Source organism: Ascaphus truei, chromosome 13 (assembly GCF_040206685.1).
Source record: "Ascaphus truei isolate aAscTru1 chromosome 13, aAscTru1.hap1, whole genome shotgun sequence".
NCBI classification, from domain to species: domain Eukaryota; kingdom Metazoa; phylum Chordata; class Amphibia; order Anura; family Ascaphidae; genus Ascaphus; species Ascaphus truei.
The window spans coordinates 6,415,591-6,536,292 of NC_134495.1; the positions used below are offsets into that span (position 1 = coordinate 6,415,591).

The window sequence follows — 120,702 nt, forward strand, 5'->3', positions numbered from 1 at the left end:
ATCCAGTCCCCCCCCCCTCCCTCCCTTACAGCTCTGTTTGTCCCCCTTTACAGCTTCATGCAGTGTGTGTGCGTCAGTCATTGTGTGCGTGCGTGTGTGTGGCAGTCAGTGTTTGTGTACGCGTCAGTCAGTGTGTGCGTGCGGCAGTCAGTCAGTGTGTGTGTGTGTGCGTGCGGCAGTCAGTCAGTGTGTGTGTGTGTGTGCGAGTCAGTCAGTGTGTGTGCGTGCGAGTCAGTCAGTGTGTGTGCGTGTGCGCGTCAGTCAGTGTGTGTGCGTGTGCGCGTCAGTCAGTGTGTGTGCGTGTGCGCGTCAGTCACTGTGTGTGCGTGTGCGCGTCAGTCACTGTGTGTGCGTGTGCGCGTCAGTCACTGTGTGTGCGTGTGCGCGTCAGTCACTGTGTGTGCGTGTGCGCGTCAGTCACTGTGTGTGCGTGTGCGCGTCAGTCACTGTGTGTGCGTGTGCGCGTCAGTCACTGTGTGTGCGTGTGCGCGTCAGTCACTGTGTGTGCGTGTGCGCGTCAGTCACTGTGTGTGCGTGTGCGCGTCAGTCAGTGTGTGTGCGTGTGCGCGTCAGTCAGTGTGTGCGTCAGTCAGTGTGTGCGTCAGTCAGTGTGTGCGTCAGTCAGTGTGTGCGTCAGTCAGTGTGTGCGTCAGTCAGTGTGTGCGTCAGTCAGTGTGTGCGTCAGTCAGTGTGTGCGTCAGTCAGTGTGTGTGTCAGTCAGTGTGTGTGCGCGTCAGTTAGTCTGTGTGTGTGTGTGTGTGCGTCAGTCAGTGTGTGTGCGTCAGTGTGTGTGTGTGTGTCAGTCAGTCAGTGTGTGTGTGTCAGTCAGTGTGTACGTGTGTGTGTCAGTCAGTCAGTGTGTGTGTGTGCGTGCGTCAGGGTGTGTGTGCGTGTGGCTGTCAGGGGTTGTGTGCGTGCGTCAGTCAGGGTGTGTCTGCGTGCGCCTGTCAGGGTTTGTGTGCGTGCGTCAGTCAAAGGGCAGGCGCGGGGGGGGTGAAGGGCAGGCGTGGGGGGGGTGAAGGGCAGGCGTGGGGGGGGGGGTGAAGGGCAGGCGTGGGGGGGGGGGGTGAAGGGCAGGCGGGGGGGTTAAGGGCAGGGGTAGGGGGGGTGAAGGGCAGGGGTAGGGGGGGTGAAGGGCAGGGGTAGGGGGGGTGAAGGGCAGGGGTAGAGGGGGTGAAGGGCAGGGGTAGAGGGGGTGAAGGGCAGGGGTAGGGAGGGGTGAAGGGCAGGGGTAGGGAGGGGTGAAGGGCAGGGGTAGGGAGGGGTGAAGGGCAGGGGTAGGGGGGGGTGAAGGGCAGGGGTATGTGAAGGGCAAGGGGTAGGAGGGGTGAAGGGCAGGGGTAGGGGGGGGTGAAGGGCTGGGGTAGGGTGAAGGGCAGGGGTAGGGTGAAGGGCAGGGGTAGGGGGGGTGAAGGGCAGGGGTAGGGGGGGTGAAGGGCAGGGGTAGGGGGGGTGAAGGGCAGGGGTAGGGGGGGTGAAGGGCAGGGGTAGGGGGGGTGAAGGGCAGGGGTAGGGGGGGGTGAAGGGCAGGGGTAGGGGGGGGTGAAGGGCAGGGGTAGGGGGGGGTGAAGGGCAGGGGTAGGGGGGGTGAAGGGCAGGGGTAGGGGGGGTGAAGGGCAGGGATAGGGGGGGTGCAGGGCAGGGGTAGGGGTGAAAGTGAGGCACAAATTGTTGGCAGGAGTAAAATGTCCCTACACACACACACACACACACACGACGGGGCGGGGAGGTAAGGGAGCGCCGGGGAGTTAGCGGCGGGGAGGTAAGTTAGCGGCGGGGAGGGAGCGCCGGGGAGGTAAGGGAGCGTTGGCGGCTCGGGAAGGAGGGCCTCGCTTCCCCTCTGTCTTTCCGGGAGCCGGTTGAGAGCGAGGGGGGAGGAGCCTGAAGTTGGCGGCAGGGGCAGGAGGGCCGCGCTTCCCCTCCGTCCGGGAGCCGGTGCAGGGCGGTGCACGTGATGGGGGGGCGGGGGGGGGGGGGACAGAGGGTGAGTGAGGGGGTGAGTGTGTGTGTGTCTCTCCTTTGGCCCGTCACTCCGCCTCAGGCCAATGAGAGGTGTGCGGGGGCGGGCGGGCCAAGGGAGCAATCTCATTGGCCTGGCCCAAGGTCCAATGTGATTGCCTCTAGGGACACAGGGAGACACATACAGACACATAGGACGCTTTCAGAAATATATAGATAGATATAATCTGTGTATACAGTAACATGTGATTGTGCCTCCTTTTGAAGGGTCACTTCTCTATCCCACACCAAGATACCAAACAATTTGTCCCTATTTTACGTGCCAAATGATGGAGGGTCTGCTTCGGTTGAAAGGGTCACCGAAAAGTCAGCACTTTTGTACTTGTAACCATGTATTATTTGTCAGCATAACTCTGTGCCCAGGACATACATGAAAACGAGAGATAGCTCTCAATGTATTACTTCCTGGTAATTTTTTTTTAGAAATAAATAAACTTTCCCCTCACTAAAAACTCAATTCCATGGTCAGATCCCCAACAACAGCAGAGGTATTTCCAACTAATCTCTATGGAAGTCCAATAACCTATGCAGCTTAGCACATATAAAAAACGGTCTGTGTAATATGTACAGCTAGTCCCCACAGAACCCCAAATCATGTAGTGCATTGAGGAGCGCAGAAACTTCTGATTAGGGGTGCTGTACATATGCAGCAGTAACACGCATGTAACTCTTCTGCTCATCCCTACATAATAATAATAATAATAATAGCATGTTTTTGTATAGCCCAAATGTTTCATTAAACATCATCCCGACTCTTGCGTACTGCTCAAGGATGTCTTCTTTCTACCACCTTTGTATCTAAAGCCCTCTCCCACCTTTAAATCTTTCCCCACTGACTGCCCCACATCTCTGGAATGCCCTTCCCCTCAATATCTGGCCAGGACCCTCTCTATCCACTTTTGAGACACACCTGCTGAACGCAGTATATGAGTAGCTGCGTGGCTGATACTTTACACCTCATACATCAAACTTGCCCCTTGCAGACGCACTTACCAGAATGCCCTCTTACTGTCTCTGTACGTTCTTCCTATTTACCAATTAGATTGTAAGCTTTTCGGGGCAGGGACTCCTCCTAAATGTCCCTTTTATGTCTGAAAGCACTTCTTCCCATGATGTATTATTTGTTATTTATATGATTATCATGTGTATTACTGCTGTGAAACGCTATGCACATTAACGGTGCTATATAAAAAAAGATATACATGTAAAATATGTATACGCCCCTACTTCCAGCCCCAATGCTAAATACATACAGCGAACTTGACACCTTACAGACATGCTTACCAGAACACCTTCCTACTCTCTCTGCACCTTCGTCCTACCACACAATCCCAGCAAGCTCTATCCCCAGAACCCACCACATCATATACAGTATATATTTGTGTCAAAACTGAGTGTGGCCAACTGTATACAACAAAAGACAAAAATATCTAATGTGACAAAATACACAGTTAAATACTTCAATGTTAGTATTCTCATGAGTAATGGTCATTTAGTTAAACCCTTTGGCCAAAGCGTTATAAGACTGCAGCCATGTCACGGCATGACCAGTATGCAGGTCCTAACACTACCTGTGAGGATTCTCATTGACCTCTGCTGGAGGGCGAATGCCTCAGTGGGCCTGTCCTGCACAGGTATACCCTTCCTACCAATTAGATTGAGAGCTTTTACCCCTCCCCCCCACGTGGGAGCCCCTTCCCTCCCCCCCCACGTGGGAGCCCCTTCCCTCCCCCCCCACGTGGGAGCCCCTTCCCTCCCCCCCACGTGGGAGCCCCTTCCCTCCAACCCCACGTGGGAGCCCCTTCCCTCCCCCCCACGTGGGAGCCCCTTCCCTCCCCCCCACGTGGGAGCCCCGCTTACTTCCGGGAATCCTTCTTGCGTAGGCGTGACGTCGGCCGGTCACATGACCCGCCGCCGCAGTTCCCGCCCCCCTCCTCAACCGAAGTGTGTCAGTGCGGCCCAAGATGGCGGCGCGAGAGGTCGGGTCAGCGGGAGACAGCCGGCACTGACTGTGTGTGAGGGAAGGGAGGAGCGCACCGGGACAGGGAGAGAGGCGGGAGGAGGGAGCGCACCGGGACAGGGAGAGAGGCGGGAGGAGGGAGCGCACCGGGACAGGGAGAGAGGCGGGAGGAAACGGAGAAGCGGCGGGAGGAGGAGGAGGGGAGCCCGGTGCGGGGGGGGCGCCCGGTTGGAGGAGGCGGGCCGCCGCCCGGGGCCATGTTCTCGGTGCTGTCCTACGGCAGGCTGGTGGCCAGAGCGGTCCTGGGCGGCCTGTCCCAGACCGATTCCCGGGACTACAGCCTGGTGACCGCCAGCTGCGGCTTCGGCAAGGACGCCCGGAAGGGGATCCTGAAGAAAGGCATGTGCTACGGGGACGACGCGTGCTTCATCGCCCGGCACCGGACGGCGGATGTGTTGGGTGAGTGTGGGGGGTGGGGATGTGTGTTTGGGAGGGAGAGGGGTGTGAGGACCTGGGTGGGGGTGGGGGGCTTTCCCCTTCCCATATGTGATCTAGGAGAAAGAAGCCCCCCATGATCTGTGGTGTAGAAGAGAATGCACCCCTTTCTGTGTGGCCATGGGGAGGTTGGCACCCCTTATCTGTGTGACCATTGGGTGGTTGGCACCCCCTCTCTGTGTGACCATGGGGTGGTTGGCACCCCCTCTCTGTGTGACCATGGGGAGGCTGGCACCCCCTCTCTGTGTGACCATGGGGAGGCTGGCACCCCCTCTCTGTGTGACCATGGGGAGGCTGGCACCCCCTCTCTGTGTGACCATGGGGAGGCTGGCACCCCCTCTCTGTGTGACCATGGGGAGGCTGGCACCCCCTCTCTGTGTGACCATGGGGAGGTTCGTACCCCCTCTCTGTGTGACCATGGGGAGGTTGGCACCCCCTCTCTGTGTGACCATGGGGAGGTTGGCACCCCCTCTCTGTGTGACCATGGGGAGGTTGGCACCCCCTCTCTGTGTGACCATGGGGAGGTTGGCACCCCCTCTCTGTGTGACCATGGGGAGGTTGGCACCCCCTCTCTGTGTGACCATGGGGAGGTTGGCACCCCCTCTCTGTGTGACCATGGGGAGGTTGGCACCCCCTCTCTGTGTGACCATGGGGAGGTTGGCACCCCCTCTCTGTGTGACCATGGGGAGGTTGGCACCCCCTCTCTGTGTGACCATGGGGTGGTTGGCACCCCCTCTCTGTGTGGCCATGGGGTGGTTGGCACCCCCTCTCTGTGTGACCATGGGGTGGTTGGCACCCCCTCTCTGTGTGACCATGGGGTGGTTGGCACCCCCTCTCTGTGTGACCATGGGGAGGTTGGCACCCCCTCTCTGTGTGGCCATTGGGTGGTTGGCACCCCCTCTGTGTGACCATGGGGAGGTTGGCACCCCCTCTCTGTGTGACCATGGGGAGGTTGGCACCCTCTCTCTGTGTGACCATGGGGAGGTTGGCACCCCTTCTGTGATTTTAGGTGTGAATAGGACCCCCATAATTTATGCTGTGAGTGGGTGAGCCCACCTGGATTTTGGGTGCACTTGTGTGGTATAGTATGTGGTAATAAGTGAGCTATAACATCACTGGGGGTGTTTTGCCCTTTAACATTAAGTCCATCACATTCTTAACCGAAAACTGGACCTGCACCGCTGATGTCCGTGCGGCCTGTGGTCCATGTTAACCCTTTCACTGCACTTGGGAACGGCCTGCTCTGGCAAAGTAAGGGTTAAGCATCTTAATCATATCTGTTCATCAATCTTAACACTAATGTATCCTATTTAGGGTCTTGTTATACAGCAGGGGCGCAGATATCAGATCTCGTTCGGTTTTGCAGCTTGTAGGTGTCAGTGTGACCTTCGGTATTTGCAGCTACCTGCTCCTTGCTGTCACTGCAATACACTCTCACCCCGTTGCTTTTCAGGTCCTGTTTTTAACACTTGTATCGGCCTAGTGATCTTTACGTCTGTGTCCTTTTTTTTTATTTGCTCATTTTACCATCATCGCATTACGTGCGTTCCCTCACCCCAAATCTCTCTGCGGTTACCTGATGCCATTGAATAGCGGAGAGGGGAATAGAAGCCGAAAGGGGAGCGCTAATGGGTCCCAACCTGGGCAAAGTCAGATCGACACATTCTATTTTGCTTTTAAAATAAATCCATCGGCTCCCATGTTGAGCGTCATAGACTGATCCACACCCTGCAGGTGTTTAATCCAGGGGGTGCTCAACTCCAGTTCTCAAGCCTCCCCAACAGGTCAGGTTTTCAGGATATCCCAGCTTCAGCACAGATGGCTCAGTCTTTGACTGAGCCTCTAATTGAGCCATCTGTGCTGAAGCTGGGATATCCTGAAACCTGCCCTGTTGGGGGGGATGGGCTTTAGAACTGGAGTTGAGCACCCCTGGCCTAATCTAACTTGGTCTGGAAAGACATGGGTTTAGATTTCACTATTGAGCTGCGAGGTGATAGAGGCTGTACTTCCGGATGCTGTACCAGCTGCTACCTGTGAGAGCCGGGCCTAGTGACTTTCACACATGCAGAGGACACAGTGCGAGTTTGTACATGGTGTCCTGACCCCTGCTTGGCAGAGTGTATGCTCTATCCCAGATTTACCTCTGGTATGAGCCAATCTGAGCAGGATTCACTTCTTTCAAAGTCACCGCACATATTCTGTTTTGTTTTAAGCGCTGTTGTGTTTTAAGCGCTGTTGATGTTGAATTTGCATTTAGTTGTGAAATTCTTTATCTTGGATCCTGGGTAAATGTTGCTGATTTCTAAGGTCCTTTCAAGTTCCGTTCATCCTGCCAGGTACCTCATTGGGTTGCTATCCTCTGGCAGTGAAAGTGTGTAAGTAAAACGCATCATGCCCTGCAAAAAAAAAAAACATTTGTGCCTGAGATGTAATATATCTCCCCCTCATCCCCCCCTCCCCCCCTTTTTGCATAGTGCTGACCATATATGCAGAACATAGGCCTAGATGCGTGAACGGGTGCTAAGCTGTCAATGGTAGTTAAGGCGTGATAAAACTTGGCACCCTTTTGTGGGCCTGGGCAATAGCATTGTGCATGTTCATTGTAACCTTTCCGCCAAAGAGCTTGCAATTTAATTTAAGTAACTGATGCACAGGGAGATGGAGGGGCATCCCTCCCAAAGTCACAAGGAGAGGACACTGGCTTACCGTTAGCTACTACTTCAGCACGGTATGTACAGCATATTGCTATTAAGATTATACAACAAACGAACATTAGTGGCTTCATCCCCAGATCATTTGCCAGTGTTCGTAACTTCTACGTAGCACAGCGGACACACCGCCACTGTGTGCCGGCTTTCCCAAGGTCACGCCAGGATTTAGCACCATACACCATAGATCGGAGATGCAGTAAATGTTTAGCCGTGTATTTACCTTGCGTTACCTTTCTCTTTAATTGTCTCGTAATGTTAGGTATGCCCTAAAGCCAAATGGCACACAGCACAGTAAGGAGCAACAGAAATGTACAGTATAAACTGCTTTTGTTATGGGATACTTCGGGGCGTGTGCTCAGGGAGAAGGCTGCAGCAGTAATTCCACAGTTGAAGTGATCCGTGCAGAACACTTTGCAGTTATATTTTAGGGATGAAAAAGAGGTAGTTTGTGCAGAGCTGTTGCAGTTCCACGTATGGGGGTAAGAAAATAAAGCCAGTTCAGGGTAATTGGCATCTTTATACCGATTGAATCACTTTTACTGGAACAATTTAACTTGCTTGTATCCTTGGGAAAAGGAACGTTTTCTTCGGTTCTGCGGAACTCTCGAATGTCCGATAACTGGTGGCACCATAATTACTGAACAAACAAAACACAAACCAATTGGCATTCTGATCACCAAGAAAACATTGGCGTGTCTTACAATCTTTAAAGTATTTGTTTGCCATGGAAATGTTAGGCTTAACCTTTACAGTGCCGTGGCTCTGGCACATCCGCGTCACGCAATCACATGATGCGACTGGTGCACGGATCAGCCGGAAACAAGTGGAGGCAGCTCAGTTGGGGTGCCCTCAGAAATTGAGCAGGTACACATGCTGTACCTTCCGGACCACAGCCCATGCTGTATCGGGTACCTCCTAAGGGTCCTGGGAAGGACTTATTTTAACTACAAGACTGCTGCTTCTGTTTGTTTGTTTTCCCCCTATACAGTGCTGACAGTGAACACATCACTGTACATAGAATTTAATGAGTCACAGGGAGCTGACGCCAGGGTTTGAACCCCATATGCAAATTTGGTGTCATTTGCATTCCGTGCCTTTACTCACTGAGCCACTCCTTCAGTCCCCCTCTCTCTCCTCCTCTCCCCCCTTTCTCCCCCTCCCTTCTCCCTCTCGTTCTTAATGGCATTTGTCTACTAGAATTGCACTTGACCTTGCTAGAATGATATGTATATTGCACAAGCTGCAGTGCCATTCAGCACCAAATAAATAGCCATGAGCAACGGTTTTGCTCTTGAAAGAAAACCTGGCTGCTATTTTTTAATCTTCTACTATTCAACAAAATGGAAATGCCTTTATGTACCTGAACTCGCGCTGGGTGCTCGACCCTGACAGGAAGTGCAGCTGCCGACATCAATGTACTTCCTGAAAGGGGAATGCATGCCAAACTCTGATACAGAAATAACGAATCTCTATTCTAAAATACCAACGTTTCGGTCTAGCAATTACACCTTCATCAGGGCAAAGTCCTAATTACTGCACTGAAACGTTGATATTTTAGAATAAAGATTTGTTATTTTTGTATCTGGCGTGCATTCCCCTTTAAAAAAAATGCTATATATTTTTTTGAGCATCTGCTTGTGTATATGGGGATTCAATTGAAACATACTATGCAAATAATCATGCAGGCGTTCTTTTCATGCATGCATTCATGCACACTAGGCTTGACAGCAGTTTATAGCCACTCGCAGTGTGTTCTAGAAGACAGGAACAATAAATAAAAATACCACTTGTGGTGAATTTGCATGTCTGACAGGTCTGCGACCCATTATCGCTTAGCAGAAAATACAGCCAGGGATTCTGGGTAAGGACATGCAGATGAGCACTTACAGTGAGTCTCTCTTTACTTGTCCATTTGTAACAAATATTACCCAGTTAGCAGTGGCTAAAATGCTCAACTCCTCTGCATTCCCTTCCAGAAGCTCAGGGGTTGTCATGCTGGCAATCATTTAACAGTCAGGATTGTACATTCAATCCCCAAGCCTGAAACACTAATCATCTTTCAGTACAATGCTGGAAATTCTGCATTCAATGTCTGAGGCGGGTGCAACATGTTCTATGAGCATGTTGGGAAACATCTAATGAAACTAAGATTGATGCTAGCTTTCAGTTAATACTGCATACTTTGCCCCTAAAGGAATGTGTACTTTACAACAACATTTAAACTGCTTTATAAAAGTTGTTTTCTAGGAGGGGTGCTTGGTTTTGACCATGAAATTCCGCTTGAACTCCTTGGCTTATTTAGGGAAAAGAACGCACTAGGGAAGGTTTTGTCATAACTATGTGATCTTGCACAGATGCTTCTGCTTGCTCCTGCAAAGCAGCGAAACAGATATGTGGCAGTCACCTAATGAAATGGAAAACCTTAAAGTATGGTGCCTCGTCTGCGGCTGTGAAGATGGGATCTCATTAAGTAGTGTCCATGCTTTCATCAAGATGAGGACATGGGTGTTAGGCTGTCACTGTAATCAGATCAGCTGCAAAGCTGATCTAACATCTACTCACTTTCCAAGGTCTCTATACAGTGTGATTATTATCTTTTATTTATATGGCACTGACCTATTCCGCAGCACAGTACAATGAGGGAGGTGAATAACATACAAAAGTACATGCAGATGTTGCAGCGGGGATACGCCGCGCCAGCAGCCGCCATTCTAAGTGCTGCCTGTGAAAAAGGGGCTGGGCTTTTGCACCTTCTGGCGCCATAACGCCTGCTGCAGCTGTGTTCCGACAGAGGTCCCAGTCCCAAGACGTTTACAATCTAAAACTGGGGTGGCCAACTCCAGTCCTCAAAGGCCACCAACAGGTCAGGTGTTCAAGATATCTCTGCTTCAGCACAGGTGGCTCAGTCAAAGGCTGCGCCACCTGTGCTGAAGCTGGGATATCCTGAAAACCTGATCAGTCCTCAAGGGCCACCAACAGGAATTGAGCACCCCTGCCCTAAAATAAGTGATGCCTGGTTTGGGTAGCATTGAGCAGTCTATAACTAGGATGGTTTTATGAATTGTAAATAAAAATCTCCTGCTTCATTAATATCCTCTGACCCCACCGTGCCTGTAACATAGTGCTTTGCACAGGGACTAAATGTACCACTGTGTGTTCTTAGGCAGGGCTGTTGGTTTTTTTTTGTATGGAACAATAGCATACGGGGCAAAGATGAGTCACTTCACTTAGTGGAGGAAAGTATTTTGGGCAATGGATTCTTCATTTTCCACAATTAAGGCAAAAAAGTTCAGTGACTCATGTACAAGATTTGGATTCTTTGACTCAGTCCGACCATAAAAGGGATTTTGCGTGTTTGCAGGCTGATTTTGTTTCAGTTTAGCAGGAACATTTGATTTTCTCCTAATATAGATGCTTTATTAAATTGGTACTCCTATGTTAATACTCACATCTGTTACATTCTATCAATCCCATATGGTCCTACACATTCCAGATCCTTCTATTTAGCCTTTTCTTCTCCCCTTTAATAGTTTTAGGGCATAATTACCCCTACAAAACAATGGCCAACCTCTGGGTTTTCTGTTTGTGCGTGCGTTCAATTCCGCGGGACTTTTTTTTTTGTTGCTGTTGCATTTAAGTTTGCGTGCCTTTTATAGTCACACTAATCAATGATTTCCCGTGACATGAATGTGCTGTGCGCCGCCATTACTTGGCTAAACGTTTCATGTTTCCAGGACTCCCCTAATTGTTCTGCTGCGTCACTGCACATGCCAGTGATTTTCAACCTTTTTTTGTTTATGGAACCCTAAGTAACGTTTTGAGAACCCTCAACCCTCTCTAATAGCGCGTCTGAGATCAGATGCATCGTAAGGAACCCCGACCCTCTCTAATAGCGCGTCTGAGATCAGATGCATCGTAAGGAACCCCAACCCTCTCTAATAGCGCGTCTGTGATCTGATGCATTGTAAGGAACCCCAACCCTCTCTAATAGTGCGTCTGAGATCAGATGCATCGTAAGGAACCCCAACCCTCTCTAATAGCGCGTCTGTGATCTGATGCATTGTAAAGTCTTCTGTATTTGATACATTTTCAAATGACCAGAAAATTACAGCGAACCCTTTAAGGATGCCCAGGGAACCCTGGTTGAAAAACACTGACACATGCATTTGATACATCCAACTGTGTGAGACATTTTATTTTCTTGGGCTCTGTTTAAAAAAATAAAAAAAATCTGTTATGCCTGGGGGGGTGGGGCTGTATTATAATATGAATGCCCTGGGGAGTAAGGCTGTATTATAATATGAATGCCCTGGGGGAGTAAGGCTGTATTATAATATGAATGCCCTGGGGGGGTGGGGCTGTATTATAATATGAATGCCCTGGGGAGTAAGGCTGTATTATAATATGAATGCCCTGGGGGAGTAAGGCTGTATTATAATATGAATGCCCTGGGGGGGTGGGGCTGTATTATAATATGAATGCCCTGGGGGGGGGGGGTAGGGCTGTATTATGATATGAATGCCCTGGGGGGTGGGGAGGGGGGGGTAGGGCTGTGTTATAATATGAATGCCCTGGGGGGGGTGGGGCTGTATTATAATATGAATGCCCCTGGGGGGTGGGGCTGTATTCTAATATGAATGTCCTGGGGGGGGGGGGGGGTGTTTTGGGCTGTATTCTAATATGAAGCCCTGCGTGTACTTTAGAGCGGATTGCTGCTTTGAAGAACCAGGGTAGAGTAAATAATCTCCTTATTGCGTTGCAATCTGTGCCCCCTATTGCTGCTGAACATGGGGGTCGGTGGTGGGGAAGCACAACATATAATGAAGGTCGTACCAACTCCCCGACATGCGCCTCCTGCTTCTCCCACATAGGTTTTTTTGGGGGGAGAAAATCATCCCGTTCTATTTTCATGTATAGAGCTGTAGACCCCGGCACTCGTGGGGAATTTTGTTTGGTTTGCCGCAATGGTATACATATACCACACGTGCCATACCGGTGCTGGTCTCCTGCTATATACAAGTATCTGGCGCCCATCAGATTTTCATGCACCCAGGTCTTGTTTGAACGATCTTTTTTGTTCTATTCCAGTGGTGGCCAACTCCAGTCCTCAAAGGCGCCACCAACAGGTCAGTATATCCCTGCTTCAGCACAGGTGGTTGACTGAGCCACCTGTGCTGAAGCAGGGATAGTGTTGAAACCTGACATGTTGATGGCCCGTGAGGATTAGAGATGGCCGCTCCTGTTCTATCCCATTGTGTTGACAGCGGCACCGTGTACGTTCCGAGCCGTGCCAGCTTTAGCACTATTGGAGCACCGGTGCAAGGCAAGTAGCATAAATAGAGCCGAGATTACATAGGAAATAATGCACACGTGAATACTAGTATTGATATTTTATCTCCTGGATTCCGTTATCCTGTTACAACCACGAGACCTCCCCATAGTAACAGTGTCATTCAGACCGTGTTCCCGTAATCGATGAATTAGGCCACAGCGTGTTGAGCTTTCATACAGTTGTGGACTCCAAGCACTTGAGGTGGTGAAAGAACACACCCATGTGACTGGTTTTCTGTCCCGAACTGAAGCAGTGTTGTATGAGGCTGTCAGATCTGGTTTGTGCTGAAGGTCATAGCTGTGGCGTGCTATGCATGCTGAAAAAGCAAAGGGCTTTTCTCCTCATATCTACTTGTAACGTTATTTTCTGTCTTCATGCTGAAAATAAGATTAAAATCTGCCCCATGCTTTTTTTGAATGCATCTATTTCAGGGGCTGGCAACTCCAGTCCTCATGGGCCACCAACAGGTCAGGGTTTCAGGATATTCCTGCTTGAGCACAGGTGGCTCAGTTAACGACTGCACCACTGAGCACCCTGTGCTGAAGCAGAGTTATCCTGAAAACCTGACCTGTTGGTGGCCCTTGAGGACTGGAGTTGTCCCACTGCCTGATCTACTTGTTGGTCGTTACAGCAAAATGTGTCTTAATCCTTTAAACCAGGTATGCCGAGGCTCGGGATTCCCTCCTCATCGTTGTCTTCATTCTGTGTGGCTTTGTTTTAAGGTTTCTCTTTTCTTGTACCTTATACACGACTGCAAGAACTGATCATTCAGATACTGAAAGTGTAGCTCACTGTCCATATAACTGCCTTCTTAACCGGTGAGCAGAGTCTGAATGCCACTTCTACTTCTCCTTGTGACCTTGGGCAAAGTCACTATCTCCCCTGTGCCTCGCGCCAAAATTAGATTGTATGCTCTTGGGGCAGTGACTCAGTGTGCCTGCAAAACTCTCCGTTCAGTGCTGCATAAATTGTTGGCACTATATAAGAAAACATATTATTGTACTCCCGAGTCTGTCAAGGCCGCTGAGTTTGGTAACTGGTTTGAGATGGAGGTTTTATATCAGACCAGAGAATCTGTTTCCACAGTTTCCGTGTTTTGGATCAAAACAATTCTGAATTAGAATGTCCGCTGCCCAGTGGGACTTTGTGCCGGTTAGTAAGATGGTTTTCTAAACATCAGATAAGCACATAGAGGAAGTATGAAAACTAGGAGACACGAGTGGGCAGGATTTGAAGATTTTGTTCAACGCATCAAGTGACTAAAGATCCTACTGCCAGAAATGAAAGTTTTAACGCCAACCTTGTTTTTTGGAATTTGTCTCGCTTTTTTCCAGTACGCAAACTCTGGCCTTTTCGACATGCTTTCAGTGATCTTGTGTTATGACGCGTACAAAAACTTCTCTATAATAGGACTACACAATTATGGTTGTTTCTGTGGCGTTGGCATGGCAGGCGTTCCTAAGGACGCCATTGATCAGTGCTGTTATTTGCATGCCTGCTGCTATAACTATACAAGAGAGCACTTACATTGTGGTGACGGCATCGAATGGAATTTGTATTCCCACCAATGCCATAAGCGCCACATTTTGTGCACGGGGAAAAGCGTCTGCAGTCGCATGTCTTGTGAATGTGATAAAACATTTGCGGAATGCCTCACTAGCAACACGCCACAGCCGCAATACAACACGTACGATAGAAAGAAGAACTGTCTGGAAGAAGTGAACACCTGCCCCAAACTGTTCGCCAGCAGAGCGATAATCGAAGGATGGATAAGTGTATGGAAAGGCTTAAATGATTCATTAGAAGTATTGTGCAGTTTGTTGTATAATGGGATTTTCTCGTTTCGTGCTGTGGGAGGGGGTGGGGGTGACGAACATTTTGTTCATTGAAATGGGTACCACTGAAGTTCATCATTTCAGGATATCCCAGCTTCAGCATCTTAAGACATACAAACACACTTTAATAGATGCAGCTTGTCATACAGGACCTGCTAAATAAGTACAGTTGGACAAGTGATTTTTTTTCTTTTTAACACATTTTAATAAATCGTGCCTCTTACATCCCCCCCCCCAGTAAAGAGTTTTGTTGTAATGTTTGACTCCTCACAGAGATTAATTTTATTGAACTCCTTTAAGGTTTTATGCAGATTCTCAACTTTAAATTTGTGAGAACATTAAAAAAAAAAAATAAGAAAAATTGCTGCTTACAAAATATACTGGCAAAACGTCTTTTAATCTGAGCTTATCATGCGTGCAAACATCCATTTGCCATAAATATTCCCTCCGGAAAGTCAAATGCATGAAGTTGTTTTTGATATATTTAAAACGAGAAATGTTGTTTCACGATTGTTTTTATACTAGCAGAAAATGATCTGTAACCACGTGTATGTTCTGCTGGCAACCATTCCCTGTTCTGTATGTATAAATCACTGTAGTGCTTGTACTAAACCTGCTTACAAGGGTGCTGTTTTGTGTTTGCAGGGAAATTCAGCTGGCGGTATTACCTTGTATAATTTGGATCACCCAGCATCACAATAATTTATTTGAAAACCTCCCAGAAAACGACAGGATTTCTATATGAGGAGGACAATCTGACAACTCCCTCACCAATCTACCTCGTCGGTCTCTATGATCCAGTATTTACAGTAACCCTGGAGTTGTCTTAAAAAAAAAAGAAAGTGGCCTTTCCCTATAGTCACCTGCCAATTTATCTTCACAGAGAGAGACTAGCGTTTTCCTTGCATACAAATATCAGAAAATGCGGCTTTTTTTCATCCAGTGTAAACTGTATAGCAATCTTTTAGTAACCCAAGAACAAACCATTTTTAATTGTTGCTTTCGCCTCTGCTGTCGCTTATAATATAATAAAAATCTATATGGAATATCTGACCTATCTACAGGTGCGCCAATAAGTTCAGTTTGAATGGGGCTGCCAGGGACCCCTGCTGCTGATCTGATGGGCCATTAGTCTGTCTGCAGAATGTAACTGAAATGTTGCAGCATGTACCCACCATGTACCTGGGTCTTGGTGGGGATTGCCCCAGGTTTGTTTTAGAATACTCGTCGGCTCTGCAGTATATCTCCGCTCATATCGATTCACTGCTGGATGAAGGCCTCCCCAATACTCCCCAACGCCCATGATCTCCCCTACCCTCACCACTTCCTAAACATTGTTAAAGTTCTGATCTCGCCCACCTCCCTGTTCCAATCCCGTACACTATCCCCACTGTCAGGCCCATCGCTATGCCACCGACAAGACTAAATCCACAGACCTGGCCCCTGACCACCAACTAGGCAAGCTCTCAATGCACCTAACCCATAGCCTGACCATAATGTTCCCACCCCTGCCCACCAACCTAGCTCTCAATGCACCTAACCCATAGCCTGACCATAATGTTCCCACCCCTGCCCACCAACCAAGCTCTCAATGCACCTAACCCATAGCCTGACCATAATGTTCCCACCCCTGCCCACCAACCAAGCTCTCAATGCACCTAACCCATAGCCTGACCATAATGTTCCCACCCCTGCCCACCAACCAAGCTTTCAATGCACCTAACCCATAGCCTGACCATAATGTTCCCACCCCTGCCCACCAACCAAGCTCTCAATGCACCTAACCCATAGCCTGACCATAATGTTCCCACCCCTGCCCACCAACCAAGCTCTCAATGCACCTAACACATAGCCTGACCATAATGTTCCCACCCCTGCCCACCAACCAAGCTCTCAATGCACCTAACCCATAGCCTGACCATAATGTTCCCACCCCTGCCCACCAACCAAGCTCTCAATGCACCTAACCCATAGCCTGACCATAATGTTCCCACCCCTGCCCACCAACCAAGCTCTCAATGCACCTAACCCATAGCCTGACCATAATGTTCCCACCCCTGCCCACCAACCAAGCTCTCAATGCACCTAAGGCCCGGGCCATGGCGCCTTCGTCTGCACGTAGGCGAGCGTAGGCTGTAGGAAACCAGGTGCTTTCCCTGGCCATGGTCAACGGGCCGTGGGGGGCGTGCTCTGGGGGCGTCAAGGAGCTAGTTTGCCCTCATTGGGTGAACCGCTCACATTACCGGCCTGTTGCGCCAAGAAATCAATTTGAACTGATTTCTTGCCCGCACGCCGCATGGGCGTGAACACACGCCTCTGCACGGTCTGCGGTACCATGGCCCCAGCCTTAGCCATAACCTGACCATAATGTTTCCACCCCTGTCCACCAACTAGGCAATGTACTTCACCCCATAGCCCGACAATAATGTTCCCACCACAGACATCTTAATGACGACGCTATGCCCATCACATGAAATGTTCCATATATAACCCTACCATTGCTTTACTAACTAACGTACAGCGCCATGGATAAGGACGCTATATAAATGTTATAAATAAATAAAATGCCATAAGGCGCCTGGTGTTGGAAGACCCTTATCGCCCATTCACTTGAATGGGTTCAAATGTTTTTCTGGCGCCAAAAGGTCTTATTGCATAGTAAATATAGGCCTACAGCTATCCCCTTTGCTGCTGTCCTGTGCAGCTTGACGCTAAAGGAATAAACGGGCATTCAATCATTTATCTGCTCTAGTTCCATAATCTTGCAGTCATATTAACAACTGGGAGTTCCACATGGCACAGAATGCTGCAGAACATATTGGGGTTTATGCCTTCTCTCGCCTCCGCCCAGTCCCCCCCCTCATACTCCCCTCCTCTCCCTCCCCCCCCCCCCACCACCAACAACTTTGTTCAGGTAAAAACCTTGTTTTCACAAACGGGTCCATTATACGGTCTCATTTGGATTGGGGAGGGGGGAGTAAAGATTTCATCCTATCGAGGTCTGCAATGTCTTGCAGCGTATAAGATGGTCCCAGTAAGGCCTCGGCCATGGTCAGCGCTGAGGCGCGCTTGCACTTACCTGTGAGCCCCTACAGCCGCAATGAGAGCGGCTTTAGTAGGGGCTCGCCTACGCTTCCGCAAGCGCGCGGAAGCGCAGGTCTTAGGTAATTTTTAAATTCAAGTGCTTTCCGGAGCGCAGGGCCAGTCACGTGAGCGGTTCGCCCAATGAGGGCGAACCAGCTCCGTGACGTCACTGGCCCGCCCCTGATGGCGCGCTGTCTAAGGCCAGGGAAAGCACCCGCTTTCCTTGAGCCTCGGCACGCCAGCGAGTAGCTTGGCCGAGGCCTAAGAGTTGAGAGGAGTTTGCCTGACTAGCTCCACAGTTACTGTGAATCTGTTGGTAATCAGCAGACCAATGTCTTGCTCCGAGCAGTTCTTTATAACTCCCATAGGCTGCATGGTGCAAAGTTGAGTAGTACGTTCCATTCTCGGCACAATCTCTGTTCCAGTCGCCAGCTAGTTTGTCACTGACAGCCTTTCAAGGAATACTGGCACCTTATTCTCTTCACCGGAGAGACGTGCAGACGGCTTTTTGTATTTAAAGTACGCAAAGTGGCCTTTTCAGAACCATTTAACACCGCAGTAGAAATGTTGGCTTTATTGATTTTAGGAGTAGTTGTTTGAAACCCCCACTGCTTATCTGCCAGTGACGGGCAGAGCGTGCGAGCAGGCTTGTGCTTGCAGTTTTGTGGATTGGAACCGTTAGTTCCCATAAATAGTGTCACTATTGTAGCATGTAATTGCTCTTTATTAGCTCGGTATTTTCTTCTTCACGCTAGTAATTGTGTTTCCCAGAAGCACACCGCAGAAACGAAAAGCTGCTCAAGTTCAAGCAATTATCAGCAGGCATAGATGTCGCTGCTCAATGTTATCTATTAAGTGCTGCTGTACAACCCCCTCCAGAAGCCTATATGATCTTACCGCCCATAATGTTAATTTAAAAATTAAATAATCTCTAGCTTCTGAGGTTACCGTAGCGCTGGGCTCTGCAGAGAGCTCCATTTTAATCTCCCGGACATGTACAATTGTAACCGCTTGCAACATCAGATTATTAAAAAGAAACTGCATTGGGAAGGGCAAGAAGAGACCTTTTTATTTTATTTTTTTAAAGGAAGTTACACGGAAATGTATGAAAACGCGACCTGTTTTAAACCATGTATACACTACAAAGGGAGCGCTAAGGTGCATGGCTTTTGGAATTGCATAATATATATAGAGAGTAAGATGTTAGGGAATTGAGGGACAATAAGAAGAAAGTAACATCTGAACACGGAAGTGAATCCATTACATTCGTGTAAAAACTAATCTATAGACCAGTGCTGGCCAGCGCCAGTCCTCAAGGGTCACCAACAGGCAAGGTTTTCTGGATATCCCTGCTTCAGCACAGGTGGCTCAGTGACTGCACCGCTTGTAGTGAAGCAGGGAAGTCGAGAAAACCTGGCATGTTGGTGGCCCTTGAGGACTGGAGTTGGGCACCCCTGATATAGAGAGATGTAATCTGCTAGGGATCTACCTTGAGGACGGAATCGCACACCCCTGCACCCTACCCGCGACTTGCAGATTTACACATTTAAGACGGGTAAATACAGGGATATAGTTGCAGGCGCAGCAGGGGCTTCTGTCCTAATCTCCAAGTCTCTGCCGATTGCACTTGGGCATGTCTCCGAGTCCTTGTCCTCACTCGCATTAGCAAGCCTCCACTTTCTGTACGTTTGTGCTGTTACTATGGTGGGATATAAGGCACCCTCGGAAGAAGCCCCCTTTTCTGTGTAAGCAGTGCTCCCAGTTCTGTAGTCTGACCAAGTCTGGGTGAGTTCGCACCTTTCTTTGTTTCTTCCTGGAACTGGAGGCAAAAACCCTGCATTGTGCAATATTTCTAGTAATCTGTGCTGGTCTCGTCAGGTTCTGGGAACATTACATGGGTTTACCCCAAACAGAGATGCCACTCCGTTTCCCTTGCTTTGTACAGGACGTTGCACGCATCTCATCCTCGCCATGCTCGCGTGCTCCTCATTACTTGTAATACCCCCCTCCTTTACTAAAGCCCAAATCCCACATAACAATGTTTTATTTGCAATCACATCACTGAAGCTTGCAACGCTCTTTATTTGATGCTTGCCTAATGGTTTGCTATGTTTAGGTCTGACACCGTAGGTATAAAAGATCCCCCAAACTTCAATGCAAATGACCATACATACTGCTTTTCCTGCTGTGGGTGGAGCTGCTAGATTTAGTTGGAGAGCCAGATAAGGGAAATAAGTTGTTGAAACCAAAATATTTGAATGTAAGTGATCTGTTACCGGATAAATGTACATTTGTCACAATGTGCTGTATATAATTGGTAGACTAATTTGGAAGCAGGGAGTTGAGCATTGCACCCTAAAGCAGGGGTTCTCCCATCTCCCTCCCCTCCCACCCCCTCAAACAGGTCAGGTTAAGGATATCACTACTTCAGCACAGGTGGTTCAATCAGTGCTGAAGCAAGGGCTGATTGAGCCACCTGTGCGAACCTGACCGATTGGAAGGGATCTTGAGGGCTGGGGTTGAGAACCTGTTCCGTGTGTCACACCGTGCAGGCTCTGATAAAGCAACTGCATAATTGGAGCAGGACCATGTGTAGTTTTTCACCGCTTCAGTACAAATATGTGTTTGGATTTGATTCTCCTGTCCTACAGATGCCTCTACCTGCTGGCAGCCTGTAATGTGAACTAATCTTTAACTTAACTCTTGGCACCAAGATGTATTTCACCTTGTGAAGGTTGTTTGATGTTCATGTAGCTTCGTCTCCTACCTATCGTGGTTCTAACGTTGCACAGATCATAAGAAAAACTAAATATTAACGTTCGTTATAAATTAATGTTGGCAGCCTGGTTTAATTGTTAACCCCATCACCGCTGGAGGCAGATGCTATACTTTGCTGGTAAGTGAAGCAGTTGCCACAAATTTGAGAGATTACAACTTTTTGCGGAGAAATGACTGCTACAGATTTTTATTTTATTTATAAAAGGTGTTACCAGGCAGTAATACATTGAGTTACCTCTCGTTTTCAAGTATGTCCTGGCACAGAGTTATGATGACAAATAATACATGGTTACAAATACATAGTTACATAACTGAGCCGGGAATACATTATATACAAGACATAGCATGCACAGTTAGAGATAATACAGGCAGTCCTCGGTTATCCGACACAATGCGTTACTCAAAAGGGCGTTGGATAGCGAAACGTTGTAAAGCGAAACACCTTTTCCCATAGGAACACTGTTTAAATGAAAGATTCCGTTCCTGAAGGCATTTTTAACACTAAAATACACCATATATTTTACGCAGGCAATAAGATATGCAGCACACACATACATTATATAGTGTATATACTGTATTATATATAGTATAACAAAATATATAATATATTATATAATATATATTATATACACATAAACAACTTTGCAAAGCGTCGTAAGAGCGTTGGATAAGCCGTTTTGGCGTTGTAAAAATGAACAAAGGTATGCATTGCATAGCGTTGGATAAGCCATTCGTTGTAAAACGAAGCGTTGTAAAACGAGGACTGTCTGTATATATTATAGGCGTATGTAACCGTTACAGACCACATTAAAATGAGAGCTTTAGTTTTGAAAGAATTTAAACTGGCGGTTTAAAGCATGCTTCCCTATTCCAGAGCTCTGGAGTTTAATTAAGCAGAATAACATGATCAATAGTATCAAAAGCCTTTGCAAAATCTAGGAGTATTGCACCAGTGAGTTTGGACACAAACCCTTGGGTCACAGACTGAGTCAAATAAACTTACTTGTGACTGTTTTTCACAGGCTTTGTTTTCGCACACTATATGTATCTGAAAGTCTCCAATGAGTCAGATGTTTTCATATTGTAATTTTGTTCCCTGTTTGGCCTCGGGTGAGGGCGTTAACTGTTCTGCTTTGTACTCCGTAATTTCGGTGTCCCTATAGCACGGCATATATTTGTACTGTCCTGATTTTGCCGTCCTGCTGAGGTGACACGTGACCAGCCAGGGGGCTGTTCGAAGAGTATGGCTGCGCTTATAGCGCCGGCGACAGCGCCACAACGGTGACATCACGCTGCGGTCGCTGGAAAAATCATATTGACTTGTCTTCCAGCGATCGCGACCAAGCCGTCGCTCTGTTGCGTTGTCGCGTCGCTTCTACTATAAGCGCACGCGACGGCGGAAATACATTTGTTTTGCCGCGACGTCGCCGGCACGATAAGCGCGGCCTTAGCCTTATAGTGGATTACAGACACTGCTGTTTAGAAATCTAACCCGCTTTAGAGATGTTGTCAGGGGCGGGAAACTCCAGTCCTTAAGGGCCACCAACAGGTCAGGTTTTCAGGATATCCTGCTGTCAATTATACTTCTATCCCTGCTTCAGCACAGGTGGTGCAGTCATTGATGGAGCCACCTGTGCTAAAGCAGGGATATCCTTAAAACCTGACTTGTTGAGGGGGTCTTGAAGACGGGAGTTAAGTAATTAAAAAAAAAAATTTGATCCGTTTATGTGAAATGACAAAAAAAAAAAATTCTTCCTTAAGGCTGCGGCCACGCTGCTGCTGACCGTGCGGTGCTTGGCGAGGTTACTTCCTGCAATTTAAATTTTGACGTCCCCGCTCACACGGTGTCCGCGCTCGTGCGTGGGCACACATGCTCACCCACGCTTGCCGCTTACATAAACAAAAAAGTGACTTTGAACCGCGCTCAGCTTGCCTGCAACGCCCCCTCGCGCGCGTGAAATGGCTAGGACAACCAGCACTCGTGCTTGGAGAGTTGGTAACGTCACCGCTCTGAAGCATGAGCGCGGTCAGCACCAGCGGGGACGCAGCCTAATGCTGCAGACAAAGCAATATCCTACATGTGGTTTTGTATTGTTTTTTTTAAATAAATCAGTTCTGTACTATGAGAAAATACTTTTAGCAGTAAAAAAAAAATTTGAAAGCACATTTTTAATATATTATAATGTTACAAGCATTTTTTGTTTCTATAGCAACCATTTACAAAGTCACACCCCCTTCCTCTTCTGAAACAGACTCTGGCACACCCCTTTTTGAGCCCTGCCCTGTCTCTAGCAGTGCACCAATTGTATCTAGTGGCTGCCTGGTCACATGATCTTCCCCACAGAACTTTGCATCTTTGCTCCTCTTCTGCTGCACTGACAGCCATTTAGTGAACCCCAGAGCCGAATCTTCATCGATCAGCAACTTGGCTAATTACTTATCATTATGTGGATTGTGTTGATGCACATATTAAAGGGGAGGGGTGGACGTCAGCTTTGACGGTTGATTTAAAGCCGCACGTGACTATAAATCTGTTTATTTTGCGATCGTGTTTATTTTCCTTTTAGAATAATAAGATTTACTTTTGTGTTGAAGTAAAGCTTAAGACCCAGCTCCTTATTGTCTGCGCTGCTTTAATAGCAGGTGGTGAAAAGGTTGGCCTCTATTTTTGGGTAGAATCTGATTAATCTCACGGGCTGTTGTCTGGCAGCAGGCCGCTATCAGATTACAAGGTTCAGAACCGGGTCACGGCTAAATCATCTATTCTCAATGTGAAAAGGCTTGCTCTTGGAGGACATTCCGGGCGAGTCGAATTGCATAACATCATATTTGGATAAGCCATGCATATTCATGTAAATGTATATAGTTGCATATTAAATACATTACATCCCGTAGTTGCTATTATGACAATTTACAATATATGAGCCATGCTTATAAAGGTGTGACATTAATATAGTGCATCGGAGAAAGCTTGTAAGGAAGTTAGAACACAGAGATGGTTGGGGTTCCTTACAATGCATCTGATCTCAGACGCGCTATTAGAGAGGATTGGGGTTCCTTACATTGCATCTGATCTCAGACGCGCTATTAAAGAGGATTGGGGTTCCTTACATTGCATCTGATCTCAGACGCGCTATTAGAGAGGGTTGGGGTTCCATACAATGCATCTGATCTCAGACGCGCTATTAGAGAGGATTGGGGTTCCTTACAATGCATCTGATCTCAGACGCGCTATTAGAGGGTTTGGGTTCCGCAGAATGTCACAATATAATTATAGGGGTCTTTAACCAAAAAAAGGTTTGAAACCCCTGAAGTAACTTTAATATTTTTTTTTTTTTAATGTTTTTCCACTAAACCCACCCGATAAATATACTCTTGGAACAGTTTTATGTAAGAGGGATATTTCACCTCAATGGCCAATTGTCTGAAACGCAGGAATAACAGCTGGGGCTCCAGGTTGCAGAGACTGCTGATGGACAATGATTTTGTGTCGCAGTTGTTGTTCTATCCGAAGCAGTGTTGAGCGATGGTTGCAGCCTTGAAAATAGCATGATGGCCAGGAACTATACAGCATTTAAACATACATTATAATATAAGGGAATAGCTGTTCCCTTTTGTCATGCAGCCGGACCTGTCCATTCTCACCTATTTTGGTGATGGCAGTCTCATAAACAGAGGAGTCTCCACGATAGCATTTAATGGAAAATGATTGAATTGTTTATTTTGGACCAGAACCTCCAAATCTCACGGTCTTCTGAGCAAGCCGCACCTCCTTAATGTAGTTATGTTTGTTTTGAAGGTCTCCCTCCCAGAGGTGCCTGGCAGTGTGCTTAGTATTAACCATGCATATTTATGTACATTATGCATCTAAAGGAGTATTCAATGCATTACATCCCCATGTCACTTTTAGGACAGTTGTGCAAGAGATGAGCCATTTGTTATTAAACCTTTAAAATTGGATTCCCAGGTCGTACATTATAACAGCCTCCGCAATGGATCCTTTTGCAAACAGAGGGGGCTTCTGTTGGTGGGGGATCTGTTTATCGCGGCTAAGAAAGCTGTGTGATACTAACTGGCAACAGCGGCCTTTGTGTTGAGCCTTTTTTTTTTAAGACCTGGCTGCCACCTTCTTCCTGCAGGTGTGGCAGATGGCGTCGGAGGATGGCGGGACTATGGGGTCGACCCTTCTCAGTTCTCCGGGACCCTGATGCGCACTTGTGAACGTTTGGTCAAAGAAGGACGGTTTGTGCCGAGCAATCCTGTTGGGATCCTTACCTCCGGTTACTGTGAGCTGCTCCAGAACAAGGTCCCTTTATTGGGTAAGTGCAGTGATCCTCTTAACAGAAATTACGGCCTAAAAGGGTTAATATTTCGGGCATCGTTAAAATCCCGGCTCTCTGGTTGGTCAAACTTTTTGGGAGAGGTGGCGAGCTGGTTAAGATGAGGCAGTGGGCCTGACGTTTGAGTGAGCAGGGGGGGGGGGGTGGTCTCAGGGGAATTTTTACTTAACGGTTTCATTGCCGGAGAGTCGTGCCACCTGGCCGCGGACCCTCCAAGATGGGAACGCGGACCCTCCAGGATGTCCGGTCTTCAGATGAATCGTTCTAATTTCACGATGTCAGCCGCATGTCCCTCCCTTTCGGTGTGGTACGGTGTGCGTCTATCAGGGCCCCTCCGGCAGTACTTGACGTTCACCCTATGTCAGGAGCGGCCAACTCCAGCCCTCAAGGGCCACCGGCAGGTCAGGTTTTAAGGATATCCCTGCTTCAGCGCAGGTGGCGCAATCAAAATGACTGAGCCACTGATTGAGCCACCTGTGCTGAAGCAGGGATATCCCCAATACCTGGCCTGTTGGTGGCCCTTGAGGACTGGAGTTGGCCGCCCTGGACATACGTTACTAGGGCACTGAAGAGGTTCGTGTGAAACAGAAATGGCTAACATTAAAACGCATGTTAACATTAAAGCGGCAAACGCACCTAACGCCTGCCGCCTCCCGCCCCCTTTATATACAGTATGGGGACCCAGGGAGTGGGGGGGGGGGGCGGGGAGAGAAGCGTCTCTGGAACTAAACCAATAGCCGGGCTATATGAAGCCGCAACCTTATCCCAACCGATGACGTTGCAGATGTTGACCAGCGTTGCCTGTGAGATGGTAGTTGGTAACACATTTGGATACATCTTTACCTCATCAGATAAAACTAGAGGACAGGAGTGAAACTTTCACATGTATCCAGGTACGGGAGGGGGGGGAGATGGAGAGCACTTATTTCAGAGGAAGAGAGTTGCCAGAACAGAACGGTGTCGGGCTCGTGGGAAATGTGAAGACGCCCTTCCTGGGAAGGGTGGAGGATCTGCGCGTAACCACCCAGGGAGGCCAACACGTCAGGGAATTCAGAACCGCTTAGGATAGGCGGGAGGGCTGGCCTAAATATGAAGGAACCCGAAAAATCTAATTACGTCTGAAGTTTTCCAACAGATTTATTTATTTATAAAATATTTTCCCAGGAAGTAATACATTGAGAGTTACCGCTCGTTTTCACGTATGTCCTGGGCACAGAGTTAAGACAAATAATACATGGTTACAAATACAGTTACATAAATGAACAGGGTATACATTATATACAAGATGGGACATGGGCTGTCTGGGTGAGACCAGTGGTTCCTATACGCCGTTAAATTCTTGTGTTACTCTTAAAGGTAGTGCTTTGGTTCTTTTATAAATCTATACAAAGAAGGTGCGGTGGTCAGCGCAGTCATAATACCGGGGTTCTAGTCTCCGAACCCAAGTCCGTATTATCCAGGCAATCTGACCCATGGCTGTGTCCCCCCTCTTCTGATATCTAAGCAGGCTCCTCTCTCGGAGTTTGAGCAAAACGGAAAAGCTCTGTAAAATATAGTGTACATTGTAGACCAAAGGTGAATTGTAACGGTCTCTCTGGTTGGGACACACTATGGATTATCCATTTCTCTTCATTGAATATGCTGTGCTGTCACATTGGCTATTTGAGCAAGTACCGTGAGCTGAAATCCATCTGTGAAGCCCAGATCTTGTGATCGGGCATATGCTGTTCTGAATATGAATGTAAAGGTCAGACTGAGCCAGGAATTTCCATCCTATCTTGGGACAATTTGATTACTTTCCAAATATAGGAGACAGTATTAATAGTGTAGGAGATGAGATTACTTTTTATTTAATGCAGGCGGCAATGTCAATTATTTTATCAGCAAATGGGGTAAATGTGACTTAAACGTAAACCTCATCATTAAGCCATCCTTTACAGCTTGGGATATCGGTGAAAAGAAAGATTACTGGCGGGAAATTTCCAGTTACTCTTAAAATGATCCTGCTGCCATATATAGTAGTAGCGGTGCCACATCACGCCTCTCCATCACTGTGTGCTTCTTGGAGGAAAATACTTGGAGCGAGCATATTGGGGTATATTTTTGTGTTCACCCTGTTAATCGCCCAGTAAAACATTAGAAGTTACCGTGCGTTGTTGGCAGTGCTTAAAATCCGATGTGGATACTTTGCACAGCCAAAACAATTCCACATACTCCCATATAAAAATAAGCCCGGTATTCCCTGGCTAATGGCAATGCCAAGCACGGACCAGCTGGGGCGGGCGGGAAACTCACCTATTGGAGAACTCGCGTGGAATAAGGGGGTCATCTCTGGCCAGTGGGAGCATATAAAGGACGCCGCTGTGCTTTACGTTCTAAAAGCCCAGTCGTTAAAGTTGCAGACCAAGCAATATCTTGCGTGTTTTTTTTGTTTGTTTTTTTTTTAATAAATCCGTTCTGTATTGTGAAAAAATACTTGAGGCATTAACAAAACTGACATTTTTAATGTATTCTAATGTAACAAGCATTTTTGTTTCTATAGAAACCATTTACAAAGTCACATCCCCTTCCCCTTCTGACGGGCTCTGGCTCTTGAGCCCTACCCTCTCTCTAGCAGTGCACCAATTGTATCTAGTACCTGCCTGGTCACATGATCTTCCACAGAGAACTTTTGCAGCAGTGAATTAAATAACCCCTGATTCGCTGATAGATTATAGGAGAACGGATCGATCGGCAGCTTGGCTAATCACTTGTCAGTGTGCAGATTGTATTGATGCACATATTGCATGGGGGAAAAAAATTCAAAATGTTTTTAAAATGGCAGCTTGCACTGCAGCCTTTAAGGGACCCCGAATGGGATTGCACATTACAGAATGTACCACGTTAGATTGTCAGCAGTTGGGTTGAGGTCAGAAGTTTAGTAAAGCGCCTACCCGGAAACTTGTAACATGAAATGCTTCTTAAGCACAAAGCTGCGGCCCCAGCGCTGGCACAACCGCTTCAGCTCGGCTAAATATGACTCATTTTATTATGCCTTTGGTACTCTTTAAGGATATGAGGACTGCACTTGAGGTTTCTTTTAGGCCTCGCGCTGCTTAAACTTGTATTAAACGCACACTGGGGCTGTTTATTAATGTTATATTGGAGGTTTGCAGGCTGCTTGGCAACAAATGAAACATTCTTTCCGGTTCCATTTTGAGTCACAATGCCCTAACCCCATTCCGACCACATAGGAGAGATGAGATGCAGAGCCGTTAATAACAATATAGGGGGCTTTTATAGGGGTTAGGAAGTACGTGTACCTTTGCTGGGCGCTTGGGGACACTACCCCTTGGTGCAGAGTAACACCGATGTCTCTGCTTTTCAGGGAGCAGCACAGCTTGTCTAGTTGTCCTAGACAGAACAAGTCATCGTTTACACACGGCTAACTTAGGAGACTCTGGCTTTCTGGTGGTACGAGGAGGAGAAGTTGTACATCGATCAGATGAACAGCAGCATTACTTCAACACTCCGTTCCAGCTGTCTATAGCACCCCCAGAGGCGGAGGGCGTGGTGCTCAACGACAGGTGTGTCTCGTGTGTGTTATATACGCGATATAGTTAGAACTGTGTGTGTGTGTGTGTGTATTACACAAACCCCTGTGCCCCCCACTATACATCAAACTATGCAATCTTGATTTCTTTGGCATGCAAGTATTTAAGCATTGTGCTGTGACGTATTCAGGGCTTGGTTATGACCCGTTCCCTTGGAGGTGTACTTTCCGGAGAGCAGAGCTGCAGGACGCATGATCCCAGCGCGCGCGCTCCTTGCTCTCACTGGGAACATTCTCCCGCAGCACTCCGTGTTCCAGCAAAGGAAAGCCTCCTGCATTTGGCACGAGCTCCTTGATGGGGGCGTGTTGGTAAACGAGCCCACTCATAGGACATGCTGCTTTGAAAAGCAGACGAGGAGACCCTGACAGCGCACGTGCGTTCAGCAGCCGTCTAAACCAATGAATTGAACCTTGATATCAAGTTGCAAACGCTCCAACACGCCAGATTACATTAGAGTAATTCATCCTTTGTTCTTTATAATTGAGCATTTGGAAATGAATGCAAGGAGTCTGTAAAACAGATGATGATTTAAGGCTCTTCACAAGGTGCCAGTTGGATCTGGGACAGTACAATTGTTCTGAATAAATATGCAGTGAGGACATTTGTATTTAACCTGTTTTTCCCGCGCCTGATTATAAGATGTCATGCAAATCCCACTGATTTTGTTCTTCTTCGTGTTCTCTCTCTCTAGTCCCAATGCTGCAGACAGCAGTTCCTTTGATGTTCAGTTAGGAGACATTATTTTGACGGCTACAGACGGACTTTTTGATAACATGCCTGACTATATGATTCTTCAGGAGTTAAAAAAATTAAAGGTAAAGTAGTACGTTTTCCCACTGCTGTTGTGTTAATTAGGGATCTGTTTACAATAATACCACCATAGAAGATGATATTTTATCCAGTGTTTCTCAGCTAGGGGTGCCTCTAATTAACCTTAAGGGTTCCCGGTGAGAGAATTAATTCCAATGTTATTTTATGTCTATTAACACGAACGCTGCAATGTTTTGCTGCCCGCAAGGGGATTTATTGCTGTCCCAAATATTTAGCATTACACTTAAAAGCGTAGAAAACCTGAATATTACAATGACATTGACAAATGTATAGTATTATAATTATGGTTTGTAAATGTAAGTGGAAAAAAAAACCGATATTGTAATTAAATGCATATTGTTGCTATCCAGCTTTATTGGAACCTAAATAAATGTGACCGGTTGATAAAATGATGGGGACCCCAGAAATCAGATCATCTCAACATGGGGGGCCCGGTAGCAGACAAGGTTGAGAAACACAAATCTAAACCGTTGGTTTGTCCCAACGAGTACAGATTAAGGGATTAGGTGCGAGCCAATGACCGTGGCACGCAGGACATCTGTTTGGCGCACCCGTTTGAGTTGTTCAGGTGAACGGATATCTTCATAGACAAACTGAATTCATGTTCTCTGCACATTGCCGACACTGAGCTGTACGCAGAATATGGTACATCGCGCCACACCCATTAACATCCTTTACAAGAATTCCAAATAGGCGAAATGTGAAATACTTCATTCTTCAGTTCATTTTCCTTAGTGCAGAGGTTCCTAATCCCCCGTCCCCCAGGAACGCTGACAGTGCAGGTTCTAAGGCGAGCCTCTCGTTAGCACAGGTGACCCAATCTTTTTCACTGAACCACCTGTGCTCAAGCCGGGGGAACGTAACACCTGCACCGATGGTGCTCGAGGACTGGAGTTCTGCCTGATGTATCCTGTCCTGGCCTCATGTCCCCTGCTTCACCGTCACGCTACACTGAGTAATATGGGAGGGATTTTGGATGTCCTGACCCGAACCTCGAAGTAATCCAGGTGGACTGTTCCCCAAAGTTAATCATTGCTCGTGTCCCATTTAATTTTTGACACATCCAACCACTGTTTTTTTTGTGGCTATTTTAAAACTACGCAGTATCGAAGTAGGAAAAAGTATGGAGTAAAACAATTTAATGGATGAAAAAACTTCAACGTGTAACAAACACCGCATGCGTACAAAGCTAGAAGAAGTGGGCACTTCCCCAGGAAAATGACGTAGAGCCGTACACCAATGTGTTTGTCATAAGCGAAAGTGCCTGTGTGGGACTAAAACTGTTGAAATATAGACACCCCCTCCCACACCACCCTCCCATCCTTCTCCCCTACCCCTCCACCCCCACCACAACCCCCCCCCCACGCACACCACCCCCACCACAACCCCCTCCCCCCCACACACCCCTCACCACCACACAGTCATTTGACAGTATACCAAGCACTGTCTAATAATTGTAACTGCAGATCTATTCATACGACTTGTTCCAGCGTATGCGCATAGAAGTAACACCATTTCCTGATTGTGCCGTCTCTTTAGAATGCTAATTATGAAAGTATTCAGCAGACGGCACGCAGCATTGCTGAGCAAGCGCATGACCTGGCCTATGATCCGAATTACATGTCGCCTTTTGCACAATTTGCATGTGACTACGGATTGAATGTGAGAGGTAAGTGCGCATCAAGGTGTTTCCAGATCTGCTTTGAATCCAGGAGCGGGCAGTACAGTATGTCAGCGCAGGAGAGGAGCGGGCAGTACAGTATGTCAGCGCAGGAGAGGAGCGGGCAGTACTGTATGTCAGCGCAGGAGAGGAGCGGGCAGTACAGTATGTCAGCGCAGGAGAGGAGCGGGCAGTACAGTATGTCAGCGCAGGAGAGGAGCGGGCAGTACAGTATGTCAGCGCAGGAGAGGAGCGGGCAGTACAGTATGTCAGCGCAGGAGAGGAGCGGGCAGTACTGTATCAGCGCAGGAGAGGAGCAGGCAGTACAGTATGTCAGCGCAGGAGAGGAGCGGGCAGTACTGTATCAGCGCAGGAGAGGAGCAGGCAGTACAGTATGTCAGCGCAGGAGAGGAGCGGGCAGTACTGTATTTGTCAGCACAGGAGTGGAGCGGGCAGTACTGTATATCAGCACAGGAGAGGAGCGGGCAGTACTGTATGTCAGCGCAGGAGAGGAGCGGGCAGTACTGTATTTGTCAGCACAGGAGTGGAGCGGGCAGTACTGTATATCAGCACAGGAGAGGAGCGGGCACTACAGTATGTCAGCGCAGGAGAGGAGCGGGCAGTACAGTATGTCAGCGCCGGAGAGGAGCGGGCAGTACTGTATGTATCAGCGCAGGAGAGGAGCGGCCAGTACTGTATTTGTCAGCACAGGAGAGGAGCGGGCAGTACAGTATGTCAGCGCAGGAGAGGAGCGGGCAGTACAGTATGTCAGCGCAGGAGAGGAGCGGGCAGTACTGTATTTGTCAGCACAGGAGAGGAGCGGGCAGTACTGTATTTATCAGCACAAGAGAGGAGCGGGCAGTACTGTATTTATCAGCACAGAAGAGGAGCGGGCATTACAGTATGTCAGCGCAGGAGAGGAGCGGGCAGTACTGTATGTATCAGCGCAGGGGAGGAGCGGGCAGTACTGTATTTGTCAGGAGAGGAGCGGGCAGTACTGTATTTATCAGCACAGGAGAGGAGCGGGCAGTACTGTATGTATCAGCACAGGAGAGGAGCGGGCAGTACTGTATCAGTGCAGGAGAGGAGCGGGCAGTACAGTATCAGTGCGGGAGAGGAGCGGGCAGTACTGTATCAGCACAGGAGAGGAGCGGGCAGTACTGTATATATCAGCGCAGGAGAGGAGCGGGCAGTACTGTATATATCAGCACAGGAGAGGAGCGGGCAGTACTGTATATATCAGCACAGGAGAGGAGCGGGCAGTACAGTATCTAGCAGCGCAGGAGAGGAGCGGGCAGTACTGTATCAGTGCAGGAGAGGAGCGGGCAGTACAGTATCAGTGCAGGAGAGGAGCGGGCAGTACTGTATATATCAGCGCAGGAGAGGAGCGGGCAGTACTGTATATATCAGCACAGGAGAGGAGCGGGCAGTGCTGTATGTATCAGCGCAGGACGGGAGCGGGCAGTACTGTATCAGTGCATTAGAGGAGCGGGCAGTACTGTATATCAGCGCAGGAGAGGAGCGGGCAGTACTGTATTTATCAGCACAGGAGAGGAGCGGGCAGTACTGTATTTATCAGCACAGGAGAGGAGTGGGCAGTACTTTATGTATCAGCACAGGAGAGGAGCGGGCAGTACTGTATCAGTGCATTAGAGGAGCGGGCAGTACTGTATCAGTGCTGGAGAGGAGCGGGCAGTACTGTATCAGCGCAGGAGAGGAGCGGGCAGTACTGTATGTATCAGCGCAGGAGAGGAGCGGGCAGTACTGTATGTATCAGTGCAGGAGAGGAGCGGGCAGTACTGTATCAGCGCAGGAGAGGAGCGGGCAGTACTGTATCAGCGCAGGAGAGGAGCGGGCAGTACTGTATGTATCAGCGCAGGAGAGGAGCGGGCAGTACTGTATGTATCAGCGCAGGAGAGGAGCGGGCACTACTGTATGTATCAGCGCAGGAGAGGAGCGGGCAGTACTGTATGTATCAGCACAGGAGAGGAGCGGGCAGTACTGTATGCATCAGCGCAGGAGAGGAGCGGGCAGTACTGTATGTATCAGCGCAGGAGAGGAGCGGGCAGTACTGTATCAGCGCAGGACAGGAGCGGGCAGTGTTATTAAGCAGCTGTGGGATAAGTTACGATCCACGCCCGCTACATCTCTGCACTGAGAGCCACAGGTGAAGCCCCCCCCCAGTCCACATATTGCCCACCAACAAGTTAGGGGCTCGCTCATAATGAAAGGAAGGATGCTAATTACAGTATCCTTACATTACAAAGCAGTTTTCAGGAAACTTATTACATTTGTAAAGGAAAGTGATACACATGAATGGGACCTTTTTTTAAGCCTTGTTATCACAGTATGTATTTTTGTTTTGCAGGAGGGAAGCCCGATGACATCACGGTCCTTCTTTCTATAGTAGCTGAATATACAGACTAATTTGCCTGAAATGTCCGCTACAGATCTAGTTTCCCTGTAACGCCCTAGAACTTCTTACTGTATGTTGCACTGTTTCCTGCTGGCAGGATCACCACTTCTTTTCAATTGATTTTGTTGGCCAGTTATGTCAGAAGCGTTCTGCGGCCTGCGCACATTACAGCTGAGGTCATCGTAGGGACTACTACTGTTATCTAATCATTGAAGTATCTACTAGGGAAACTGAAAGACTTCCCATCCGAGAAGGAACAAGCCTTAGATTCATCCGTCTATGAAGTCGAAACAAATATTGCGCACAAATAGATTAAAGGTTGTTCCATTGTAAAACTGTACAGTTCATTCGGCATTCTGCTCTACATTGGAAAGAGGTGTATTCAACTGATGAAGAATGATGCATTTATTTTCCCTTTTAGCAAAAATACACACGTATTCATTAAACTGCGATGGTTCCGATCTGGGCACTATCCGAGAAACGCCTATTGACGGGGACTTCTCTGCCTCCTATACGCATTCTAGCAGCTTAATGAATAACCCCCTTTAGAGTAGCTATAACTATATATAAAAAAAGTTTAAACCTGTGGTATTTTACCCATTTTTAAAAAAGATATAATTTGGGGACAATTTCATTGTTTACAGTAATTTAGCTGCCATTAATAATTTCCTTTTTTCACATTTGGAAAAAGCCTTTTTATCCAAGTTTTCCAGACATTTGCCAGAAACTCTAAGGCCTTGTGTCAAAAACTGCTGTAAAGCTACAATTTAGGGTCATTTGGTTCCCTCCATAGTTACTTATAAATGACATTTCTGACGATACTGAACTTAAAGCCATGTTTTTATATATATATATTATTTTTTTGGTTAACAGTTAGTGACTAGATGTACAGTGAAATAATGTCAGTCTGATATATTTTGGGATAACATTTCTTGACAAATTCATATATTCTCGGTATGGTGAAACTAAAAGCTGGCTTCTGAGAAGGTTATTTGACTGATTTCATTGTATTAGATCTGTGTGGTGTGTGTAATGTTACCTCAACGTGTACATGAGACACACGTTCATGTTGTGATGTTGTACTGTATATTTGCATATCTGTATGTCAAGCTTTTATTTAATAACTTTGAAACATGTACCATGTACATGTCATAACTATGATTCATCATGCTTGTAACAGGCATTTAATTTTTGATGGTACTTTGTTTTTCATTTGTAAGCAGTTAAGAAATGTATGTTCTATTCCTAAATCAGTATGTGATACTGTATACTGAGATCACCTTAAATGACTTCTTAAATTGCCTTAACTGCCCAAAACTTGACAATGTAGCAAAACCAGCATATGAATTCACAGTCCGTGCTGTGCGAAAATATAGAACGGTAATGAAAAGCAAGCAAGTGGCAATTGTATCATTTTGGATTCATTTGTCAACTAGCTAGTCTTCTCACATTTTCACTTGCGTGTGAAAACATTGATTTTTAGGATAACCGAATTCCCTTAAACCGTACATCTTTTATTTCACTGGGGCCTTGCCCTTCATGTGAATTTTTTTTTTTAGCAGAATATATACATATTCTTTTCTACCAAGTCTTAATTTTTGGTGCCACTTTGCTGGTAAGAATAAAAAATGTAATGCATATAAAAAGGAAACTAGCGCAGAGATTACACGGTTTCATAGAATGTATCCCTGTTTCAATTATGTTTTTTAACCCTCCCCCTCAAACCTCGCCGCCCTCCCCCCCCCCCCCCTGGTTAATAAAATGATGAGAGGACTTTGTAAAAGTTATGAGTCATCTGTTTTGCGTGGTCGGGAAGCAGGGGGGCCCTGGAGAGGAGACACGTTACTTCCCACGCCGGTGACGCCCTAGTTTCCGAGATATTTACTTGTAAAGTGATCGCGGTTATCGTACCCTCCCAGGGAGAACAAAAAAGTTGGTTTGAACCAGGGGTGGCCAACTCCAGTTTCAGGATATCCCTGCTTCAGCACAGGTGGTGCAGTTGCTGACTGAGCCAGCTATGCTGAAGCAGGGATATCCTGAAGACCTGTTGGTGGCCCTTTGTGGACTGGAGTTGACCACCCTTGATTTTAAACCTCCCGTGTGTCCGTGACTCCATAAGAAGCCGCAACGTCATCTGTCACAGCTTCCTACTGACTCCCGTGACGGGGGTGGAAGTATGGGGGGGTACTGGTGCTAGCTTTGCAGATATTTATCTCGGGGACTAGGAGGCTGCCGGAGCTGAACTTACCCATGCTCCGAGGGGGGGGGGGGGGTCTCCTGCTTCCCTCCCATGTAAAATAACGAAGACCTGGATATTGAGAATACTAATGTCACTAGCGTTTTGCTCAACTAACCTAGAGAGTTTAACCCCTTCAGCACCAGGAATGCAAAGCCATGTCTTTGGGGCACTCTTGGCAGGGAGTAGAGGTTGAAAGATGCTGGACAGACGTACAGACACAATGACGTTAGGCCAGTACAAACTCCTTGGCTGCCAGGCAGGCTCGCAAAAACATTGCATTAATAAAATGTAAAAAAAAATGAAGGGGGAAAAAAAGTTGCTTTTTAAAATCTAAAGTGACTTTGACCTCACATTTGCCTGTACATTCGGGTTCTATTAGCTGGAATGTTACTAAATCATGATCTGTCCTAATGCTTGGTTGAACCCATCTTGCCATTATTTGCTGCCTCACGACTGAATGATATAGTGTTGACACTGTTGTCGTACTGTGTTGCTGCCATTGAGACTGCTTGGTGTGTTCCGACCATTGTACTATTCTGCGTACATACTGTTGGACCATCATTCACAGCAAACCAGTTGGCGACCCCATGCAGAAGTTTGGAAATCATGTAAATAGTCCACTTTGGTTAAGTAACTTAATACATGTGCCATCTGTCATGCTTTATATCTGCGTTGTGTGATTATGCAATTAGATTAAAACGTCCGTATGTAACAGTAAGCTTTTTACCTTGCATCACAAACGATCAAAATATGAATTTACAGGCTACTCGCTCATTCTATTGTCTCGCCAGAAACACCAAAGACCAGTAAAATGAATAGCTTTCCATCTGTATTTATAAAGCAATACTGTATTATAAAGAATGACTATTTTTTATCACATGCTTGTGAAACTTCATTTTTTTTTTCTCCTCTAAGTCCTGCTCTCTTTAACATCTCTTCCCCCAAAAGCTGTCTGCGCACAAGAGCTCTTCAATAACAGAGCAAACCCTTGCACACTCTAGATTGCAGGTGAAAATGGTTGTGATAAGTTGAGTGTCCGTCAGTTATAGACATAACAGGAATGATGCAAGTAATTTATCCTTTGCAGAGGGATGGCCCATGGCTCGGAGTTACTTTGATTAGGTCGAATGTTGAGAGATTGCATTCTGCAGCCACTAGTAAGAAATATTCAGAGTACAATGCTGCTTTATCCATAAGTCGCTACCTTTTTAAAAAATATGGTGTTTCCAAGTGCACGTTCTTGCGGTAAGACTTGGCAGTATGAGATTAGTAATGTAAAAGGTGTGAATGTGTTACATTGGTGGTGTTTTCTGAAGCGGCACCAATTTTCCCTTTATAAGGTGCACTATTTTTTTTCTGTTAAAGAAACCTGTAGAACTCATGATTCGTGTGTAATTTACCCACATGGGTGGGAATAATGCAAGAGAAATTTTAGCAGTCATTCTGTAAATGTTTTATTTTGTGAATCTGTCTGACCCCTAACTTCCTGTCTGAGAAATCATTTTATAGATTAAGATGACATGAAATAGATGTTGGCTGTGAGAAGCAAGTATTTGTATACTTGAGTTGTTTTTTTTTTTTAATCTTGCTAATTTTTAAGGCAAATGTCTGCATTTGATGTATGAAGTGTCACTTATACAGGAATAGCTCTGTAAATACATTTAAGTAAACTGTAAGAGATTATTTAATAAATATAGTATTTATACTAATGACTGTCCTTGTATTGATATTGTGCTAGTGCAAGTTTGTGCTCAATGTTTTGCATAGCACTATCATGTTCTAATGCAGAACATACAAAGTTGTAGAGGTTATTGTAACATGCAAGGGGTACTTGTGTTTAAAAACAATATTTTTTTAAAGGTAAACCATATCGACTGAATTAGGAGCTAATGCTTCTCTTCTGACACGTCTTTTTTTTTTGGTCTTTCTCTTTGTAATAACTACTTGTTCACTGAGTTGGGGTAATCTATTCTCTACGCCTAGATGACATATTTGAGGCCAACATGGTTCTCTGGTTTTAAATGATTTAATTGCAGTCTACATTGGAGGAACATAATATCTTAAATATCAGTAACAAGATCTTGAATAATGTAGAGTAACAAAAATATCTCGACCTTCCAAAGAGGTATGTTATTAAACACAGACCATGCTCACTAGGAAAGCTGGGGATGATGGATGAGATGGTGTGGATTACCAGGGAAGATCTGCGCTGGTCATTTGAATTCAGTTCAGAGGGTGAAGGAAGCAGCGTCACACCACTGAATAGGGATCTTAGTGCGCAGTCACCACGACCCATAACTGTAGGGTCGCATCACAATTTTGTCTAGTTTAAGTATTACATAGTCACTTTCAAGCATTTTTATATTCTACCTCAATAAATAATTTAACAACGCATATTGTATTCCTTTTGATTCCTGCTGGTGGAGGGGCGGGTACCCCTGAGGATGGAAAGGCACTGGGCCATGCCCAAATCAATCATTTATTGCACTCCAGAACATTGTATGTGCCTGTATTTAGCTAAATAGTGCCGGGTAGTTTGTAGCAGGCTTCAGTCACCGCTCTTCAGCTGCAAATTCACTGTTTTTGAATAGAAATCGACCCATTCACACAAGTAAACCTGATGCCCGGAGCTGGCGGCGCTCCTCAGCGGTGACGGCTTTTTGTTTGGTTGCTCTGGGTTACCATCGTTCAGTTGCTAAGAGACAAGTTAGTTTCTCTGGGCGATCGATCACAGCTTGAAAAGATTCCACGTGACCAGACTCCCCCCCCCCCCCCCCTTGTCACACATCACACACCTTTGATTACTATGCTTTACCACACCTTTTATTTCTTACACTTAACATTACAAACACTTTTTTCAATGAATACTGGGAAATATATACAAGAGTAAGTAACACGGCAACCGTGTGTACAGATCCGGACATGAAGATGCAAACCGAGGAGCTCACGTTCTCATTTACCCCGCGCTGGTGGTGCGCGCCTTACTTTAATAATCGGAGTGTGGGTGGTGCGAGAGTCACAACCGCCGGAAGCTGAATCACTATTTCGGGGGTCGCCCAACTCCAGTCAAGGGCCACCAACAGGTCAGGTTTTCAGGATATCCCTGCTTCAGCATAGGTGGTGCGGTCTTTGAGCCACTGAGCTCCTTGTGCTGAAGCACGAATATCCCTAATACCTCACCCATTGTATTTTTCAACGCAAGTATAATATTCGTCTTGGGAAGAGACGGGATGGTGTCAGCCTCTCTCCAGCAAGCCAATATAAAGAAGGCATTCTGGGAACAATAGAAAGTAAACTAATAGGTGGAGATCCTCACACCATTCATTTCTCATGACCTCTAGGTGCTTTGTAATATAATTGGCATGAAAGTGGTGTATAATTGTGTGACATCTGATGTGATTACTTGGGTACAGCATTATGTTCCAGTTGTTATCGCATTGGCTCCACTTTGGGAGCTATCAGAAAGATAAACATTTAAAAACACACTAGTAGAGTTTACATTTGATTGCTGCTCAAACGCACCAACTGGCTAATGACCGTGCATCAGATCTATTAAAACGTAGGAGAAAATTCCGTGGCGAAATCTTCCTCGTTGTCACTGGCAGTCGCCAAGCTGTAGAACGGCTGATTGAAGTCCTCTTGTTGCTTGGATGAAATGGCTCCGAAAAACAGTGAGCAAAACTAGGAAGTAAAAACCATAACCGTTATTGTGACGTAGACTACCTTCTTACTAGTCATTATTTACAGCCTATTTAAATAGGTTTTGTGGTCATAAGGGACAATATTGAGTAGAAATACCTCCAAAAATAGTCTGAGAAATGCAGACAATAAAGCAGCTAGATAATATGCGTCATGTCAAAACCAGAACAGAATGATCATTTAATCAGACTGTCATTGCAATTATTACTTCTCTACCAGGAAATGGCAGCATCTTTTCTTTAAATACTTAAATCTGCAATCCCACAGGCGGCCAGGTGTTTCCATAGGGACCTCTGAATGGGGAAAGTGTTTGCCAAGCAAGGGTTTCCTTTCCCCTTATCCCTCTCTGTCCTTATCAGAGAGACAATAAAGATAAGGGGCTGTAGGTGGTGGACACACACTGGCTGTGCAAGAGCTTGCTCATCTCACACACAGAAGCAGCCAGAGGAATCCACACCCCTCCCAAGTCTCAATTAAAAAATAAATATATATATATATATATATACATATACATTAAAATACTTACAGGTGTTGGATATGGGTAAAAAAAAAAGGCATCAATCACCCAGCTGAGATCCCTTTATTGTCACTGGAATGAGTTCACTTTGGTCCTTTAATGCTTAAATATATAGGTACACACCTGTGAAGGGTTGGCGCACAAACGAGTAAGGTAAATGCATTCTGGCGATATCAGTTGCTGACAATGTACTTCCCGGGAAGTCCAGATGGCTGCCGCCGTTCACACAAACAATAAGGCAACAGCAGTTTCCTGCGTTGATTAAAAATTGATGCCGGCAACCCTATTCTCCCCAGATTGATTCATATAGACCAGGTGGGCTTTGTGTCAGGAAGACAGGCCTCTGACAACACCCGCAAAATTATTAATATTATAGACCACGTGCACCTCAAACAATCCCAGGCCCTGATCCTCGGCCTCGACGCCGAGAAGTCCTTCGACCGAATCAAATGGTCCTTTCTTGACCAAACTATGCTCCAATTTGGTTTCTCGGGCCCATTCCTCAAAGGGGTGCGAGCCCTCTATACCAACCCCACTGCCCTTCTAAAACTACCAGGTCGGCTCTCCAACCCAATAAAGATCAAAAACGGTACCAGGCAAGGTTGCCCCCTATCCCCCCTCCTATTCGTCCTGTCTATAGCGCCACTAGCTGCGCGGATCAGAGCTGAACTCAGCATAAAGGGCATTCTAATCGCAGACAGGGAATACAAAATCTCCCTGTTTGTGGATGATGTTATTCTAAACTTGTCTGAACCGCACACCTCCCTCCCCAACCTAGAGAAACTGTTAGACCATTTTGGTCGCTTATCTGATTACAAAATAAACACAGACAAATCTGAGGCCCTCAACATCTCCCTCCCAGACCCATATGGAAACTCCTACAAAATAACTTTAAATACAAGTGGTATAACTCCCACATCAAATATCTGGGGATAAAAATAGCGAGCTCGTACAGCTCATTGTACCAAGCCAACTATCCCCCTCTCTTCCGCCAGATCACGAGAGACCTTGAGGCCTGGCATGCCCACCAGATCTTGTGGTTTGGAAGAATAGTGTCCACCAAAATGAATATCCTCCCCCGACTGCTCTATTACTTTCAGATCCTCCCTGTCCCTGCCCCACTAGCAGAATTGAGGAATCTTCAAGCCCATATTCTGCGCTTTATTTGGCGGCAACGAAGACCTAGGGTCCCAAGATCGGTGCTTCTGGCGTCGAGGACGCGGGGGGGGCCTGGGGGCACCAGATGTGGTCAGGTATTACCAGGCGGCCCAGCTGAGGCAGGCGGTGGTATGGAACAACCCCCCGACCTCTAATTGCTGGTTACAAATAGAGACGCATCACGCGTCCCCCACCCCCCTCTCGGTCCTACTGTGGTCCCAGACCCATAAAAGTAGAAAGCCCTTGAGATTCGACCTCGGGGCGATGAGGTGCACGTGGTCGACATGGATAAAAACTAAAGGGAAACATGGCCTAGCTTCAACCCCCTCACAACTCACCCCCATCTTCGGGAACCCGGACTTCCCACCCGGTTGTTCCCGAACCCAATTCGGCCAATTTCAAGGCCTAAATATCAGAGTGATTGCGGATCTGCTGGAAAGCGATGAGGTCATGCCCCTCCGAGAACTTAGAGATAGATTATCGTCCCCTGACCTCCCCATATTCCAATACCTGCAGATTAGACACTTTCTGAGAGCCCAATCCCCTAGTCTAAAATTCCCAACGCGCTCCAGATTCGAGACCCTATGTCTCAAAGGCGAGTACCAGAGGGGCTTAATCTCTGAGATATACAAAACACTGGAGGCAGCCCAACCGCCCCCCCCCCCCCCCCAACCACTCATATATGCAAAAGTGGAGCGAAGACCTGAACACCACCATAGACCTGGAGGACTGGGAGGATGTCTGGGAGGCTGCTACCAAAACATCAATTTGCTCAGTCACAAAAGAAAATATCTACAAAATTTTATTCCAGTGGTACCTGACCCCGAGCAGACTGAGCCAGATCTATCCAGGCACCTCCGACGAGTGCTGGAGGGGATGTGGTCAAAGGGGTGACATGTCCCACATTTGGTAGACGTGCCCGGAGATCCAGAGATTCTGGACCCGGATCCAGAGCCTCCTGATTGAGACTTTGGACTTGGAGGTTCCCTTGGACCCCCTGACCTACGTGCTGGGGAAACCAATTGATGACCTCCCTGCCCCCATAGCTAGACTTACATCTGCGATCCTTACGGCCGCCAGATGTTACATCGCTGCGGCCTGGAAGCAAGTTAAGGCCCCCTCCAGGAGAACAGTAATTTCAAGGATAGACGGGGTCATGAACATGGAGAGGCTGACAGACATGTTGAGGCAAAAAATGCCACAATTCTATAGAACCTGGGAGCCTTGGCCGGGGTCGGGAACCCCGACACTGGTACAAGCCCTTCTGCAACACTAGATCCCTTACTTCCGAGATCCAAGGCGCCCCCCCCGCCACAACCTCCCCTCCCCCCTCCCCCCCGCTCTCTCCCCATGTCGTTCCCAACTATCTACCCGCCCTTCGTCATCCCCTCTCTTTTCACCACTGTAAATGGGAAAAAGGTTTATTGTGTGTCACCAACTGCCTCCCTGTTATATGCTTGTAATGTGTCTCTGTGACATACTGTTCTGCTATGTTATGACTGTTATATTTGTCAATGCATCAAAAGACACCAATAAAGGAAAAATATTTATAAAAAAAAAAAAAATTGATGCCAGCAAGAAAAATGGGAAAACGCAGTAAAAAAAAAGTGTGGGGGTGGGACAGGACATTGTGTGCTGCTGCCCCAAAATGAGGCCGAAAAAAAGGGTCATGTAAGTGAGACACTGACCAGACTGCCCAAAGGGAATCAAACGTGTAGCATGTCAAGCAGATTATTTAATATTTAGCTGTTATCTTGCCCCTTGTAGACATGCCAATCCAGAATCGGCATTTGCTTGGCCACCACATGTGGTATTGAGTAGAACACCCTGCCTAGTGTCTGCTGGGGGGCAGGCTCCCCAATCACACCGGAGACTGAGGTGTGGCCAAGTTAGCCCAAATACATAAGGGCAAGAGGCCAAAATAACACCTGGCTCTTAATGGAAATCTCACAAGCCCAATGCTGTTGCTGTAGAGAAGTGACCGTGTAGAGCTGGGGTTCCCAACTTCATTTCTCAAGAACCCCCCAAACGGGGCAGGTTATAAGGATATCCCTGCTTCAGCACAGGTGGCTCAGTCATTTTGAGGATTGGAGTTGGGAAGCACATAGGATTTTAAAACGACATAAAATAGTTCATCACTATAATGCCTCGTCCAGGGTTGCTGCTTGCTGGCGGAGGCGCGCTTCCGCTCGGCACTGAGCCCCTACAGTCGCAATTAGAGCGGCTTTAGTAGGGGCTCGCCTATGCTTCCGCAAGCGCACGGAAGGCGTAGGTTTTAGAAGATTTTTACATTTCAGCGCTCGCCAGAGCGCTGGGCCGGTCACGTGAGCGGTTCGCTCAATGAGGGCGAACCGGCTCCGTGACGTCACTGGCCCGCCCCCTGACGTCGCGCTGTCTAAGGCCAGGGAAAGCACCCGCTTTCCCTGAGCCTCAGCGCGCCTCAGCACGCCAGCGGGGAGCTTGGCCGAGGCCTAAGCATCACATGCCTGTCTGGCATAATCCCATAGTTCATTTCTTTAACAGAACAAACTGCAAATGTAAATATTCAGATGTAAACCCAGATTAAATAATGAAATTGCAAGACAGATTCTTTAGTTTTCTTTAGCCCGGAAATTTAAAAAAAAAAAAAAAAAAAGATATTAATATCTTTAATACTCTTCGGAACACAAAGGGTTAGTCACCGTTATTGATATGTAACAGACATATCAATGGCAAGTTGATTATAGAGACACTGGGGGCGATGCATCAGTCACCCGGCTGTGAAACTGAAGCAAACAACTGCGCCATATTTATCAAAGAACAAAAAATCCATTTGTAGTCTGAGAACTTGTTTTTTTTAATACATCTGGTATTTAATGCAACTTTTTGAAACCCCGCAATACTGTTCTATATATTTTGTATATTTATATTACCTTATTGTAAGTTGAAGGCTGAGGTGCTGTTGCCTCCGTTCCCGGATTCACTTTTGTGTTTTCAAGATCCATTTTGTGTGCAGTTAATAATTTGGGGCTGGCCCTTATCACGGAGCACTGGGTGTCTATTTGTTTTTGTGCAATGCTATCCTCCATGTTTTCATTCTCTGCCAAGCTGTCTGTGTTTTTATTACCTGCGTCCGTGTGAGGGGTGCACGGACTAGCCCTAAATAAATGTATATGGAACATATTAGTACGTCTTGTGTGGATGAACAAAATACAAAGACCAATTTCCAATGTTCTTCCTTTCTCATCTACCGATTTATTCCTGACAAAATTGAAATGCCATACGCATGAACTACCGATATCAGTGTTCCCATCTTGGAATCTGATTACACACAGCTGTATTACCTTCCCAGCACAACAGAAAGATCTGCACAGGGGACATATCTGCAGATAGTGTAGGATTCATATGGTTGGTCTATTAAAAGGTATAAATAGAAGGGCCAAATGTCACACAAAAAAAGTTTGGAATGCAAAAATATATTGAAAAGTACAATGCCACCCACACGTGGTGTAAAAACAAATACAAAACGTGAACATAAATGTAGAAAAGTACATGTATTATGCAAAAGATAAAAGGTCAAAACAACTATCCGTGAGTAGGGTTACTGGCTCGGCACTTTAACCCAGGCTGTGCTGAAAAGCGGTGTAATGCGGCAGGCATAAGTTTATAGGGGTCCATGTTAAAAAGGATTTGAAGCAAAAGGTGACATTTGCTCATTTGCATGTCCTTTCCCAGAATCCTTTGCTGCAGTGGAAGCACTGTATGCTAAGAGATAATGGGGAAAGACAGGATTGCAGACCTGTCAGGCGTGAATGTGCTCACACGTGATATTTTTATTTGCTGTATCCAAAAGATATACAGGCATACCCCGCATTAACGAACGCAATGGGACCGGAGCATGTATGTAAAGTGAAAATGTACTTAAAGTGAAGCACTACCTTTTTCCCACTTATCGATGCACGTACTGTACTGCAATCGTCATATACGTGCATAACTGATATAAATAACGCATTTGTAACAGGCTCTATAGTCTCCCCGCTTGCGCACAGCTTCGGTACAGGTAGGGAGCCGGTATTGCTGTTTAGGACGTGCTGACAGGCGCATGCGCGAGCTGCCGTTTGCCTATTGGGCGATATGTACTTACTCGCGAGTGTACTTAAAGTGAGTGTCCTTAAACCGAGGTATGCCTGTACCAAATACAATAGACAATCTTTGTTTTTAGACCACATCAGTGGCCTTGTGTGTTTTTCAGTATATTTTTGCATCCAAAAATTAACGTGCGATGATTCATTGTATTGTACGGGGCAGGGACACAGGCTTTTAGCATTACGCTTATCCCTGCAGTATGCCTTACAACTGGGCTCTTCAAGCAGGTCTCCGAAGATCAGAAAACATTCGCGTAACAAAGCCACACGGATATTGTCATTTACAATACGTATAAAGAGTTGACATTTTTTTTGATATTTCAACATTTTGCAAGCATTTAGATTCACATCTGCACCATGTATATGTACATAACCTTAACTTATACGCGCGTTTCTGTGTGTGAAACTGCGTTTCGGTCCTGCTAATGTCACACTAGTTGCTTAAGCAGTGGAGTCGAAGCGCCACATCGAAGCCCTTGTCCCTATGAGCTGCCAGGGGAAGAGCCCTGCTCTACAGGGTCAGATGCTATTAACTCTTGGTGAATTAAAGCTGCAGACCAAGCCATATCCTACATGTGTTTTTTTTTTGTTGTTTAATAAATCAGTTCTGTACAATGAGAAATACTTGTAGCATGTGTTTTAAATGACTGACATTTTTAATGTATTATAATGTAACAAGCATTTTTTGTTTCTATAGCAACCATTTACAAAGTCACACTGACTGCAGAAGACTCCTCTGCAGTCATTTAGTGAACCCTTGAGCTGAATCTTCACCAATCAATCACAGGAGAACGGATTGATTGGCAACTTGGCTAATTACCTATGATTGTGTGGATTGTATTGATACACATATTAAGGGGGGGTGGGGGGGGGGGGGGAAATGGCAGCTTGGACGGCTGTTTTAAAAGATATCCCAACCTACAAAGGGCCTCATGCAGAGAGCAGCGCTATTTAAAATCTCGCCATTTTCCGGAGAAAATCGCGCAAAAAACAGCTGAAAATGGCGAGGTAGGAAAAACGCGCCATTTTTTTTTCTATTTGAAAATCTCGCCGCGCGGCTGCCGAGAAACTACATCTACGAATTCAGAAAGGCGCGCTCGCCATCTAGCGGCTGTTTTTGGCGCGATTTTCTTCAATTTTCTCCGCCAACTAAAGTTGGCAAGAAGCAGGAGCTCGCCGGCTATAGGGAAAAAAAAAAATGCGCGATTTTTTTTTTTCCCTTTCAGCTGCGCGCATCTCCTCATTTACAATTCTCCACATGCAGTAATGCTAAAAATAGCGGATTTCGCCCATTTCTGCATATGGAGAATAAAACTCTCCATTAAACCTACTTTTTATTCCCCTCTCCAATTTTAAATAGCGCTGCTCTCTGCATGAGGCCCAAACTATCTTCATTTTTTTTGGTGAGATCAAATCTTTCTATCTCTGCAACTTCTCCAAGTAGTGCAAAGGGGCATTTCTTCTAGTGCCCAATCGCCTGTAACATCCTGCAGGAGTGTTATTCTGCGTACCTAACACTTTTCTGGTGGATATTACAATCAATGTAACTCGCTCACTACAGGGGGGTGGGAAGTCATTTAAACATGTTCAGATGTTTTGTTACTAAGTAAAAATCTGATTTTTGACCAACACCAGCAATGACATGTAAATGGTGCAGCACTGAGGACTTACCTAAGAACTATGTGCTGGGATCTTTGGGACGATGTCCTGCTGTCTGCATTGGTTAACGTTGCCAAAACAAAGTTTGCTTCTAGGACCATGTCTTCCAGGCTAAATGCAACTGGTCTAAAAATGGGATAACACTCGGTGTATGTTATTTAGTAACGCTGTTACCACTCAATTCAACACGTGGTTTCAGGAGCAGAAAATATTGATGCAATTTTTTATATTTGTTACTTTTTTGTTTGTGTGTTTTTTTTACTCATATGTAAAATAATATAACTTCATGTTGACAAAAGTATCTTATAACACACACACACACACACACACACACACACACAACCTACTTTCCAGGTTTGCTAAAATGAACTGAGATGTGAGCACTGGTTGTGTCTGCAAATGCCAGGAATCCCTACAAACAAACAAGGTTACATACATGTAACGTGTTCATCATTATAATTCATCAATACATATGCTTAGTAGAGCATAGCTTATTCAGTTATTATATACAAAACTGGCCTTAACAAAAATTAGCCAAGCTAATTAACCAAATGATGCACCCCACCATACTCCCACCCCCAAAAATAACTGCTCTAGAAGCTATATCTAAATGTATATGGATCTCAAGCAATGTATTTGCACACTTACTAAGCATTACACAGGCTATTTATCAAATGTTTTACACTGGGGAAGAAACAAAAGAATGATCAAACATAATTCCTAAATACAAGTTAAGGTATATTATTTGGTAGGTCGTCTGCAAGACTAAAAAACTGACGCCCCTCCCCCCTGACCCCCCCCCCCCCCGGTCAGTTGGCGCTCCCATAAGTCAAAACAAGTAGTTGGTGCATGTCCCATAAGAATAATATAAATATACGATACCGCATAAATCCGGAAATCAAGTGACAGCACGCAACGTGTTAAAGTATCAAAGTGTATTAGGCTACGCTTATAGTGCCGGCGACGCGATGTCAGGTGACGGTCGCTGGAAAATCAAATAGAAATGACTTCCAGTGATCGCGACCAATCCTTGGACCGTCGCGTCGCGCTTACTATAAGTGCACGCGACTGCGGCAATGCATTTGTTTTGCCGTGACGTCGTGTCGCTGGCACTATAAGCGCAGCCTTAGTGTAAATCTTACATCAAAAAGACCAACGTTTCGGTCCCAAATGTTGGTCTTTTTGATGTACGATTTTCACTAATACACCTTTTATACTTCAACATGTTGCGTGCTGTCTCTTCATTTCCGGATTTATGCGCTGTATATATAGTGTGTGTATATATATATATAGTGCAGGCCTATTCCTAAACATACTGCAAGGCAGTTACCCTAAGTTCCTTGAGACAAAATGTTACTTCGGTGTCAACTCCAACTTGAATGTAGTCAAACTCGTCTGGGCTAAGGTGTATTTCCGTGTGCATTGCCTTTGAGAAACCTGCATTAAAAAATACATTTAGAGGTGATGTTCTATAATGCTTGTTACTGAATAAATGCAAGCCTGTCATTTACAATCACTGTAAGGTGGTCTGTTTCTCTATATCAGGGGTGGGCAACTCCAGTCCTCAATGGCCACCTTGAGGCCAGGTGTTCAGGATGTCCCTGCTTCAGCACAGGTTGTACAGTCTTTGACTAAGCCACCTGTGCTGAAGCAAGGAAATACTGAAAACCTGACCTGTCGGTGGCCCTTGACGACTGGAGTTGCTCAACCCTGGTCTATATAGTTCAGATATTTTATTTATTATGATTTTGGCTATTAAGTTGCAACCAATATGGTTTCGCTTCAATCCTTTTTGCAATTTTTTATTGCGTGCCTAGAAACACTTGTGTGAGGCTCTTGAGATCCGAAAGGCATCTTAATGAGCTACTTCTTTTAACAACAACAAAACAACTATTCGGTAAACCTCTGCTACAGGAGAAAAGGGTATCTGCTCAATTTACTCTAAATGTATGGGACAACCGACAGGGGTGAATGCAATGTAATCTTATCTGCCACCTTGACACACACCCCAAGAGCATAATAACCAGAAAAAGACTGGCAAGAGCTTCATTGTTAGAGATTTTTCAATCCCCTACTCTCACCGCTGGCTTCCCTTAATATTGCTACAGATTTAATCAGCCTCATTGTTCCTTTTGATAACACAACATATCCTGTTGTAACTCGGAATACCACAGTTCCATCGCATTCGATGGCAGTGTTGATGCAAAATATCAAATCTATCCAACCATAACACCCCGTAGGGAACAAAGAAGCTGGCTGTGTTGTACGTCTTCAAGATGTTCACGGTTGGGGCTCGAGATGTTCTGGCTCTGTATTTAGTAATCACTGCATATCTGGCTTCCAAATAATTGGAGCTGCGATTTGCTTGTGGAGGGTGGATGCTGGTTTAAATGTGTTACCTAACCGTGTCGGTGGCTCAATCTCTCCACACTGAACTACTAAAAAAAAAAAGTGTGTGTGTGCGCTGAGCACGTGCATTTTAAGTGAAACTTCTTTGTCTTTTGTCACTGTTTTGTCACAGAAATTGCATTTGTGATGGTGATTTTTTTAAATTAAAAATCAAAACACAATTTCAGTGACAAAACGCAAAGAAGTTTGACTTAGAACACGTGTGCTCGGCACACATCCCGTTTTAGCTATTTGCACTTCTATATTTATACTAACTGGGAATTCCTCGTGTGTGTGAATGTGCGTCTGTGTGTCTGTGTGTCTGTCTCTGTGTGTGTCTGTCTGCGTGTGTGTCAGTTCTCCAAAGTGGGGGGGAGAGGGGCAGTGATATACCGGCATGCCGAGCCGCCGGCTACTGCACATGCATGCTGATGGCTACTGCGCATGCGTGCTGATGGCTACTGCGCATGCGTGCTGATGGCTACTGCGCATGCGTGCTGATGGCTACTGCGCATGCGCGCTGACGGCTACTGCGCATGGCGGCTGCTGCCATGCGCGCCACTCATACAACAGCTTATTTTGCCCACTCTGACGCGCACCATCGGCATCTTTTGCCCACAATGACGTTACTTCCGTTACCTTACTTCCGTCTCCAATGAAGGAAATTCACCCCTGCCAGCAAAGAAGTTTCACTTCAAAAACACAATTGTGAAGGAAACTGGCTATTTTGTAATCCAGATTGTTGACGTGAAAACATTTCCCAGAGATAAAGGTACTTACTCATTTGCCCGGAGCCTACACCCATCCATATGCAGTTGACGCCACCACACCTTATGCCCCTTGTGTGAAGAGGAAAAACCAGATTGCTGTAAACCTGGCGATGTTGCCACTCCTAGACTAACCGTTGGTAACAAGAACCGCACTTTTACCACTGCGGCCTTGACTCCAATTCAACGCGCGCCTATACTCACAGCCTATACTCCCAAGCGCGAATCTTTCAAATTACACACCAACCGTAACCTTTGTCACATCATGTTAAACAAAACTCATATTACCGCATTATACAATTTAATTCCGGTAACATGAATCAGGGTGTTCACTCCGATTGGCGACCAATATTATGTTAATTTATTGACATATTTCCAAACTGAATTAATCAAAACGTCGACATACCACACGTGGTAATATACGTTTCCAATCCAAGATGTTTCAGGCCTAGTGTTACATATACCACTTTGTTTTTTGTAAAGTAAGCCAAAGGGAAAACATCACACTAATTATCCACCAAACCATACAAAAACATTTTTTAATGGCGGCTCCCGGGGGGTGTAGCGGGTTCCTGAGCCTGTGTGGGGACTGTGCACTTATTACAGCCCCAAACTGCACTTTAGCATAGGGGGGTATAGCGGTCAATTCCCACAATGCTTTGCATCCACAGCAGCAAGGCATTGTGGGGTGTGACTGTGCAAGCTCCCGCAGCAACCCCCCCCCCCCCCCCCGTGCTGCCTGCACACACTGAGGTGCAGTTTAGGGCCTTATTAAGAGTGTAGTCTGCAGGACATTATACTGCCTGGGATCAGTCAAACAGCTTTGTTAGCGATAGTCTGATGAGAAGGCAATACGACTGAGTAATTAGGGGCTCGCAGAACAAGTGTAGCAGGGATATGTGGCAAACCCATCTGCACAACACCAAGAGCCTTTTTCTTTTTTAATAATAAGTATTGTGTACGAATACGTTGTCTCTGCTTAACCCTTTTCGCTGCCACGGGCGCCTAAAACGTAACGCGCTGCAAGGAGTCGCAGACACGTCTGCGAGCTGCTACATTGTAATGTGGGGTGTGCATCCTACCAAATGCTTCCTCCGTGTAGCTCTTGAAGGAAACTTTCAGCGGTGTAATGGTTAAAGTCACTTCCTCCTGGCACGTTGGAAAATGAATCATTATATCTGCCAATACTCTGTAAAGGAAGAAGCTGTTTAACTTGTATTTATTTATTTTAACTGTAAGCTTGATAATATTGTACAACATAAAATTCCCTTTACCTTACACCCACAATTAATTTTATTTATGCTATTAAATATTAGATTTTCTGATTACATGCAGCTTTATCTCTTATGTACAACAGAGTTATTTATGCTATTAAATATTAGATTTTATGATTACATGCAGCTTTATCTCTTACGTACAACAGAGTTATTTATGCTATTAAATATTAGATTTTATGATTACATGCAGCTTTATCTCTTACGTACAACAGAGGTAGCTGACCTCTATCTATATTATATCATTAGGACCTATCATCTGTAAAAAGCAGCCTTGTCCCCCCACCAGATGCCCCTGTTTGTATCCTGAGGGGAAGCAGCTGAAATTAACACCCTGCTTCCCAGCCAAATTTAAAAAAAAAAAGGGGGGCGGGGGGGAGACTTATAATAAATGCAAACATTAAAAAGATCCTGTTTGTGCAGACTCCCCCGTCCTGAATCACAGGAAGTTATACTGCGGTGGAACAGTCTCATGTGGGTTTTTTTTTTGTTTTTTTTAAACAAAACAAATAAATAAAATTGACTACGAAAACAAGAATATGAGACAAACATGATATTTAACCTTTACTTTTAATAAGAAAAATTCACTCATAAATATTACCAAAGTAGCAACTGAACAGAACTACCACCCAAAAGACGCGCGCGTGTTACCTCTTGCTATATATAGGGCGGCCAGGCAGCTTCTCCAAAAATACTGGACACTATGGTGAAAGGTGCGAAGTGCTGAAAGCGCAATCAGGATGGAGGAAGCTGCCCAGCCCCCTAGCAACAGCCCTGCTCTCTCCCTGCTCGGGGAAATCCCGCGGCCCCCTAAGCCGCTCAAGTACCATGTCCAGAGAGGTATTACCGGTATACACATACATGTCCAGTCAGGGGCGTAGCTGTAGCCCGGGTGAAGCCTGGAGGCCCGCACTCTTGGGGGGCCTGCTCTCCCCCTGGTATGCTGCGGCTGACGGGGGGGACAGACTGGGACCTGGTGGTTTGCTCGCGGCCGTTAAAAGCAGTTGCCGCCGGACCCAGCTATCCCTTGCTGCAGGTTTCTCTAGCTCAGCGGTGCGCAAACTGTGGGGCGCGACCCCCAGGGGGGGCGCGACACTGCCGACGGGGGGCGCGGGGTTTACAGAGGCCCCGCGCGCTTCCCGAAGGCACTTAAATTAAGTGCCGGGGGAGCTGCAGGGCCTCTGTAAACATAACTTACCGTGGCTCCGGCGGCTTCCTCCCTGTGTCGCCATGGCAACGCAGCGTCAAAATGACGCTGCGAGGTCATGTGACGTCACGTTGCTATGGCAACGTGACGTCACGTTGCTATGGCAACGTGACGTCATTACGCCGGAGCGCGGGTAAGTTGGGGTTGGGAGGGGGGCGCGGGAGTGAGGGGACAGCCGACAGGGGGGCGCAGGGAAAAAAGTTTGCGCCCCCCTGCTCTAGCTCACACTCTGTGCCACGCTGGCGCGCTCAGGAACACGCCGGCGTTTGCGCGCCGGAACGCAATGACTTTGGAAGCTCCGCGTAGGACAGAGTGTGAGGGAGAGAAGCCTGCAGCAGGGGAGAGCTGGGCCCGCCAGCAACCCCCAGGTCCCGGCCTGAGACCAAGCTAAGTCGGGGTATTTATTATGTATTGGGGAGGGGGGGGTATTTATTATGTATTGGGGAGGGGGGGGTATTTATTGTGTATTGGGGAGGGGGGGTATTTATTGTGTATTGGGGAGGGGGGGGGTATTTATTATGTATTGGGGAGGGGGGGGGTATTTATTGTGTATTGGGGAGGGGGGGTATTTATTATGTATTGGGGAGGGGGGGGGGTATTTATTATGTATTGGGGAGGGGGGGGGTATTTATTGTGTATTGGGGAGGGGGGGTATTTATTATGTATTGGGGAGGGGGGGGTATTTATTATGTATTGGGGAGGGGGGGGTATTTATTGTGTATTGGGGAGGGGGGGTATTTATTATGTATTGGGGAGGGGGGGTATTTATTATGTATTGGGGAGGGGGGGTATTTATTATGTATTGGGGAGGGGGGGGGTATTTATTATGTATTGGGGAGGGGGGGGGTATTTATTGTGTATTGGGGAGTGGGGGTATTTATTATGTATTGGGGAGGGGGGGTATTTATTATGTATTGGGGAGGGGGGGGTATTTATTATGTATTGGGGAGGGGGGGGTATTTATTATGTATTGGGGAGGGGGGGGGTATTTATTATGTATTGGGGAGGGGGGGTATTTATTGTGTATTGGGGAGGGGGGGTATTTATTATGTATTGGGGAGGGGGGGGTATTTATTATGTATTGGGGAGGGGGGGGGTATTTATTGTGTATTGGGGAGGGGGGGTATTTATTATGTATTGGGGAGGGGGGGGGTATTTATTATGTATTGGGGAGGGGGGGGGTATTTATTGTGTATTGGGGAGGGGGGGTATTTATTATGTATTGGGGAGGGGGGGTATTTATTATGTATTGGGGAGGGGGGGGGTATTTATTATGTATTGGGGAGGGGGGGGGTATTTATTATGTATTGGGGAGGGGGGGGGTATTTATTGTGTATTGGGGAGGGGGGGTATTTATTATGTATTGGGGAGGGGGGTATTTATTATGTATTGGGGAGGGGGAGAATATTTATTATGTATTGGGGAGTTGGGTATTTATTGTGTATTGGGGAGGGGGGTATTTATTATGTATTGGGGGGGGGTATTTATTGTGTATTGGGGAGGGGGGGTATTTATTATGTATTGGGGAGGGGGGTATTTATTATGTATTGGGGGGGGTATTTATTGTGTATTGGGGAGGGGGGGTATTTATTATGTATTGGGGAGGGGGAGAATATTTATTATGTATTGGGGAGGGGGTGTATTTTTTATGTATTGGGGGGTGTATTTTTATTATATATTGGGGAGGGGTGTGTGTTTTTTATGTATTGGGGGGTGTATTTTTATTATATATTGGGGAGGGGTGTGTGTTTTTTTTATGTATTGGGGAGAGGGGTGTATTTTGTTATTATTTATTGGGGAGGGGTGTATTTTTTATGTATTGGGGAGGGGCATGTATGTATTATTATGTATTGGGAGGGGGGTGTATTTTTTATGTATTGGGAGGGGGCATGTATGTATTATTATGTATTGGGAGGGGGGGTGTATTTTTTATTATGCATTGATAGGAGGGGGAGAGATGATGAGAAGGGGGAGAGGTGATGAGGGATGATGATGATGAGGAGAGATGAGAGAGAGGATCAGGGAGAGGATGGAGGGGGGGAGAAAAAATTTGCAGTCTGTATTAATATTAATAGGGCCCTGAAATTATTTTTGCCCGGGGGCCTGCGTATTTCTAGCTACGCCACTGTGTCCAGTATAACCCCAATTTTGTTACTGGACAGAATGTTCAAATACAGGACAGTCCGGTTCAATACTGGACACCTGGCCACCCTAGCTATATACTATAATAAATGTATACAATTTGAATTTTTTATTCATTTATAAATACCTTGGAGGCATATTAAAATGTTACACATGCTAAATAAAATGTAATACACAGTAGTACATCAGACTTTATATAAAATGTTATAAAGTTCATAAACTTACGACTTTATATAAAATATAATACATTGTAAAAACATGGAGTGTACGCGGTTGGGTATTAAGACACAATTGGCCAAAATCAACATTTGATTATTACTTTTCCATGGAAGATATAATAATAGCGACATATTGTGAAGCATACCTTGATTGAATCTTTAATATATTAGGGCATATATTTTTTGCAAAAACAGCTTGTAACGGTTCACAGTCTTCATAAGTTAAATGATGGGTTTTTGTAACACCTGCAGCAAAATGAATAGATATAATACACAGGCAATGAAGACTAGCATACAATGTTAATTCTTAGATTGTAAGCTCTTCGGGGCAGGGATTTTCTTTCCTATTGTCTGATTTTTGCTGCACTTACTGTATTATTATAATTCCCTGTACTGTATTCTTTGTGAAGCGCTGAGTACACTTTTGGCGCTATATAAATAAAGACTTGCAATACAATACCTGTATCACCTGCTGGTTATACATAACAAACATTACTCACAGAGCATTTGCTGTCTATTGATTAGAAGACAGCAACAGCAACACCGCCCCCTGGTGGACTGTTTGAAACATTTGTATTATAGAAACAAAAAAGGGGCAACCCTCCACGTACAGTGTGCCGCAAATACAACCCCCCCTGTGCGCACGGTCACACGTCTCAAACAGGTCTGCAACCCTGCCCTTCCCCATTATCTCCTAACATACAGCGCTTCCACTACAGCCAGGGATTCTGGGAAATTACATGCAAATGGGCAGGTAGCGTGTCACCTTTTTTGCTTCATATTCATTTTAACACGAATCCGTATAAGCGTATTATAGAAACAACGATAGGGTATGTGCGTCAGTGGTCCAGGTGCTCAAGTACCAGGTCCAACATATGAAGGTAATCATTGTATGATGATCAGGAGGGATCACTGTATGATGATCAGGAGGGATCATTGTATGATGATCAGGAGGGATCATTGTATGATGATCAGGAGGGATCACTGTATGATGATCAGGAGGGATCACTGTATGATGATCAGGAGGGATCATTGTATGATGATCAGGAGGGATCACTGTATGATGATCAGGAGGGATCATTGTATGATGATCAGGAGGGATCACTGTATGATGATCAGGAGGGATCACTGTATGATGATAAGGAGGGATCACTGTATGATAATCAGGAGGGATCACTGTATGATGATCAGGAGGGATCACTGTATGATGATCAGGAGGGATCATTGTATGATGATCAGGATTGATCATTGTATGATGATTAGTAGGGATCATTGTATGATGATCAGGAGGGATCATTGTATGATGATTAGAAGGGATCATTGTATGATGATCAGGAGGGATCATTGTATGATGATTAGTAGGGATCATTGTATGATGATCAGTAGGGATCATTGTATGATGATTAGTAGGGATCATTGTAATGTTGGTGCGCTAAAAGGTATCACAACATGCAACACATCTGCACTTCTCCACGACCAATGCGGCTCCTAGACCTTTGAACTGCAAAGCAAGTAACTCATTTTATGTGAACTGAAGCCTCATTAGACCATGTTCAGAAAACAGTAGTCAAACTCTTACTGTGTTTCGCGCTCTTTGCTGTTGGAAATCACGGTCCCATTGAACAAGTCAGCGTTGGTTTTTATTTGGCGCTTACCGTGTTTGCAGAACAGCTGAAAGATGACGCGGCAGTCGGTAAAGTTGGTGTAAATGTTGCACTTCTCCACGTTCCTGTCTAATGCGCCGAGAGATCTGAACACGGGCAGAACCGACTGCGGGAACAAGAGAGCCATATGCTTTCATTCTGTGACGCCCCCAGGGAGAGTCGCAAGTACGCGGACACGACCCATCCGGACAGAGATTTAACACTTTCTGCTGCTAGAGGCCTGCCTTATAGATTGCTTTTCAAGGTACAGCAGCCCCCTCTGGCAACCAAGGGGTTAAAATATCACTACTAAGTCTGGGGTACCCAAACCTCCCCTACAGGTCAGGTTTTCAGGAGATCCCTGCTTCAGCACAGGTGGCTCAATCAGATGTTCAGTCCGAGGACTGAGCCTCTGATTGAGCCACCTGTGCTGAAGCAGGGATATCCTGAAAACCTGACCTGGTGGGGGGGGGGGAGGGGTGATTGAGGACAGGAGTTGAGCACCCCGGACTTAGAGTGTAAGCTCTTCGGGGCAGGGCCTCCCATTGCTTTATGTTGTCACGTATCTGTCGCGCTTCCCCCCACTGTTTGTCATTGACTTACCTTGTAATGTGGATTTTGTAAAGCGCTGCGCAAACTGTGCCGCTGTATAAATAAAACGATACCTACATAAATATATACAGACCACCAGAAATACATGGGGGCGGGGGGGGTTCCCCCCCATCAGTTAACTTGCTTGCTCCTGTGTAAACGTTTAGTCTCGGCAGGATTAGGATGGAGGGTAATGGCGGTTTTGTGGCTCCTTGTGGAGATCAAAGGAGTATAAACGTCGGGAAGTGCTTTTGTGCTTTTAAACAAACAGGCGCTGTGGCCTTTGCTGCTATATCTGTGACCTTATTTAAACCTTCTGCCGGGGCCGTCTCCTCCTGCAACGCCGCCCTCCTCCAGCGTCGAGGCGTCAAATGACGCTGTGACGTCACGTTACCATGGCAACGCCACGCCATCTGACGTCACGCTGAAGGAGGGTGGTGCTGCCGGAGAAGATAAGAGATATTTACAGAGGCCTGACGCTCTCCCCTGGCTATCAGTGGGGAAGAGAGCAGGGCCTCTGTATATGGGGGGGGGGGAAGGAAATTTGCCGCCGTAGGAGCAGGCCTATCGGGAAATGCGCCACTGACAGTGAGTGATAACCTATTGCTATCACATGCTATGATGTCACAGCCTGACACATTACTGAGGGAACAAGTAAGAAAGATGTGTTACATGTTAGTACTTTACGAGGCCGAGATTCATTTTTCAGCTTTCAGTTACCAAGCGTTCCCGTTGCTCCTTTTTCTACGTATCCTCTGCTGTAATATGGGATATCTTTTACCTTCATTGGAAATTTGCACTTGAAATGCAGTAGGACATCGCCATGACCTTGTTCGTGAATGGTAGCCTCGTGGTAGCGCTGGAAAAACAACGATGAAAAGAAGACGCAGGCGTACGCCGATCTGGAGGAATTCACTGCTCTCAGCGCCAGCTTAATGTAAGGAAAAGAATCGTTCAAATGTTTGTTATGCGTTTCCACAACTGATGTCACGGGTGTATAATCTAACACAGTTGTGATTTGAGTTAGACAATATCCCAATATGATAGTAGTATCGCGGTATCGCTGTGCAGGTAGCAGCTCTGACGGGGCTTGGTGGGGCTATCAAAATGGCGGCGTTTAGATGTCCTGTGTCACATGGGCCAACAGGAAGCCGTAACATCATCCTTTGAGACTGCCTATTGGCCTGCATGACATTTAAACCTGCATAGAGATACCGGCACCCGCTACGGAGGTCAGTATCTCTGGAAGCAGGAAATACCCGAAGCTGAAAGTAACACAGTTCAGATCCCTACGTCAATCTTATAACGGTACAAAAAGCAGGCCGCTTCCCCGTTGCCAAATGGGATTGTCCCCTTTTGCATCCAGCCGTTCCCTTCTGTCCATATCTAATCCTTCTGACCTGCTTGCTGCTTGATCATCCACCTGCTTGACTGCGTTGTTGACCTCTGCTTGCCTTGACCCCGGCCTACCTGACTACTCTGTTGCTTCCCAGCCTGCCCTGACCCCGACCTGTCCAAACCTTTATCCTGCCTGCCCTGACCTCAGCCTGCCTGCCCTTCACTTCCGCCTCGTCCACTGCCCTGCGTTTGCGTGTCGATCCTGCACCACACCTGCCCGTCATCCACTTTGCGACGCCTAGACCGTCCCTACGGCCATGCTCCAGGCTCCGTCCAGTTTCGCTCGCTGCATCCACCGGGATCCATTCCCTGTCGTTGAGCCCCCCCCATCAGCGTCGCCTTACAATGAGTTATTGAGGCTCGATCCAGTGGTGACCGTCATTCTAATCAATGGCAGGATCCTTACAGGAGTTTAGTGGATCACAAGCATAATGTGTGGGGTTCCTGGTTCTTTTTGTAGTACAATAATTAAGGCAATAGATGTTTCTGCAAGAACTTTAACCTCTGCAACCATAAACATCCATTGTACGTCATTTTAATCCATTCATTTATATAAATATATAAATATGGTTTTCTGGGTATGCACCTTACCCTGGCTATGCTCAAAGCTGTGACCATGCAGCAAGCTTAAGCCTATAGAGAACCATGTCAAAAATGGTTTTTGAAGCAAAAGGTGGCATTGTGTCCTCATTTGCATGTCATTTCCCAGAATCCCTTGCTGCAGTGGAAGTGCTGTGTGCTGGGTGATAATGGGGAAAGGCGGGGTTGCAGACCTGCCTAAGACATGCAGATGAGCATACAGTTGTATTTACATTTGCATATATATATATATATATATATATATATATCACAATTATCACTATTAAAACTGTAGAAAAGTGTTGTATTAACTTCAACAACATAGCACTTTGTAGAGAAGGCACAGGGTACGATTTGTAATGATTGAATTGCCAGGCTCTGTCATTACAATGATTTTCAATATATATATATATTTCATATATAGTGAAATGATACTTACGCCTTTTTCTACCGGGTCAAACCACAGCTCGTCGCTAATTTTCGAAAGGGAATGGATCGCTTTTCCAAATACTGCAGACAACGGAACAAAGGAATAGATTTAATATTGTATTATAACAATAAATAAAATACAGCAGACGTAAACATTGTAACTAAATCAGGGTACGCCTGTGCATAGCAGTAAATGTTTAGTAAGGCTGAGGATATTATTAATAAACACACAATCCCAGCAATCTCTAACCCCAGAACTATATATATATATATATATATATATATATATATATATATATATATATATATATATATGATCTTACAAGCGAGTGAGCACCTCCAATGAAGTCACCATAACACATGCAATTTATTAGATGGACGAATCCTTAATAAAACAGTTATTTTAATTTTTATGTGTACTGATCATTTATCAAGTCATTATCCTGACCGATTCTTCCAGGCGACGGTTCTGAGCGTCAACCAATGGGGCACCCTTCAGTTCTGACACAGGTCCAGCACATGGAAAATAGGTATTGTACAGTACCTACTAACTAGATACAGATGGAGGGCATCAAATGACCATCAGCTAGTTCATTGAGATCACATAGATATGTTGAATTAACATTATCATTACTGGTTGCCTGGGAGGCTGTAGGAAGCTTTCCAGCCGCCATCTTACAAAATGTATAAGCCCACCAGGGTTCTACACCTGGAGACCCCCACCATTGCATCTGGACCCCAAAACTGGGAGGTGTTGGAACTGAAGGGGGCTGTTACTTTAATACATACTATATATTTGTGTTGGTTTGTATATCATTGCCGGTGTATACATAGAACTTTGCAGGCGCGACAAGGCTCAGCCCCATTGGGCTAGCTTTGGTGCCCGAGGCCCAGGCAGGTAGGGCGACTTGCCCAACGTCACAAGGAGACACCTGGGATTTGAACCCAGTTCACCTACTTCAAAGGCAGTAACATTACCACAGCGCGCGACACCTTCAGGTAATAAGCACAACACGTCTTTTTTTTCCCCAATGAACTGCGACATAGGCCATATACCTTTTACATGGCTGCCAGGAATAACACACTCCATGTCACTGACACTACCAGGGGGCACACTGCCTGGGAAGAACTGGGCAGAGGTCTCAATAATTGGGAGTCAAAAGCACTATTTTTTTTAATTATAATTTTTTTTTTAAATTAAATGTCTCACAGAATACAATAGAATATGACTGCTAAAAAATCAGTACTTCTCCTGTTTAAAAAAACAAAACAAAAAACGTGTTGTTTTTTTGTTGTTGCGGACTGTATTTCAGTCCCACTGACAGAGTCCCTCAGAGAGTGACATCTAAAGGTGTCTGTGAGGGGATCATTTCTACCTCAGAACACCACGCAAAGCGCGGGAAACCCAAGGGGGCGGAGACTTGTGCGGGACACTCTCCACGCGCGCCCTGACTGTCCTCGTGACAGACCTCGCGCGCGCACATCAAGCAGAGCCACACCCCCCTCCCCCTCGTTGTCACGTGATACAACCACGCTCATCTCCGACCGCACCTTCTTCTCTTCCCCCCTCCAATTAACATTAACAGCGTGTGACGTCATCTTTCCACTCGCTTCGCTTCACTCTCCCCCAGCGCTTTAACAACCGCCCAAACATTACGTGTAGAAGTGACGCAGTGGATGTTTTACTTTTTTTGGCCCTCGCCGTTCTCCGTAGGTAGCCGTTTCCAACACGGCCCCCCGGCTTTTCATTGGCTGCTTGTTCGTCGCCGTCATGTTACGGCTGGCTGCCGCCGCCGCCACCCGCCAGATACTGATTGGTTACTGACGCCATCTTGTGGTTGGCGGGCTCCTTATTGGTCGTTGTCAGTTGCTGGCTGTTTCTAACCGAGCTAGGCGGCTCCGGAGGTGCAGGATGGTAAGACGTTAACGCGAAGTTTCCGGTGACCGGGAATCGCCACGGGCCCTGCTCTGAGGATATTTTACCGAGCAGGCTGTATGTAACCGGCCGCAGACAGACAGCGGAGGGTCACTGCAGCTGCGGGTGGGCTCTGGGCCTGTAGGGCTCGGGCTGAATAAAGATGGCTGCCGCTGCTGTCACATGACCTCAGTGTTGGGCAACCCAAGCTCACTAAAAGGCCACCAATGTGTCCCTCGGCTTACATAGACACTATCCAGAATAGTATATATTAAACACATGCAATATTCATATGTATTATATTAGTGTATGTAATGTATTAATACGAATATATACATGGTGCTGACCGTGTGTGCATAGTGGTGCAGGCACAGTGCGACTGCCCTGCAGAGCTTGCGCTCTAATTGTAAGCGCCTGGGGCACAGGGGGATAAAGTGGCTTCTCCACGGTCACAGGAGAACCAACCCTGGAATTTAAACCGGGTTCACCTACTTCAAAGGCAATGAGTGGTAGTGTCACTCAGCTGCTCCTTCAGCCTCTTTACATTAAGAAGCTACAATACATCGTACTCGCTTCCAGTGTATGTGTATATATCTCGTATAACCTACTTTTTATATAAAAAAATAATAATAATTCTTGTAATTTGACAAGTATGTCATTATTACAAGTATTAGTAGTGTAGTTGGTATTAGAATCCCCTGCAGTAATAGCATTGGGGAGGTGGGCAGTGTCACCTGTAATAACCAAATGAAATGACCTATTTTACCCAAGTATAAGTGCGTTGTTTGTACCGCAGGCCATTCAATGGCTCAGCCCTATTTTGTGGATTGTAGCTGTCGCAGCTTCACTGGTAACCTAATGACTTGTAAAATAGCCGACCAGTTTGGTTCACAATTATTTGTGTCACTTGTTGAAGGATCAGTTAAACCCCTTTTCTCGGGGTGGAAGCAGGGGGTTCCCTGACCTGAAATTGTGTTGGTTTTATCTGTTGGGGGGGGGGGGGGGGGCGGCACACCATGGTTCCCAAGATACATACTGTAAAGGTAGTATCACCAGCTTCACGGTGGCCAATAGGAAGCTGCGACGGATAATATCATGGCTTCCTATTGGTCCACGCGAGATTTAAATAGTTTGCAGCGCTTTACATGTTCATTATCCTCCAGTGTTCACCTACAACACGCTGATCGGTGCAAATGACTTGCTTGACCACTGTCATTAATGTGCAATAGCCGGACCGTCACTGGTTAAGGATCCACAATGACTACAACACGTTTGTGAATAAATCACATGCGGTCTATAGATATCTAGTACAATATTTAGGAGCATCATCACCGCCTAACAGGTACCCCAATAAGTGACGTCAAGAGAGCACAATATTTGAGGGGGCACTTCAGAACGTCTTTCACTTTCATTTGTTTTCTGCATTTTTATTAGCTAATTTTGTAACATTTTCTTTCATAACACCACAAATTTATTTATTCATTTTCCTAATTTGTTACCCATGACTTTTTTCTCTTTCTATTTTTTTTATTTTTTTTAAACTTAACATCGCTCATGTTTCACCGTTTTTCATACTCCCCTACCCCCCCTGTCTGCAATCAACTTCTTCATAAGCCTGGGCACAGAGTAAGTTTCTCATGTAATCTTCCACTAACACTGGTGAGGGGTGAGTCTCCTTGTAACCTTTCTGCTGGGAATGCTCTTGTCTGTTATTAATTAAACTACTCCTTTTAATATTGATCACAACTAACAAGTACTATTAATTCCAGCAAAAGTCTTGTATCTGGAGCTTACACGGTGGTGGGGGAAGGGGGGGGGGGGGGAAACAATAGTTCAATTTTCCTTTAGTCTTTTCCTCCTGGGTAGAAATAAAACTTTTGAGTTTAAACAACCATTGACTGAGAAGCCATCAAAGTCTGATTTTGAAATTGACATAATTGGAATTGACAGCTGAAAGTTGACTGGGATACAGAGAGATTTTCTGTAAATTTATACTTTAGTGGTTAAAAAGAGGGGGAAAAAAACTATTAACACGCCAGTGTTATCTGGATAACGCCTTGACTGCTGTATTATGTGCCTAAAACGTTTTTGTTCTTGTTTTATTTGCATGAATAGAACAGAGACCGTTTTTATAACGTTTTATAACAGTTGTATAACATGCATTCCTATGAATCCATTTGATTAGGAGCCATAATGAAGTGTGATTAAAAGATAGTGCTTGGAACATAGAAATGTCATTGCATGTTATGCTTTGTTACTGAAGTATCAGTGTTCTTTTTCAGTGTTTTGAAGTGTTGATATTGAGTACCAGCATGGAAATGTAGGATCATTGTTCTTTTAACAAATCTCGCTTTCATTGAGTGCATAAAGATGTGTCAACTCTTCAAACAGTATGCTAGAAAATCCCTCTTATAATCACGTTTTATACAATGTTTATTTGTTAACTATGCCTAGAGGCCTTATTTATGATATCTATCCTATCTATATATTTTTTATTTCTTTTTTGGGACTTGTAGTCTCAATCATGTTTTCCCATTTATAGGACTTTGATGACCCCCCCAAATCCCACAATTGGTTTTAATTGTTTAAGAAGTGGGGACTTTAACCAATTAGCGCCCGGGAGACAATAATTGGCAAAGGTGACAGTGGCCATTTTTAATCCCTAAAAGTGTGTGTAGATTCGAGGTTAAATATCATCCCAGTGGGAAGGTTTGTGTTCTGTAGGATCACAGCCATGCTCAGAGGAACCCCTAATACAGATAATATAAAACAACAACAAAAAATTGGTTATAAAGAGAATTTTGAGCGGCCACAAATTGCAAGAAAGCTTTAGACTTTTTTTAAATTTTATTTTACTCAAACATGCAATTACTACAATTAATTCAGCGTTGCAGATACAATATGTTATACTGGGAGTGAATGCACCTTTTTATGCACATTACCAATTGTAGCATTTGAAATGAGATCTGTAGAAGCAGGTGGTTGTTGTTGTTGTTGTTGTGCTATAAAAAAAAATCTATAAAGTTTCCTAACTGGATCTTCGCTTTCCAAATTCCCTTTTTAAGTTGGTGTTAGTATTAGGAGATCTTCACATCCCACATCGCTGCAACAGTTTGCCAGCAAAGTTCAAGAAGCTGCTGGTTCCGGGGAAAATTCAGCATATCCTGTGCACCGGTAACCTCTGCACCAAGGAGAGCTATGACTACCTGAAGACGCTGGCTGGCGATGTCCATATCGTGCGAGGAGACTTCGATGAGGTTTCTGACTTAACTGTAACAAATGCTTTGTCACCGTGTGCTTTTCATTCTCTGCCTGTTAATACGGATTACAAAGGAGCCTAATATGTACATCTTAGAGCAGTGGTTCTCAACCCATTTTTTTGAGCAGGGATGCACCTGAGGGATTTGTAACATCTCAGGGTTACTCCTTTTTATAAGCCCACATTCCCCCTCTCTTCTCCCCCCCTCCCCCCCCCCCCATCGCTCGCATGTACCACACTCTTCTATACACCTAAAACATGTCAGCTGCGCAGTGAGTGCGTCCTGCAGTGTCCAGAGACACTGAGACGGTCATCCGCCTCTCCTCTGTTCCAGGCTTGGGAGAGGACAGGCGCATGTTACTGCTAATGTCTTTTACACATTTGAGACCCAATACAGATTATATTCCATCTGATATTGGCTACCAAATAGGCCTATTAACACCTTCAGTGTCTAGAGCGTCCTGCCACCTCCTGATCATGAACCCTCGTGCACTGACGGATCACGTAATCCCTTCTGGGTTCCGGTCGCTGGGCTGAAGAGGAAGGGGACGGGTTCCCTTCGTCAGTGGATTTTGCGATCAGTGTCGATTGTGAACAGCCCCTACATACCGAGCAAATGGTCGTGGCATACAGCATACGTAATGTGCGCCTCTGGGGTGGCACTGTTCATGATGTATGCTGTACGTCAGAGGAGGCCGACTCCAGTCCTCAAAGGCCACCAACAGATCAGGCTTTCAGGATATCCCTGCTTCAGCACAGGTGGCTCAGACTTTGACTGAGCCACCTCTGCTGAAGTAGGGCTTTCCCTAATACCTGGTCTGTTGGTGGCCCTTGAGGACTGGAATTGCCCACCTCTGCTGTATGTCATTAGGACACTGAAGGGGTTACGATTCCTACTATATGTACACGAGGAAAACACTTACAGATTGCAATTTTTGCTTTTATGAGCGCTTGCTTATTAACTCCAATCAAATGATTAGAACATTAATTGAATGCAGTTTCTAAAAGATTGATGTACAATCTGCTACATGTTACTTTTTGAAATGAATTCACAGAAGCCCCATGTCCGTTTTCTGTTGCAGAACCTGAATTACCCCGAGCAGAAGGTGGTGACGGTTGGGCAGTTCAAGATTGGTTTGATTCACGGCCACCAGGTCATTCCGTGGGGTGACATGGCTAGCCTGGCATTGCTACAGAGGCAGCTGGATGTAGATATTCTGATTTCAGGACATACACAGAAATTTGAAGCATTTGAGCATGAAAATAAGTTCTACATCAACCCAGGATCAGCAACGGGGGCCTACAACGCGTTAGAAAAGTGCGTCATTTGCACGTGAATTCCCTTGTTATTATACTTTAACATTGGACCGATTACAGCTCATTGTGGTTTTCATTGTTACAAAAGTTTATGGTTTTAGGCTTTTAAAAAAAACCATAAACTAATTGTTTTACTCAAATTTGACCCGAATTTACAAATAGTTAATTTCTCCCTGAAAACATTTTATCCATAGTATTGCAAGGAGATCAGGAGAAGTTTGGCCTGCTAAATATTAAAGGAATAACATGTGTGATATGAAGGGGGGGGGGGGTTTAATAGGTTTGAAGCAGGGGTCTCGGGAGCTGAATCCCAGTAATTTCTGTCCCATGGAGCCTCTCCCCCCGTGATACTTGCCTTCGTAGTGGGTGCCTGGTAGCAGCTCCGAAGGTTTAAAGTTCCTGGTCACAGAGGCCAATAGGAAGCCGCAAAGGATGACATCACAGCTTCCTATTGGCCAGTAGGACATTTAAGTCGCCGTTATGTTCCTCTCCCTGCCCCCCCCTTCCACCACACAGCCCAACTGAACCGGCTACTGGCACCCCCTACGGAGGTAAGTATCCCTGGAAGCAGGGGGGTCCCCGGAGCTGACATTACCACAGTTCAGAGCCAGAGACCCCCTGCTTCAAGCCTATTGTTATTATTTAAAGGAAAGCAGCATCACTGCTTTAAATAGATATAGCTGTGTTTAGTTCGGTTACTGTAATACTGAAGTACTCCTTTATTTTGCTCTGTCTGTCGCATAGATTCAGAGGGTGAGGGTTTGGTAGAAGAGGGGGTGCGTTTTAGTAAGGCCTTTGCGTTTCCCGTTTGGTTTAATCTTAATACAGCTTTTTGAAATCTGCAGAGGTCAATCTCCCAGAAATAATACAAATACATATCTTACGGTAGGTGGGGCTAATACAAGAGATATTTTCCTTTTTATAATGGTTGACATATAATATTTGTCGTAGCATGTGTAAAGCAAGAGCGAGTGTTTGAAAACCATATAAGCTTATTTTATTAGTAAATACAGTATAAGGGCCGTGAATGTGGGCTCTTTCTGCCATCTCTTGGGTTTGCAGCATAAAACATGTACACTCGTTGCTCAACGTACCTGAAACAAGCGTATAAGATAATGCGTAATGTGTCCAATGCTTTTCTCTTTGCAGCAATATCATCCCTTCCTTTGTATTGATGGACATCCAGGCTTCCACTGTTGTCACCTACGTGTACCAGCTAATTGGCGATGATGTGAAAGTAGAAAGAATTGAATACAAGAAATCCTAAAGTGAAACCCTTGAACTTCTCTGGGCCTTTAACTCTCATTCCCGATTTATTCTTGAATAATTTCACCTAACCACATTTCCTGCAACACCTATGGGCCGTGTATTGTAACCATTGTAATAATGCTTTGCATTGTAAGCTAACATTGTTTTAATTGACTACTGTAAACTACATAGCAATGATTTATTCGTTTGTGTTAAAAAAAAAAAAAAGTCTGCCACATTGCATAAATATATCTGTATAAAAGTATAGCCTTGTAAATATCGTAGATGTTACCAAAATAACAATACAAATTTAAATTGTGTGGGTACTGCTCTTTTATTTTTTTGCTGCATATATTGGTTTTGCTAGTTCATCAATTCTGCAATTAAACATGTACCTTTGTGGAGGAGGCATGGCTTTTGTACAGAAGCTAAAGAGCAGATGTATTAATTTATAAATCTGTGTCGAAGAAGATAGACTTGTAGCATGAAATAGTGACGGCAAATAATCCCATATTACAATTTGAATTCCATCGGGGTTTTTCCAAAGGGGCCTAGTGAGGAAAAAATGTTAGGTGTACAAAGGCCACAGGAATAATTAAATATGAATACAATAGAGATTTACAAATGATTTGGACTAAACATTTTGCCAGCTTAGTGAGTTTTAGCGTGGGGAAAAAGGTACTTGGCTGTCTAGACAACTACAATGAAATTAGCAGAAGCACAGAGTCCGGGGGCCACTTCCAGGCCCCCCCATAGAATAAATCTGAGGGGTGCAGTCAACTTTCCTCACTAAGAATAGTCTCACTAGTCCTTCTACCTCGTGAAACGGATCTAAAGATAAAGACACAAGTCAGTCATTTTCTCCTTCTGTAAAACATATTGATGATCACGATTTATCATAGTTTTCTAATGAGTGCTGGCGAACTATATGATATACAAGTCAGTCATGTTCCGTGCTGTAATGTAAAACAGGTGATGGATGGGTAAGGTTGACCTGTCTCTGCTATTCATATAGAACTGGCAGGCACCAGGAAAGGGTCACTATACCCTTCTGTCTCTGATAATCACTAAACATCACAAACCCAAGTACACTCCCCCCCCCCCTAATGGTCATAACTGATGTAGCAAGAAAAAAAAAACTAGTGGAAATTAGTTTAAAAAATGTTTTGGGGGGTTTACAAGCGTTAAACTACAAAATTACAATACAGAAAAAAAACAACACAGAAAAACATACTTTTACACAATTCTTTTTGGAACTGCTCATCATACTTATAATTTCAAAATCCAACATATTAACACAAATAATAATTTAAAAAAAGATAATCACGTTTTCAAAGATTATCAAAGCGATGACCACACCGCCTCCTAACAGAACCTGGCATCAGATTCCCCATTCACCATCTCCCCCATCAACAATATCCTATCATATTTCCTCCAGGGCGAGAGTATCTGTGACCCATCGTAGTTTAATTCTTACCGCAGGAAAAAGTCTAAAGCTAATAAGTATAGATATATGATAAAGTATCTGTTGTCGAAATTTAGCATAGGTTGAACTTGATGGACGTACGTCTTTTTTCAACCTCATCTACTATGTAACTACAGTAACTATGTAATCAATCCAGGATATTACTGACGGTTTATATTATACTAAATATAATTTGCCGTCTGTCATTGGTCACCTTTTTCATCCTCCATGGAAAGAGTATTCACGAGCTCATTCACAGCCTCTTCCGTGTGATCAGGAGCACGTCCTGTTTTTTCTGCAGAATCGGGAAATGAAAAAGGAGAAAAAAAAACACATGCTTAACCCTCTTAATGCCAGATGTACCCGTACAATGAATTGCTGGCTTCTATCAGCAAAGGATTTATGATAACATTTCAATGTTGAATCCTATTCACATGTATTTTATTGGAGTTAACCAGGTTTGTACATGCAGAAGACATGGAAGGTGTCAAAAGCTCACATACAAACTACCCCTATTAAGAACTCGGGCTGAACTTTTTAAAAACGAGAAATTCCTTCGTAATGGCACATGTCAAACCCCATGAGAAACCAGTCAGAAATGGTCTGATGCAAGTGCAGTATCTTTGATCCAGACAGGAGCCGGTGCACAGCCCCCCCAGTATAACGTAGGACACAGAAAGTTCTTTCAAAGATTTATTAGCTTAAAAGAGCACAAGGACAAAAATCCTAATAACACTCTGACATGTTTCACGCACAGGGCGCTTTATAAGAGAGTAGCTACTCTCTGTGTCCTACGTTATACTGGTGTGGCTGTGCACCGGTTCCTGCCTGGATCAAAGATACTAATCTGATCTCAGACGCGCTATTAGAGAGGGTCGGGGTCCCTTCCAATGCATCTGATCTCAGACACACTATTAGAGAGGGTTGGGGTTCCTTACAATGTATCTGATCTCAGACGCGCTATTAGAGAGGGTTGGGGTTCCTTACAATGCATTTGATCTCAGGCGCGCTATTAGAGAGGGTTGGGGTTCCTTACAATGCATTTGATCTCAGGCGCGCTATTAGAGAGGGTTGGGGTTCCTTACAATGCATTTGATCTCAGGCGCGCTATTAGAGAGGGTTGGGGTCCCTTACAATGTATCTGATCTCAGGCGCGCTATTGGAGAGGGTTGGGGTCCCTTACAATGCATCTGATCTCAGACGCGCTATTAGAGAGGGTTGGGGTTCCTTACAATGCATTTGATCTCAGGCGCGCTATTAGAGAGGGTTGGGGTTCCTTACAATGCATTTGATCTCAGGCGCGCTATTAGAGAGGGTTGGGGTCCCTTACAATGTATCTGATCTCAGGCGCGCTATTGGAGAGGGTTGGGGTTCCTCAGAATTTCACAAAATAATTATAGGTTTCCTTAACCAAAACTACATTTAAAAAAAAGAGGCGGAGGTTTCATCAGTACTTTTTTGGGACCTTCAAATGAGACAAGTGAGAAGTGTTTAACTTCTTGTAGAACTGAGATCCTCTTTGTAGTTCAAGGTCCACAAACCAATGTCCCAACACTGTCGGGAGTATCTAATCCAGGGGCGCTCAACTCCAGCCCCCAAGACCCCCCCCTACCCCCAAACAGGTCAGGTTTTCAGGATATCCCTGCTTCAACACAGGTGGCTCAGTCTTTAACTGCACCACCTGTGCTGAAGCAGGGATATCCTGAAAACTTGAGGGGGTGGGGGTTTGAGCACCCCTAGTCTACCAAACAAACAAAAAGGAGAAGGAGCGTTTATGCCTTTGTAACCCAACCTATCGCCGGCTTCCTCAGCTGTGAAGAGCTCAGCAATACGGGGAACGGGATTGACACTTGTTATGAGCTTGCTGCACTGGGTAAACATTCGGGGTGCAGAGCAGCAGACCCCCTAACGCCCCTCTTAGGAAACCAGCAACTGCCTTTACTTCCAAAGGGGCCATAGAGAACCAAAAGGGCCACAGAGGGTCTGGGTTCTCTGGAAGGTGTCAGCCCCCCCCCCCCCCCACCCTCTTCCTGAGCAGTGATGTGGCCATGTCTACTTACTCTTGCGTTTGGTAGAACGGATCTGTGACTGGAGGGCACTGTTATTGGGCCGGCCCGTGTGGCTGGCGCTGTAGATGTTGGCAATGCTGCACAGATAGCGTTTCTGTCCCATCGTGAGATCTGGATGCTGAAACATAAAATAAAGCGTTCTTTAGGCACCTTTCAGTGAGCAAAGTCTACATCTGGAAACATGGACCCATCTTTAATGGCAGTTCTTCTATCGCAGGGGCGGCAAACTCCAGTCCTCTCAAGGGTCACCCAACAGCTCAGGTTGTCAGCATATCCCTGCTTCAGCACAGCTGTTCCAATCAGTGACTTAGTCTTCGACTGCACCACCTGTGCTGAAGCAGGGATATCCTGAAAACCTGACCTGTTGGTGGCCCTTGAGGACTGGTGTGGGCCACGACTGGTCTGTGATATGTTGCAAGAGTATGATAACCAAATCCAGTGGCGGAACTGCCGCCAGTTCAGTTGCACCAAGGCCAGCGACTTTGAGGGGAACATCCTCCCACGCGCGCTGGAACGCCATTCTTGCACTCACGTGGCAGTTCTGTGGGGTCCCTCTGTGTCACCCCCCATCCCCCCCAGGCCCTACCTGTGGATCGGTGTGCACCCATGCCCTGCCGGAGGAGGCCCCCTCAGCGGTCCCTAACACAGAAGTTACGGCCCCACCGAAACTCTGGCCCAACTTCTGCAGTCGGCCGCCAGGACGACCCCCCCTCTGCCCCCGCATGCCCCGCTCCACCTATTCTGCCCCTAACCAAAGCTCTATATTCAGTTATGACCGGAATATACTGTGTCATATATTTTCTGTTATGGCGCAGCGTTGCGCTGTATATAACATTGGGAAACCACAATGAGGCATTGCCCCTGAAAGCTTACTATCTGATGAGGGGGCCAGTGGGAGATTAAGTGAATTGCTCAAGGTCACGAGGATTCAAAGCAGGATCCAATACATCAAACTGGTGTGTAAAAGAGCAGACGTTCTGTAAAACGGGAAATCCTGCGGCCCCCCAAGTCGGTCAGGTCGCTATGTCCAGTGAGGTAATACCGGTATACACATACATGTCCAGAGAGGTAATACCAGTATACACATACACACCCAGAGAGGAAATACCGGTATACACGTCCAGAGAAGTAATATCGGTATACACATACATGTCCAGAGAGGTAATACCGGTATACACATACATGTCCAGAGAGGTAATACCGGTATACACATACATGTCCAGAGAGGTAATACCGGTATACACATACACACCCAAAGAGGAAATACCGGTATACACGTCCAGAGAAGTAATATCGGTATACACATACACGCCCAGAGAGGTAATACCGATATACACATACATGCCCAGAGAGGTAATACCGGTATACACATACACGCCCAGAGAGGTAATACCGGTATACACATACATGCCCAGAGAGGTAATACCGGTATACACATACACGCCCAGAGAGGTAATACCGGTATACACATACACGCCCAGAGAGGTAATACCGATATACACATACATGCCCAGAGAGGTAATACCGGTATACACATACATGCCCAGAGAGGTCATACCGGTATACACATACATGCCCAGAGAGGTAATACCGGTATACACATACACGCCCAGAGAGGTAATACCGGTATACACATACATGCCCAGAGAGGTAATACCGGTATACACGTCCAGAGAAGTAATATCGGTATACACATACACGCCCAGAGAGGTAATACCGATATACACATACATGCCCAGAGAGGTAATACCGATATACACATACATGCCCAGAGAGGTAATACCGGTATACACATACACGCCCAGAGAGGTAATACCGGTATACACATACACGCCCAGAGAGGTAATACCGGTATACACATACACGCCCAGAGAGGTAATACCGATATACACATACATGCCCAGAGAGGTAATACCGGTATACACATACATGCCCAGAGAGGTAATACCGGTATACACATACATGCCCAGAGAGGTAATACCGGTATACACATACACGCCCAGAGAGGTAATACCGGTATACACATACACGCCCAGAGAGGTAATACCGGTATACACGTCCAGAGAAGTAATATCGGTATACACATACATGTCCAGAGAGGTAATACCGGTATACACATACATGCCCAGAGAGGTAATACCGATATACACATACATGCCCAGAGAGGTAATACCGGTATACACATACACGCCCAGAGAGGTAATACCGGTATACACATACACGCCCAGAGAGGTAATACCGGTATACACATACATGCCCAGAGAGGTAATACCGGTATACACACACATGCCCAGAGAGGTAATACCGGTTTACACATACACGCCCAGAGAGGTAATACCGGTATACACATACACACCCAGAGAGGTAATACCGGTATACACATGCACGCCCAGAGAGGTAATACCGGTATACACATGCACGCCCAGAGAGGTAATACCGGTATACACATACACGCCCAGAGAGGTAATACCGGTATACACATGCACGGCTAGAGAGGTAATACCGGTATACACATACACGCCCAGAGAGGTAATACCGGTATACACATACACGCCCAGAGAGGTAATACCGGTATACACATGCACGCCCAGAGAGGTAATACCGGTATACACATACACGCCCACCAGAGAGGTAATATCGGTATACACATACACGCCCAGAGAGGTAATACCGATATACACATACACGCCCAGAGAGGTAATACCGGTATACACATACAGGCCCAGAGAGGTAATACCGGTATACACATACACGCCGAGAGGTAATACCGGTATACACATACACGCCCAGAGAGGTAATACCGTTATACACATACACACGCCCAGAGAGGTAATACCGGTATACTCATACACGCCCAGAGAGGTAATACCGGTATATACATATCACCCAGAGAGGTAATAATAGGATACACATACATGCCCATAGAGGTAATACCGGTATACACATACACGCCCAGAGAGGTAATACCGGTATATACATACACACCCAGAGAGGTAATACCGGTATACACATACACGCCCAGAGAGGTAATAATAGGATACACATACACGCCCAGAGAGGTACTGTAATACTAGGATACACATACACGCCCAGAGAGGTAATACCGGTATACACATACACGCCCAGAGAGGTAATACCGGTATACACATACACGCCCAGAGAGATAATACCGGTATACACATACACGCCCAGAGAGGTAATACCGGTACACACATACACGCCCAGAGAGGTAATACCGGTATACACATACACGCCCAGAGAGGTAATACCAGTATACACATTCACGTCCAGAGAGGTAATACCGGTATACACATACACGCCCAGAGAGGTAATACCGGTATACACGTACACGCCCAGAGAGGTAATACCGGTATACACGTACACGCCCAGAGAGGTAATACCGGTATACACGTACACGCCCAGAGAGGTAATACCGGTATATACATACACGCCCAGAGAGATAATACCGGTATACACATACACGTCCAGAGAGGTAATACCGGTATACACGTACACGCCCAGAGAGGTAATACCGGTATACACGTACACGCCCAGTATTAGTTCTCATTATTTACTGGACAGACAAATACAGGACTGTCTGGTTCAATACTCGACATCTGGCCACCGTAATATGTGCGTTACTACAGAATTCAATTGGAAACCATGTGATTTCATGTTGATTGCTAACAGTATATAGGTTTGTACTCCCCAACAGGTTGATCATTATGTATCACTTTGGATTTCAGTATAACATACCTGAAGAAATGTCGCTGTCATCATAGATCTGGGAATGTGGACTGTTTTGACGTGAGGGGTTTGACGTAGATTCAGTGATGCTGTCCCGTCCTGAGTATTACCCTTTGTCTCACATGGACGAATTGTATCTTGTACGCCTAGAGAAGAGAGCGTTATCAAATCAGGCCATCGTGGTGACGTCCCATCCTATATACCTCACTACTTTTATTAGGATTAAAATATCTCAATGTGACAGTATAAATCTCCCTTTTTTTAAAGATATTTATAGCACCATACAATACATTCTCCAGCATCCTACTGAAAATGTATTGTGTCACGATATAACTGCTTCAACACAGGTGGATCAATCAGTGGCTCAGTCATCCACTGAGCCACCTTGTGCTGAAGCAGGGATATCCTGAAAACCTGACCAGTTGGTTCCCTTCAGGACTGGCGTTTGCCGCCCCCAGTGGGTTTTGATCTTACTACAGCATCTGAAAAATATAATCTCATCTATTTTTAGAGGTTAATAACCAAAAAAAAGGTCTGTGTAGTGATTATGAAAGTATTAGGAAATGTAGCTGGGGGTTGCTGCCTTATTCAAAGATTCATCATTTATTGCAGGTGAGAGATTCGTTCTTTTATTTTTCCCTTATAAAAATAGCCCGGATTCTAAACCCTGGTATCAGTCGGTAGTTTCGGGTATCAGGCTCACCATCGGATATTTGGTTCTTGTAATGACACCCAGCTGATCTATGTCAGGAAGAAAAAAATAAGAAAAGAGCTATCAACATTAATTACTGTACATGCTGAACAAAAAAAAAAGGAAAAAAGTATATTATAATAAAAATAATAACTTTTATTCCATATAGCGCTTTTCTCCCAGTGGGACACAAAGCGCGTCACAATTACAGTACAGCGCGCGGTACGCAGCATAGGAATGTTACAGACACAGGCCTGCCCAGGTGAGCTTACACTCTATGTTTTGGTACCTGAGGCAGGTGCATTTATTAGTATAAGGGCAATCCAGGAATTGACCATATGAAGTGCAAATATTCAATGACAGAAATCTCAGGCAAATAAAAGTTAATGCAAAAAGTGCATTACACTAAATACTTACCAACATGTCAATCAGTAAGTGGTCCCGATGTGTCACTTGCTGATAGAAAGGTTGGCACTTATGGAATAGAAGTAGGGTTGCCAGGTGGCATCTCCAAAAATACTGGAAACAATGGTGAAAGGTGTGATGTGCTTGAGACACGCACACCCCCTCTCACCAATCCATGCTGTTTCCTCCTCTCCTTGCCCCCACCCCCAGGCTCCTGGCACCTCCTCCTGATTGGCTGCATGACCCAGCAACAGGCAATCAGGAAGGAGGAAGCTGCCCAGCCCCCTGACAACAGCCCTGCTCCGGGAAATCCTGCGCCCCCCCCCAAGTCGGTTAGGTCACTATGTCCAGAGAGGTGATACCGTAATGTCCAGTATTACCTCAATATTTTTTTACTGGACAGAGTGTCTAAATACAGGACAGTCCGGTTCAATACTGGACACCTGGCCACCCTAAATAGACGTGTGAGTGCCCTAATACACTATATGAATTGAAAATACATTATAACTGGCACAGGTAATTAATGGGTGATTAGAAATAACAGAGGTACACTTAGTATATAAATCGAAATTAAAATAAATGTGTTTATTCCCATCAACCAACTTATATGCAACAAGTGTGTCATTTACTCTTATTAAACATGAATGTTTGGTTTAGATATCTCTAGCCAACATTTAATTAGAATTGCATGTGCTGTACAATTATAAAGTGCAAATAGTGCATGTAATTATGTAATCGGGATGAGTGATTAGGGGTATTACAGTTCAAGGCAAAGCTGCTCACCTTGGAACATTTATCCTTGGACATCTGATCTGTCCTGGAGAGTTCTTCTGGCATCTGGATTCCTGACCATTAAAAGTGACATGTCTTTTCATCTTCTAATGCTATTAAAATACTCCGCCACACCCTGATCAGGATATAATGTCACGAGCTGTGACGCAATATTACACTGGGGATTTATTTAAATGAGCGATGCAGCTGCCTTAACAACCATGAAGTAACCGCACACTGCATCATCAGGACCAGGGGAGGTAATCCAATGAGCACACGCTATAGATAAAACCATTGAACACACTCACTAAATACTGCATCTGTATTAACGCTGCCCATGATGCACTGCTGTGTTTGGGTGACCATCCAATAACCTGAATAATCTTAAACAGAAAGGAACTAGCCCATGCTAGTTGGTCTATAAACCTTAAAACAAGCTGGCAAAACCGCATTCATTTTTACCAAAGATGTAGTTGCTCGGGGCAACTGAAATTCAGTATTAACATCTACGTAATAATGATAATTGGATGCTGCAGGAGCAAAGAAAACCCACTGTTGATCGGAGTATAGAATAACACGGGAAAAGAGCTTACAGAATGTATAACAAGGTCAATTAGTTGGCATTATTTTTATAGAATTTCGCATTACAGTTTAGGCCGCACTTATAGTGCCGGCGATGGTGACGTCAGGCTGCGGTTATAGTGCCGGCGACGGTGACGTCAGGCTGCGGTTATAGTGCCGGCGATGGTGACGTCAGGCTGCGGTTATAGTGCCGGCGATGGTGACGTCAGGCTGCGGTTATAGTGCCGGCGATGGTGACGTCAGGCTGCGGTTATAGTGCCGGCGATGGTGACGTCAGGCTGCGGTTATAGTGCCGGCGACGGTGACATCAGGCTGCGGTTATAGTGCCGGCGACGGTGACGTCAGGCTGCGGTTATAGTGCCGGCGACGGTGACGTCAGGCTGCGGTTATAGTGCCGGCGACGGTGACGTCAGGCTGCGGTTATAGTGCCGGCGACGGTGACGTCAGGCTGCGGTTATAGTGCCGGCGATGGTGACGTCAGGCCGCACTTATAGTGCCGGCGACGGTGACGTCAGGCCGCGGTTATAGTGCCGGCGATGGTGACGTCAGGCTGCGGTCGCTGGAAAAATCAATTTGTTCCCCGTTCCTCTTCCCCTTACCTTCACCAGTGAGAAGGCAGTTGCGGGGGCGAGCGCGTTTCTCGGTGGCGTCAGAGGCACGGCGCCGCCATCTTTGTTATGTCCGCACGGGCGCGGAGGCTCGCGCATGCGCAGAGCGGCGGCCAGTATAGTGAGCGCGAAGGGGCAGAGATGGCGCTCCGTAGTGCAGGGACTCCCCAAGGTCGCGCAGGCGCAGTTAAGCATAGCGGCGGCCATTACAGCTTCGCACAGGCGCAGTAAATATAGCGCACGCGGTCCCAATGCTAAAGAGGTCCTGGGTGGACTACAATTCCCAGCAGCCTCTGGGGACTGCCCTTTCACCCACATCACGTGCAGCCAGCCAGCAAATAGAGTTTGCAGCTTCTCCTGTTGGAGAAGGATACAATGTTGCAGAGACCACGCTTGTCAGTTGGAGCTGGGAGCAGGAAGGGGGAGGAAGTGTATAAGGAGCAAGTGGCTTCTTACACTAGGCCAGGTTACCCCCAGGCCCCAGGTTGGCCCCACTCCCCACTAGGTTAGTGGGTAAGTTCATAGGGAAGGCCCCTTAGGTAGGGACCCTGCCCTTAGGTGAGTGTAAGTCTTGTCAGTGACACAGCTGCAGTGCTGTGTGCTCTGACAAGGAGAGACAGTGTGGCTTTGAGTGCAGCCACAGCAGTTATCTTTGACTGTGTCAATGAAAGGCCCCTCATAGGAAGAAGGGGGGTTGCTTTCTAAGTATACAGTGTGTGTAATATCACCAGTGCCAGTTGCATGTGGTGAACTGCCAGAGTCTGGGATCAGACAGAATCTACAGCAAGAGATCTTCTGCATGCAGGGGCTAGGGTAGAGGTATACCCCCAGGGCCCAGTTAGTCCCCTGAGACACTAGAGGAATACTGTATGTTATAGGGACTGCCTTAAGACAGGGACTCTTCACCATACTCAGAGAGGAAGAGACATGCTGCAGGACAGTGCCTGAATGCCCGTGCAGCCTGAGTGCAGAAAGAGTATCTGACTCCATAGCAGAGACTGTGGTCAAGGATCATTCCGGCTGGGGATCCCTCCCCTGTGGAGTCAGCGTGTGTATCCATTCCTGCAGAGAGCAGCGCAGTGCGGCGTGGGATCACTGCGGTGTTGCTGAGTTACAAGGATTATCCTGATCAGGAGCAGTGATCAGGTGGGTAGTATAATAAGTGCACCACCGGGCCCCAACACAGGGAAGCGCTATCCCTCACACTCACACTCACCTTATTGTTGTGGACACTCAAGGGACATGTGGGTGAGGGGATGGTATGCATTCAGGGTGATGCAATGTTATTCCTATGATGTATTGATGTTATGCAAAGAGAGTGTTATTGAAGTTATCGTTCATGCTCAGTAAATACTGTTTATTCACACTGTGTGTATTTACTGTATGGTTGTTCTGGTGAGGGCACACTCCCACCACGTTGGGATCCCTCATCAGTGGAGGCGCTGCACCGAGTGTAGGTATATACCCCAGGTTCCCCGTGGCGGAAGCTCGGCCCTCCTGGTTGCCAAACAGGTACAGCACCACACTGATAAGTAGTCAGATCCACCTACCCACCTCAATCTCACTTAGGGTGGAGGAAAGAGGGCTACATAAGTATTGTCAGCACAGAGATGTATTATTCATGCACAGATATGTATTATTCATGCACAGAGATTCATGCACAGAGAAGTATTATTCATGCACAGAGAAGTATTATTCATGCACAGAGAAGTTTTATTCATGCACAGAGAAGTATTATTCATGCACAGAGAAGTATTATTCATGCACAGAGATGTGTTCATTCACAGAGAAGTATTATTCATGCACAGAGATGTGTTCATTCACAGAGAAGTTTTATTCATGCACAGAGATTCATGCACAGAGAAGTATTATTCATGCACATAGATTCATGCACAGAGATGTGTTCATGCACAGAGAAGTATTATTCATGCACAGAGAAGTTTTATTCATGCACAGAGAAGTATTATTCATGCACAGAGAAGTATTATTCATGCACAGAGATGTGTTCATTCACAGAGAAGTATTATTCATGCACAGAGATGTGTTCATTCACAGAGAAGTTTTATTCATGCACAGAGATTCATGCACAGAGAAGTATTATTCATGCACATAGATTCATGCACAGAGATGTGTTCATGCACAGAGAAGTATTATTCATGCACAGAGAAGTATTATTGATACACAGAGATGTATTACTCATACACAGAGATGTATTCATGCACAGAGAAGTATTATTCATGCACAGAGATTCATGCACAGAGCTGTGTTCATTCACAGAGAAGTATTATTCATGCACAGAGAAGTATTATTCATGCACAGAGATGTATTCATGCACAGAGAAGTTTTATTCATGCACAGAGATTCATGCACAGAGAAGTATTATTCATGCACAGAGATTCATGCACAGATAAGTATTATTCATGCACAGAGAAGTATTATTCATGCACAGAGATTCATGCACAGAGATGTGTTCATGCACAGAGAAGTATTATTCATACACAGAGATGTATTACTCATACACAGAGATGTATTACTCATACACAGAGATGTATTCATGCACAGAGATGTGTTCATGCACAGAGAAGTATTATTCATACACAGAGATGTATTACTCATACACAGAGATGTATTACTCATACACAGAGATGTATTACTCATACACATAGATGTATTCATACACAGAGATGTATTACTCATACACAGAGATGTATTCATGCACAGAGAAGTATTATTCATGCACAGAGATTGATGCACAGAGATGTATTCATGCACAGAGATGTATTATTCATGCACAGAGAAGTATTATTCATGCAGAGATTCATGCACAGAGATGTATTATTCATGCACAGAGATGTATTATTCGTGTACATGGGTTCTGGAGACAGCAATACACCTCCAATAGCATGAACCACAGCCAAACAAGAGGTTTCGCGGATTGGACCCTCGCACTGGCCGTAGGAAAGCAGTTTCCGGAAGTCGGAAGCACGTGGGGGGAAAGGGGCTGCGCTCGGCCGGTGAGATGCGCGGCTGCGGGCCGCAGTGAGACGGTCTGCAGGGATAATGCCGCGCTATGCGCAGCTTGTGATGGGCCCCGCGGGCAGCGGGAAGGTGAGAGATCCTGCAGAGTGACCCCGGGGTGTGAGAGATCCTGCAGAGTGACCCCGGGGTGTGAGAGATCCTGCAGAGTGACGGGGGGGGGGGGGGGGGGGAGAGGAGCACAACATTCCCATAACCCCAGTGCTGCCAGAGGGTCTTATCACGCCTTGCAAAACAACGGCCCCTCTGCCAGCAAACGGTGGGGTTGGGATTTTAGGTCATTTAAGATTAAAGATGCCACTTTAAATGAATATTATCTTGTTGTATTTATATGGTGCCGGCATATTCCGCAGCTCTGTACCATGTGGGGGTAAGGACAAGAGTAAAATGTAAATATATATATACACACCATCACATTTTGAGATATATAACATTTATTGCCCTAATGTTTTGTACCACACTGGAACCTTTTTCAAGAGCAAAAAAATGTTATCTATATCAATATATCTATATCTTAAAACATGAGGTCGCTGCTCCGAGGATTTTACCATCAAGAAACCCCTATTACAAGTCCCTGGTAGTCTGGGGTCAGGGGGTAACTGCTTTTTAGGGAATGAGAAATGCGACCAAGATTTGGTCTCCCTCTCTAATAGTTTGGGACAATTGTCTCACCATTCTGTGGGGGTAGAGGGGAAGGACAGAGCAGATGAGGTGTGAGTGCAATAGCTCAGAGGTGATGCCGGGTTCGAAGACGGTGAGATATTCAAGAGTGGGGTCACCACCTCCTTCCCAACTATTGACATCACCTTGAGTGGCCTTAGAGGGGATTTTCAGCCCGATAACAAAGCAAATATGTTTTAAACAATGTATCGCGCCCACCTACTGTCACTTAACACCTTGGGATGTGACCTCACCATCTGCAAACCTCGCCCCCCTGCTAAGCCATTACACAACTATGTATTATGGGCTGTGACTGAAAGCCCTGACATCAGCTGGCAGGGGACTGTTTAGTGAGGTCATTAGAGTAATTGTGATTTCAAAATATTTTATGTGCGTGCTGTAGAATGAGGAATTTCAGACATTTGGCTTATTCTTTACACCTCCTACATAAACCTTGGCCCCTTGCAGACCCACTTACGTGAACGCCCTGTACATTTTTCCTACCAACCAATTAGATTGTAAGCTCTTCGGAGCAGGGACGCCTTTTCCTAAATGTTACTTTTGTCTGAAGCACTTCTTCCCACTGTGTTATTTGTATTATTTGTTATTTATATGATTGTCGTGTGTATTACTGCTGTGAAGCGCTATGTACATTAATGGCGCTATATAAATAAAGACATACATACAATTAATATTACCAGCATTAAATAATCGGTTTGGGGGAATTAAGTGCGGCTGATACAGCAATAACACGAAACAAGGATTTGGGCGTCAGAAAATCCCTCCGCCTCTGATGGGGAAATTTGCTGCAGTGCATAGAAACTTACAACCTACTTTAGGCCGAGCTCACACTGCTTGCTACGGCCGTGCTCTTCCATGCGCGCTTCCATGCGTGCCTCCGCCGCGCGCTCCTGCAGCCCAGCGATCTCTGCTCAAGCTGCAGGAGTTGGGGGGCGTGAACAAAATTCACCATCAGACCGGTCCCCCCCCCTCCGTCCCCACAATTTCAGCAGCCAATCAATGTAAAACGTCTGGGCATTGATTGGCTGCTGAAACTGACATCACGCTGCTGCAGCCGGAGATCACAGATTGAAAAGATTCCCGCGACTGCAGCAGCGTCGACGCCGCACTTTGCAGCTAATGGTAGTTTCAATACTGAACACTACCATCGGCCGCCAGGCATCTGTGACGAATGCGCGCGTGTCGTGTAGCACGCTGTGTGAGCGGGGCCTAATGCCTATCACTCCCTGACACGTGGCACTTTGCCGATAACACGTGGCCTCCTGTGGCACTGTTGATGATGTGTTGGTGTATTTCAGAGTACGTACTGCTCTACGATGGTGCAGCATTGTAACGCTCTGAACAGGTCTGTCCAAGTCGTAAATCTGGACCCCGCAGCCGAGTACTTTGATTACCCTGTGATGGCCGGTAAGTTATTACCTGTTACCAGGTGTTCTATATAATCAGGGTGTCTGTCCCCCTGCTTTCTGACTCCGGGAATGTCACTTTAGCTCAGGGGTGGGCAATAATGTATAAAACTAAGAAACCAGAAATAATTTTTAGGAGCCGTGCGTGTGCGTGCGTGTGTATGTGTGCGTGTGTGTGTGCTTTTGTGTGTGCGTGTGTTTAAGGATTTGAGCGAGGTGGGAATTTAGGGGGTTTACTAAACATGGGGGAGGAGGATGCTTTAGGGGGTTTGAGCATGTGGGGGAGGGAGTCTTTCTGGGTAGAACACACAAGGTTTGGGGGAAACGGGGAAGGGGTCCGGGAGTTTCACAACCTGTGGCAGCGAACACCTGTGTGTCGGCCTATTTCATGCGGCCCGAGGCGTGTGGCGTTGTGTGGATGCATGTCCCAGTAACCGGATGTTTCTTACTGTTGATGTGCTGAAGTAGTAAACCTTTCTCCTTAAAATTGAGAGGTCTCAGATAAGCTCATTCCTCTGAAACCCACAAATACCGGCAGATATAAGCGGTGTCATAGTGTCCTACCTAGTACATTAAAAAAACCTCTAAACGGTATAACGTCAAAAATAGCAGTTTATTGCCCGCCCCTACTGCTCCCCCCTTACTGCCTCCCCCCCCCCCCCCCCCCCACTCCTGGGCGCAGGGGGGAGATCTCTTCCCCCTGACACGGGAATGCTGCGTCCTCCTGCAGATATCCGGGAACTGATCGAGGTTGACGATGTGATGGAGGACGACTCCCTGCGGTTCGGGCCGAACGGCGGGCTGGTGTATTGCATGGAGTATTTTGCCAACCATTTTGACTGGCTGGAGAGCTGCCTCGGGCACACGGAGGACGATTACCTGCTCTTTGATTGTCCAGGTACGGCACAGATTCCGTTCCGTGTCTGCTAAGCAGTGCTCTGCAGTAAGATGCTGTTCTCGTGCTGCAACACCCCGTATAACCTGGTAACGTGATTGGGATGTAAGGTGGCTACTGGCAGAAGACTGCTTGGTTCAGGGGTGGTGAACTGCAGTCCTCAAAGGCCACCAACAAGACTTCAGGATATCCCTGCTTCAGCACAGGTGGTGCAGTCAACGATTGAGCCACCTGTGCTGAAGCAGGCATATCCTGTGTATTGTGGGACGTGCAGGCGGTCTCGCCTGGGCAAAGGTTGGAAAAACCTTCCGATGCCCGTGGGTATCACGGGGGTATTAAACATGCCAATAAAGAACTCCTATTCTTTGTAGTTTTTCCCCAAATCTTTAATTCTTGAATGTTTGGACTTTTTAAGCGATCTTTTCTTGAAATTTCCGTCGCGGTTTACACTTAAACCAAATCTGACGCTCCATTCAGGAGGTGGAAGCCTTTGAGATATTAATTGTCTGGGATATTAAAATGGCGCTCTCTCCAGAGCCCCGCGCGATTTAAAAGTTACTATGTGCGAGAGATTCAGAGAAATCATGATCGGGATCAATATACTAACATAAGAGATTAACTCCTTCAGGCCTGTGAGGGGACTGATGCTTTAAAGCCAGGGGGGGGCAATTCCAGTCCTCAAGGGCCACCAACAGGTCAGGTTTTCAGGATATCTCTGCTTCAGCAAAGGTGAGCCACTGATTGAGCCACCTGTGCTGAAGCAGGGATATCCCCAATACCTGGCCTGTTGGTGGCCATTGAGGACCGGCAGTGGCGGATTTCCCATCAGGCCTGGGCCTAGGGCGGCAAAACTGTCCGCCCCCTTTACAGATGCCGCACTCTGGGGCCCATCGGGGCTGATGGGAAGTTGCTTGCATGTGCCGGCTGCCGCCCTCCCGATTCGCAGCGTCGAATGACGCCGCCGACATCACCAACATGGCGTCACACGGCAACGTGACAGCGCGGCGTCAAATGAAGTCATGGTGTCCCGATACCGTGGCAACGAGCGTGTGACGTCCGAGGCGGCCGCCACATGTAAGTGCCATGGGGGGGCGGCGGCATTTCGAAATCCGCCGCTGGCTTCACGCCACAGTCTTGCGTGATGACCTGCGATTGGAAAGGGGTCGGTGACTTGAGACCTTTTTTTGCCCTTGGACCCCCGCGGACTAACCCCTGCTCCCCAGGTCAGATCGAGCTGTACACACACCTGCCCGTGATAAAGCACCTGGTGGAGCAGCTGCAGCAGTGGGAGTTCCGTGTCTGTGGGGTTTTCCTGGTGGATTCCCAGTTCATGGTGGAGTCCTTTAAGGTAGGCCCAGTTATCACACTGCTGTGGTAGCAGGTGGTCTCCAAATACTGCCCTGAGTGCCCCTTCCGTCCTGCCCATGACCCACCCCCCCCCTCTCCCGCCAACAAGACTTCTCTGCCCCCTCGCGCTGAAATTCATCACTCCCCCCCCCCCCCCAAACTTTCCACAGCTCCCTGAAAACTTGCCTTCTTAAGAACGCCTATCTGAAACCCCCCTGACATCCACACCCCCAAAACCCTAGCGGGTCCAAACTCCATGCTATCTGATGTCATGTCCCCCCCCCCCTAACACATACCCGCCCCCCCCTAACACTCTCTCGCTCTCTTTCTCGCTCCCCAGTTTGTCTCCGGCATTATGGCCGCTCTGAGCACGATGGCTTCTTTGGAGATTCCACAATGTAACATTATGACAAAGATGGATTTATTAAGCAAGAAAGCCAAAAAAGAAATCGAGAGGTCAGTTCTGCTTCGTCAGACACCGAGATCCTGGGAGCACTGTAAATCCGGGGATCAAATGTTTGGGGGCATCTGGGGACATGGGCAAAGTGTTCATTATGGTGTGGTGTGTGTGTGTGTGTGTGTGTGTGTGTGTGTGTGTGTGTGTGTGTGTGTGTGTGTGTGTGTGTGTGTGTGTGTGTGTGTGTGTGTATATATATATATATATATATATATATATATTAGGAATTCTGGCTCTGTTTATTCTCATGTGTAATGTCCCGTTGCACTCACGATACTGGTGAATATGATGTCACAGGTGCACTCACGATACTGGTGAATATGATGTCACAGGTGCGCAGTAACAGCCGGCCAGCAACGCAGAGAGACGCTGATATCCGGAGGCCATAGTGGCACTCTAAGGTCTTGAAGTAAAAAATGTTTAATGAACACGGATAGCGTTTCGGTCCCCACAAGTCGCAGGTTCTGGCGTGGACCGAAACGTCAATCCTTGTTACAGTAAAGCATTATTAATGAAGACCGCAGGGGGGTCACTCATACCATGTGTGGCCAGAATGGGGCGAGCACAGCAGGACGTGCTATTAAACCCCCCCCACTCTGTTATTTGGGAAGTGGGCAGGACGACACCGGACAGACGTTCTCATTCTGCTTTCTTCATTGATAGATATTTAGATCCGGACATGTATTGTATGATTGAGGATTCATCCGACCGGCTAAAAAGCACCAAGTTCAAGAAACTTACCGAGGCCATTTATGGGTTGGTAAGTTTTCTGTGTTTTCAAGTTCCAGTTAAACTTTGGGTATAAAAATTCTGTTTAAAAAAAAATAGAAATGAATCATCTTCATGCTCATCCCATACGTCGTCGTGAATAAAGGGGATGGACAATTTAATTTATGAGGAGAAGCTAGATAAATTAGATTTGTTTACATTAGAAAAGAGGTGCCTAAGGGTATATATTAAGTATACACAAATATATTCGGGGACAGTACAAGGATCTTTCAACATAACTATTCATCCCAGGGGAAGTACTAAGGACTCGGGGGCATCCCTTAAGGTTGGAGGAAAGGAGATTTCACCAGCAACAAAGGAAAGGGTTCTTTACAGTAAGGGCAGTTACAATGTGGGATTCATTAACCATGGAGACTGTGATGGCAGATACAATAGATTTGTTAAAAAATAAATAAAAGAAAGGCGTATACAGGGATATACCAAATAAGTGAACATGGGAAGGATGTTGATCCAGGGAGTAATCTGATTGCCAATTCTTGGAGTCAGGAAGGAATTTATTTTTCCCCCTATGAGATATCATTGGATAATGTGTCACTGGAGTTTCTGTTTGCTTCCTCTGGATCAATATACTGTAAGTACGGATATAGGATAACGTATCTGTCGTCTAAATTTAGCATAGGTTGAACTTGGACGTGTGTATGGTTTTTTTTCAACCTCATCTACTATGTAACTATGTAACGATGTAACTGTAACTCATTAAACAGGTTTTTTTTTTTAACTCCAATTAAATTTTGAAGTAGAATAATTTTTACGGGGCTTTTTACAAAAGAGGCTATCGGACCCAGCAACAGGCGATGCCCCCTGCTGGGTCTGAAGAGTTACCCGGTAACACAGCTGGGAGGTAAAACAAAAAAATCTGGTCAAGCTGCAATGTTCCCAGAAAAGCCGGGTCAGGCACACCAACACGGGAAGGCGTTCAACGCGGGGCAAAAAACCTTATTGTAGTGACTGAAAGACGTCCTGCTAGCGCCCAACGTTTCGGTGCATACAAGCCCCTTCCTCAGGGGTTAATGATGAAGGTGCCTGTAGGCTCCGAAACGTTGGCTGCTGCTAGGACGTCTGTGTCATTAAAATAACCTTTTTTTGCCACTCGCTGAATTCCTTTGCTTTTTGGTGTTCCTGCCGCTGCTTTCCGTGGCACTTTAAGCGTGGCCATTATTATGAACGTTCTTGTGATTCCGCCTCAATGTTGTGGTCACGCCAGCGGCTCACCGATTTCTAGAGAGCGCGGCGGAGATTTGACGCGGCGGATGATTGGATGTTGAGCGTCGGTTTTATCTGGTACTTTGAAGCCTATATGTTTAGTAGACGGACTATAGTTTGAGCGTGTGGGGGAGGCCGGGAGGGGGAGGGGGGGAGGGGAGACCGTGTCATTATGTGGGTAACGTGGTCACAACCAGGCAAACATGAACACATTCAAATGTAGGGAGATCTAGGATGTGGCCACGTATACCGTATACCGACCGGTTCAGTATAGTGAGAACTGTGTTAAAGCGGCAGTCTCCTCTCCCAGAAGTCTATATAACCTGAGATTACCACGGGGAGCTTCATTTTAATCTCCCGGGCACTTAATATTTCCAACGCTTCGATCTCCTGAACGGAGCGTCGGATTTTAAATCTACACACGGCGTTTCGATCGTAGAACTGAAAAGAATAAGTCAATAAACTGCAGCTTGTGTTGCTTCGAAGACAGGGCCACTGATTGAGCCACCTGTGCTGAAGCAGGGACCTGTGGGGGTGTCTTGAGAATTGGAGTTTAGCACCCAGTCTATAGAGACCCCCCCATAGATTTGTCCATTTTTGTTTTTTCAGGTAGATGACTACAGCATGGTCCGCTTCCTGCCCTTCGATCGCTCGGACGAAGAATGCATCAACATAGTGCTCCAGCACATCGACTTCACCATCCAGTACGGGGAGGACCTGGAGTTTAAGGAGCCAAAGGTGAGTCCAGGATCCGTGTAACTCCAGTCCTCAAGCCCCCAACAGGTCCGGTTTTCAGGATGTCCCAGCTGTGGTGGCTGGAGTTGAGCATCCCGGCTATATCAGCATTCGGGGAACGTTTAATGGGCAGGTGAGGTGCACCGAGGGATTCGTACCTGCTGTCAATTTCCGTGGTTCTCTATGTAGCGCCCCCACATCTGGTTAGGGCGACTCGTGGGTACATATGGAACCGTGGTTCAACAATCCGTACTCTGGTAAACTCACAGAATATACACCGCGACTTCCCCCAATATACACCGCGACGTTCCCCAATATACACCGCGACTTCCCCCAATATACACCGCGACGTTCCCCAATATACACCGCGACGTTCCCCAATATACACCGCGACGTTCCCCAATATACACCGCGACGTTCCCCAATATACACCGCGACTTACCCCAATATACACCGCGACTTCCCCCAATATACACCGCGACGTTCCCCAATATACACCGCGACGTTCCCCAATATACACCGCGACGTTCCCCAATATACACCGCGACTTCCCCCAATATACACCGCGACGTTCCCCAATATACACCGCGACGTTCCCCAATATACACCGCGACGTTCCCCAATATACACCGCGACGTTCCCCAATATACACCGCGACGTTCCCCAATATACACCGCGACTTACCCCAATATACACCGCGACTTACCCCAATATACACCGCGACGTTCCCCAATATACACCGCGACGTTCCCCAATATACACCGCGACTTACCCCAATATACACCGCGACTTCCCCCAACATTCACCGCGACTTACCCCCAATATACACCGCGACTTCCCCCAACATTCACCGCGACTTCCCCCAACATTCACCGCGACTTACCCCAACATACACCGCGACTTCCCCCAACATTCACCGCGACTTCCCCCAACATTCACCGCGACTTACCCCAACATACACCGCGACTTACCCCAACATACACCGCGACTTACCCCAACATACACCGCGACTTACCCCAACATACACCGCGACTTACCCCAACATACACCGCGACTTCCTCCAACATACACCGCGACTTCCTCCAACATACACCGCGACTTCCTCCAACATACACCGCGACTTCCTCCAACATACACCGCGACTTCCCCAACATACACCGCGACTTCCCCCAACATACACGCGACTTCCCCCAACATACACCGCGACTTCCCCAATATACACCGCGACTTACCCCAACATACACCGCGACTTACCCCAACATACACCGCGACTTACCCCAACATACACCGCGACTTACCCCAACATACACCGCGACTTACCCCAACATACACCGCGACTTACCCCAACATACACCGCGACATACCCCAACATACACCGCGACTTACCCCAACATACACCGCGACTTACCCCAACATACACCGCGACTTCCCCCCCAATATACACCGCGACTTACCCCCAATATACACCGCGACTTACCCCCAATATACACCGCGACTTACCCCAACATACACCGCGACTTCCTCCAATATACACCGCGACTTCCCCCAACATACACCGCGACTTCCCCCAACATACACCGCGACTTCCCCAATATACACCGCGACTTCCCCCAACATACACCCCAACATACACCGCGACTTACCCCAACATACACCGCGACTTACCCCAACATACACCGCGACTTCCCCCAACATACACCGCGACTTCCCCCAATATACACCGCGACTTACCCCAACATACACCGCGACTTCCCCCAACATACACCGCGACTTCCCCAATATACACCGCGACTTCCCCAATATACACCGCGACTTCCCCAATATGCACCGCGACTTCCCCCAACATACACCGCGACTTCCCCCAACATACACCGCGACTTCCCCCAACATACACCGCGACTTCCCCCAACATACACCGCGACTTCCTCCAACATACACCGCGACTTCCCCCAACATACACCGCGACTTCCCCCAACATACACCGCGACTTCCCCCAACATACACGCGACTTCCCCCAACATACACCGCGACTTCCCCAATATACACCGCGACTTCCCCAATATACACCGCGACTTACCCCAACATACACCGCGACTTACCCCAACATACACCGCGACTTACCCCAACATACACCGCGACTTACCCCAACATACACCGCGACTTACCCCAACATACACCGCGACATACCCCAACATACACCGCGACTTACCCCAACATATACCGCGACTTACCCCAACATACACAGCGACTTACCCCAACATACACCGCGACTTACCCCAACATACACCGCGACTTACCCCAACATACACCGCGACTTACCCCAACATACACCGCGACTTACCCCAACATTCACCGCGACTTACCCCAACATTCACCGCGACTTACCCCAACATACACCGTGACTTACCCCAACATACACCGCGACTTACCCCAACATACACCGCGACTTACCCAACATACACTGCGACTTACCCCAACATACACCGCGACTTACCCCCAATATACACCGTGACTTACCCCCAATATACACCGCGACTTACCCCCAATATACACCGCGACTTACCCCAACATACACCGCGACTTACCCCAACATTCACCGCGACTTACCCCAACATTCACCGCGACTTACCCCCAACATACACCGCGACTTACCCCAACATACACCGCGACTTACCCCAACATACACCGCGACTTACCCCAACATACACCGCGACTTACCCCAACATACACCGCGACTTACCCCAACATACACCGCGACTTACCCCAACATACACCGCGACTTACCCCAACATACACCGCGACTTACCCCAACATACACCGCGACTTACCCCAACATACACCGCGACTTACCCCAACATACACCGCGACTTACCCCAACATACACCGCGACTTACCCCCAATATACACCGCGACTTACCCCAACATACACCGCGACTTCCCCCAACATTCACCGCGACTTACCCCAACATACACCGCGACTTACCCCAACATACACCGCGACTTCACCCTCCCTAAGAATAATGGGGCATGAAATGATCTAAATACAATCTTGTTGCCAAGTCCCGTTCTCGCCCCATTTCCCGTTAAATGCCTTAAAGGAGTGAGCCAAGGGTCTGTATCTCCAGAAGCAGGGGGTCCTGGCAGGGGAAATGAACGAGACCCAGTCCCAGAGACCCCCTGCTTCACTCCTGTGTTAAAAATGAAGAATATAATGTGCGTGCCTGGGGGGCCGCTTTTAAAACCTGCGATCCTTTATCAGCAACGATTTCTTATTTAGAAAGGCGATGCAGCGTGCGGTGTCAGTCCGGCCTCTCCATATTAGCCTGTCTGCAGAGGGTTGCCAACTCCTCTAGTAGCGTGCATGTGCTCCCATCATAAACCATGCAATTCTCCCTACTGCGGTTTATAAACCCCTCTAACCCTTATTTTTACCTGGATGGGTCCCCTCCCCCCCCCCCCCTTTTTTCCGAGATACTACTGAAGGCACCGAAGCTCCCAGGGGAAACAAAATGGATGCTTAAATCGCCCACGTGACAGCCTTGCGGCTTCCTATTGGCCTGCGTGACGCAGGTGATTTTAAACGCCAGGAAATACCAGTGCTAAATTTCCTGGAAACCTTGGGGTTCCTCGTAGCTGAAATTAACCGTTCATCTCCTGCTGAGCCCCACCCGTGGGTACGACTGCTTTAACCCTTTCATATTTCTTGGTTCGAAAGAGGTATTCTTTGATTATGTATGTGTTCCACCATACCAAGATTTAAACGCCAAAATAAAAATCTGTGCCACATCTCACAAGGTTCAAGTAGGGGGAGAAGTTTGGGTTTGAGATGCATATTTATTACTCTGTGCTAATCAGCGAGGCTACCCAGAACCCCTTACTGCTTAGCAGACATGGCCTATAATCTCTGCACGGGCAGTACCAATTAGATTGAAAGCTTCTTGGAGCAGGCGATACATCATCTTGCACCGTGTCACGTATTGGCCGGGTTTTTATATAAATAACAGATCGTGTATGATTACCCAGCGCTTATGATACAATTGTTTTGTCTCGCGACAGGAAACGGAGGAAGATCAGTCCCCCAACTTCGATGAATTGTTTCAAGAGCGGGAAGACGCGCCGTGAGAGCGCCGCGTCCCCCGGGATGTGCTCGCCAAAGTACTCAACGGAACGAGTTCGTTTTCTCCATCGGCTCAGACTTTCCCCTTGGTACACTGGACGGTTCCCGGCATCGAGCGGTGGTGGGGTGGGGGTGGGGGGGCGGATGGGCGGCAGCTCGTTAAAGATCGCTCAGCGTAGGGATTCCAGAACCATTTGGGTAACTGTTAGAGGATGAATGAAATAATTGCTCGCTAGATAAGCAGAGCGGTAAATCGCTTCAGAAAAGTAGTCGCAACACTTCAGTCTACGCGGCGCGCACACCCCAGTTGGCAATCCATAAGTTACCCCAAATTACATATATATTTTACTTTAAAGTACAGTGTAACTTAAGCTTGTTTGAAGGTGCAATCCTGCATAGCTGATCATAAAGCAACCTCTTGTACAGGGTTTAGCCATATAATGGGCATCCTTAAACTAATCTAGCCATGCTAATAGCAGAGATTTGGCTGCTGTTGCTGTTTGGACAGGAATTCCGCATTGCATTCCTTTGGGGACGTTGAACGGGAGAGTTTATCAATGAAGAGAAGATACGGGATGGGGTGTTGAACACATACGTCTGACAAACAGGAGCAGTCAGAGGAAATCAAACCCGTGCTCCCAAACCCCTCCCCCCCCCCCCTCACAACACCCCTCCTGTTCACAAACCTCACCCCCCCCCCCCTGCGGATGTGAAAATACAGAATACAGGTGTCCGATTTGGGGGAAAGGCATCACTCCACTGATGTATCGCCCCAAACATGTCACTGCCAGTAGTGCACATTGGTCTTAGGAGGGAATGACCCCTTAATACTCAGAGCCGCGTCCACCAATCACCAGATGCTTATGGAAACTGCGTCCTGATTCCTCTCCCTCCCATGCGCCAATCAAAACATGAAACACAACAAACAAATCTTTTTAAAAAAATAATTCAGGAACGTGTTTATTTTATTTTTTTAATCCACCAACTTTGAAATGGTTTAATTTGCTTTGGATAAAATGGCTTTTCCCCTGACCCTTGCCCCCTGACCCCTGACCCTTGCCCCCTGACACCCCTTTAAGGAGTGCTTGTAGGACCTGCTTTTATTTAACTTTGCAATGTTGCTTTAATACTGCTGTACATACAATCATCGTCTCCGAATTGCAGTACAACACATTAAACATGGTGCACTATTTATACAGTGGGAATAACTGACTTTGTTGATGTTTTGAGCACGTGGTCTGTACCGTGTATTGCAACGACCGATGTTCTTTATATAGAGGCTGTGGCGGAATTCTGTAAAGGAAACACCTGCAGTGTTATATTGTGTTCAAGTAACACGTGTCCAGATGTTGCGGTGTACGAATAGCAGAACCAGAGATGGATTGCACTGCTGTTGCGGGTCTCACTGCTGTCCCTGAGGATGGGAAGCAGGGGGCACACTAGTTCCAGAAATACTTACTGGTAACAGTAGTGCATTTCGGGGGAAACAAAATGGCCGTTCAAATCTCCTGCATCATGCGGGCCAGTAGGCCTGTTGGCCCACGTGACACAGAGGATTGAAATACCAGGAAGTAGCCGTGTTACCTTCGCCGAGACGTTTCTCGGGAACCAGGGTGTCGCCAGAGCTCAAATTAACTCTACTCATCCTGGTAAGAGAGGAGTTCGGAGGGGAACGCCTGTTTTAACCACCGTCAGCCTGCGCGTAATTTTCCGTTTCTTCCTCTGTTAGAAAGTCGTGCAGCAACATAAGGGTTAAACCGAGCTCGTGCACTTAAAATGCAATAAAAGTATTTTTTGAATAATAAATATTTTGAAGACTTGATTGCGTTTGATTTGTTAAATCCATATAGGGAAAATGCAGTAAATAACGGGAATAGATCATGGCCCATATTTACTATAAGCGATTGTGTAGGACACCTATACCTGTTTCACGGCAACGCAGCCTGTCCTCGCTCAATATCCCAGGTCCCCAGCAAATAGATGGAGTTGAAGGTCGGCCTGGGTTATTGTAACACTGCGGACAGGTCTCCCGACCTCACCACTTTCTCCTTTGTAATCTATCCATAATTCTGCTGCTAGAATTCCCTTTCTCCCAGAACAGTCTCTGCTCATCTCCTCCTTAAATCCCTCTACTGGTTTCCCATCAAATTGCAGAACACCTACAAAGCTCCCCTCCTTACCTTCAAGGCTCTCTCCTCATCTGCTACTCCCTACATATCATCTCTGCTCTCTCGCTGTGCCCCTGCTCGCTGCTGCGCTCTGCCCATAACTGTCTCCTCTCCACCCCTTTCACCTCTACGGCTCTCTCACCTTAAACCTTCTCTCCCTCACTGCCCCTTACCTGTGGGACTCCCTCACTCTCAGTATACGCCAAGCACCTTCTGTCCCCACCTTCAAGGCAAACCTTACAACTCTGTTGATATATTGAAGATTGGGCGAGAGAATGAAGTGACAAAGATCACAAATGTGCTCCCTGCTTGTGCAAAACAGGGTCATAATTGTAGTCGATGCTTTAGATTTAAATCCATTTGTTGGGTCAAAAAGAATATAGGGTCCACCGAGATTTGAACTCGGATCACTGGATTCTAAGTCCAGCGTGTTAACCATTACACCAGGGGCGCACAATCTTACCCTGCTATAGCCCGCCCCCCCTCCCGCTCGCGCCTCCCCCCCCTCCCACTCGTGCCTCCCCCCCTCCCGCTCGCGCCTCCCCTCCCTTACCTTGTCTCCGGCACTTGGCATCAAATGATGCGACCCCACATCGTCATTTGACGCCGTGTTACCATGGTGACGCGCCGACGATGACGACAAGGTAAGTGAAGCTGCAGAGGCCTCACACGATCCCCCGGCACTAATTTAAATGCCTTGGGGGGGAAGAACGCCGGGGCCTCTGCAACCTCCGTGCCGCCCCTGAAAAATGATGCGCACCCCTGCATTACGCCGTGGAACCTGACAGAGGGGGTTATGGGAAGGAATGCATAACAATGGCCCGCAGGATGACAGCAGGTAGCTACACACCTCACATTTATATCACCTCAAAGACCAACAGTACAATACAACGCAGAAATATTAGAACAAAGCTAATAATGTTTGTCTGCTGTAACCTAGGTGTTTGCCCAGTCTCAGGGGTAATAACATCTGTATATACCAAGCACCAGGATATATATTACATGTATATAAGACAGACCCCAAACAGACAAAAGTCAGGATTCTAACAGTGTAAAAAGAATGTATGTTGAGTGTGATTTAAACTTGGATGCAATGAAACTTGTGATTCAGTATGTAACACTACAGTACAGACAGAGATAGCGATACATATACATATTTATTCACTTATTATAAATACGAGAAAGAGAGAAAGGGGACCACAGGCGCTAATAATGTTAAGCAATACCAGCCAAACCAGAGTAACGGGGACTGAAAAGACTGGGGACGAAAAAAGTGACCAATAGACGATGTATCTGAAAAAAATAGAGAGAGGCAAATATGGTGAAGTAAGCTGATATTGATCTTATGCGCAAAGATAGACGCTACTTGCATAGACGCTATGGCTGGTATTGCTTAACATTATTTGCGCCTGTGTTCCCTTTCCCCTATTTATTTCATTACTATTGTGTATAGTTATTACACTGTGGCAGCATTGTATGTTACATTACTGTTGTGTATAGTTATTACACTGTGGCAGCATCGTATGATACATTACTATTGTGTATAGTTATTACACTGTGGCAGCATTGTATGTTACATTACTATTGTGTATAGTTATTACACTGTGGCAGCATTGTATGTTACATTACTGTTGTGTATAGTTATTACACTGTGGCAGCATTGTATGTTACATTACTGTTGTGTATAGTTATTACACTGTGGCAGCATTGTATGTTACATTACTGTTGTGTATAGTTATTACACTGGCAGCATTGTATGTTACATTACTGTTGTGTATAGTTATTACACTGTGGCAGCATTGTATGTTACATTACCTTTGTGTATGTTACATTACTGTTGTGTATAGTTATTACACTGTGGCAGCATTGTATGTTACATTACTATTGTGTATAGTTATTACACTGTGGCAGCATTGTATGTTACATTACTGTTGTGTATAGTTATTACACTGTGGCAGCATTGTATGATACATTACTATTGTGTATAGTTATTACACTGTGGCAGCATTGTATGTTACATTACTATTGTGTATAGTTATTACACTGTGGCAGCATTGTATGATACATTACTATTGTGTATAGTTATTACACTGTGGCAGCATTGTATGTTCCATTACTGTTGTGTATAGTTATTACACTGTGGCAGCATTGTATGTTACATTACTATTGTGTATAGTTATTACACTGTGGCAGCATTGTATGTTACATTACTGTTGTGTATAGTTATTACACTGTGGCAGCATTGTATGATACATTACCATTGTGTATAGGTATTACACTGTGGCAGCATTGTATGATACATTACCATTGTGTATAGTTATTACACTGTGGCAGCATTGTATGTTACATTACTATTGTGTATAGTTATTACACTGTGGCAGCATTGTATGTTACATTACTATTGTGTATAGTTATTACACTGTGGCAGCATTGTATGATACATTAGTATTGTGTATAGTTATTACACTGTGGCAGCATTGTATGATACATTACTATTGTGTATAGTTATTACACTGTGGCAGCATTGTATGTTCCATTACTGTTGTGTATAGTTATTACCCTGTGGCAGCATTGTATGTTACATTACTATTGTGTATAGTTATTACACTGTGGCAGCATTGTATGTTACATTACTGTTGTGTATAGTTATTACACTGTGGCAGCATTGTATGTACATTACTGTTGTGTATAGTTATTACACTGTGGCAGCATTGTATGTTACATTACTGTTGTGTATAGTTATTACACTGTGGCAGCATTGTATGTTACATTACTGTTGTGTATAGTTATTACACTGTGGCAGCATTGTATGTTACATTACTGTTGTGTATAGTTATTACACTGTGGCAGCATTGTATGATACATTACCGTTGTGTATAGGTATTACACTGTGGCAGCATTGTATGTTACATTACCGTTGTGTATAGTTATTACACTGTGGCAGCATTGTATGATACATTACCATTGTGTATAGTTATTACACTGTGGCAGCATTGTATGATACATTACTATTGTGTATAGTTATTACACTGTGGCAGCATTGTATGATACATTACTATTGTGTATAGTTATTACACTGTGGCAGCATTGTATGTTACATTACTATTGTGTATAGTTATTACACTGTGGCAGCATTGTATAATACATTACTATTGTGTATAGGTATTACACTGTGGCAGCATTGTATGATACATTACTGTTGTGTATAGTTATTACACTGTGGCAGCATTGTATGATACATTACTGTTGTGTATAGTTATTACACTGTGGCAGCATTGTATGTTACATTACTATTGTGTATAGTTATTACACTGTCCAGTTGTAATCCAGGGGGAGCATGAAGGGAAAAGAACATAAAACAGGAAAAAACAATCTAAGTGCAGACAATAAATTCAAGTGATATAAATTCTGCGTTCTTTCTTGGCTCATATGTGATGTCTACTTACAAGATGTAAGTCAAAATCAAGCGGTTTTGACACTCAATGGTCTCTGCTGTGCAGGTATTCCCACCAGGTGATAGGGTCTCCAGCTCTCAGCTCCGCAGCAAAGTGTATGTAAAAGAAATACAGACCATAGTGCAGACCAGTATGATGTAAAAAACTAGACTTTATGGAGTTTTAAAAATGAACACTTACAATAAAAACAAGTATTTCAGGCATGTACCACAATCATTGTGATCAAAGAGAGATGATTAATTGGTTTACACTTCAGGCTCACCCGCCTCCTCCGGTGTGACTTGGTGTGGACCACCACTCTCAGGGACTTTATACCTCCAGCGGTGGGCGCATTGATCCAGGTCTCTCTCCCCTCGTGGGTTCCCTCTTCTGTGGGTCGATCACCTTCCCATAGCAGCTGCCCGCAGGTACTGTGGAGTTCTTCACTGGGATACAGCCTCTCTGATGGATGTTTCAGCTTCACTTTTACAACGATGCGTCACTTCCGCTCCGTCCCGATACGTCACTTCCGGTCGCGGTTCTGTGAGTATCTGTCAGTAAATTTCTCCTCTCTTCTCTCTCCTCTCTGGGCGGCTACCACTCTACGCGTTTCGCCAAAAAAGGGTGTGTGGCTTCCTCAGGAGTGTCACTCCTGAGGAAGCCACACACCCTTTTTTGGCGAAACGCGTAGAGTGGTAGCCGCCCAGAGAGGAGAGAGAAGAGAGGAGAAATTTACTGACAGATACTCACAGAACCGCGACCGGAAGTGACGTATCGGGACGGAGCGGAAGTGACGCATCGTTGTAAAAGTGAAGCTGAAACATCCATCAGAGAGGCTGTATCCCAGTGAAGAACTCCACAGTACCTGCGGGCAGCTGCTATGGGAAGGTGATCGACCCACAGAAGAGGGAACCCACGAGGGGAGAGAGACCTGGATCAATGCGCCCACCGCTGGAGGTATAAAGTCCCTGAGAGTGGTGGTCCACACCAAGTCACACCGGAGGAGGCGGGTGAGCCTGAAGTGTAAACCAATTAATCATCTCTCTTTGATCACAATGATTGTGGTACATGCCTGAAATACTTGTTTTTATTGTAAGTGTTCATTTTTAAAACTCCATAAAGTCTAGTTTTTTACATCATACTGGTCTGCACTATGGTCTGTATTTCTTTTACATACACTTTGCTGCGGAGCTGAGAGCTGGAGACCCTATCACCTGATGGGAATACCTGCACAGCAGAGACCATTGAGTGTCAAAACCGCTTGATTTTGACTTACATCTTGTAAGTAGACATCACATATGAGCCAAGAAAGAACGCAGAATTTATATCACTTGAATTTTATTGTCTGCACTTAGATTGTTTTTTCCTGTTTTATGTTCTTTTCCCTTCATGCTCCCCCTGGATTACAACTGGAGAGTGACGATTTGTGGGACTAGCGAAACCAGTCCCCACCAGCTGGGTTTGAGCAGGGGGTTTGAACCTTTTAATAATATTATCACGTTATTTGAACACAATATCACTGTTTAACAATTAATTGATTTGGTCAAAATATTCACTGTATATTATTAGTGTACACTAATAGAGTTAGCGCCGTTTTCTTTCACCTTCACGTAGCACATAGTTATTACACTGTGGCAGCATTGTATGTTACATTACTATTGTGTATAGTTATTACACTGTGGCAGCATTGTATGATACAGTTCTTGCTAAATTGTTGCAAATTGCACACTTAATTATTTCTGCAGTCAATATATATACATATATAGAGACAAAAATAGGAAACAGTAACACTGAGCTTGCTCTCTCGCTCTCTCTCTCTCGCTCTCTCTCTCGCTCTCTCTCTCTCGCTCTCTCTCTCTCGCTCTCGCTCGCTCTCTCGCTCTCTCTCTCTCTCTCTCTCGCTCTCTCTCTCTCTCGCTCTCTCTCTCGCTCTCTCTCTCTCTCTCTCTCTCTCTCTCTCTCTCTCTCTCTCTCTCTCTCTCTCTCTCTCTCTCTCTCTCTCTCTCTCTCTCTCTCTCTATATATATATATATATATATATATATATATATATATATATATATATATATATATATATATATATAGAGAGAGAGAGCTCAGTTTTACTGTTTCCTATTTTTGTATTTTTGATGAAGTGATTAAAGACCATTTGTAACTATTGGAGCGCCTCGGACCTACATTTTTTCTATGTTGCTGGACCGTTCTGTGTATGGCGGTCTTTCTCTGTGCACCCATGGCAAGATAAGTAATATTTATATGTTTTAGTACATTATTTAGTGCATATATATATATTTATATATTTATTTATTAGTCAGTCATGCATTAGCTGAATGAACTCTTCTCGTCTGTATTACATTAACCTGCTTAGTGTCGGGACTCCGATTGCATCGTTACTTCCGTATACAGAAGCAGGGCAGTCGTTCAACTTGTTTGTGTATTTTACAGCTTTAGCTAATAATAACAATAATTATAGGTTAGTAAGGGAACGTCACTGCTCAGTGCGAGGACACGGTGATCTGTCAGCCTAATACCATGCACCGCGTCACATGTTTTCGTTGTAACTGGATTATATTAGTGTATATGTATATGTATATGTTTATATGTGTGTGTATGTCTGTTTGCGTGTGTGTGTGTGTGTGTGTGTGTGTGTATATGCGTGTATGTATGTGTGTGTGTGTGTATGCGTGTATGAATCTCTGTATGTATGCATGAGTTGCAAAGTTCATCTTTCCTGTCTTGCCTTCAAATACTTTCTGGGCAAGCTACCCACCTATCTGAACAAGCCCCTCACCCCTACCACATGCAGCACCTATCACCTGCAGCACTTATCATCTGAGATCTGACTCCAACTGTTCATGGTCCCAAAGTTCAGCAAAGTATCTGGCCGCTCCTCCTCCTCTTACCGTGCACCCCAAAACTGAAACAGTCTACCGGGGAGACTCACAGCCGCCACCAGTCTAAGTTCTTTCATAACTAAAGCAGCCTCACGTTTTAATCTGGTCTGTAACTGTTACATACGCCTATAATATATATTATCTCTTACTGTGCATGCAATATCTTGTATATAATGTATACCCTGTTCACTTATGTAACTGTATTGTAATCATGTATTTGTCATCATAACTCTGTGCCCAGGACAGACGTGAAAACGAGAGGTAACGCTGAATGTATTACTGCCTGGTAACACCTTTTATAAATAAATAATGATAACTTTTGTTTTGTATGTTACGGTCCTACAATCGGTCTCCCTGTGACAGGTCGTTCCCATGCTGACACTGCTACAATAACATATACACAGTGTAGAGGAACACAGGAGACACCTCACGGATTAAAATAAAAGGAATTGAGGTGGTCCCTACTCATGCCAGAGGGGGAAGGGGGGCGAGGAGAGACTTTTAAGGTCGGAGTAATAAGTGTTCCAGAGGAGGAGTTAGTTCTCTATAACATAAGATCAATACCTATGTATGTATATGTGTGGTGTATACATACATACATAGAGACATATAGTGTAGATATAAAAATATATGTATGTTTGTATATATATTTATTTATATGTGTCGTGTATATATATCAAATAGTTTTTTGAGATTATCACAATAATGCTATAAAATTTACCACGTGGTCTATGATATATATATAATAATGGCATGTTCTTGTATAGCGCTGCTAGTTTTACGTAGCGCGTTACAGAGACATTTTGCAGGCACAGGTCCCTGCCCTGTGGAGCTTACAATCTATGTTTTTGGTGCCTGAGGCACAGGGAGATAAAGTGACTTGCCCAAAGTCACAAGGAGCCGACACCGGGAATTGAACCAGGTTCCCCTGCTTCAAACTCAGTGCCAGTCAGTGTCTTTACTCACTGAGCTGCTCCTTCTCCATATACACACACCCATATACACACGCCCATATACACACACCCATATACACACACCCATATACACACGCATATACACACACCCATATACACACACCCATATACACACACCCATATACACACACCCATATACACACACCCATATACACACACCCATATACACACACCCATATACACACACCCATATACACACACCCATATACACACACCCATACACACACCCATACACACACACCCATACACACACACACATATACACACACATATACTGTATATAAATATACAGTGTAAATAACATTGTGAGACAGGCTGTACAGATCCCAGAGGAGGAGTGAGTGAGTGAGTGAGTGAGTGAGTGAGTGAGTGAGTGAGTGAGTGAGTGAGTGAGCTCTCTATCTATAACAGGAATGTACATATACTAGATGTGTGGCTGCTCCCCCTGCCGGCTGCCCGCGGTACTGCTCTCCCTGCCGGCCGCCCGCGGTACTGCTCTCCCTGCCGGCCGCCCGCGGTACTGCTCTCCCTGCCGGCCGCCCGCGGTACTGCTCTCCCTGCCGGCCGCCCGCGGTACTGCAGCCCGCCTCTCACTTCCTGCATCAGCAGCACAGGGCGGGAATCCGGAAGCACCGAGCCCGGAGCAGCACAGGGTGGGACACCGGAAGCACCGAGCCCGGAGCAGCACAGGGCGGGACACCGGAAGTACGGAGCAGCACAGGGACCCTCTCTCCTTCTCATCATCATGCCGGTGCCCAGCCTGCCCCGCTCTTTCTGCTTCCTCCCTCACAGCACCCGAGGGGGATACAGGAGCAGTGCTACCTATATACTGTATATCAGGGGCCCATTAAACCTGTCCTGTTGGTGGCGACTGGGGTTGAGACCCCTGCTGTGTGTGTGTGTTCACACACTCACACACTCACACACTCACACACTCACACACTCACACACTCACACACTCACACACTCACACACTCACACACTCACACACTCTCTATCTCTGTCTCTCTCTGTCTCTCTCTCTCTCTATTCCTGTACAGCAGACCAGGCAGAAATCCCACCTGTTTGGTGCCCAAGGGGTTAACATGGACATTGGGTCATGCAAGGGGGGCGATCCCAGTAACCCCTTTTCTGCCAGAAAAGCCCGAGGTGCCTTGCGAAGCAGAAGGGGTTAATAGGACCTTGTGGGGGTTTTGTTGTTAGTACAACGTGCAGTATTTATGGTGTGTTACAGTGCAGTATTTATGGTGTGTTACAGTGCAGTATTTATGGTGTGTTACAGTGCAGTATTTATGGTGTGTTACAGTGCAGTATTTATGGTGTGTTACAGTGCAGTATTTATGGTGTGTTACAGTGCAGTATTTATGGTGTGTTACAGTGCAGTATTTATGGTGTGTTACAGTGCAGTATTTATGGTGTGTTACAGTGCAGTATTTATGGTGTGTTACAGTGCAGTATTTATGGTGTGTTACAGTGCAGTATTTATGGTGTGTTACAGTGCAGTATTTATGGTGTGTTACAGTGCAGTATTTATGGTGTGTTACAGTGCAGTATTTATGGTGTGTTACAGTGCAGTATTTATGGTGTGTTACAGTGCAGTATTTATGGTGTGTTACAGTGCAGTACAATGGGATAAATCAATATGGCAGACTGCTACAATAGGCAGGGAAGTCCCTGCGCAGAGGAACTTACACTCTAGAAGCGGGGAGGCAGCAGGGTTTATTTTGCTTGTTGGTCGGGTATCTTCTACGTGTTGTTAATTATCGGTAACTCGGGCGGTTTCGTGCCAAGGAAATGGAAAGAGGGTTTCATGTGTTCTGTTATAACAGGACTGGCCAACTGCAGTCCTCAAGAGCCACCAACAGGTCAGGTTTTCAGGATGTCCCAGCTCAGTCAACGACTGCACCACCTGTGCTGAAGCAGGGATATCCTGAAAACCTGACCTGTTTGGCCCTTGAGGACTGGAATTGACCAGTCCTGCTCTATAACGTGCGCTTCGCTGAACTCCCTAACTCCTGCAGTGCGTTGCTGAGCCCTTTGGCACTCGAGGGGTTAGATGTTGGTTGGGTAAAAGCCGCGGGTAGGGTGGAAATCCTGATATGATGTGTCAGCTCCTCCAGAAAAGGGAACAGGCAAAGAGAGGAAGTGGCTACGAGGGCGTTAACCCTGTAGCAGCTGGCAGACTCCTGCAGCGAAACCCCTTATTGGTTCCGGAATCCCCGATGCTTGTCCAGTTGCATCCCACTGGCAGTCGGGTTGTGTTCTTTCATTACAGGCGCTGGTCCATTTAGAAGGGCAGTGCCAGCGCCCTGATTAACCCTATACATTATGAGAGATGGGACTCTAGGGTCTGAACAGTGAGCCCCCCCCTTTTTTTTTTTAGGGGGGGGGGTGGAAATCGGTGAACACGATCAGGACGGAAGGCAGCTAAGAGTTGGGACGGTTTCATTTACTTTTGTCTGACGTCACTGTGGGATCAGCAAGAGTTTGCGCAGGCAACTCCCCCTCCCCTTATCTTTATTGGCTCCTTGATAAGGGGAAATAAAACACTCTGACAAACGCTCCCCCCATTCAGAAACCCCTAAGAAATGCTACTTGAAAAAAATAAACAAAAAATGAAAGTAGCCAGATCTTTGCTATTGGCATGGTTACATTTGTTTGGGGAAGACGTTTGCAAAGCCTTTTTATGTTGGCGAGCCGTTGCACCTTTTTGTTTTTGCAGCTATATGCCTTTAATATTAATCATTGAGTTCTTGTATAGTGTACATATCTCTATATATAAGCATTTTGCAGGCACAGCGAGTCTCTGCCCCGTAGAGCTTGCAATCTAATGTTGGTGACAGAGAGAGAGAGGTTGTGTAACAAGGTCACCAGGGCAGGTGATGCAGGGATTCAAACTGGGTTCACCCACTTCAAAGACAGCAGCATTGCTGTTGAGCTGCTCCCCCTCAGCCTTAACCCTTTGCTGTTTGTGTTACAGGCCTACCACTCCACTCTAGGGGAGTCTGACACCAAGCTGACTGGTAACATGGCACTGCTGCCGATCAGGAGCCAGTTCAAGGGACCAGCTCCGAGAGAAAGTAAGTCTAACAAGGGTTAATTCGGGTTGTCTCCCTGCTGCATTCCTGTACCGCATCCCGCCTCGCTCACCAGGAAACTTTGGGCCCCCTGGATATACTCCCACACTACACATACTATATAACACCACACCTTGAATATGGAGTACAGTTTTGGTCACCACTCCTTAGAAAAGACATTCTGGAACTAGAGAGAGTGCAGAGAAGAGCCACCAAATTAATAAAGGGGATGGACAATCTATCTTATGAGGAGAGGCTAGCTAAATTAGATGTATTTACATTAGAAAAGAGGCGTCTAAGAAGGGATATGATAACTATATTCAAATATATTCGGGGACTGTACAAGGAGCTTTCAAAAGAACTATTCATCCCACGGGCAGTACAAAGGACTCGGGGCCATCCCTTAAGGTTGGAGGAAAGGAGATTTCACCAGCAACAAAGGAAAGGGTTCTTTACAGTAAGGGCAGTTACAGTGTGGGATTCATTACCCATGGAGACTGTGATGGCAGATACAATAGATATGTTCTATAAAAGGTTGTACATCTTTTTAGATGGGACAGGTATACAGGGATATACCAAATAAGTAAACATGGGAAGGATGTTGATCCAGGGATTAATCCGATTGCCAATTACTGGAGTCAGGAAGGAATTTATTTTTCCCCTTATGAGACATCATTGGATGATATGTCACTGGGGTTTTTTGTTTGCCTTCCTCTGGATCAATAAGTAAGTATAGATATAGGATAAAGTATCTGTTGTCTAAATTAGCATAGGTTGAACTTGGCTATAAATGTCTTTATTCAACCTCATCCAGTATGTAACTATGTAACAGTAGATTTGGTGTAGGTCAGGGGATATTACTGATCCGGAGGTTGGATTTCAATCGAAGTCGTATATATCAGAAATGGGGATTCTGGTTTTAGTTTTTTACCGGAGGGAAAAAAACACCAATTTAATGATCTTGCGTTTTGGGTTAAAACGACTAAAATTCGGCGATGAAGCTTCGTTTCCTATTGAGATCCTCCTTGTAGTAGTAACCCAGCCACAGGTACGTGACAAAGACAACACAAGCTGCTATGGGAACGCAACAGATGTGCTCCAATAAACACCAAATAATGTCGCATTTCTTTTCCTTTTGTTAACACTGATAAACGCGGATTTTTCAATGAAAACACAAAAATCGATGCCCATTAAGGGTGCCGTTCCCAATGCACATTTATACATGGTTATAATACACGGTAATAAGAGACAGCACACTGAGGGTTAAAGCCAAAGTGTGCTGTCTCTTATTATCGGACATCCCTTTGGTTATTATTATCTCTCTCTATTGTGTGTGTGTCTGTGTGTGTCTGTGTGTGTCTGTGTGTGTCTGTGTGTGTCTGTGTGTGTCTGTGTGTGTCTGTGTGTGTCTGTGTGTCTGTGTGTCTGTGTGTGTGTGGTTTAAGGTGCCCTGTGATTGGCCGGGCAAATCACGTGATGCGGCCGTCGCCTGTGAAAAACAAAATCTGAAATCCCTCCATGAGACGGAAGCTTTGCGGTGTGGCTACCGATTTGCTCTGTGCGCTTTCATTGCATTTAGTTGTTTGAAGCTGCGCGCCTTCGTGCGCGATTTCTGGTGTAATCGCGGCCTAACACTTTCTTCTTGTCTGTATTTAGCCAAAGACACCGACATCATCGACGAAGCGATTTATTACTTCAAAGCGAACGTGTTCTTTAAAAATTACGAAATCAAGGTAAATCGCGGCAATTCTGCTGAAAATGGTGTTTCTGCAATATAAATCTCGCATCCCCTTTTAGTAAAAGTATAGCTATCGGACGTATTTTTGGTGGAAATGGGCTTAAATGACAATATTTTACATCGGTTTTTCAGGGGGTTTTCCCCCAGGAACAGAGAGAATTGTTTATGGTGAAAAATGTAATATTTTGTAAGTCTTTTATAACAGATCATTTCCTCCCCCGTAGAATGAAGCTGATCGGACCTTAATATACATCACTCTTTATATTTCTGAGTGCTTGAAAAAGCTGCAGAAGGTAAGATTGTGCCCAGCGGATTCAGCACTTAGCAAAGGCACCAGATATATATATCTCCCTTTCATGCTTTTCCCTTATAACCCGACTAGCTTTTTGAAATATATATAAACGCAGTACTGCGAGCTTTTATCATAAAAAGTAGCATTCCTGGTGTTTACACTGTTCTCTTTTTTTTTTTTTAACTTCCAGTTGTAGTTTTGAATAAAATATTTAGATTGGGAAATGCTCATTTCTGTCACATCCGTGGAAAGCACAAAGCTTCTTTATCATTTTGAAGTCTCTCTCCCCCCCCCTCTCCGTCTCTCTCTCCCCCCCTCTCCGTCTCTCTTCCTCTCCGTCTCTCCGTCTCTCTTCCTCTCCGTCTCTCCGTCTCTCCCCCCCCCCTCTCTGTCTCTCTCCCCCCCCTCTCTGTCTCTTTCCCCCCCCTCTCCGTCTCTCTCCCCCACCCCTCTCCGTCTCTCTCCCCCACCCCTCTCCGTCTCTCTCCCCCCACCCCTCTCCGTCTCTCTCCCCACCCCTCTCCGTCTCTCTCACCCCCCCTCTCCGTCTCTCACCCCCCCTCTCCGTCTCTCTCACCCCCCCTCTCCGTCTCTCTCACCCCCCCTCTCCGTCTCTCACCCCCCCTCTCTGCCTCCCCCCCCTCTGTCTCTCTCCCCCCCCCCTCCGTCTCTCCCCCCCCCTCCGTCTCTCTCCCCCCCCTCCGTCTCTCTCCCCCCCCTCCGTCTCTCTCCCCCCCCTCCGTCTCTCTCCCCCCCCTCTCCGTCTCTCTCCCCCCCCTCTCCGTCTCTCTCCCCCCCCTCTCCGTCTCTCTCCCCCCCCCTCTCCGTCTCTCTCCCCCCCACTCTCCGTCTCTCTCCCCCCCCACTCTCCGTCTCTCTCCCCCCCCACTCTCCGTCTCTCCCCCCCCACTCTCCGTCTCTCTTCCCCCCCCTCTCCGTCTATCTTCCCCCCCCTCTCCGTCTCTCTCCCCCCCCCTCTCCGTCTCTCTCCCCCCCCCTCTCCGTCTCTCTCCCCCCCCCCTCTCCGTCTCTCTCCCCCCCCCTCCGTCTCTCTCCCCCCCCCTCCGTCTCTCTCCCCCCCTCCGTCTCTCTCCCCCCCCTCTCCGTCTCTCTCCCCCGCCCCTCTCCGTCTCTCTCCCCCCCCTCTCCGTCTCTCTCCCCGCCCCTCTCCGTCTCTCTCCCCCGCCCTCTCCGTCTCTCTCCCCCGCCCTCTCCGTCTCTCTCCCCCCCTCTCCGTCTCTCTCCCCCCCCTCTCCGTCTCTCTCCCCCCCCTCTCCGTCTCTCTCTCCCCCCCTCTCCGTCTCTCTCTCCCCCCCTCTCCGTCTCTCTCTCCCCCCCTCTCCGTCTCTCTCTCCCCCCCTCTCCGTCTCTCTCTCCCCCCCTCTCCGTCTCTCTCCCCCCCTCTCCGTCTCTCTCCCCCCCCTCTCCGTCTCTCTCTCCCCCCTCTCCGTCTCTCTCTCTCTCCCCCCCCCCCTCCGTCTCTCTCCCCCCCCTCTCCGTCGCGCTCTCTCTCCCACTCTCCTCCCCCCCCTTCCCCCCCTTCCCCCCTTTCCCCCCTTTCCCCCCCGTCTCCCTCCCGTCCAAGTGGAAAGTATATATTGTATACAAGCATATGTCTGTAGTTGGGTCAGGGCCCCTGAATGGTCTTAATGTGGCCCTTGGAATATTATTTGCTTCTGCTAATTTCATTGTAGTTGCTCAGGAAGCGAAGTGTCATTTTCACACTGATATTCACCTGTGTGCGCCTGTGTGCGCCTGTGTGCGCCTGTGTGCGCCTGTGTGCGCCTGTGTGCGCCTGTGTGCGCCTGTATATATGTATTTTGCAGGGGTTCTAAATGCTTGCAAATTAATTAAGTATAATATTTTGTCTTTTTAAATGTATACAAATTGACATTACAATACCCTCGTGCCCTTTCTACTCCTAATGTTGTCCCGGATCAGGCCTCAGTAGAAGAGCTCTGTAGTTTAGGTCTTTAATACGTCTTTAAATATAGTGTCATTTTAACCCCTTCAGCTGCGCAATGCATGTCCGACCACCCCTGCACTGAGGGATTAATGAATCCTTGAATGCTGGATCCTGATAGGACGGGACCCCCCATTAAATCAAACACACGGGGTGTCCTATCTTAGGTATAACTGTCCCTTCTCCCCCCTCCCAGTGCAATTCCAAAAGCCAAGGAGAGAAGGAGATGTACACCCTGGGGATCACCAACTTCCCCATCCCCGGGGAGCCGGGGTTTCCACTCAACGCCATGTACGTCAAGCCCGCCAACAAACAAGAAGATGGTAAGAAGACCCCTCTATTATCACCGCAATAGCTTTCCCCCCACCCCCCAGACAGGTCAGGTTTTCAGGATATCATCCCTGCTTCAGCACAGGTGACTCAGTCGAAGCCACATTTTGCAGTGGAGGTAAAGAGATGTCAGATGTGTGCAGGTCTTCTTAAACATGGCCACCTCCCTGAGCTGCGTTGTAATCCCAACTGCCCTACCTTGCGCATACACCGCGTTTTGGGGGGGGCGGGGGGGGGGGGGAACCGTTTGCACCCGGAAATAATGGCACACAATGCTTTATAAAGTCTTGTCTGCGTTTCCCGCGCGCTGGTCACCGTTGCCCTGGCGCGTCCGCGTGGAGACTCCGCTGTCATTTCCAACCGCGAATACAGGGATTTTATTAACCCATAGCGTGCTGGCAGCGTACGCAACCCTGGCCATACAGTTTGACCCCCGTGGAGCCGCCGTGTCATGTTTTGGCGCCTGAGCCGCGCCGAGATGAAGTGACTTGCCCAAGGTCACACGAGGGCAGACGCCAGGATTCACACCAGGTTTGCCCACTTCAAAGATAGTGACATTACCCCGGCGCTCCTCGGCTTATTCAGCCCGCAGATGGAAAGATGGTAGAATAGTTTGACATAGTTGAGTGGATGTCCCTGTGTAAAGGGCCTCCAACAGGCCAGGTTTTCAGGATATTCCTGCTTCAGCACAGGTGGCTCAATCAGTCTTTAACTGAGCCTCTGATTGAGCCACCTGTGCTGAAGCAGGGATATCCTGGAAACCTGACCTGGGGTGGTCCTTGAGGACCCCTGCGTTGGCGGGGGCTGTGCGTGTTTGACCTTTTCCCGTCCTGTTTGCAGAGGTGATGAGAACCTATTTGCAGCAGTTAAGGCAGGAGACCGGCCTCAGGCTTTGTGAGAAGGTGTTCGACCCCCAGACCGACAAACCCAGCAAGGTAACATGCCGCGCTGCGCTATGCAGACGATTGTAGCTCTGCGGGCCTCTCTGGTAGCAAAAGGGTTAACTCGTCCCGAGAAGCCACATTAATAGGTTAACAGCCGTTCCAGAGCACGCTCGTGCGCTCTCCTCCTCCTCTCGCGCGCTCTCCTCTCTCTCGCGCTCTTCTCCCTTCTCTCTCTCTCTCTCTCTCTCTCGCGCTCTCTATCCCTTCTCTCGCGCTCTCTATCCCTTCTCTCGCGCGCGCTCTGTATCCCTTCTCTCGCGCGCGCTCTGTATCCCTTCTCTCGCGCGCGCTCTGTATCCCTTCTCTCGCGCGCGCTCTGTATCCCTTCTCTCGCGCGCGCTCTGTATCCCTTCTCTCGCGCGCGCTCTGTATCCCTTCTCTCGCGCGCGCTCTGTATCCCTTCTCTCGCGCGCGCTCTGTATCCCTTCTCTCGCGCGCGCTCTGTATCCCTTCTCTCGCGCGCGCTCTCTCCTCCCTTCCCTCGCGCGCTCTCTCCTCCCTTCCCTCCCTCTCCCTCTTCTGCAGCCAAAACTCTCGAGACTGCTTCCAAAACCCTTGGAAGTAAATACCGAACGTTAGGCCGCGATCATAGTGAGCGCGACGGTGCGTGCGATTTCGCGCGCTGTGCGAACAAAGTGCAGCAGCTGATACGTGCCGGCCATAGTGGGCGCGATGCAGAGCGACCGCGCGCAGGTTTTTCAAAAGACAAATCATTTTGTTTTATCGCCTCCAGCCTCGGTGCGCCCATCGCTCGGACGCCAGGCGCGCGTCTACTATAATCTTAGCCCAACGCTGCCCACGTCGCACCAATACTACACCCCCCCCCCCCTTTCTTTCCTTTTTCTTATTTGTACATGTAAAGCGCGTGACAAAGTATTTATCGCCATTCTTACCCAAGCTGGCAATCGTGTGCTGCTCCGGCTATAAATCTGTAACAATCCTGATTGTGTGCCTAACATAATGGCCGCCTTTGAGTTTCAATCAATCCTTCAGTCAGTGTGACTCGGCAGCTTCAATGTATCCTTATATTACTACGGTAACATTATCTATTGTTACGGTTTGCAGCTCAAACTGCTGGGAATATTGGCAACAAATGATCACAGACAGGAAAGTGTTGCCAAGATCTTGCACTGCTGGGGAGGTGGGATAAAACCTGCTATAGAAATCAAAGGATGCTTTAAAACTCATTAAAAATGGCATTAAGTTGAAATTAAAAAAATGCAGCACCGCTATTTAATTCTACAGATTGATTTAAAGAAACAGATAAGATTTCTCCTGTTTTGCTGCTTTAATTTCGCTGTTTGTTTGTTTTCTTTCTTACAGTGGTGGACTTGCTTTGTGAAAAGGCAATTCATGAACAAGTCTCTCTCTGCCCCGGGACAGTGAACGGTTTAACGACATGAACAAGCGGGAAAACGCTGCACTTTGCGGCAAGTCCCAAGCAGCAGCGGCGGCGGCCCCTTCTATCAGAGAGATTCTATACTGTGTTGTAATGAGATATTTGTCCGTGTTATGGAGGGAGGGACGTGGGAAATACTGGCGTTGAGCTGGTGCTAAATAAAACAATAATTCTGCTTTCCTGTGATCACTTCTTCCTGAAATGTTCATTTAAATCAGGGGCGGGCCACCAACAGGTCAGGTTTTATTTTATTTTTAATTTATTTACTTATAAAACGTGTTACCAGGAAGTAATGCATTGAGCGTTACCGCTCGTTCTCACGTCTGTCCTGGGCACAGAGTTATAACAATACGTGGATGAACAAAGGCAGTGCACTGCCAGCAAAAATGGAGGAGGCTAATGGTAGCAAAAATAACTTGTTTATTAAATAAAAGGATCAAACATGACCCCTGGAGCACCCAGAGAACGCACACCTACGCGTTTCGGGCCGTGCACCCTTTTTCAAGGTGTGATAACAATACATGGTTACATTAAAAGAACAGGGTTATACAGTCAATTCACAGACATTTCATGGACAGTTGCAAAATTGGGTATAAGGGATAAAGGGCTGGTGAGTTTCAGATTTGAAATGTGCCGCCTTCGGGGTGATGCAGATGTTCACTGGGGTGGTTGAAATTCAATGCAGCTGTGAACACAAAGTCCTTTGTCCTCTTGGCTCATTAACATTCCAGTGGGCGGGGCTGACGTTCCACAAAGTACAAGCACATGTTAACCCTTAGCACGCTGGTCCCGTGCAGAGGGGAGCAGCTTTTGGGGCGCCCCATCTGGCTGTCTGCCTTTGGGGCAACGCAGATGTTTTAGGGCTGTCCCGGATTCAGCACAGGTGGCTCAGTCGAAGACTAAGGTAACATTATCTATTGTTATAGTTTGCAGCTCAGACTGCTGGGAATATTGGCAACAAATGATCACAAACAGGAAAGTGTTACAAAGATCTTGCACTGCTGGGGAGGTGGGATAAAACCTGCTGTAGAAATCAAAGGATGCTCAAAATATGAACTCGTTAAAAATGGCATTAAGAGTTACCTTTTTTTTAATGTATCTAATATTACAGAACTTACTTAAACACGTAGGATATGGCTTGGATTGCTCCTTCAACAAAAACAATTCAGTTTGCAAACATGGGAAGATAAAAGTGGCGGTACTTGACATCCTGTAGCTCATTGCTGGTGAGTGCACCATGTTCAAGAGCCCGCGCTGGAAAAGCCCCCATTCTCACCTCTGCTTGGGGCAGACTGGGGCAACCCTTGATTTCCACTTGAAGTATGAAAGTATCAGAAGTGGCAAAAGCATTTAACACGGGTTTTTTTGGGGGCGTGGAATGCACCCGTCGCCCCGTCCCGTTTGCAAGAAACGACAAAATAAGAAAGGGCCCACATTACTGGCAACCGGGAGATACCTAGAGCTAGCAGCAGCATCATGCTTCAGCTCGGTAAGGCAGGCCCCCCCCCCATAAATGGCTACCAGGACCAGCCTTTAACCTTTGGTTGCCACGGCCCCTCTGGAACAGTGCAGTCGTGCGACCGCTGCAGCGACGTCGGGAAACTGCAGAAGGATCCTCCTGATTCCTCACTGGTCAGATCGCGCCCTGCCACTTTTGAGCAGGACTTGGGCTAAGCTTATAGTACCTGCGCGGCCGAGCGCCGAGCCTCGCGCACTCCTGCAGCCCCAGCGATCTGTGCACTCGGCTGCAGGAGATTGGGGAGGCGATCGGGAGGCGTGGCGGACGAGTCACGAAGCTGGTTCGCCCTCATTGGCTGAACCGCTAACGTCACACGTCCGCGCTTGAAAAGACAACATTTGTCTCTTCAAATCGCACCCTCGCGCCCCTTCGTGCATGCGCACGGAGCCGCCTCAGACGCATTAGGCAATTTGAGGTTGGTGCGCAAGCGCACGCTGTATAATCTCAGCCTTACTCACTACGCCGTGAGCACATCCTGGGACCCCCAAAGGGTTACAGGAGCAGTTCTATGGGACGTATAAGCAGCATGGGGGTCTGGCTCCCGAGACCACCTCGTTCCCAAGATTCTTACCGGGAAGGGGGTAGGTACCTTATGGAGGTTTAACACCCACCCGCCAATAGGAAGCCGTGGCAGATGTGGCTTCCTATTGGCTTTGACGTGCGAGTTAAACCTCAATGTTGGTCCCTGTGGAGGGGACTACCTGTGGCCCCTTCCACAGCAGCTCAGGAACAGGGCGTCCCCAGAGCTGAAATTAAAGTGAATGGGCTCTCGAGACTCCTCGCTTCCTAGAATATAAAAAAAAAAAAAAAAGTGTAGGGGGAACTTTTGCCCCTTTAAGAAGGTGTGAGTTGCTCCACCCAGGGTCACCGACGGGGGACACAGCCGGGACACGTGTCCAGGGGCCGCAGGCTGCAGGGGGCCTGGCGGCCGGAGAAAGCAGTTGGGCCAACCTCTCGTGACTGCCAGGCTCCAGCTCTCCCCAAGCTACGGCCTCCCTACTCACCCACTGTCCCACGCCAGGGCCTCTGATGTTGGCGTGCATCAAAAGTAAGCTGGGCTTTGCTTCCGGCGTGCTGGCCTGACGTTGGCCCAGCGCCAGAGCGAGGGAAAGGCCTGCAGCTTGGGGACAGCCCCGGCCTGGCAGCCGGGACCCCCGCAGCTAGGAAAGGGTTTATATATTGGAGGTTTTTTTTGGGTATGTATTTAAGGGGATGGTGATTTTTTTGTATGTATTTGGGGGGGGGGGGGTGGAGATTTTTTGCATTGGGGTGGGGTTTTTTGGTATATATTTTGCAGTGGGGGTGGGGGGGAGAAGGGAATGAGTGGGATTGAGTGAGAGTGGGGTAATTGACAGAGGGGGAGAGTGAGGAAAAGGAGGGAGTAAGAGTGAGACGCAGGGGAGAGAAACACATGTGAGGCAGGGATTGAGTGAGAGTGGGGTAATTGATGGAGGGGGAGAGAGAGGGGGCTCGCAAGGTGTGAAATGAGGCTCGCAACACTGCCGACGGGGAGGCGCCCGGTCAGAACCGTAGTCCTGGGCCCCGGGAGATCTGTCGGCGCCACCCCACGGATATCCGAAAGAAATCTGCGACACGACAGATACAATTCAATCTTTTTATTGGAATAGATTCAAACATGACTCATAAGTTATCAAAACATCTCAAAAAATAGTTTAATCTTGTAACCAAATAACTGCTTCAACAAAATGTTTCTGGGAACGTTTTACGACACTAACAAAAAAAGAAAGAAAAACCCCAGACATTTTACTGCATAAACAGGAGGATATAAAAGGGATTTCAGCGCATCTCGCGTGCTGTTCGGAGAGTTCGGGGTCACGTCCGCCCATTCGGTGCCGAAGGTTACTGCGAGACTTCCCAAAGCAAGCGTGTCGTGTGCGCAAATACACGTGCACTTTAACACAAAATCAAGGTCATTGTAGCCCGAATCTGGAACTTAATGACGCGGTTTGCAGGCTTCGAGATCTGTGATAGCCAGGCCAGATGTTTTCAAAGGGTGTGAAGTTAACTCCTACCCTGCCAGCTAGTCTACAACAGGGCCCCTGCAGTATTAAAGGTCTCAATTTGCATTGCACCCCCCCCCCCTCCCCCACAGGCAGAGAAACGGTTCACGCTGACAAGTACGCGCGGCTTGTGCTTAAAAACGACATTTCCAAAAATAGATTATCTGAATAAATAAAAAGGAGCCCCAAGTCGGATTGAATACCAATCATTTCAAAAAAATATGCAGTTAAAACATACTAAATATATCATATATTTATAAAAAGTAAACGACCCATAAGAGGGGAGAGGTCAGTGAGAAACTCGGCGCTCCCGATGAAAGCACAGCGTCGCGTTCTTGCGCTGCGAATGCTATTGCTCGTTAGGTGCCGGGTACGACGGAGGAGGAGGAATTCTTGCTGGAAAATCTGCAATAAAAAGAAAAGTGCTGGGTCATAGCAGATATAATATGAAGGCAACAGCACTCCGAGAGAAGAGGGGAAGTTCCCGAGGAAGGCCTGGTGCGAGGGTGGAAACATTGATCGGAACAAAGGAGTCAAACGCATTCAGTTATTTTGGTGTGCAGCTGGCCAGCTTATATACACATAACTTAGTCATTGGAATATGGGCGGGCGGGCGGGCGGACACTTTACTATAAGGTCCTAGCAGAGGCATCATTGCTCTAGTGCAGGAGTGGCCAACTCCAGTCCTCAAGGGCCACCAACAGGTCAGACGTTCAGGATATCCCTGCTTCAGCACAGGTGGCTCAGTCAAAGACATATCCTGAACACCTGACCTGCTAGTGGCCATTGAGGACTGGAGTTGACCACCCCTGCCCTAGTGGCTGGAGAGCTAGGTGGGACCTCAGAGCGGAAGAGCATTGGCCTGGGTCATTTGGCCTTGTCCTGCCATGGCAGTCTACCACCAGTATCGGGCTCCCTTAGGGGTGTCGCAGGCCGTGTGACTACCTTTGTGGCGTGTGGACCCAAATACATCAGTTACAGGTAAGAGGTGCGTATGTATATCTGGCTCACAGCCACCTGTTCTTCTACATACACCTTTTGGTTAAATAGTGGAGCACGGCATTGGCATATAACAGCGCCAGTTACTACCCAAGAGCTCCGCGTTTCACTGCTCCACAAGCAACATTCTGCTAGAGAATCCATGGGACAGCAGCCAACAATCCAATACCAGAGAAAGGACATTGAAGTGAACATGAAGCCCCCACAAACCCAAGCATACCCCCCTGTTGCATACAGGGCTAGACAAAGCCGCTCTTCTCCCATTTGTATTCTGGCCACGCCGCATACAACGCCTTCGGACACCCATTTAAAGAGACGCCATTTAGTGGGTAGATGTCATTGTAAATAAGTTAAGGTTATATTTACCTGTTCATTCAAATACCATTTCTTGACTTTTCCTAACACAGCGAGCTACTTTTCTCTTAAATTCACCATTGGGGTCCTCCCTCCACTCTTTCTGGATATGGAAAAAGACAGGTTAATGGCAAACAAGATTATATTACAAGCGTCAAGTTACAAGATCTGCCAAACTATTTGTTAGCACGGACAGTGCACCCAGTAGTGCAGTTCAGGAAGCAAGGAAAGGCCTAACCACAACTTTGGTCCCCCCCCCCCTCCCAACAGGTCAGGCTTTCAAGATATCCAAGCAGCAGCACTGGTGGCTCAGTCTTTGATAGCCTCTGAGCCACCTGTGCCGACACAGGGATATCCTGAAAACCTGACCTGTTGGGTGGTCCTTGGGCACTGTGTTCCCCACGCCTGCGCTACGCCTCAAGCACCGATAGTAATGTTCGTGTTGATCGCCCTGCTGCCTTCACGACACATCCCGCGCCAGAAAGGGTTACATTTCATCACCGCGCTTGTGTCGCACACTCACCGCGGCGTCTACATTGGCAGGAGAGTCACTGTTCGGGTCGGCGAGCATGGAAATAACACTGATCATAATGGTTTCCACGGTGTGGATTGGCAGCCAGCGCTCCTCAGGCTTCTCGTAGCCAAACTTATCTTCTCCGGGCTCGTGGAGGATAGAGATACAGACGTCACCGTTCTTTGCGACTGATAAGACAGGTAAACCGTAATAAAAGGATGGCACAACCCGAGGCCTGCATGTGGTCGCCATGTATACGGAGACGACCACCACGGTCTTGGCACATAAAGCAGCATTTCCCTAGGTGGGAGGCAGGGGGTCTCCATGGCAGAACCACATTAATTTCAGCTCCGGGGGGACCCCCTGTTCCCAGAGATATGGACCTCTGTAGATCATGTTGGTATCCCATGCATGTTTAAAGGTCCTGCGTCACACGAGCCAATAGGAAGCAGCAACGGATGACATCGCAGCTTCCCATTGGCCCACATGACACGGGACCTTTAAACGGTTACATTGAGTGCCCAGCCAGGACTGCTACCAGCATGACATACAGATATGCAAGCCAGGAAGCAGGGGGTCCCCCAGAGCTCCAGTGCTAACCACCCAACACAAAAAGACCCTTCAACAAAACAACGCGCACGATTTTGTATGCCTTTTTTGGGGGGGGGGGGGGGGTGGTTTAAATGAGTCCTCCAGTTCTCATAAGGAAATTAGCAGTAGCTCATCAAGCAAAAAGCTAGCGCAGAACAGGACAGGCTGTTCAGTTTACTCTACGGGGAATCGGAGGATAATCGCGGTGTCTTGTACAGGACTGGCGGGGAAGCTGCGCACTACTTACCATTCGGATGCCAGATTTCCGTGATAAACTTCATCTTCGGAGGCCTCAGAGGGTAATCATTAGGAAACGTGAGGTGCACCTTAAAGAAACCGCCCTCGCTGCAATGAGCCGGAGACGGGCAGGGTTACTTATAGCGGCATAGTCACTGCTAGAGCCAACTTTATACTATGACCAACTGGCTTTGAACTGCAGCTGCATCAACAGGACACTGATTCTTAAAAGGGAACTTAAATGGCCACCCAATAGAAAGACAACCGATGACATAGGTTCAAATTGGCTTAAGATTTGGCAGCCATTTTGTTTTCCATTAGGGAGATTTAAACCTAGAAACTAGAGTACTTGGGGTTCCCAGATCTGAAGGCAGACACCCGGCAGACACCCGGCAGACACCCGGCAGACACCCGGCAGACACCCGGCAGACACCCGGCAGACACCCGGCAGACACCCGACAGACGGGGTGGGGTAAAAAATAAACTAGTAGGAGAAAACGTTAATAGAAAAAACATGAGCATTCAGAGCTGACCCATCAAATTAAACTAGTGTGGGAGCAAGCAGACTTATTAATAATTGGGTCTTAAGTAAAGTCTCCTCATTAAGGAAAATATGAGCACCTTGTAGGTGATGGGTTAGACCAGGGGGCTCAACTCCAGTCTTCAAGGCCCCCCCCCACCCAGTCAGGTTTTCTGGATATCACTGCTTCAGCACAGGTGACTCAATCAGTCCCAGCTTCAGGCACCGATTGAGCCACCTGTGCTGAAGCAGGGATATCCTGAACACCTGACCTATTGGGGGGTGCTTGAGGACAGAGTTGAGCGCCCTGGGACAGAGCTAAACCTTCTCTGATCTCAGACACAAGGAGAACCCCACTGCGTACACACTTACAATAAGGTATCCTGCGGTCCAATCAACAGCACCTCCCACTTATATATATCGTGGTCATCAATAAGTCCAGCAGAAAAACCCTCAACTGGGTTCTTGTTCAGTTCTGGAGAAAAATGAACAGTCAGCGATAATTATGCATTTTGGGTTTCAGAATGTAGGTTCTAACCTGAAGCAGGCAATCCCACATAACCAGCCACAAAACCACCGTTTGTAAACAGTTTAGGGATATATTTTTTTAACAAACAGAACCAGAGTTAAAGTAAAGATATGGCTGTGGTAGTCACTGGAAACCAATCACAAATGGCTTGTCGTAGGGGCTTGTGGATGAGATTTTTACCCAGGGGTGCTCAGCTCCAATCCTCAGTCCCCACCCCCTCCTACAGGTGACTCAATCAATCCCTGCTTCAGCACAAGTGGCACAATCAGAGGCTCAGTACTGAGCCACCTGTGCTGAAGCAGGGTTATCCTTAAAACCTGACCTGTAAGGGGGGGGGGGGGGAGAGGACTGGAGTATCCCTTCCTTAGCCCACCCTGTCCTTATGAAAGAGCCAATAAAGGGGGATGGCCAGCTGAATGATGAACAAAGATCCATCAGTGACAGCAATCACATGACCACAAAGTGCTTTCCCTTAACCCTTTGAGTGATGGAGGGGCCATCAAAAAGTTAAGGAACAAGCACTTTTAAAAAATAAAAAAATTGAAAATAAATAAATAAAAAAAGTTTGCTGATAAAATACAACACAAGTCTTAAAAGGGTCAGATGTCCGAGGTTTTCCATCCTTGAAAGGGGACAATTTAATTGCGCCTGTTTCTTTTAAAAGGATCTGCGATCTAGAGAAAATTATACAAATACTTTAACTGCCCTTCAAGTCCATTGTAATAAATGAAAAGGCAGAGAGACCATTTAGGGCTTTAACCAATCACATAGACCAGGGGTCTCAAACTCAGTCCTCAGGGGCCACCCACAGGTCAGCTTTTATGGATATCCCTGCTTCAGCACAGATGGTGCAGTCTTTAATTGAGCTACCTGTGCTGAAGCAGGGATATCCATAAAACCTGGCCTGTTGCTGTCCCCCGAGGACAGAGTTTGAGACTCCTGGCTTAGATTGTAAGCTCTGCAGGGCAGGGCCTCCCATGCCCTAGTGTTTGGACTCCATCCCCCTGCATTAAAATGTGAGTGCTCCCTAGAACTACAATGATGCACAATAAAAGGGAGTTGTGAGACAGAGACACTGGGCGGACAGGGCCTGGGCAGCAGGAGAACAAAGCATTGTGGCGGCCACACGGCCATGGGGGACATTACCTGCTAGTTGCTTCCTGAGGAGGAGGACAGACTGCTCAGACATGATGCGGGACGGGAACCGGCGACACGAACTCCCCGACTCCTCTCTACCACACACTCACCCTCCGGCCTGCCGCACTTCCGCCCTTATAGGCCAGCCGCACTTCCGCCCTTATAGGCCAGCCGCACTTCCGCCCTTCCCAGCCACACTTCCGCCCTTACAGGCCAGACGCACTTCCGCCCTTCACAGACGCACTTCCGCCCTTCACAGACGCACTTCCGCCCTTATAGGCCAGCCTCACTTCCGCCCTTCCATGCCGCATTTCTGCCTTCCCTGCCGCACTTCCGCCCTTATAGGCCAGACGCACTTCTGCCCTTCATAGACACACTTCCGCCCTTCATAGTCGCACTTCCGCTCTTCATGGTACCACTTCCGCCCTTCCCAGCCGCACTTCCGCCCTTCCCAGCCGCACTTCCGCCCTTCCCAGCCGCACTTCCGCCTTTCCCCAGCCAAACTTCCGCCCTCACAGCGCCGCCCCCCCCAGTACCAGGCCGCCCATCTTTGGTGAGGGCAAACCGCGGACTTCTAGGCGCCACATCCTGGGCCTGCGGAATCCAAACGTAGAAAGAAATCGAGAAGCCGGAGCGGTTTTTATCCCCAGCGTTTGTAATGCAACGTTATCATGCGGGGGGTTCCCGCGGGTGTCGCTTGCCCACAACCAATATGGGCGCTCATAGCTTCGCGACGAGTGACGTGTTAGGATTTTGACATTCAAGGTGTCCATCCTTGTGCCTGTCCTGAAAAGGCAACAATCAAAGGCTCTCTCTATATGGTGTCTCCGGGTGTCACCAGGCTGGGAAACGTGCCAGTGGCCCCATAGTTACAGTGACCCAAAGCATAAGAGGCCTCTGCAAATGGTGGAGGCTGCATCACAATGAGAGGGGGCTGCGGGGTACGTTGTCATTATTATTAGCATTGTTATAATTATTAGCATTGCTATTATAATTATTAGCATTGTTATAATGAAGCATGGCTATGAGAAGACTGTGAGGCCTGGGAGCAGGCATGTGTGTGGCCAGCAGGTTTCCTTTCGGTTGGGGCCCTGGGCGGGCGCCATGTTTGATGAGGGCAGTGTTGCAGTGTGAGGGTGTGTGGCTGACGGTTGTTGTGTGTTGCTGCTCTGAAGATGAATGTGATAGATCATGTCAGGGACATGGCTGCGGCCGGGCTGTACTCTAATGTCCGGTTAC

At 46.8% G+C, this 120,702-nt stretch overlaps 8 protein-coding genes across 12 annotated transcripts in view; 5 read left to right on the plus strand and 3 right to left on the minus strand.

The window, feature by feature from the left end:
- Positions 1–3,966: 3,966 nt before the first annotated feature.
- PPTC7 (protein phosphatase targeting COQ7) lies at positions 3,967–36,170 on the plus strand. The gene is made up of 6 exons (XM_075568190.1): positions 3,967–4,438; positions 24,354–24,533; positions 27,922–28,120; positions 28,839–28,962; positions 30,518–30,647; positions 33,007–36,170. Exons 1-6 carry the CDS (start codon positions 4,237–4,239, stop codon positions 33,063–33,065), a joined length of 894 nt encoding a protein of 297 aa, XP_075424305.1. The 5' UTR covers positions 3,967–4,236; the 3' UTR covers positions 33,066–36,170.
- A 1,930-nt stretch (positions 36,171–38,100) lies between these two features.
- Positions 38,101–60,647, minus strand: RAD9B (RAD9 checkpoint clamp component B). 3 transcript variants are annotated; one of them, XM_075568193.1, is made up of 11 exons: positions 60,638–60,647; positions 59,097–59,167; positions 57,462–57,611; positions 56,102–56,216; positions 54,593–54,692; positions 50,688–50,794; positions 47,781–47,887; positions 46,798–46,862; positions 46,463–46,576; positions 43,580–43,805; positions 38,101–38,974 (listed from the first exon to the last, which is right to left on the minus strand). In XM_075568193.1, exons 3-11 carry the CDS (start codon positions 57,465–57,467, stop codon positions 38,846–38,848), a joined length of 969 nt encoding a protein of 322 aa, XP_075424308.1. In that variant the 5' UTR covers positions 57,468–57,611; positions 59,097–59,167; positions 60,638–60,647; the 3' UTR covers positions 38,101–38,845. The 3 variants fall into 3 exon arrangements, with proteins under 3 accessions (XP_075424308.1, XP_075424306.1, XP_075424307.1); XM_075568191.1 differs by lacking the exon at positions 60,638–60,647 and adding an exon at positions 60,143–60,456; XM_075568192.1 differs by lacking the exons at positions 57,462–57,611; positions 60,638–60,647 and adding an exon at positions 60,143–60,456.
- VPS29 (VPS29 retromer complex component) lies at positions 60,625–67,149 on the plus strand. 2 transcript variants are annotated; one of them, XM_075568196.1, is made up of 4 exons: positions 60,625–61,001; positions 64,067–64,258; positions 65,343–65,578; positions 66,727–67,149. In XM_075568196.1, exons 1-4 carry the CDS (start codon positions 60,999–61,001, stop codon positions 66,842–66,844), a joined length of 549 nt encoding a protein of 182 aa, XP_075424311.1. In that variant the 5' UTR covers positions 60,625–60,998; the 3' UTR covers positions 66,845–67,149. The 2 variants fall into 2 exon arrangements, with proteins under 2 accessions (XP_075424311.1, XP_075424310.1); XM_075568195.1 differs by lacking the exon at positions 60,625–61,001 and adding an exon at positions 62,025–62,627.
- Positions 67,150–67,207: 58 nt separating this feature from the next.
- Positions 67,208–76,170, minus strand: FAM216A (family with sequence similarity 216 member A). The gene is made up of 6 exons (XM_075568197.1): positions 75,986–76,170; positions 74,810–74,847; positions 74,116–74,252; positions 70,351–70,477; positions 68,505–68,585; positions 67,208–67,376 (listed from the first exon to the last, which is right to left on the minus strand). Exons 1-6 carry the CDS (start codon positions 76,075–76,077, stop codon positions 67,339–67,341), a joined length of 513 nt encoding a protein of 170 aa, XP_075424312.1. The 5' UTR covers positions 76,078–76,170; the 3' UTR covers positions 67,208–67,338.
- Positions 76,171–80,116: 3,946 nt separating this feature from the next.
- GPN3 (GPN-loop GTPase 3) lies at positions 80,117–93,649 on the plus strand. The gene is made up of 8 exons (XM_075568198.1): positions 80,117–80,271; positions 82,179–82,287; positions 83,017–83,184; positions 84,405–84,529; positions 84,869–84,984; positions 85,649–85,745; positions 87,587–87,715; positions 91,769–93,649. The coding sequence occupies exons 1-8, from the start codon at positions 80,224–80,226 to the stop codon at positions 91,832–91,834; spliced, it is 858 nt and encodes a 285-aa protein (XP_075424313.1). The 5' UTR covers positions 80,117–80,223; the 3' UTR covers positions 91,835–93,649.
- An 8,240-nt stretch (positions 93,650–101,889) lies between these two features.
- Positions 101,890–111,228, plus strand: ARPC3 (actin related protein 2/3 complex subunit 3). Its single transcript, XM_075568199.1, has 7 exons — positions 101,890–102,050; positions 104,280–104,379; positions 106,033–106,109; positions 106,339–106,407; positions 108,566–108,692; positions 109,540–109,634; positions 110,967–111,228. The coding sequence occupies exons 1-7, from the start codon at positions 102,045–102,047 to the stop codon at positions 111,027–111,029; spliced, it is 537 nt and encodes a 178-aa protein (XP_075424314.1). The 5' UTR covers positions 101,890–102,044; the 3' UTR covers positions 111,030–111,228.
- A 2,934-nt stretch (positions 111,229–114,162) lies between these two features.
- LOC142464739 (ubiquitin-conjugating enzyme E2 G1-like) lies at positions 114,163–119,632 on the minus strand. The gene is made up of 6 exons (XM_075568203.1): positions 119,473–119,632; positions 118,170–118,272; positions 117,288–117,385; positions 116,459–116,637; positions 115,948–116,038; positions 114,163–114,987 (listed from the first exon to the last, which is right to left on the minus strand). Exons 1-5 carry the CDS (start codon positions 119,513–119,515, stop codon positions 115,952–115,954), a joined length of 510 nt encoding a protein of 169 aa, XP_075424318.1. The 5' UTR covers positions 119,516–119,632; the 3' UTR covers positions 114,163–114,987; positions 115,948–115,951.
- A 630-nt stretch (positions 119,633–120,262) lies between these two features.
- Positions 120,263–120,702, plus strand: part of ANAPC7 (anaphase promoting complex subunit 7) — a 23,136-nt gene continuing 22,696 nt past the window's right edge. The window contains exon 1 of one of the 2 annotated variants that reach the window (XM_075568200.1): positions 120,263–120,404. Coding sequence is in view for 1 of the 2 variants with exons in the window: in XM_075568201.1 (XP_075424316.1) it covers positions 120,639–120,702 (64 nt within the window). In the remaining variant the exon portion in view is untranslated. Of the gene's footprint in view, positions 120,405–120,567 lie in introns of those variants that run through there. The other variant, XM_075568201.1, reaches the window with a different exon arrangement.

What these genes read in the sequence shown, in the direction of transcription:
- PPTC7 (XM_075568190.1), top strand. Translation starts at nt 4,237, where the DNA reads ATGTTCTCGGTGCTGTCCTACGGCAGGCTGGTGGCCAGAGCGGTCCTG. An exon ending in CCGGACGGCGGATGTGTTGG is followed by an intron (nt 4,439 to 24,353) that starts GTGAGTGTGGGG and finishes TTCTTCCTGCAG; the next exon opens with GTGTGGCAGATGGCGTCGGA. An exon ending in AGGAGTTAAAAAAATTAAAG is followed by an intron (nt 28,963 to 30,517) that starts GTAAAGTAGTAC and finishes CCGTCTCTTTAG; the next exon opens with AATGCTAATTATGAAAGTAT.
- RAD9B (XM_075568191.1), bottom strand. Translation starts at nt 60,176, where the DNA reads ATGGAGTGTGTTATTCCTGGCAGCCATGTAAAAG. An exon ending in AGTGCAAATTTCCAATGAAG is followed by an intron (nt 56,217 to 57,461) that starts GTAAAAGATATC and finishes TTGTTCCCGCAG; the next exon opens with TCGGTTCTGCCCGTGTTCAG. An exon ending in CTACACGGAGGAAGCATTTG is followed by an intron (nt 47,888 to 50,687) that starts GTAGGATGCACA and finishes TTTTTAATGCAG; the next exon opens with GTTTCTCAAAGGCAATGCAC.
- VPS29 (XM_075568195.1), top strand. Translation starts at nt 62,556, where the DNA reads ATGTTTCACCGTTTTTCATACTCCCCTACCCCCCCTGTCTGCAATCAA. An exon ending in TTCATAAGCCTGGGCACAGA is followed by an intron (nt 62,628 to 64,066) that starts GTAAGTTTCTCA and finishes TCCCTTTTTAAG; the next exon opens with TTGGTGTTAGTATTAGGAGA. An exon ending in GCCTACAACGCGTTAGAAAA is followed by an intron (nt 65,579 to 66,726) that starts GTGCGTCATTTG and finishes TTCTCTTTGCAG; the next exon opens with CAATATCATCCCTTCCTTTG.
- FAM216A (XM_075568197.1), bottom strand. Translation starts at nt 76,077, where the DNA reads ATGAAAAGACATGTCACTTTTAATGGTCAGGAATCCAGATGCCAGAAG. An exon ending in CCAAGGATAAATGTTCCAAG is followed by an intron (nt 74,848 to 75,985) that starts GTGAGCAGCTTT and finishes TTCCTGACATAG; the next exon opens with ATCAGCTGGGTGTCATTACA. An exon ending in TGACAGCGACATTTCTTCAG is followed by an intron (nt 70,478 to 74,115) that starts GTATGTTATACT and finishes TTTATGTTTCAG; the next exon opens with CATCCAGATCTCACGATGGG.
- GPN3 (XM_075568198.1), top strand. Translation starts at nt 80,224, where the DNA reads ATGCCGCGCTATGCGCAGCTTGTGATGGGCCCCGCGGGCAGCGGGAAG. An exon ending in CCTGCTCTTTGATTGTCCAG is followed by an intron (nt 83,185 to 84,404) that starts GTACGGCACAGA and finishes CCTGCTCCCCAG; the next exon opens with GTCAGATCGAGCTGTACACA. An exon ending in GCCAAAAAAGAAATCGAGAG is followed by an intron (nt 84,985 to 85,648) that starts GTCAGTTCTGCT and finishes CTTCATTGATAG; the next exon opens with ATATTTAGATCCGGACATGT.
- ARPC3 (XM_075568199.1), top strand. An exon ending in GCTTGAAAAAGCTGCAGAAG is followed by an intron (nt 106,408 to 108,565) that starts GTAAGATTGTGC and finishes CCCCCCTCCCAG; the next exon opens with TGCAATTCCAAAAGCCAAGG. An exon ending in CGCCAACAAACAAGAAGATG is followed by an intron (nt 108,693 to 109,539) that starts GTAAGAAGACCC and finishes TCCTGTTTGCAG; the next exon opens with AGGTGATGAGAACCTATTTG.
- LOC142464739 (XM_075568203.1), bottom strand. Translation starts at nt 119,515, where the DNA reads ATGTCTGAGCAGTCTGTCCTCCTCCTCAGGAAGCAACTAGCAG. An exon ending in CCTCAGGAAGCAACTAGCAG is followed by an intron (nt 118,273 to 119,472) that starts GTAATGTCCCCC and finishes ATTTTTCTCCAG; the next exon opens with AACTGAACAAGAACCCAGTT. An exon ending in CTGCCAATGTAGACGCCGCG is followed by an intron (nt 116,039 to 116,458) that starts GTGAGTGTGCGA and finishes TTCCATATCCAG; the next exon opens with AAAGAGTGGAGGGAGGACCC.